The sequence below is a fragment of the Haematobia irritans genome, chromosome 1, assembly GCF_050003625.1.
Source record: "Haematobia irritans isolate KBUSLIRL chromosome 1, ASM5000362v1, whole genome shotgun sequence".
Classification (NCBI taxonomy): domain Eukaryota; kingdom Metazoa; phylum Arthropoda; class Insecta; order Diptera; family Muscidae; genus Haematobia; species Haematobia irritans.
This window is the reverse complement of record NC_134397.1, coordinates 267450752-267594930: the sequence shown is the minus strand read 5'-3', so window position 1 is coordinate 267594930 and position 144179 is coordinate 267450752. Positions and strand designations below refer to the sequence as shown.

At 33.4% G+C, this 144179-nt stretch overlaps 12 protein-coding genes across 12 annotated transcripts; 8 read left to right on the top strand and 4 right to left on the bottom strand.

The window, feature by feature from the left end:
• Positions 1-40817: 40817 nt before the first annotated feature.
• On the bottom strand, positions 40818-41231 carry LOC142236417 (uncharacterized). Its single transcript, XM_075307655.1, has one exon. The coding sequence runs from the start codon at positions 41229-41231 to the stop codon at positions 40818-40820; it is 414 nt and encodes a 137-aa protein (XP_075163770.1).
• Positions 41232-47163: 5932 nt separating this feature from the next.
• On the top strand, positions 47164-47853 carry LOC142219723 (uncharacterized). Its single transcript, XM_075288589.1, has 2 exons — positions 47164-47273; positions 47339-47853. Exons 1-2 carry the CDS (start codon positions 47226-47228, stop codon positions 47702-47704), a joined length of 414 nt encoding a protein of 137 aa, XP_075144704.1. The 5' UTR covers positions 47164-47225; the 3' UTR covers positions 47705-47853.
• Positions 47854-50879: 3026 nt separating this feature from the next.
• On the bottom strand, positions 50880-51445 carry LOC142219722 (uncharacterized). Its single transcript, XM_075288588.1, has 2 exons — positions 51358-51445; positions 50880-51291 (listed from the first exon to the last, which is right to left on the bottom strand). The coding sequence occupies exons 1-2, from the start codon at positions 51403-51405 to the stop codon at positions 50929-50931; spliced, it is 411 nt and encodes a 136-aa protein (XP_075144703.1). The 5' UTR covers positions 51406-51445; the 3' UTR covers positions 50880-50928.
• A 13242-nt stretch (positions 51446-64687) lies between these two features.
• On the bottom strand, positions 64688-67330 carry LOC142219721 (uncharacterized). The gene is made up of 2 exons (XM_075288587.1): positions 67268-67330; positions 64688-65209 (listed from the first exon to the last, which is right to left on the bottom strand). Exons 1-2 carry the CDS (start codon positions 67310-67312, stop codon positions 64835-64837), a joined length of 420 nt encoding a protein of 139 aa, XP_075144702.1. The 5' UTR covers positions 67313-67330; the 3' UTR covers positions 64688-64834.
• A 1770-nt stretch (positions 67331-69100) lies between these two features.
• Positions 69101-69913, top strand: LOC142219720 (uncharacterized). Its single transcript, XM_075288586.1, has 2 exons — positions 69101-69256; positions 69499-69913. The coding sequence occupies exons 1-2, from the start codon at positions 69212-69214 to the stop codon at positions 69868-69870; spliced, it is 417 nt and encodes a 138-aa protein (XP_075144701.1). The 5' UTR covers positions 69101-69211; the 3' UTR covers positions 69871-69913.
• A 9713-nt stretch (positions 69914-79626) lies between these two features.
• Positions 79627-80224, top strand: LOC142219719 (uncharacterized). The gene is made up of 2 exons (XM_075288585.1): positions 79627-79728; positions 79786-80224. Exons 1-2 carry the CDS (start codon positions 79684-79686, stop codon positions 80155-80157), a joined length of 417 nt encoding a protein of 138 aa, XP_075144700.1. The 5' UTR covers positions 79627-79683; the 3' UTR covers positions 80158-80224.
• A 4731-nt stretch (positions 80225-84955) lies between these two features.
• LOC142219718 (uncharacterized) lies at positions 84956-85687 on the top strand. Its single transcript, XM_075288584.1, has 2 exons — positions 84956-85066; positions 85224-85687. The coding sequence occupies exons 1-2, from the start codon at positions 85022-85024 to the stop codon at positions 85593-85595; spliced, it is 417 nt and encodes a 138-aa protein (XP_075144699.1). The 5' UTR covers positions 84956-85021; the 3' UTR covers positions 85596-85687.
• A 3833-nt stretch (positions 85688-89520) lies between these two features.
• On the top strand, positions 89521-90215 carry LOC142219717 (uncharacterized). Its single transcript, XM_075288582.1, has 2 exons — positions 89521-89590; positions 89650-90215. Exons 1-2 carry the CDS (start codon positions 89555-89557, stop codon positions 90019-90021), a joined length of 408 nt encoding a protein of 135 aa, XP_075144697.1. The 5' UTR covers positions 89521-89554; the 3' UTR covers positions 90022-90215.
• Positions 90216-100240: 10025 nt separating this feature from the next.
• Positions 100241-100911, top strand: LOC142219716 (uncharacterized). Its single transcript, XM_075288581.1, has 2 exons — positions 100241-100330; positions 100388-100911. The coding sequence occupies exons 1-2, from the start codon at positions 100265-100267 to the stop codon at positions 100769-100771; spliced, it is 450 nt and encodes a 149-aa protein (XP_075144696.1). The 5' UTR covers positions 100241-100264; the 3' UTR covers positions 100772-100911.
• A 7871-nt stretch (positions 100912-108782) lies between these two features.
• Positions 108783-111037, top strand: LOC142223004 (odorant-binding protein 22-like). Its single transcript, XM_075292942.1, has 2 exons — positions 108783-108941; positions 110575-111037. The coding sequence occupies exons 1-2, from the start codon at positions 108903-108905 to the stop codon at positions 110980-110982; spliced, it is 447 nt and encodes a 148-aa protein (XP_075149057.1). The 5' UTR covers positions 108783-108902; the 3' UTR covers positions 110983-111037.
• A 7197-nt stretch (positions 111038-118234) lies between these two features.
• Positions 118235-122322, top strand: LOC142222972 (uncharacterized). Its single transcript, XM_075292940.1, has 5 exons — positions 118235-118454; positions 118517-118699; positions 118752-118946; positions 121836-122012; positions 122074-122322. Exons 1-5 carry the CDS (start codon positions 118356-118358, stop codon positions 122284-122286), a joined length of 867 nt encoding a protein of 288 aa, XP_075149055.1. The 5' UTR covers positions 118235-118355; the 3' UTR covers positions 122287-122322.
• Positions 122280-129699, bottom strand: Gycalpha99B (guanylate cyclase 1 soluble subunit alpha 2). The gene is made up of 8 exons (XM_075292939.1): positions 129562-129699; positions 127523-127780; positions 127383-127456; positions 124373-124613; positions 123944-124313; positions 123700-123884; positions 122816-123600; positions 122280-122754 (listed from the first exon to the last, which is right to left on the bottom strand). The coding sequence occupies exons 2-8, from the start codon at positions 127682-127684 to the stop codon at positions 122550-122552; spliced, it is 2022 nt and encodes a 673-aa protein (XP_075149054.1). The 5' UTR covers positions 127685-127780; positions 129562-129699; the 3' UTR covers positions 122280-122549.
• Between the last annotated feature and the right edge of the window lie 14480 nt (positions 129700-144179).

The following is a 144179-nucleotide window of genomic DNA, read 5'->3' as shown; positions in this document are numbered from 1 at the left end:
GGGCAAAGCCCTATAGACTGCAAGATGGTTGGATGGACGCACGTTTCGGAATTACCACATTCCTCATCAGCATCCTCTACTTGCAGCAAAACTATCAACCAATTATCAGAATAAATTCAGGCAGTTAATTAAACCCAACAATGAACCACACTTGGACCTTCCGAAGAAAGGTTTTACATGATAGCTGGCTTATGCCGAAATAAATTCGTACAAACATTACTCTTTTCCTTTGCCACCGTCAAATCATCGATTTGAGTGCAGTTGGCTGGGTTTATTTTTAAGCTGAAATCAAAAAAACGAATTTGTTTCATTTGCTCAATTTTAATGACACATTTCGTTAATATAGGTTAAAGTGGCAGCCCGATTAAGATTCAGGCTCACTTAGACTATTCAGTCCATTGTGATAATATAACGTTAATATAACGAAATTTTTTCTACCAGTGTATATCCTATTTCTGACCGCTTTTATTGCTTTGTAGCCAAGATACAAAAAGACAACAAATTTCATTACTTTTGAATTGAATTTTTCAAAATTATTGGACCCAAGTGGGACTTACTCCAACAAAATTCTCACCCATTTTTAAGTTGAATCACTTAACTATAAGACTAATACGACTTCATTGATAATTTTATCGGATTTTGGACAACTAAGCAATATTTGCATTCATATTTTAAGGACATGAAATCTTTCGCTTCAAGACAATATTTTTTTGGTATGATAATCTTATAACACCTTCGATAATTTTATGTGGTATAAAATTTAGAGTTGGAAAGCTTCTCCAAAATACTTTCATATCAAATGATTTCGAGCCAACGACGTGGTATCGTCGTTGGCTCGAAATCAAAAGCACATTGCTTGTTTGAAAACTATTTCGAGATGATAGCATTTTCGACAATGAATATATTATCTCAATGTGGAAAAAACTCTTTTGCTATACCGTGACTGTATTTTCCTTAGTGGTTTTATACTTATTGAGCATTTTGTTCACTACCCCAATATTGAACCAGGACTGAAATTTGTATAACTACCAATTATAAAAAGAATTCACTCCTCCCTGAACATAGAAATTAAGACATATTGAAATTGCAGTGAGTTTATTAACAATGATCGCCCATTGTGACATCTCATTGGAATAACCAAATAGTATGTACATTTCTCAAAAGACGTAATTCTCAACAAAACGAAATTGTTTTCCGGAGTAATCGTAAGAAATAGGTATGGGGTGAGGTTTCACAGGGGGAGGCACTCAATTTTAGTTACTTGTTAAACATGCAAATTCTTGCTTTGTCTTTATATTTGCCTTCTCCTGCCCTGTTCTTCTTGCGTGCAGTTGTCATCAAGTTCTTCATCGACCATTGCTGGCATAACACCAGGCTAGTGTTTGAGTTCAATGGAGAACAAAAGAGCGAATGATACGAAGGAATCTTACGAAAGAATCTTTTTGTAAACTTCCAAGAGAATTTCAACAAAAGGCAAGATAACAAGACAACCAAACAAAATGGGCCAAGAAGACCCAGAGGGGGATAGTTCAAGATGAAGCAAAGTTCCCGAGGAGTCCTCATTGTATTGTTCTTGAAACGAAGAACTGGAGAAATATTTGACCTGCTTGTTTTGCATTCGAGCAGTAAGAAAAGCAATTCCTCATCTCGCTCTCTCTATCCACAATGGCATTGAGACAAGGATTTGCTGGTAACTGTTGGTATTTCATCCATTCTCTTTATTGCTAAGTACTCTAAGAAGGAGAAGGGGCCAGCTAACTTCAATGACATCAAAACCGGAAATAAAACAATATCCGTTCCAGTTGCCGTATTGTCTCCATATCAACGATTCATGGCTTTTGTACTACTAGGGGGCATTGGCGGTGGTGGTCTGCGGCTATTGTTGGAAAATGCTTGAAATTTTGGAGTTTGTAATTTTTCGGTGTTTCAGACATAATATTCTGTCGCAATAGAGATTAATGTGACAATAGTCCTTTGGGCTTTCATTGACATTTTGGAAATACGTTGCCTACGCATTTTGCGCGCATTTGGTTTTTCCATTTGGATGGGTGTTTGGCACTTCAAATTAAATTAAACACGTTTTGTTTTGTGAAAATGTTATGTGCTCGACATGTATGTATGTATTTGACACATTTTTTTTAAATGAAATACAAGAGTGTCCGATGGATGCTGGTGATAGAATTTATCGAAGGTGTTTGTTATTTTCATATACTTTTAACATTGGAAATCGATATATTGGAAAATTTTTGCATATGTGAGGGAGTACACCCAAAGAAAAGTACACTTCAAAAATAAAGTTTCAAATTCTTATTTTTAGCCTGAATCCGCACTTAAAATTTTAAGTACGTAAATACTAAATTACTTTGAGTATACTCAAAGTAAAGTATTAGAATGTAAATATAACCTTTTAATACCAAGTTTATTTTTGTTGATTTATTTATTCGAGGCCTATGGATTACAATCCTTACAGTATAAATATTGAAATAATCATTGAAGGATATTGCAAAGTACAAGTCATATAAAATTGCTTGAATTGTTAGTATGAATCAGTTGATTAGAATAACCTCCATACACTGAAAAAATATTTAGGAGATATTAAAGATTATGCAACCTAAATTTTAGGATGGTTAGGTTAGGTTAGGTGACAGCCCGATGTATCAGGCTCACTTAGACTATTCAGTCCATTGTGATACCACATTGGTGAACTTCTCTCTTATCACTGAGTGCTGCCCGATTCCATATTAAGCTCAATGACAAGGGACCTCCTTTTTATAGCCGAGTCCGAACGGCGTTCCACATTGCAGTGAAACCACTTAGAGAAGCTTTGAAACCCTCCGAAATGTCACCATCATTACTGAGGTGGGATAATCCACCGCACCATGGTGGCTCCCCTAAATTTTAGGATGCGCAATTTACAAAATATTAAGGACAAATTTCTTTAAAATAATGACATTGTAATTAAAACGACTTTTGTAATCTTGACTTCAAAATTGTTTGTCATTAAATTTAGGACTCAAATTTTGTAAATTTGCGTCCCTCCGTTAAAGTCACATGCCTTTGATCTAAGGAAAATTATCCTTAAAATAAAAAAACACAGTTTTGATCTAAAGAAATCGTCCTTAAATTAACTGAAATATTGAATCTATAGATTTAAAATAAAAAAGCGTCAAATATAAGACTTAGAATATAAATATAAAACTTACTTTGAGAATTCAGCATCTTTGGTTTAAAGTTTTTTTTTTTTTGGAATTAAGAAAACATTTTTACTTTGAGGTAGCCGCTATAATTTGTATTTTTAATCTGGTATTTGTTTGTACGTGAATAGCTTTATTAATCTACCGCGAAAAGAAAACGAAAAATCGATAAATGAGATCAGAATCCTAATTGTTATTTTATTGGTCCTAGATTTAAGGAAGTCACATTTTTGGCTCGGAAGCAATACCAAAATCCTTCAGAGAAGGTCAAAATCTTTGGATCAAGTAAAGTTTTTTTGAGTCTACATAGGAGTTCTTAAACTGAAATTTTTACTCGAAAGTAACTTGTAAATTTTTCTAAAAAACAGGCATTTACACTGAAAAACAAAATTGTGGTGAGGCCAAATATTTCATGTTCTGAAAATACGCATGCGAATTTTGTTCAGCATAGAAGACGCATTTCTCTTGTATAAAGTTTTATTCCTTGTCCAAAAGTCGATAAACTTTTCAATAATGCCATTTTATACTTATAGTTAGGAGATTCGACTAAAAAGTGGGTATCTCTACATGAAAGAAAATTATGTTTGACTGAGGTCAACTTGACTTTAATAATTCTGAAAAATTTTAATTTTTTGACTTTTTGTATGTTGATTACAAAACAACGAAACGTTTTAAAATAGAAGAAGTTGTTTCAATACTACACGGATGAAAAAGACTGTTTTTCATATGTTTGGCTATAAACATTATATGTTTGGAACACAAATTTTTAAACACAATATTTTTGAGTGCAAGCATATAATGTTCATAAACTAGCATAACATGTTTGGGACATATATGTTAATATGTTAGAACATATTATGTTTGGGACATAAAATGTTTGTAAATATAATATGCTTGGATGCAAACATATATTAATTTAGAAATAGCCTATAAACATATATGTGTTTAGTAGCTTGGAGCGCTATTTAACAGGGAGCGATATTGAATTAAGTTGGTGGTTGTTGCTTGTTATTACAAAATTAACATTTTATTTTCCCTTGGGCAATTGATCAGCTACTTCTTTGATCCTTACAAACTGTGTGGTCCGCTGTTCGAATCCCCGTCCGGCAAAAAGTAAAATTAAAAAAAATTATAAAATATAACAATTTCTTCTACAATGTTTGTATTACAGAAAAAGGTGCTAAGAACTAAAAAATCTCGTGGAAGTGAGAAAGATGTGGAGGAATATACAATTAGGCAGAAACAAAATTTTGAGCATTCAGATCGAAAACCTATGTTGTTAGCACCTATATTACCTGTTTATTTTCATAAATCATTATGATTGTAAATATATTTATATATAAATAAATAAAATTTTGAGCACAATATTGTTTGGGAGAAATTTTTTTAAGCATATAATATTTTTGGGTGCAAAATGCTACCAAACATATTATATGTTCACATAATAACATATTGTTTTTTGGAAGACAACATTATTGAATTTGGATGCAAAAATACAAAATGTTTGGAACTTAGACTACCCAAACATATATTGTTTAGACCAATATGCTTTCAAACATATTATATATTGGAAGAGATCAAACATATAAATGTTTGGGAAATACCCAAAAATGTATATGCTTGAAGCAAAATATGTTTGGGAGTATATGTTACAGAAGCGATTTTTTGTGAGCGTGTATATTTCAAAGACTTTTTTACTTGAAACATAGCATAATTTCTCTTAATAAATTTTGTAAAGGACTAGCACTGAAGAAAAAAGCTGAAAAAAACGAATAAATTAAAATTTGTTTCCTAGCATCAAGTAAGCAAAACGCAAATTTGAAAGATAATTGTATCTTGAATATATCCTTCAACTCTCCGCTTCTTTGGCTTGGATTCGAAGTTTGGTACAAAGTTTGCCTTAAAAACAGTGAATGAACTAATTTTTTTAATTAAGTTACTATGCCAGTTCATGGTAATTGAAGGCTGTTGAAGTGTTGAAAAAAAATCAAAAAACAAGTACACAGATAAAAATAAGTTTGAGAACCAATAACTTTTGTTGGAAAACCAATAACAAAATTTGTTAATTTTCCTGCAACAAACTAATTTGTACTTTTAATAACCATTATTACAAAAAAGTTGTTAGCAATCGTTACCATCAGAAGGCAACAAATAATTTGTGTTCTCAATAACATAATTTGTAAGTAATTTGTTGAGCATCCAACAGTACAAAATATTTGTTGTTGAACGTTACGTTTAATCCTCAACAAATATTTTTGAATTTGAACGAAAAAATTTGTTTGTGGTTTGTTGGAGTCTATCAATGACCTGTAACAAATTTATAACCTAACCTTACCTTGTGTCGAAAATCCTATACTCAGTTTTGTAAATGTTTGACAATTTTAAATTTGAGTAGTCCCGGGTCTAGCACGCATTTTGACAACTTTTTGTCCAGTGTTATATATTCTAGTTAATTAGAATTGTAATAACTCTAATCCCGATATTAATATGGTTTTATTATTTATCTCATACAAAAACATATTTAAGAAACTACCATATTGAAAAATATACATTTATCACAGACATTTATAAATGTCTTTCTGTATTCTCTGATGAGTGAGCTCTTTGCTTGCTATCATACACGTGCATGTGCTCATACTCGTTTTGTTCTAACGGTATTCTCCGCATACTTCTTTTAGCTTTCGTACATATTCTCAGCGATGTGCGCGTAAACAGTCTTGTATTTTTGTTTTTGTTTTCATATCGATAGCAGTCAACTATTTTCGCAACAAAGCAATTTGTTGAAAATTCAGAATATTTCTATGATTTCCTCTGTGAAGCATCTACAAACACATTTCAACAACAAATGCCTCATGTTCAATAGACAAATTTGTTGAGCATAATCAGATTCTACATACAAATAAAGTTGTTAATATTTATTTGCAGTTATTTTTTTGTGTGTATATACAGTAGTAAATTCGGCCGGGCCGAATTTTAAATACCCACCACCATGAATCACATATGATAGTTTACTTTGAAAACTCTTCGTCGTAGTGGGTTACTTGATAATATATAGAATTGTAGGGGGTTTGATGACAAATCTTCTCCCACGGCAGTCAGCTCCCGAAGACAAACTTTAAAGATTCTACCTATGAAGACCAGATAAGATTTTAGATTTATGAGAACCAATTTTGTTTGAGTTTTAGAGAAATTATAAACATATCGTGTATATGATTAAATTACGCCTTGATTTGAAATCTTAAATCTGTAGAGTAAAATCTGAAAATTTTACTATCGGTTGGAAGCAATTTTCATGAAAACTACGGTTTTTATAGGCCCAGACTCCAAATCGGGAGGTTGGTTTATATGGGGGCTATATCAAAACATGGACCGATACGGACCATTTTCGACTCACCTCTTTATGGTCCAAAAATACCTCTAGATTTTCAATTTCATACAAATCGGATAGAAAATACTGTTTCTAGACGCGCAAGAAGCAAAATCGGGAGATCGGTCTATATGGGGGCTATACCAAAACATGGACCGATACGTACCATTTTCAACACACCTCTTTATAGTCCCACAATACCTCTAGATTTCCAATTTCAGGCAAATAGGATGGTAAATATAGTTTCTAGACGCCCAAGAAGCAAAATCGGGAGATCAGTCTATATGGGGGCTATATCAAAACATGGACCGATACGGACCATTTTCAACACACCTCCTTATGGTCCTCAAATACCTCTAGATTTTCAATTTCAGACAAATCGGATAGAAAATACTGTTTCTAGACGCCTAAGAAGCAAAATCGGGAGATCGGTCTATATGGGGGCTATACCAAAACATGGACCGATACGGACCATTTTCGATACACCTCTTTATGGTCCCAAAATACCTCTGGATTTCCAATTTCAGACAAATCTGATAAAATACTACGGTTTTTATAGGCCCAAGACCCAAAATTGGGAGGTCGGTTTATATGGGGACTATATCAAAACTTGGACCGATATAGCCCATCTTCGAACTTGACCTGCCTGCAAACAAAAAACTAATCTGTGCCAAATTTTGGGACGATAGCGCCATTATTGAAGGCTGTAGCGTGACAGACAGACAGACAGACAGACAGACGGACAGACGGACATGCTTATATCGTCTTAGAATTTCTCCCTGATCAAGAATATATATACTTTATATAGTCGGAAATCGATATTTCGATGTGTTACAAACGGAATGACAAACTTATTATACCCCCGTCACCATTTTATGGTGGTGGGTATAAAAATCGGAAATAATATAGGCTATAGTTTTTATATGAATATCCATTTACTAGAGACGTACAGTAGAAAAATTGTCTCAAATTTGTGTATTTTTCGTTTATTGTCCAGAAATGTTATGAAAATACATTTTAGTGCCCAGCAATATGGAAAATATTTGTAGCTTATTTATAAAACAGCCTCTACTTTAAAATATCATCGAGAAATAAAACGAAACTAAGTGGGGGTTAGAGTTTGGAGACGTTTTCGAATGTCCTCTGTAGTGGACATCGGTAGTGAAAGGGTTAAGTGAACTAAAAGAGTTATACACAAATATAGCATAAAGATTTAATAAATTCATATATCCCACAAATAATAATAATAATAATAAAAATAAAAAAATAATAAATTTGCCTAACAAATTTCCTTGAATTTGTCAAACAAAACGAGTCCGAACGACAATCCTCATTACAGTGAAACCACCTAAAACATTCATTAATGGCACCAGCATTATTGAGAGGGGGTAATCCACTGCTGAAAAACTTTTTTGGGGGCTCCTTAATTTGATATTGAGAGCGCAAATTAATACACCGCGGATGGGGTTGTACTGTCTATTTGAGTGCCACCCAATAAATTTTTACGGGATTTTCAGCATGTGACCGTGCATTATGGGTTTTGCAAATATTGTGGCCTTTTATCACGTTTATCAGCTGTTCCGACCAAATACACAGCATAAGCTTCTCTACACTGAAAAAAATATTGTCGTGAGGTCAAAGATTTCATGTCTTTAAAATACGAATGCAAATTTTGCTTAGCATAGAAGACGCATTTCTCTAATATAAAGTTTTTTTCCTTCTCCAAAAGTCAATAAACTTTTCAATGAAGTCGTATTGTCCTTATAGTTAAGTGATTTCACTTAAAAATGGGTGTCATGACGTGAAAGAAAAAATGTTTGGGCAAAGGTCAACATGACTTTAATAATTCAGAAAAATTCTTAAAATTTAATGAAATTGTCTTCAAATTTGTTGTCTTTTTGCATCTTGACTACAAAGCAAAAAATCGTTCAAATATAGGACATATTTTTCAACACTTTATTTTAAAGACGTTTTTTACTTGAAACATAGAATAATTTCTACTAGAAGTCGAGTCTTAATTTGGAAAATAAAGTTGTCGTTAACTCGTTTTTAAAGGACTTTGATAGCATATGAAGAAAAAAAGCTGAAAAAGCGAAAAATTATAATTTTCTTCCTAGAAGCAAGTACACAAAACCCTAATTTAAAAGAGAATTGTGTCTTAAAAGTATCCTTACTTGTATTCTACGCGTCTTTGGCTCGGAATCAATACCAATTTTTTTAAAGTAAAGACAAAATCTTTGGATCCGGGCATCCTTTTTTTTCAGTGTACATGGTTTTTCTGCTTCGCCGTGTATGTTGAAGTATGACTGAAGTAATGATTTTTTCGCTTGTGATTGTTGTAGAGAATCCACTTTTCACCAGTAAAGACGCAAAGCAAAAAAACCTTTGCTATGTTGCCTTTGGAGAAGCTGTTCGCAAGTGAAAAATCGCCTTTCGATTTCTCTCGGCTTCAACTCGTCGGCCATTGCCATTTTTGATCCGATCGGACAAAATGGTTTAAAAGATTTATAATTTTTAAATTTGGTCCGATGGTCGGAATTTGATCCATTTTCATAAATTTGCTCAAATATATAATTTTTTCTAGTATTTAAAATTTTTATCACATATTAAATAGTATATATGCTCTGTAAAAAATTCTATCGTGAGACCAAAGATTTAATGTCCTTAAAATAGGAATGCGAATTTTGCTTTGCATAGAAGACACATTTCTCTGATATAAAGTTTTTTCCTTGTCCAAAAGTCTATTCTACTATTTCAATGTAATCGTTTTGTCTTCATAGTTAAGTGATTCGGTTTAAAATTGGGTTTCCCCGTGTAAAAATTGGAGGATCTATTTAGATACGATTATGATGAGACAGAAATAGATATAATTATATATAGTTCCATATATGACGAGATCTAACATCAGATCCAACTATATATAGGGATATTGCAGCACGGTGGCTCCCTAATGCCAATATAAACCATATGCGTGATATCAACTAAAATTTACTTTAAAATTCGACCTTTTCAAAAAGTCTATTTTCTCAAAGTTGAAAAGTCGACGTTTTGATTCCCATGTCAACCGCTAAATCATATCATTCCTTTCTGGTTTACTTCACAACAATAGAATAATTTTTAAGACATTTTTCTTCGAAATTGGAAATTTGGTCCGCTGGAGGAAATTTTGATCCGATTTTGTAAAAAATTTGGTCCAAATTAAAATTTCGTTGTGGAAACGCTGCTCGTACGGTACACAATTTCCTTGCTCATGAAACTTCTAACGATTAGGCCAACTCAGTATCTCCAAACATCTTCGGCTGTTCTGGACGATTTTGTTGTTGTTGAAATCAACGCTTGTGCCGAAGCTTTTCCGGAATATCCACTTTCGGTGGATACTCGGTGAGTAATGCGATTCAGCTGTACTTTTTCCAAATTAAAGAAGTAAATCAAAACTTCCCGCAAATGTTTTTTGTTTAAACATATTCTGAGAAAAGAATCACAAATAGCAAATGAAAGTTTTGGATTACGCCTATGACATATATACAGTTTCAGTATTTGGATAGGCCGTTAAAAGTTCGTATATATGTACTTATTTGATTTCCAACTGATATGCAAAACCCAATAAGAATAACTATACAATTAATTAAACAGATTTATGATTAATATTTTCAACAAATAAAATAATACCATTAAGCAGGTCTGGGTACGGTGATATTCTTGGAGAAATAAAACGATATACATACATAAAACCCGGTAGCTAAAATATCATGAATCGATTTAAGGAAAAACAAACAAAACCACAAGGCAAATATACTTAAGAATGGTTTTTAACTTCAATTTTGGCTACTTGTACCGATCGTAAACCAAAACTAGAAAAAACCTCTTCAATAAACATAGCGCATAAGGAAAGACCGAAAGACTCACACCCAAAACTTTAAGAAAAAAATTGAAAATCAAAATCATTAACAGTTGTTGTTGAAATTGCTTTGGACAATGAACACAATAACAGCAAATATTTGTTAACATTTTAACCAAAAAACTGGTTGACATATTGACTTGGCTCCCGTCTACAAATGTACAAGTTTTTCAATTTTCAATTAAAATAAATTTCAATTTTGTTTGAAATTACTTCGTTACTTGATGTCACAATGGCCTTAGGGCTTAAAAGATTTTAAGATACTCTTCGAAGACTACCACCACCATCATCATCATTATCATCATGGCGAGTACATCAAAAGTAATTTCACAAATAATCATTGATCATTTGAATGGTTCGACCTGTGTTGGTGGTATCATCAAATAAACATTCAACGAAATGGTCAATGGTAGCAAATAGAGGTGTGCACGTGAGTAATATTTTGCTCACGCACACTCACGACGGAGAAATCTTATTCACGCACACTCACGCACGATATTTTTTGGTAGGACTCACGCTCACGAAAAGAAAATTTGTACTCACGCAAATCTTTTAAATGTCGTGACTCACGAAAAATGTCGTGACTCACGAAAAACCTCGTGACTCACGAATAATTTTATGAGTAATTTACCTGTAGAACCTGACTGAAAACATGAGTATGGTTATAATCGAGTGCGTTATAAAACTTTTACCACCTAGGATGCACTATGGGCGGAAATTGAAAATTTGCGGCAAAAATTATTTACAATCAATCTAGTATCGCCAAACATGCTATATCGATATATCTTATCAAAATCAAATGTTACCAACAAAAAGGGAGTCAATCCCCCTTATTCCAGGTGCGTTACTATAGAGGGGTCGAACTTGTAATTCCACTTGGAATACTATAGAATATACTCTTAGATGGAGTTTAATTTATATTTGCTTATTTTCCTTATTAAGAAAGCGCCTTATCCCCAGAACTTGATGTAAATAGTATAAACCAATTGTCATTTTATTAAATTAATTTTATTAATTAAAATTAAACAAATATTAACCATCAAAATCACATTCTTCGGTATCTAACTCTAATTCCGTCCCTCTGTGTTTGCTGTTCGCAGGATTACGGTGGCAATTATTAACCGATTTAGATAAAATTTGGTACAACATGTTTTCTTGGTCAAAGGACAAACACGGTTGAATTTGGAAAAAAATGGATCAAAGTTACATATAGCCCCCATATTTATGTATCGCCCGATTTCGACAAATTAGACCATACTGCGCTTATTTACCAACCGATTGTCTTCAAATTTAACACAAAGTAATTTTTTATAGTACCCTTAAAGTGTACAAAATTTCATCAAATTCGGTTCAGATTTAGATATAGCTACCATATATATGTATCGCCCGTTTTTCCCAAATTTGACTATAAAACCCTTACATTTATTTTAGTATGGGCAAGTTTGGGCAGACAAACTTTACAGCACGTAAAAGTATACTTCCTCACGAACAATAATAAGCAAAAATTTTCATTACCAATCGTTAACATTTCTAGTTCTATTCCTCCCAAATATACGTATGTGTTACAATTTTCATATATAAATTGCACTTTTGAATCCATAAATTCAAGTTCAAAAACAAAAATATTTTGTAAAGTCTTTACAACATTTTGAACTACTAAACCTCCTCTTAGAATCTACATTTAAAAGTTTTCTTTATTCACTTTCATTGCGAAAAAAATTAAGCACGAAATTTGTCAATTTTTGTTCGCCTTGATTAAACGCAACTGGCATAAATTTTGGTAAACATTGGCAGCCTTTTTCTCCTGAACAGGGTTGCCAAGTTTTAAATTAACTTTCGATTTTTACTATCCAAGATGTTCTATAGTAATTTCAATTGGAATATCCAATAATTTTTCATTTTGAAAATTTGACTTTTTGCCGCTGTTTTGCGATTTCCGCCCATAGAGGGATGTCACTAAAATTATAAATGAATTCAGCTCGTAAGCATTTTATGTTCGTAACCGGAGTTATTTTTCCGTAATTCGTTACTCACGCACACTCACGAAGATATTATTTTCGTGACTCACGCTCACGCTCACACTCACGCCGTTGACGTTAGCGTGACTCACGACTCACGCGTGAGTCACGAAAATTTTCGTGAGTCACGACAATTTCGTGTTACGTGCGCACCTCTAGCAGCAAATACTAGAGTGGTATTTATCGGTAGCATGTGTTACTTCCATCACAGCCATTGTACAACAGAATGTAGCTTTTAAAGTACATAAATAGGTTCCATTTATTGTTTGTCAAGAATAATGATAAAGTTTAAAATACATAGATCCATTTGGAAAAATCAGAAGGCAATGTTGTTTCTCCCACATTAAAAGCATTTCCAAATTTAAAAGATATACCAGTGCAAACTTGGTATTTTTAAAGCTTTCACATTTGTTTTATAAAATGTTGAAATTCTCCATATTTCTACTCAAACCTGAGTTTTCATCCATTTTTGTCAATAGTCGTACGGGACTCTTTGTTGGTCTTCTATTAACAATGTTTAATTTTGAATATTATTTCTATGCATCCGCTGTCAAGCACTTGAAGCATAATGGGCAAATAAGAAAAAGTTATAATTGTCACTTTAACTACTAATTTACATAAACTGCAACCATGTTGCACCAATCTCAACACCAGCTACTGTGAGTGGTGCGGCTCTATGGTTTGTTCTTTGCCTACGAATCTTTCGGAATGACATTGTGTTTTTCTTTGTGTGATATCTTAAGTGGTTCTTTGGGATGTCATTGTCACTCATAGTTTGGTTTAGTAGGCGATGTGGTGTTGTTATTATTATTTGTAGAACGACCACCATCGTTGTGATCCATGGTGAATGCCAATTAATTGACGGAGAAAAAAAGAAGCCGATATTTTAAAATGTCTCTGCATACAGATTGACTCATGAAAGATAGACGAATTGAGTCAACATTTGTATAAACAACAAAGGACGAATGTTTGGATATGCAGATGGCACAAATGTTTTATGTTGTCCTTGATCCTGATAAAGAACGATCCACTATTTGAGCTCCAATAAGTACTTAGCCTCCTTAGCCTTAACGAACATTTTGGATTTAATTCAAATTGTTGTTAAAAAACTTTCCATAATTATTTTTAACTGACTTAGTTTTCGGAGTTTCATTAAAACGCTAATTGTATCAATTAATGTTTTTATACCCACCACCATAGAATGGTGACGGGGGTATAATAAGTTTGTCATTCCGTTTGTAACACATCGAAATATCGATTTCCGACTATATAAAGTATATATATTCTTGATCAGGGAGAAATTCTAAGACGATATAACGATGTCCGTCTGTCCGTCTGTCTGTCTGTCTGTCTGTTGTAATCACGCTACAGTCTTCAATAATGAAGCAATCGTGCTGAAATTTTGCACAAACTCGTCTTTTGTCTGCAGGCAGGCCAAGTTCGAAGATGGGCTATATCGGTCCAGGTTTTGATATAGTCCCCATATAAACCGACCTCTCGATTTGGGGTCTTGGGCTTATAGAAATCGTAGTTTTTATCAAATTTGCCTGAAATTTGCAATCTAGAGGTATTTTATGACCATAAAGAGGTGTGCCAAAAATGGTGAGTATCGGTCCATGTTTTGGTATAGCCCCCATATGGACCGATCTCCCGATTTTACTTCTTGGGCTTATAGAAACCGCAGTTTTTATTAAATTTACCTGAAATTTGAAATCTAGAGGTATTGTAGGACCGCAAATACGTGTGCCAAAAATTGTGAGTATCGGTCCATATTTTGGTATAGCCCCCATATAGAAAATCTCCCGATTTTACTTCTTTGGCTTATAGAAACCGTAGTTTTTATTCAATTTACCTGAAATTGGAAATCTAGAGGTAATGTAGAACCACAAATACGTGTGCCAAAAATTGTGAGTATCGGTCCATGTTGTGGAATGGTCCCCTTATAAAACGACCTCCCGATTTGGTATCTTGGTCTTATAGAAACCGTAGTTTTTATCAAATTTGTCTGAAATTTGAAATCTAGAGGTATTTTATGACCATAAAGAGGTGTGCCAAAAATGGTGAGTATCGGCCCCCATATAGACCGATCTCCCGATTTTACTTCTTGGGCTTATAGAAACCGCAGTTTTTATTAAATTTACCTGAAATTGGAAATCTAGAGGTATTGTAGGACCGCAAATACGTGTGACAAAAATTGTGAGTATCGGTCCATATTTTGGTATAGCCCCCATATAGACCGATCTCCCGATCTCCCGATTTTACTTCTTGTGCTTATAGAAACCGCAGTTTTTATTCAATTTACCTCAAATTGGAAATCTAGAGGTATTGTAGAACCACAAATACGTGTGCCAAAAATTGTGAGTATCGGTCCATGTTGTGGTATAGTCCCCATATAAAACGACCTCCCGATTTGGGGTCTTGGGCTTATAGAAACCGTAGTTTTTATCCAATTTGTCGGAAATTGAAAATCTAGAGGTTTTTTTGGACCATAAAGAGGTGTGCCGAAAATGGTGAGTATCGGTCCATATTTTGGTATAGCCCCCATATAGACCGATTTCGCGATTTTACTTCTTGGGCTTTTAGAAACCATAGTTTTTATCAAATTTGCATGAAATTTTAAATCTAGAAGTATTGTAGGAACATAAGGAGGTGTGCCGAACATGGTGAATATCGGTCCATGTGCACTGATAATGAAAATTGCTTGAAACTGAATTATAGTTTCCAGATTTTACTTCTGGTAATCATTTAAATAATGTTAGATTTTAAATCAAGGCGTTATTTCATTTTCATTTCATTTTCTTGCACTCTTGCACACGATGTTTATGATTTTTCTAAAAGTCAAACAAATATGGTTCTTATAAATCCAGAATCTGATCTAGTCTTCATAGGTAAAATCTTTGAATTTATCTTCGGGAAGCGTACTGGTTGAACTGATCTGCTTGTCACCAAATCCCCCTGAAATTTTCACAGGAAACTATAATATTTGATTCATGGTGGTGGGTATTTAAGATTCGGCCCGGCCGAACTTACCTCTTTATATACTTGTTATGTTATACCCTCCACCATAGGGGGGTATATTAACTTTGTCATTCCGTTTGTAACACATCGAAATATTGCTCTAAGACCCCATAAAGTATATATATTCTGGGTCGTGGTGAAATTCTGAGTCGATCTGAGCATGTCCGTCCGTCCGTCCGTCTGTTGAAATCACGCTAACTTCCGAACGAAACAAGCTATCGACTTGAAACTTGGCACAAGTAGTTGTTATTGATGTAGGTCGGATGGTATTGCAAATGGGCCATATCGGTCCACTTTTACGTATAGCCCCCCATATAAATAGACCCCCAAATTTGGCTTGCAGACCCTCTAAGAGAAGCAAATTTCATCCGATCCTGCTGAAATTTGGTACATGGTGTTAGTATATGGTCTCTAACAACCATGCAAAAATTTGTCCACATCGGTCCATAATTATATATAGACCCCATATAAACCGATCCCCCGATTTGGCTTTCGGAGCCTCAAAGAGAAGCAAATTTCATCCGATCCGGCTGAAATTTGGTACATGGTCTTTGTATATGGTCCTTAACAACCATGCAAAAATTGGTCCATATTGGTCCATAATTATATATAGCCCCCATATAAACCGATCCCCAGATTTGGCTTCGGGAGCCCCTTGGAAGAGCAAAATTCATCGGAATCGGTTGAAATTTGGTACGTGATGTTAGTATATGATATCCAACAACCATGCAGGAATTAGTTCATGTCAGTCCATAATTATATATAGCCCCCATATAAACCGATCCCCAGATTTGGATTGCGGAGCCTCAAAGAGAAGCAAATTTCATCCGATCTTGCTGAAATTTGGTACATGATGTTGGTATATAGTCTCTAAAAACCATGCAAAAATTGGTCCACATCGGTCCATAATTATAAAGGGTGATTTGTTAAGAGCTTGATAACTTTTTTTTAAAAAAAAACGCCTAAAATTTGCAAAATCTCATCGGTTCTTTATTTGAAACGTTAGATTGGTCCATGACATTTACTTTTTGAAGATAATTTCATTTAAATGTTGACCGCGGCTGCGTCTTAGGTGGTCCATTCGGAAAGTCCAATTTTGGGCAACTTTTTCGAGCATTTCGGCCGGAATAGCCCGAATTTCTTCGGAAATGTTGTCTTCCAAAGCTGGAATAGTTGCTGGCTTATTTCTGTAGACTTTAGACTTGACGTAGCCCCACAAAAAATAGTCTAAAGGCGTCAAATCGCATGATCTTGGTGGCCAACTTACCGGTCCATTTCTTGAGATGAATTGTTCTCCGAAGTTTTCCCTCAAAATGGCCATAGAATCGCGAGCTGTGTGGCATGTAGCGCCATCTTGTTGAAACCACATGTCAACCAAGTTCAGTTCTTCCATTTTTGGCAACAAAAAGTTTGTTAGCATCGAACGATAGCGATCGCCATTCACCGTAACGTTGCGTCCAACAGCATCTTTGAAAAAATACGGTCCAATGATTCCACCAGCGTACAAACCAGGGATCCGGAGCGGTCCATTTTTTTCGCTCCGCTCCGCTCCCGCTCCGGAGAAAAAAAAACCGCTCCGCTCCTCGCTCCGCTCCGAGAAAAAAAAAATCGCTCCGCTCCGCTCCACGCTCCGCTCCGCTCCTCTTCGAGAAAATTATAGTACAAACATTGTATTATTATTTGTTCAATTGAGTTTTATTTTATTTAGAAAAATCGGGCGGTATATATATGGGAGCTATAGCTAAATCTGAACCGATTTCGATGATTTTTTGCACATATAGTTAGTGCTATAGAAGATTAAATTTCGCCAACTTTGAGTAAGATCGGTTGATAAATAAGGGTTTTATGACCTAATTTGACAAAATCGGGCGATACATATATATGGGACCTATATCTAAATCTGAACCGATTTCGATGAAATTTTCAGACTTAAAGGGTGATACAGAAGATTATTTTGTGCTAAATTTGACGACGATCGGTTAGTAAAAAAAGTGCAACGTGACCCCATTTGTCGAAATCGGGCAATACATATATATGGGAGCTATATCTAAATTTGATCCGATTTCTTCCAAATTCAATAACGTTCGTCCTTGTGCCCAAAAAAACTCCCTGTACCAAATTTCATCAAAATCGGTTAATAATTGCGACCGAAATCCTGTGAACAACAAATACATGGACAGACGGACGGATGGACAGACGGACGCCAAGCGCTAGATCGACTCAGGAGGTGATTCTGAGTCGATCGGTATATATTTTATGGGGTCTAAAATCAATATTTCTTGTAGGCACATTTTTTGGCAGATCAAACTTATTATACCCTAACCACTATGTGGTTTAGGGTATAATGACTTTAAAACAATGTGTTGAAATATTTTATTAATTTTGAAGATTTTTTCAGAAATATTAAATCCATTTTGACTTCATTAAAACGAAATTTGCATTCATGTTGGGATACACATTTTTATGTCGAATCACTTAGCTATAAGGACAAACAGACTTCATTGAAAAGTTTAGAGACTTTTAGACAAGGAAAAACTTTTTTTCAGAGAAATACGTCTTCTATTCTAAGCAAAATTCGTATTCGTATTTTAAGCATGTGAAATATTTGGCCTCCCGACAATATTCTTTGCGGTGCACCATCTACTATTTAATATGTGATAGAAACCAAATTTATGAAAATGGACCAAAATGGACCAAATTCTGTTTGGTCTGACCATCGGACCAAATTTAAAAATTAGAAATCTTTTGGACCAATTTTGGTCCGATCGGACCAAAACGGCAACGCTGATTGGAATTGAAAGTCTATACACAGAGTAGAAGTAACTACTCTCCGAAAGTTTTTTTTGTTTTGCAACAGACGTAGAGAAGAGGTTTTGTTATATTTGTAATGTGTGTGTGTATGTTTATGTTTGCAACAACCTCCATCGACATCAGTCCGTGGTATACCTACGAATATTCTTACTCAGATCTAGTGTTACCTAATTTCGTTTTTTTCCCCTTTATTGTATAATAAATGTATATGCGTACATTTTTCAACCAAAATTGAAACTATCCATAATTTTAATTAAATTTTCGAGAACTAATATCAGAAATAAGAGAATGCTAGGATATAGTACAATAGTAAAGCAAATGTGGATGAAAAAAAGCATGCCCGATTCCAAAGATTTTGTCTACTTTAACAGTTTGGGTATTAATTCCGAGGCAAAGAAGCGGAGAATATAAGTAAGGATACTTTAAAGACGTAATTCTCTTTTAAATTTGGGGGTTATGTACTTGCTTCTAGGAAGCAAATGTTAATTTTTAATTTTTTTAGATTTTTTTCGTCAGTTGTTATCAAAATCCTTTAAAAACGAGTTAACGAGTTATTTTTTTTTCCATATTAAGACTCGACTTCCAGTAGAAATTATGCTATGTTTCAAGTAAAAAGCGTCTTTAAAATAAAGTGTTGAAAAACATGTCTTATTTTTTAACGATTTTTTGCTTTGTAGGCAAGATGCAAAAAGGAAACAAATTTAAAGACAATTTTATTAATTTGAAAGAATTTTTCTTAATTATTAAAGTCACGTTGACCTTACCTCAAAAATTGTATCTTTCATGTTATCTTTCATCATTTCATTTTTAAGTAAAATCACTTAATTATAAGGACATTACAACTTCATTCAAAAGTTTATTGCCTTTTGGACAAGAAAAAAAACTTTATTTTAGAGAAACGCGTCTTCCATGTTAAGCAAAATTTGCATTCTTATTCTAAAGACATGGAATCTTCGACTTCACGACAATATTTTTTTCAGTGTAGAAAACTAAAAATTAAATATAAATAAGATCGTTTAATTGCATTTATTTCACGTTCATTACAAACATCTTTGTAGTAATACGGGATGAAATTGATCGAAAGTACTGTTGTTACTTTTACAACACATACTAGATATATATTTTGACATTTGCCGTTTTTGAAAACAATTACTAAAAAATACGTTGTGTTTTCCCCAATGTACGTACGTACAAAAATACATATCGCACATTTTAAACGTTTACTCACACTACGCTAAGTACTAGCTAAATTTGAAATTACCTACACAGTGGAATTTCAAAGTTACACATTTCATTCAAGTAATATTTTATTCGGAGCGGAGCGGTTTTTCATTTGGAAACCGCTCCGCTCCCGCTCCGCTCCGGATTTTAAAAATACCGCTCCCGCTCCGCTCCCGCTCCGGCAAAAAAAGGGCTTGCTCCGCTCCGCTCCACGCTCCGCTCCGCTCCGCTCCGGATCCCTGGTACAAACCACACCAAACAGTGCATTTTTCGGGATGCATGGGCAGTTCTTGAACGGCTTCTGGTTGCTCTTCACTCCAAATGCGGCAATTTTGCTTATTTACGTAGCCATTCAACCAGAAATGAGCCTCATCGCTGAACAAAATTTGTCGATAAAAAAGCGGATTTTCTGCCAACTTTTCTAGGGCCCATTCACTGAAAATTCGACGTTGTGGCAGATCGTTCGGCTTCAGTTCTTGCACGAGCTGTATTTTATACGGTTTTACACCAAGATCTTTGCGTAAAATCTTCCATGTGGTCGAATAACACAAACCCAATTGCTGCGAACGGCGACGAATCGACATTTCACGGTCTTCAGCAACACTCTCAGAAACAGACGCAATATTCTCTTCTGTACGCACTGTACGCATTCGTGTGGTTGGTTTAATGTCCAATAAAGTAAACTGAGTGCGAAACTTGGTCACAATCGCATTAATTGTTTGCTCACTTGGTCGATTATGTAGACCATAAATCGGACGTAAAGCGCGAAACACATTTCGAACCGAACACTGATTTTGGTAATAAAATTCAATGATTTGCAAGCGTTGCTCGTTAGTAAGTCTATTCATGATGAAATGTCAAAGCATACTGAGCATCTTTCTCTTTGACACCATGTCTGAAATCCCACGTGATCTGTCAAATACTAATGCATGAAAATCCTAACCTCAAAAGAATCACCCTTTATATAGCCCCCATATAAACCGATCCCCTGATTTGGCTTGCGGAGTCTCTAAGAGAAGCAAATTTCATCCAATCCGGTTGAAATTTGGAACATGGTGTTTGTATATGATCTCTAACAACCGTGTCGTATTGGTCCATATCGGTCCATAATTATATATAGCCCCCATATAAACCCTTCTCCAGATTTGACCTCCGGAGCCTCTTAGAAGAGCAAAATTCATCTGAGCCGGTTCAAAGGTGGAACGTGGTGTTAGTATATAGTCTTTAATATCCATGCAAAAATTGGTCCACATCGGTTCATAATTATATATAGCCCCCATATAAAACGATCCCCAGTTTTGGATTGCGAAGCCTCGAAGAGAAGCATATTTCATCCGATCCTCTTGAAATTTGGAACATGGTGTTAGTATTTGGTCTCTAACAACCGTGCCAGAATTGGTCCATATCGGTCCATAGTTATATATAGCCCCCATATAAATCGTTCTCCAGATTTGAACTCCGGAGCCTCTTGGAGGAGCAAAATTCATCCGATCCGGTTCAAATTTGGAACGTTGTGTTAGTATATGGCCGCTAACAACCATACCAAAATTGGTCCATATCGGTCTATAGTTATATATAGTCGATCTCCAATGTGGCAACCATGATTATGAACCATATCTGTTCATAATCATGGTTGCCACTCGAGCCAACAATAATCTACCAAAATTTTATTTCTTTAGAAAATTTTGTCAAAATTTTATTTCTATAGAAAATTTTGTTAAAATTTAAATTTTGTTAAAATTCGATTGTGGAGTGCAGTGTTTAAAAGAAGTTTCTACGCAATCCAAGGTGGTGGGTACATAAGCTTCGGCCTGGCCGAACTTACGGCCGAATATATTTTACTTGTTTAATTTTATTTGGAAATATGTTGGTGATATTATTTTCTGTGCAGTCAAACCGGTCTTTGATTATTAGAAGAACTCAATGGAGTCTAATTTATTACAATCTTAATACGATTAAAAACAATTTCTGGATAATTGAATCTTCCCTCACATCTTTCTCACTTCCAAAAAGTTTTTGAGTTCTTAGCACCTTTTTTATAAAAGAATTATTCGATTTTAGAGTTTTTTTTTTAAGTTTACCTTTTGCCTGGATGGAGAATCGATCCATAACGTGCAAACATAGCCACCGTGGTGCAGTGATTATCATGTCCACCTTGCATACACAAGGTCGTGGGTTCAAACCTGCTTCGAAAACAGCAAAAAGTTTTCCAGTGGTGGATTATAATGTTGGTGACATTTCTGAGTGTTTCAAAGCTTCTCTAAGTGGTTTCATTGCTGTTGAACCCAGTTCAACAATAACTTTTTTTTAATGAATTAAATTATAACATTGAATTATATGAAATGAATTACGCTAATTTAAATAACGAATTAATATAACGTATATTGTATAAGAGTTTGAATTTGCATTTAACCTGAAATATGGTAACACTAAACAGTTAAGAAAAGCTTAGCCAAAAATAAATATTTTTGTCCTATTTTAACATTAAACTAGAAACTTCTTGATTGTATGTAAAACAATTGTACCTTTATTTTAAGAACTTCACTTGTGTAGCAATAATCGCAGCGGTAAGCAGCTCATCACTCAATAAACTCCACATCTAAAATTGAACTTTGGCCCTTTCTCTTTCTTTTTTTTCTTGCTTTGCCAATTTACATTTCTGGTAGTCGTTCCAACTCATACGATACAGTCCATTTCAGAAGCATATATCTCTCGGATTTATACAACTGCAACGTACAATGGACTGAATAGTCTAAGTGAGCCTGAAATATCGGGCCGCCACCTAACCTACTATGAAACTTCAAAATGTGTCTTATGAAAGACTTAAAGTGAAAAAAGAACAGTGCATGATATAAATGGATTGTGTTTTTGGATCAAACAATTTGTATAAATCTTTTTTGGTGATAACAATTTGAAATTTTCGAAACAATTAAAAAGATAACTCGTAACACTCTAAACGTTTTCGGTACACATTTTCCAAACGTTTTTTCTTTGCAAGTATTTAATTATCAATAATACTTAACAGCCATTAAGTTACAAACATTAAAATATTGAAAATGTTCCAAAATGTTCTTCATAAGTAAATATCTAAAGTCAAAACATTTCATTCCCACGGTTGTCGTTGAAGAAAAAACAAAATGCCCAATAGTTGTGAAAACAACGAAACTCAGAACTAATAAAACAAAATAATATTAATTTAAGGATATCTTTCCATATCAATAAATCCAATAAATACAGATAATGTTATACTTATGGGGATGGTTACAATATAGAAAAACAATCAGAAAATTCCCAAACAATATTCACCTCCCCCCACAAAACCAAGTCGTTTTTATAAACTGAAAAATTAGCAGGTGGATGTAAGAAAGAATGGATGAGTTGGATTGAATGGTTAGGGAAGAATAGAATTCACTGTCTATATTTTTGGATGGATGCCAAACCATTTACAAAGACGAATGTGAATGTTGATTCAAATTGCCAAAAGTATAGAATGAGTTCAGAGTTCATTTGATATTTATCTTTGAACCGCAGAAAAGCAAACATTTTCCATTGAGCCAACAAAATAAAATTTCGAAACACAAAAGAAACAAACAGAGCCGCCAAACCAGCAACAGACACAAACAAGATCAGCCAACGACTACCTTATAATTGGGACCGTGGCGTTTCAACCGCGCGCATTGGTCTATAGAACAAAACAGTGGCATATCCTTTCGACATTTTCCCTTAACGAGGATGCCAATTTTTTCCCCTGTAATAATGTGAGAGCATTCCACAAAAGTCTAAAGAAAACATTTAGAACAAGTGACTGTCTGTGTCAGAGTTCTACAATGGCCTTTGGTGGCTGTTGGCTGACTACTTTGTCTGCTTCGTTTACAAAGGATTCAATTTCTTGTTTTTTTATTTTTTTATTTTGTTAGCTCTACTCCCTAGTTTTGGCAAATTTAGAGACGAATGTTTGCCATGAAAACGCCAAGAGTGTGGAAAAGTATCAATTACCATCATGGAGTTGAATATTAGTGGAGTAGATTAATTTTCTCCTTTTGAATTCATCATGAGAAAATTTTCGACACAATAGCTGGAAATGTTGCAATCCAGGGAGTTATGACGCAATAACATCATATTAACCAAATAGTCAAGTGCTCTGTGCTCACCCAGTCATCTGCTATTCACATCACTTTGACTGGGAATTGATTTTGATGAGGGCCCAATTGTAATTGAGATATCAGGTGTAAAGGGTAATGGAAACCTTGGATATTGTTACAGCGAAAATATAAGATTGCACATAATCATCAGAGATGATAGTTTGTAATATCTTAATGTACACATAGTCCATTGTCTTGTTAATGTTTCCATAAGATCCCATCAGGTTCAAAAAAATATTTTTGCTGACAAAAAGAGTTGTAAAACATTGGATTGATTCATATTGAAATATTGGCATATGATTTCTTTTTTCAAAAAGGTTCTTTTAATTATGATCGCAATACTCATAAATGCTAAACCAGATTTGAGGAAACAACTTCTTTGAAAATCTTCGAAAACTTCTACTACCATTCGATGAAGATTTATACGGACGAAAAGACTATTTTTCATAAGATTGCGGTGTAAAAATTTATGTTTGGAACTAAAATTTTTAGAACATTAAATATTTTTAAGTGCAAGCATATAATGTTCATAAACTAGCATTACATGTTTGCGACATATATGTTAGAACATATTATATTTGGGGCATAACATTTTTTAAATATAAAATGTGTGAATGCAAATATATGTTAAATTAGAAATAAACATGTATGCGTTTAGAAAGTGAGACCAGAGAGTATGCTGCAAGTAAAAAATGGAAGTAACCAATTGGCGCCTTAAAAATATACACACAAAGAAAATTTCATTAAAAGTTATTTCTACCAGTGGTCGGTGCACTATGGGGTTAGCGGCCAAAAATACTTCCAATATAGGTATCATCGTGAAACGTCAGTCACGGCTTTATAATTATGTCAGAACTATTTAATGATAAACTGGAATTGATTGAAGACGTTTTGGTATCGTCACCTATATATACCGATGTCCCGATTTTACTTAGTGGGCTTCTAGAAACTATATTTTAGGACCACAAATAGGTGTGTCGAAAATTGGGAACACAACTAGAACTCTAGCTAAAATTGACATATATGAACGAACGCACACGTAACAATGAGACTGAAAAATATTAACTTTATAACAAATTTAAAACAATTTTTACACATTGTTATTATTTTAAAATATAGTTAACACCATTTAATTCATTTCATTTCATTTCACTTTATTTATAATCATAATCAGAAGCTCAAATAGAGACAAAATTGATTACAAAAGTTTTACATTGGTTTGACACTTAATTGTAAAATATAATTTAAGCTCATCAATATCAATACTATATTATTATTTTTGAATATGTTATTAATATACTATTCAAGATTCAAGAACCTAACACGAACATGGATGAATGGAAGGAAAAAGAGATGTTAGTAGCGTAAACACAGTTCGAAAAATTTAAGTTCAATTCAATTCAAGTTCAATTCAATTCAATTCAATATTCATTTCGATAGAAGTTTTCCTTCTTTTGTTTTATATATTTAAAGTTACACTTAATTTTATACTTTTTCACACTGCAAAATTCAACTGAGTACACTGTTAGAAAAATGTGTTTTTCATATGTTCCGTTATAAACAAAATGTGTTTCGGGCACAATTTTTAAACACAATATATTTAAGTGCAAACATGTTATGTTCCTAAACGAACACTAAATGTTTGAAACACATATGTTAATATATTAGAATATATTATGTTTGGGGCATGAATGTTTCATAAAAATAATATGTTTGAATGTAAACATATATAAATTTACAAATTTCGAGTAAACATATATATGTTGTGATATTTTATTCACAGAGCGACAGAGAGAGTATAGAGAAAGAAATAGATATGGAAACCGGGAGGGTTGATTAAAAAAAAAAAAAAAAAACTTGGTTGGGTCGGAGCAGGGATTGTACCCACGACCCTTTGCATGCACCGTAGACACGCTAACCACACGCTCACAAAAAATCGCTTCTGTAACATATACTCCCAAACATATTTTGCTTCAAGCATATACATTTTTGGGTATTGCCCAAACATTTATATGTTTGATCTCTTCCAATATATAATATGTTTGAAAGCATATTGGTCTAAACAATATATGTTTTGGTAGTCGAAGTTCCAAACATTTTGTATTTTTGCATCCAAATTCAATAATGTTGTCTTCCAAAAAACAATATGTTATTATGTGAACATATAATATGTTTGGAAGCATTTTGCACCCAAAAATATTATATGCTTAAAAAAAATTCTCCCAAACAATATTGTGCTCAAAATTTTATTTATTTATTTATATATTTACAATCATAATGAATTATGAAAATAAACAGGTAATAATATAGGTGCTAACAACATAGGTTTTCGACCTGAATGCTCAAAATTTTGTTTCTGCCCAATTGTATATTCCCCCACATCTTTCTCACTAACCTAACCTAACCTTCTCACTTCCACGAGATTTTTTAGTTCTTAGCACCTTTTTCTGTAATACAAACATTGTAGAAGAAATTATTCAATTGTATGATTTTTTTTATTTTAATTTTACCTTTTGCCGGACGGGGATTCGAACAGCGGACCACACAGTTTGTAAGGATCAAAGAAGTAGCTGATCAATTGCCCAAGGAAAAATAAAATGTTAATTTTGTAATAACAAGCAACAACCACCAACTTAATTCAATATCGCTCCGTTAAATAGCGCTCCAAGCTACTAAACACATATATGTTTATAGGCTATTTCTAAATTAATATATGTTTGCATCCAAGAATATTATATTTACAAACATTTTATGTCCCAAACATAATATGTTCTAACATATTAACATATATGTCCCAAACATGTTATGCTAGTTTATGAACATTATATGCTTGCACTTAAAAATATTGTGTTTAAAAATTTGTGTTCCAAACATATAATGTTTATAGCCAAACATATGAAAAACAGTCTTTTTCATCCGTGCACTGCTCCACGTGGCCAATAAATGTATGTTTCTGTTAAATAATGTTATGTTTGAATAGTCTCATGGGCTTATAACGATAATTGTCTACTGGTGACTATAACAGCTACGTAGCCCAGTGGCCCAGTACAAACTGTATGGTCCTCGGTTCGATTCTCCGTCCAGGCGAAAGGTAAAATTTAAAAGAAAAATTGTAAAATTGAATAATTTCTTCAACATTATTTGTATTACTCAAAAATATGCCAAGAACTAAAAAATTTCGTGGAAGTGAGCACAATCTTCTTTGGGGAAAGTTCTTCCAAGCATATAATATTTTTGGGCTCAAAATGCTTCCAAACATATAATATGTTCACATAAAACAAATATATTAATGTTCCGGCAGTATCCATTAATATATGTGCTTCCTGCAAAATATGTTTGGAACATATGATAGAGAAGCGATTTTTTTTGAGGGTGTAATTACTCTCTCTCTCTCTCGTTTGAAGCCGTTCTTAAAGATTATAGATGGAATAAAACAAAAACAAATATAAATTTAAAAACCTTGTTTGCATAAGAAACAGTGTTGCCATACTGTTTGACAAACTGCTAACTTTTTTTTTTGGCCAATGGGGTCGACCACTGTGCAGTGTAAGCCTAAGGTAATATGCTTGAACAATACAAACAATATTTTGTTTGGACCAATCCTGATAATATATATGCTTGCAGCAGAATGTGTTTGGGAGTATATATTCCAGAAGCGTTTTTTAGGCGGTGTACACTGAAAAAAATATTGTCGTGATGTCAAAGATTTCATGTCTTTTAAATACGAATGCAAATTTTGCTTAGCATAGAAGACGCATTTCTCTAATATAAAGTTTTTTTCCTTGTCCAAAAGTCGATAACATTTTGAATGAAGTCGCGTTGTCCTTATAATTAAGTGATTTCACTTAAAAATGGGTATCATAACATGAAAAAATGTTTGGGCAAAGGTCAAGTTGACTTTAATAATTCAGAAAAATTCTTTAAATTTAATGAAATTGTCTTTAAATTTGTTGTCTTTTTGCATCTTGACTATAAAGCAAAAAATCGTTCGGATATAGGACATGTTTTTCAAAACTTTATTTTAAAGAAGTTTTTTACTTGAAACATAGCATAATTTCTACTGGAAGTCGAGTCTTAATTTGGAAAATAAAGTTGTCATTAACTCGTTTTTAAAGGTCTTTGATAGCATATGAAGTAAAAATGATGAGAAAGCGAAAAATTAAAATTTGCTTCCTAGAAGCAAGTACACAAAACCCAAATTTAAAAGAGAATTGTGTCTAAAAAGTATCCTTACTTGTATTCTCCGCTTCTTTGGCTCGGAATCAATACCAATTTTTTTAAAGGAAAGACAAAATCTTTGGAACCGGGCATGCTTTTTTTTCAGTGTAGGCGAGATGTAATTTATAACTTAGCTAATACCCGTATATCTTTATTGAATTGTGTCAAAGATATTATGGCTTCATTTAATTAAAAAAAAAAAAACAAAAACAAAATATTAAATTTAAAATTGATAACATTCCTCCCTTTACATGGATTACTTACCTCACAACCCCCGTTGATAGAACAACCCCCAGAGTTATAAATCTAATAAAAATCAAATAAAATTCACAGTTGGAAAATGGTTTCTCAAAGAATGTAACTTTTCATTTTTTAATTCATGATAATTTGAACATTTGTTGATTGTTGCTTTATTTCTCGATTTTGTTTTATCCTCGCAGGAGACTAGAGGTCAGGTTTTTGTCATTACTCTGTACAGTACAGCCATAATGCTGATGCGTGTGGTAGTTATGGAAAAGGTTATTAATGAGGGGTGTTTTGCAAGGATATCATAACGCAATAATAACTAGGATAAGGATCTATAATGTCATAGAATTTAGATTATATGCTTCACATATGATACGATATTCGAGAGTAAGTGGTGTTTCAAAATTGTACTATTGAAAAGTTAAACATAGTACTAAAAAGTAAAGGCGGGTACTATGGTACCATAACTATAAACTAAAAGCATAAAGAAATAGATTAAGGCGACTATATTCCTAAAATGATTGCACACTGAAAAAAATATTGTCGTGAGGCCAAAGATTGCATGTCCTTAAAATACGAATGCGAATTTTGCTTAGCGTAGAAGATGCTTTTATCTGATATAAAGTTTTTTTCCTAGTCCACACTCAAAAAAAAGTGAACTCTCTATTTCGCTAAAGCCAATTTAACTTTATTATAGGTTATAATATTTTTTTGCGTACGCTTGTTAAATAAACTAAAAAACGGGAAAAATATACACAAAACAAGCATAAAGATTTACTAAAATCGAATTTCTCACAACATAGTTCATTATTTTTTTAAATTTGTAAATTTTACTAGAAATGCGTACATGATGAACTTCGTATGTCACTAAAGACATGCATTTTTGAGCTCCATTTTCTTTCCTTCAAACTACAAATTTTTTTTAACAAGTGAGAAAAATTTATTATGTCTAATAAATTTTCTTGTATTTGTCGAAAAATATTTACTTGTTTTTGTGATACCGGCATGATGCTAGCGTTTGTAATACTGTTTAGTTAAAAATTTGTAAAAATATTCAAAATTTTCTAAAATTAACCGAAAGTTTTCTTCCTGGTGGGTTCACTATTTTTTCGGTCAAAAGTCGATAAAATTTTCAATGAAGTCGTTGTGTCTTTATAGTTAAGTGATTCTATGTAAAATTGGGTATCCTCACACGAAAGATACTGTCGTTTTACTAAAGTCAACTTGGCTTTAATAATTCTGAAAAAAATATTCAAAATTAATGAAATCGTCTTTAATATTGTTGACTTTTTGTATCTTGATTACAAAGCAAAAAGGCGTTTAAAAATATATGTTTTTCAACACTTTATTTCGAAGACTTTTTACTTGAAACATAGGGTAAAAAAAGTTGACGTTAACATATTAAAGGACTTTCATAGCACATGAAGAAAAAAGCCGGAAAAATTAGTAAATTAAAATTTGTTTCCTAGAATCAAGTACGCAAAACTCAAATTTAAAAGAGAATTGTTTCTTAAATGTGTCCTTACTTCAATTCTCCGCTTCTTTTGCTCGGAATCAAGACCAAAATCATTAGTACATAGATAAAATCTTCGGAATCGGACATGCTTTTTTTTCAGTGTACCCACCTTAAGGAAGAAGTAAAATTTGGAACAAACAAACATTTGTATAGCTATTCTTCATTTCACATGATATTTTGTTGATTTTAAATTTAACCGTTGATTTTAAATTTATATTTAACCGTGTCGTCTTGTCCTTAAAATACGAATGCGAGGTTTGGTTAGCATAGAAGACGCATTTCTCTGAATCCAAGTTTTTCTGTTTGATCAAAATTCGAAAAAATGCAACTCGTTTTGTCCTTTGAGTTGGGAAATTCCACTTGAAATGTTGTCTTTTTAGATACTTTGGAACTGGAGTCAATTTTTCCTTAAAAATAAATAGCTAAAAGGTGATGTGAATGAAAATTTGTCAGTACCATCCTAAATGATAAAGTCAATCTTGACTCCATTTCAGTACAATGTTTAACGCAGTTGTCACTGAAAAATTTTTCTGATATAAAGTTTTTTCTTTGTCCAAAATTCGATAAACTTTTCAATGAAAAATAAATTTTGTCCTTATATTTAAGTGATTAATTTTAAAAATGCGTATCTTTATTCTAATGAAAATTTTGCTTGATTAAGGTCAACGTGGCTTTAATAATTCTGAAAAATTCGTCAAAATTAATGAAATTGTAAATTTGTTGTCTGTTTGCATCTTGACTACAAAGAAAAACGCGTTCACAAAAAGGAGATGTTTTTCCACACTTTATTTTAAAGACGATTTGTACTTGAAACATTGGATAATTTCCACTGAAGTTGAGTCGGAATTTGGAAATGTAAGTTGTCGTTGACATGTTTTAAAGGACTCTAATAGGGGTGGCGATTTTACAAGGAAAATGTTGGTATTTTGACCATTTTTGTCGAAATCAGAAAAAATGTATATGGGAGCTGTATCTAAATCTGAACCGATTTCAACCAAATTTGGCACGCATTAGTACAATGCTAATTCTACTCCCTGTGCAAAATTTCAAGTAAATCGGAGTTAAAAATTGGCCTCTGTGGTCACATGAGTGTAAATCGGGCGAAAGCTATGTATGGGAGATATATCTAAATCTGAACCGATTTCAACCAAATTTGGCACGCATAGCTACAATCCTAATTCTACTATCTGTGCAAAATTTCAACTAAATCGGAGCAAAAAATTGGCCTCTGTGGTCATATGAGTGTAAATCGGGCGAAAGCTATATATGGGAGCTATATCTAAATCTGAACCGATTTCAACCAAATTTAGCACACATAACTACAATGCTAATTCTACTCCCTGCTCAAAATTTCAATTAAATCGGAGTAAAAGATTGGCCACTGTGGTCATATGAGTGTAAATCGGGCGAACGATATATATGGGAGGTATATCTAAATCTGAACCGATTTCAATAAAATTTGGCACACTTGACTACACTACTAATTGTACTCCTAGTGCAAAATTTAAACCAAAAACTCTGGCTTCTGGGACCGTATTAGTCCATATCGGGCGAAAGATTTATGGGAGCTATATCTACACCTGAACCGATTTCAATAAAATTTGGCACACTTGACTAGTACTAATTGTTCTTCTTGTGTAAAATTTTAAGCAAATTAGGGTAAAACTCTGGCTGCTGGGGCCATATAAGTCCATATCGGGCGATATATATATATATATATATATATATATATATATATATATATATATATATATATATATATATATATATATATATATATATATATATATAGGAGCTATATCTATAGATATGATATTGGTGATATTGGTAGAAAATGAACAATTGTACGGAAAATATAACTGAAAATATAAAAATAAAACTGTTCATGTTATAGATGCAAACGGGTCAGAAATGTGTTAATTAACCCTGTGATAGAGACATTTGATCCGGTTAGGGGATGGGTTCATTGTGGTCTAGAGACAAATCACATGAAGTGGCTACCAATTGGCTAAATACAACCAGTCCATGACCGGTATAAAATTCCAATTGCTTGGAAAAAGGGGTCAATTGGTACCAAAAAACACTGAAGGGTAAATGTGAACCGATTTCTTCCAAAATCAATAGGGTTCTATTCTGAGCCAAAACAAATACATGTGCCAAATTTGAAGTCGATTGGACTAAAACTGCGAAAAACTAGACTTTGATTACAAAAATGTGTTCACGGACAGACGGACATGGCTATATCGACTCAGGAGCCCACCCTGAGCATTTTTGCCAAAGACACCATGTGTCGATCTCGTCTCCTTCTGGGTGTTGCAAACATATGCACTAACTTATAATACCCTGTTCCACAGTGTGGCGCAGGGTATAAAAATTGGTCCGCGGTTCAGTTCTACGTCTGGGCGATATGTAACATTTGCAAAATTTATTTATATATTTGGTTCTATCTTGTTAGTATTACAGAATGAGGGGGAGACGTAATTAACAAAAAATCCAAAAATTTGCTCTCTATTAATTGTTTTCATATCCCGTAAAAGAGTCAACGTTTACCACAAATTCTATACTTTTCTTCTACGTCTATGCTGATGGGTTCACGTCTATGCAGATGGGTACAATTATTTGTTTTATTTAAATCACTAATAAATTATTTTTTTATTTTATTTAAATAGTGTAAATTATACTCTTTGACTATCGGTTAAAATTTTTTTTGTTGTTGAACCTTTCTTGGTTTGCTAAAATTTACATTTGCATAAAAATCACGTTTGCCTCTGATTGACAACACTGTGCGGACTCTTACCTCATAACGTTATGAAGACAATACCCCTTGCAGGCATTGTAAGTGTTATTGTACCCTGTTATTATTAATTTAATTATATTTAATAACAATAACTTTAATAGAATAAACTCTTCAAATTATTGTGTACATCGAACTCTTCGGTAAATTGGTGTGAAATGACGAGAGTTCAACCCAGAATGCTGCTTACTGAGGTGTACAATTCCTCTCCCTCTTTGTAATTAATTCACACATTACTTCCGTCCCTTATGGTCCTGACGATGCTATCGGAAACAATGTTTATACTCGGGTCACTGATTAGCATCTCAATTGCAACATAAGTCCTCGACAACGGATGGCTGTATGGCATTTTGCTGTAATCGGAAACTGTTATTTGGCAATTTTGTTGGTGAACTACAGCTATGATTGTTGCAGGATATTATAAGGATTTTGCTACAAAGGATTTAACACCAACCCCTCAGCAATAATAAAAAAATGTGTTTTTTTCTGTTGCTACTACTCTTGGCCTGAAGTGGCACATTTGGTCACATTGTTGTTTCAATAGTGTTGCGATTATGATTACCAACCAGAATTTTGAGTGAGTCCTTTGGGTGTGTCCTCTTGTTAGGTATAATGTACATTGTATTGTTGTTTTTTTTTTTGAGACTTAGTGTTTGTTGTGAAGCATAAGGTTCTTATGCTTTTTCTGGTTCCTTGTTAAGTTTCATATTTCTACAACAATGCCAGAGAATTTAATTCATATTATTTGACTCTATTTTATAAAATCATGGGGTCACATAGTGTCTGAGTATCTTCATTGTTAATATGACACATTTTGTTCTTCTACAGGATAACAGGATTTTGTAATGTGAGTATCTCGAGTATGTTTTTAGCTCAAATATCTGTGAATGGTATTAGCGAAGCTATTGATTTTGAAATTTTCTTTTTATCTTCTTCATTGACACGGATATCCTAAATCGATACAGTTTATTAGAATTTATCTTAGTCTCGTTTTCAGGTGTTTCTAATCGATAATATTACATTTTATTGAAATAAGGTTACTGATGCCTTTAGGGCGTTTTCGATTTCTTTACAATTTGTTTAAGTTGTTACGGTATACGTCACCATCACGGCTGTCATATAACTACACTGGAGGATTCTTTTTGGTAAGGAGTTTTAGACCAATGAAATGTTCTTATTTTGTAAATGAAGCTTAGATTTAACTTATTTTTATTGCAAAAAATATTTGTCTGTAGTTAAATTTTATAACTATTTCCGAAATTTCCCACAGCCCAATGAAATCTTCCCATTTTTAAGCATGTCTCATTTATGAACTAATTTTATGAACTAAAATGGGTACAAAGTTAGTGGGACCAGAATATATTCAATATATTTTCCAGGCTCTCTTAGACTATTCACTGGTGCACTTCTCTTATATCACTGAATGCTGCCCGATTCTGTGTTTAGCTCAATGACAAGGGACTTCCTTTTTATAGCCGACTCTGAACGGCCTTCCACATTGTTGTGAAACCACATACACACAAAGAAAATTTCATTAAAAGTCACCCAACGAAAAATGTTCATTGATATAACGAAACATTTTCATTAATACAATCAAAATATACGTTGATAGTACGCAACGTTACGTTGATTTGCAGAAAATTCCTTATATTAACGAAAAAATTCGTTATAGTAACTAATTTGTATCATTGGCTGACTTTTTACGACACATTTCGTTAATATAACGAAACTTGTTCTATTAGTGTAGGGAAGCTTGGTTGATAAACCCTTTGTATGCAGGGCGGGCATGGTAGCCATTGCAACACGGCGATTAATCGTGAAATCATGCATATGAGCCTGAAAGTAAGCAGCAGTCAATTCTTAGTCTTACATCACCATTTCTTTTGTCAGTTTTCTTCCAAGAATTCAGGAAACCCAACCGCCGAAGACGGGTCACTCTTCAACTCACTAATGGAAAAAGTTTCGTTATATTAACGAAATGTGTTGTTAAAAGTGAGCCAATGAAATAAGTTCGTTAATACAACGAAATTTTTCGTTATTATAACGAATTTTCTGTTAATCAACGTAACTTTTCATACTATTAACGAATATTTTCATTGTATTAATGAAAATGTTTGGTTATATCAATGAACATTTTTTGATCTCTCGATCTCTCACACAACTGCATTTGTGAGCACTTAGAACATCGATTTGATGATTTGATCATCCGACGTATAGTCAGGACTTGGCACCGAATCAGTTTTTATACCCTCCACCATAGGATGGGGGGTATATTAACTTTGTCATTCCGTTTGTAACACATCGAAATATTGCTTTAAGACCCCATAAAGTATATATATTCTTGGTCGTGGTGAAATTCTGAGTCGATCTGAGCATGTCCGTCCGTCCGTCCGTCTGTTGAAATCACTCTAACTTCCGAAAGAAACAAGCTATCGACTTGAAACTTGGCACAAATAGTTGTTATTGATGTAAGTCGGATGGTATTGCAAATGGGCCATATCAGTCCACTTTTACGTATAGCCCCCATATAAACGGACCCCCAAAATTTGGCTTGCGAGGCCTCTAAGAGAAGCAAATTTCATCCGATCCGGCTGAAATTTGGTACATGGTGTTAGTATATCGTCTCTAACAACCATGCAAAAATTGGTCCACATCGGTCCATAATTATATATAGGCCCCATATAAACCGATCACCAGATTTGACCTCCGGAGCCTCTTGGAAGGCCAAAATTCAGCTGATTCAGTTGAAATTTGGTACGTGATGTTAATATATGGCCTCAAACACACACAAAAATTTCATTAAAATTGAGCCAACGAAAATTTTTCATTGCTATAACGAAACATTTTCATTAAGACAATGAAAATGTTCGTTAATAGTACGAAACGTTTCGTTGGCTAACAGAAAATTCGTTATAATAACGAAAAATTTCGTTATATCAATGAATTTGTTTCATTGGTTCAATTTTAATGACACATTTCATTAATATAACGAAACTTTTTCTACCAGTGTACCCATGCAAAAATTGGTCGATATCGGTCCATAATTATATATAGCTCCCATATAAACCGATCCCCAGATTTGAACTCCGGTGCCTTTTGGAAAAACAAAATGTATCCGATCTGGTTGAAATTTGCTACGTGGTGGTAGTACGAGTATATGATATTTAACAACTATGCCAAAAGTGGTCCATATCAATCCATAATCATTTATAGCCCCCATATAAACCGATCCCGAAATTTTTGTTTGGAGCCTCTTGTAGGAGCAAATTTCATCCGAGTGAGTTTAAATTTGTGGATGACAGTCTTTCGTATAAGTTTCTACGCAGTCCATGGTGGAGGGTACCTAAGATTCGGCCTGGCCGAACTTACGGCAGTATATACTTGTTTTTTGTTTCTTTTTTTATAAAATAAAAGAAGAGGTTAACGTTTTTTTGATAAATTCAGCATGTCAATAAACTTTCCTAAATTTATCCGAAAATATTTACCTATTTTTTATGATAGCGGCGTTTGTAATAGAGTTTAGTTAAAAATTTTCTAAAATTAACCTATATTTTCTTTCCGTGTGGGTTCATTTTTTGATTGAAAGAAGAGATAAGATATTTAGGTGTAATAAAAAAGTGGCATCTTTGAAATGGGTGATTACAATTGGTTTATGAAAGTACCCTCCAAAGGTCACATCAACCTTTAATTTTAAAATTGTTTACAAAGTTTGTCGACAAAATGGTTTTAGCAGTGCATAATGGTAATGGTTAAACAATATTTTACAAATTTTATTATAAATTTAATTTGTAATTTAACTAAATATTCGAAAGTATGAAGATTTCTTGTACAACCAGAAGTTAAAATTCTTGACGCTTAGAGTAAGAATTTTTTTATAAACTAAAATTCCCCATCCACTAAAAGAAACCGCCTAATCTGGTAACAATGATTTCTAAAAGAATTCAGACAACGACAGGAAATTAATAATTTAATGATTGGCATCGCCGGCAATTATTGTTCAGTTTATCATATACACACACCTTCGCAAAAGTGTACGAATCACTGTTATATTGTAGTAAAGACTCGACCCTTTTATAATTGAGAAACAGCCACTAGATGGCACTTGATTTTGCGTGGCCAAATCTCAAATAAAGAGGGCAGCTGTTAAAGCGTGAAACTGAAATACAGACGATGGAGGGCATTCACCGAACTCTTTAAATGGCAATAATTCAATCTAAATGAGAGTCTATAGCCACCCACATAGAATGTAATGGGGGCATAATAAGTTTTTCATTCCGTTTGTAATACATTGAAATACTATTTCCGATTGTATAAATTATATATACACTGTTAGAAAAATATGTTTTTCATATGTTCTGATATAAACAAAATGTGTGTTCGGGCACAATTTTTAAACACAATATATTTAAGTGCAAACATGTAATGTTCCTAAACTAACATAAAATGTTTGGGACACATATGTTAATATGTTCGAATATATTATGTTTGGGGCATGAATGTTTCATAAAAATAATATGCGTGAATGTAAACATATATAAATTTACAAATTTCGAGTAAACATATATATGTTGTGATACTTTATTCAGAGAGCGACAGAGAGAGAGAGAGAGAGAGAGTTAGTATAGAGAAAGAAATAGAGATGGAAACCGGGAGGGTTGAATAAAAAGATATCAACATAACACAGCGAGAGAATGAAATGAGAGCAATTTCTGTGAAACCGCTTGTATGTTGTTTCGGAAAACTGTTTTATAATATGGCCAAAAATTTGGTATGCTTAAGTCTAAATATTATTTAATTTGAATAGTAGATTGAGTATTCGGAATAAAGAGAATAGACATTCGGAACCAAGAATATAGACATTTGAAAAAAAAAACAGCGTATTTGTATTACAGAAAAAGATGCGAAGAACTCAAAAATTTCGTGGAAGTTAAAAATATGTGAGGGAATGAACACAATCTTCTTTGGGGAATTCTTCCAAGCATATACTATTTTTGGACTCAAAATGCTTCCAAACATATAATATGCTCACATAAAACAAACATATTAATGTTTCGGCGGTATCCAGTAATATATGTGCTTCCTGCAAAATATGTTTGGAACATATGTTAGAGAAGCGATTTTTTTTTGAGGGTGTATGTATGTTTGGTGGGGATATATTCTAAGACGATGCAATCACGCTACAGTTTTCAATAATGGCGCTATCGTCCTGAAATTCAGCACAGAACCTATTTTTGTCTGCACGCAAGTAAGGTTCGAAATTGGGCTATAGCGGTCTAAATAGGAATGTATCGGTGCATGTTTTGGTATAGTCCCAAAAAGACCGATCTCCTGATTTGATTTCATGAGCCTCTAGATACCGAAATTTTTATCCGATGTGCTGGGAATTGGAAATCTGGAGGTATTTTAGGTTCATAATTAGGGGTGCGAAATATGGTGTGCTCCGATCCATATTTTGATACAGGCCTCAAATAGAGTGATCTCCCGATTTGAGTACACGTACGAAAAAGACTGTTTTTCATATGCTTCGGTGTAAAAATTATATATATTAAGACCTCAAATTATTATAGCACATTCTTTTTAAGAGCAATCATATAATTTTCATAATCTAGCATAACATGTTTTCGATATATATGTTAATATGTTAGAACATATTATATTTGGGACATGCCGTTTTTTAAACATAATATGTGTGGATGCAAACAAATATTAATTTAGAAATTGTCTATAAACATGTATGTGTTTAGAAAGAGAGACAGAGAGAGCATGCTGCATGTAAAAATAATGGATGTAACCAATTGCCACGATTTTTTTTTTTTTTTGAGAGTCTAAAAGAATAAATTTTTAAGTATTTTTGTGGAAACAATTTTAAAAACAGCCTATTTTAACAAATTTTTTAACGATAACATTGTGGAAACCTTTGATTTGAAATTTGCTTTTAATTGAAATATATTTATATCAAAGAAATTAGATGACTTGGTCATTTATAAAACTGAAAATATCCATATTACATTTTATTTACGATAGCAGCAAGAATCCCAAAATAATCGTATATCTCTAACGGTTATTTTCATGTAGCTCCCTTACACAGAAAAAAAAAAAATTCAGAAAAATTTTCCATGAAATTGAGTTTTAAAAAATATTCAATTAAAAATTTAATTGATTCAACAAATTTTTTAATTGAAACAAAAATCAATCACACAAATTAATAGTATCAATTAGTTTTTTAATTGGATCAATTAAAAAATTAATTATTTACCTGTCAATTAATTTTTAATTGACACAATCATTTCTGTGATTGAAGACATTTTAATTAAAAAATTAATTGGATCAATTAATTTCGAGATTGAATCAGAAAAAATATTGTGTATAGACTTTAATTGGCTGTTAACAGAAATTAAGTTGCAGATATCTTCTCCCCGGTTAATTTTAACTGAATAATGTCCAACTGTTAAGTTACTACACCCTCAAAAAAAATCGCTTCTCTAACATATGTTCCAAACATAATTTGCAGGAAGCACATATATTATTGGATGCTGCCGAAACATTAATATGTTTGTTTTATGTGAACATATTATATGTTTGGAAGCATTTTGAGCCCAAAAATATTACATGCTTGGAAGAACTTTCCCCAAAGAAGATTGTGCTCATTCCCTAACATAATTTTCACTTCCACGAAATTTTTAGTTATTGGTACCTTTTTCTGTAATACAAATAATGTTGAAGAAATTATTCAATTTTATAAATTTTTTAAATTTTACCTTTCGCCTGAACGGAGAATCGAACCGAGAACCATACAGTTTGTAAGCCAACACACTATCCACTGGACTACGTAGCAGTTATAGTCACCAGTAGACAATTATCGTTATAAGTTACATTTATATAGCATAGTTTGCAGCGCCCACGAGCCCATGCAAACATAACATTATTTAAAAGAAACATACATTTGTTGGCCACGTGGAGCAGTGGTTAACATGTCTGCCTTGCATGCAAAGGGTCGTGGGTTCAATTCCTGCTCCGACCGAACCAATTTTTTTTTTGTAATTTAGACATTTATACTAAATTAAATTTTTATAATGAAACTTCGAAATGTGGGTTTACAGTCAGAAACAGTGCTTGATATAATCGAAATGACTTTTGAATAAAATATTATTTTTTTTTTTTTTTTGCAAAAATAACAATTTTATAACAAAAAACTGTTTTTGGTATAAAAGTTTGAAATTTTGGAATAAAATCAAAAACTCTAACAAAAGAAGAGTATAAACATAGATAAATAATTTTATAATGTACACATAAATTTATTTAGGCGTGGACCGTTTTTTACTAGCATTTAACAACATTTTAAATGCCTTTAAAACTTTTCGTGTTTTGTACTTATTTTCATTTTTACCTTTAAGGCCGTTAAAAAATGTGTGTCCATAATGTCAAAATGATAAACAAAACACTTGTCCACACATACACGCAGAGAAGGAATATGATCACCTCAAACATGCTTCAAGAGCAAAATGTTATTTTTGTATGGTGATCATGTAACATTTTTGTCACTAAAATGTTATTTTCTCGTCAAATATAACCTGCTTGCCGAAATCAAATACATGATTTCCGAGAAAATAACATGGCTGCGAAAACCATGTTACATGGTCACCACCCAAAAATAACATTTTGCTCTTAAAACATGTTTGAGGTAATCATATTCCTTCTCTGGGTGTACATAAAATTCTCCTCTCAAGGCGAAAACACATGCTGTTTTTTTTCCAAATCTCTATGCTCTTGGTTCCGAATGTCTATTCTCTTTACTTCGAATACTCGTTCTAATATTCAAATTAAATAATATTTAGACTTAAGCATATCAAATTTGTGGCCTTATCATAAAGCAGTTTTCCGAAACAACATCCAACCGTTTCACAGAAATTGTAAACATATATATGTTTACTCGAAATTTGTAAATTTATATATGTTTACATTCAACATATTATTTTTATGAAACATTCATGCCCCAAACAAAATATATTTTAACATATTAACATATGTGTGCCAAACATTTAGTGTTAGTTTAGGAACATTACATGTTGGCACTTAAATATATTGTGTTTAAAAATTGTGCCCGAAACACATTTTGTTTATATCGGAACATATGAAAAACATATTTTTCTAACAGTGTAACTGAGATAAGAATATATAGACAGGATAGCGGACAAGTCCATTGTGCGGTTTAAAAGTTCGTTAGCAAACGTAGCACTAAGGGTGCTTCATAAAAAGAAGAATTCCTTTTTATTATATGTTATATAATCACTAATAAATTATAAGATAGTTTTTATTTAATTTAAATTACACTTAATATTAATTACACTCATACTTATTTTTTTTAATATACAAACTAATTGTTTTTGACTTTGGCCAGACACCTATCTGGTGCCTTCTCATAGGCACATTTGATAATGTGGAAATATGCATAATCTTTGAGATCTTGAGCACCATGTTCTTCAATACAATCGCGTATCATATCCGCATCACATTTATTCAGTTTCAGGTATTCCTTTAGGGACCAAGCTATACGTCTGAGTTCAGGTCCCTTTTCGGGACGATATACGTTAGTTTCCTTAAGGTAACAAAGCAAATAAGCACGAACTGTTGGAGTATTGTCGATATGGAGCTTTTTTATGTCATCCAAAGTCTCCTTACTTATCGAATGATCCTCCACGCATTCAGCTTCAATTTCAGGTCCATCATCGGGATACCATGATGGTCGTTTTCCAAGATCTAAAATCTCAGCATAAACTTCTCTGATCATGACACATGACCAACAGAGAAGAATTATATATGCAAACTTTTTCATTTTGTTTTGTTTTTTTTTTTTTCGTATTTTTCCAAGCGAGTTTAAAACGTTATGGCATACAAATGCTTACTGATGGCTTAGCAAATTGGTCACCATATTTTATGAAATGTTTAAAGAAATCATTTGCAATTGAATGGCTGTGCTACTGTTTCAGAAAACTTGAAATTCAACTATTTTATTATGGGTATTGAAGATCAGTGGTGGCCAATATTCATGTCAAAAATAAAGTGGGGGTTTACCCAAGCGAGAAACTATCATTTGATGCAAATAATTCTTATTATTGTAATAATTATTTGGAGCAACTATACCTGCAAAATTATCTGGGAATATATATTGTTGCTGTGCATGTTCGAAATTTGTAAAAAAAATTTTCATAATCTAATATAATACCAGGACCAGGAAGTTGCTTGATTGTATATAATCTTTATTATTCAGAAATTTTATCTTCTCTCCAATTTTACTTAAAATAATTAGTTATATTAATTTGTAAAACACTCTTCTTCGACAAAAAAACTTCATATATAATATGACCAAATTACTGTATACATTTTTTTACCTATTTTTAATTACAATAATCATGCAAATTCGTTAAAAGTCTCTAAAAATGTTAGAATCACCTCTTTGTGTTATACCCGTCACCATAGAATGGTAATAGAGGTATAATATGATTATCATTTCGTTTGTAAGACATCGAAGAATCGATTTTCGACTATATAAAAGTATATTATATTCTTGATAAGGGAGAGATTCTAAGACGTTATAATAAATAATGGCACTATCGTCCTGAAATTTGGCACAGTTTCTTTTTTTGTTTGCACACAGGTCAAGATGGGGAGAAATGGGTTTTATTAGCCCCCATTTCTCCCCATCTCCGGATTTGACTTCTTGGGCATATACTCAACGCAATTTTTACACAATTTGTTTGAAATTGGAACTATAGAGGTATTTTGGGACCATGTATATGTGTGCCGAATATTGTGTGTACCGGTCTATGTTATACATAAACCGGTCTCCCGATTTGACTTCCATGGCTTCTACAAACCGTAGTTCTTATCCAAATTTCCTGAAATTCGATACGTTGAGATATTTTACGACCAAAAATGGGTGTACCGATTATGTTGTGAATCGGTCCATGTGTTAGTATAGTCGCCATATAGACCGATCATCTAATATGACTGTTCGGGGATGAACTTATGAAATGCTGGAAAGTGAAACTAATTTGCCTTTCGAAATTACAACACTTGAAGAAATTTTAGTTTTTAATATGAAAATTCAGGAATATTTATTTACAATTATTTTAAGGTGTAATTTTAATTCATTATTTATTACTAGATGTAAGTTTTAAATTAGGTTTTAAGTTTTATCTTTTAGTTTAGCAATATTTACAAAATAAAATTCAATTTAAATTCAAATCTTGGAAATGGTGTAAATAAGGGTTGTTTCAATTTACATTTAAGATTCAATAGGGAATAGTGCAATATAGTTGTAAGTAAAAAAACTAAGTGCAATTTACACTTCAACTTTAGTGCAATATAGTATTAAGTAAAATGGATTTTGTGTTGTGATTCTGTTCTTTTTGTTGATGGGGGTTTTGTTTGTGTCTCTCACTTGTACTTGATGGGTTATGGGGCGATGGGTTTTTTTGTCACTGTTCACTAATTGTCTTTTTGTTACCTGTAAAATAACTTTTGTTTTTAAATGTTCACTTAAAAGTTTTGTTATATGTTCACTTTATTTTATTTATTTAATGATTATTGTTTACAACACTATCACTTATCACGGGGGGGGGGGGGGGAGATCGGCAGCGCGAACGCGAGTTGATTGTCGGTTCAAGACTGGTTCGTTGCCCTCTTGAGTGATGCTTAGTAGCCGATGCAAAGCTTAGCGATAAAACTACAAGCATCGATCAAAGGGCAACTTTCCAGGTAAACAAATAGAAAAACAAAAGGACACGACGATTAAAAATAATTTGTGCCGCTACGCACAGTGTTTCAAAACGGGTTCAAAGAAACTTTGAACAATGACATCTTGGGTTTCTAGACACCTCAATGTAGAGGTATTTTAGATCCATAAATAGATGTTCCAAATATGATGTGTATCGGTCCATGTTTTGGTATAGCCCCTATATAGACCGATCTCCCATTTGAATTTCTTCGGCTTCTAGACATCATAGTTTTTTTTTCTTAAGATTTGCTTGAAATACGAAATCTAGAGGTATTTTAGGTCAATAAGTAGATGAGCTGAATATGGTGTGTACACGCAAAAAAATAATTCTTTCCTCCCAAACGAAATTTTAGACAAACAAAGTTCGTTTCTCATTTGCTTTTCGCTGTAAGGAAGTGTATTTGGAAGAAAAGTATATACTTTTTGTGATAAACGTTTATTCTTTTCCAGGATGTAAAAACAATTTCATAAAGACTAGCTCAAAAAAACATTATTTTCTTGCTAATTGCATTGTCCCTCACATCTTTCTCACATCCACGAGGATTTTTAGTTCTTAACACCTTTTCCTGTAATACCAACAATGTAGAAGAAATTATACGATTTTATAAAGTTTTAAAATTTTTTTACCTTTCGCCTGGACGGAGAATCGAACCGCGGACCATGCACATTGTAAGCCAACACACTAACCACTGAGCTATGTACCTGTTATGGTCATCAATAGATAAATATCCATATAAGTTATATTTATATAGCATAGCTTGCGGCGCCCACGAACCAAATAAACAAAGTTTATTTAACAGAAACAAACATTTAGTTTGGCACCGTGGAGCAGTGGTAGCTACGTCCGACTCTCATGCCAAGGGTCGTGGGTTCGATCCCTGCTTCGGCCAAAGTTTTTTTTTTGCTTTTGTTTTTTTTATATATATTCCAGATATATTCGGAAGATTCCGAAAAAAATGTCCAACATTACATTGTACTATATTAAATTTTGAACTGTAAAGACCTAAAGTCAGAAAAGAACAGTGTTTGATATAAACGAAATGGACTGTGTTGTTATTTCAAAAATAACTTTTTTTATTGAAAAAATAAAAATTTTGAAACAAACGAATTTTTGTGGTGATAAAAGTTTAAAATTTTCGAAGCAATTCAAAAAACTCTAACAAAAGAAAAACGTTTTCGGTACACGTTTTCCAAACGTTTTTTTTCTTTGCGTGTATCGGTTCATTTTTATACCCTTCACCATATGATGGGGGTATATTAACTTTGTCATTCCGTTTGTAACACATCGAAATAGTGCTCTAAGACCCCATAAAGTATATATATTCTGGGTCGTGGTGAAATTCTGAGTCGACCTGAGCATGTCCGTCCGTCTGTTGAAATCACGCTAACTTCCGAACGAAACAAGCTATAGGCTTGAAACTTGGAACAAGTAGTTTTTATTGATGTAGGTCAGATGGTATTGAAAATGGGTCATATCGGTCCACTTTTACATATAGCCCCCATATAAACGGACCCCCAAATTTGGCTTTCAGACCCTCTAAGAAAAGCAAATTTCATCCGATCCGGCTGAAATTTGGTACATGGTGTTAGTATATGGTCTCTAACAACCATGCAAAATTGGTCCTCATCGGTCCATAATTATATATAGCCCCCATATAAACCGATCCCCCAATTTGGCTTTCGTAGCCTCTAAGAGAAACAAATTTCATCCGATCCGGCTGAAATTTGGTACATGGTGTTAGTATATGGTCTCTAACATCCATGCAAAAATTGGTTCACATCGGTCCATAATTATATATAGCCCCCATATAAACCGATCTCCAGATTTGGCTTGCGGAGCCTCTAAGAGAAGCAAATTTCATCCGATCCGGCTGAAATTTGGTACATGGTGTTAGTATATGGTCTCTAACAACCATGCAAAAATTGGTCCACATCGGTCCATAATTATATATAGCCGCCATATAAACCGATCACCAGATTTGACCTCCGGAGCCTCTTGGAAGACCAAAATTCATCTGATTCAGTTCAAATTTGGTACGTGGTATTAATATATTTATGGCCTCAAACACCCATGCAAAAATTGGTCGAAATCGGTACATAATTATATATAGGCTCCATATAAACCGATCCCCAGATTTGACCTCCGGAGCCCCTTGGAAGACAAAATTCATCCGATTCGGTTGAAATTTGGTACGTGATGTTAGTATATTGTATCCAATAACCATGCAGGAATTGGTTCATATCGGTCATTAATTATATATAGCTCCCATATAAACCGATCCCCAGATTTGACCTCCGGTGCCTTATGGAGAAGCAAAACTCATCCGATCTGGTTGAAATTTGGTACGAGGTGGTATTTAACAACCATGCCAAAAGTGGTCCATATCAGTCCATAATTATATATAGCCCCCATATAAACTGATCCCGAGATTTGGTTGTGGAGCCACTTGGAGGAGCAAATTTCATCCGAGACAGTTAAAATTTGGTACATTGTGCTAGTATATGGCCGTTAACAACCATGCCTAACTAGGTCCATATCGGTCTATAGTTATACATAGCCCTCAGATAAATCGATCCCCAATCACACAAAAATTGGTCCATATTAAGTTCATAATTGTATATAGCCCCTACATAAGCGACCCCCATAATTCGTGCAAAAAGTCCATATCGATTCGTAATTATTTGTAGTCTTACCTATACATAACTTTTTTGTCTAATATATATCACGTATGGACTAACTCAAAATTTAGAAAACGATGTTCAGAAGTTTTAAGATACCAAAATCCAAGTAATTCGATTGTGGATGACATTCTTTCGTAGAAGTTTCTACGCAATCCATGGTGAAGGGTACATAAGATTAAGCCTGGCCGAACTTACGGCCATATATACTTATTAGTTATAACCTCCTTATATACTGATCTCCTGATTTGGCTTCCTGCGCCATTAGACCCGAAATTTTTATCCGATTTTCCATAAATCCAAAATTTTAAGGAATTTTATGTCCATAATTAGTTTGCTGTATATGTATTTTTCCATGTTTTGTTATGAGTTCTATTTTAAGAATATTATAGGTTAGCTTTTTAAAATTTTGTCTAAGCTCATTTTGTTTACACCGAAACATATGAAAAACATAATTTTTTTTATCCGTGTGAAGATAGCATGATTACAATAGACAGCCAGAGGGATAGAGCCACAAATAGAATAGAAAAATTGCACTAACCGGTGGTCCATCCTCCGGTTAAGTACTAAACGGAGAATGAGCAATTAAATTTCAAAATGTCAAGCAAATTGAATTAAAAGTGCAAATTATATATGCCTAGTGAGTCGACCGTGGCTATTATTGTTATCTCCATTGTTTATAAAAATGAGTGCAACAATAAGAAATATGCGTTCAATCTTTCCATATATCAAATACAGTGAACTCGCGGTAACGTGAACTAATTGAAACCAATAGAGTTCACGTTAGCGAAAATGTTCACGTTAGCGAACTTCAGCGAATTTCAGAACAAAACATAGCCATATTCGGGAGTTTTACAAGTTCTAGCGTGACAGCCTTTTATTTTTGTTATATTAAAAACTTAATTTAATTTTGTTAATATTAAAAACTTAATTTAATTTTATGAAAAAATTAAAAAACAAAGAGATCGAAAAAATATCAGTGGATCTGGAATTATAAAGCAATTTAAATTAATAAATAAAATTCAAGAAAAAGGCCAAATTAGATCCATAAAAAATTTCGTAAGTGTATTTGAAATTGTATTTGGCATTGTGAATCTGCCTTTAACGACAAATTTCATGTTTTTCAGCGTTACGGAGTAGTTAGTGTAACTAAAATTTTGTTCACGTTATGCGGTGTTCACGTTACCGCGAGCGCACTGTAATTGTTTTAGATTAAACGGAATCAAATAAAAACCATGAATAAGCTTCCTTTGCAATTAGTAGATGTCTCTAATTTATACGTTTCAATACGTTATACGAACAACACGTTTCAACGAACAACATAAAATGAAAATATTTTTCTATGTATTCGCAATGCTTATTGCAGTATCAATGGTAAGATTTTAACAAACATAATCATAAAAAATGCATATATTAATTAAAAATATTCTCCCTAATAGGCCTTCAAACGACCTGATTGGTATCCCAAAAATGGCATTGAAATAGAGAACGCGTGTAAAGCTAAAATTTGTCCTAATGAGGATATCTTAAACAAACTTCGAAAATTACAAATCGAAGATAATGATAAAACTCGCCAACTTATCATGTGTTGTTTAAAGAATACAAATGTCTACAGACCGGGAAATGGACCAGAAGCGGATCGAATTGGTGTTGCTTTTGAACAGAGTCTTAGACTACATTGTGAAGCTGATCTGATTGCAGGTTGCATACAGACATTTAAAGATACCACCAATGAATATGAGCAATTCTTTAATGTTATAAAATGTATATACGATGTTGCACCAGAGAAGTGTAAACCAGAATAACAATCTTTTTTTTTTTAAAGTATAAAGTGTTTAAGCTTATTAGTATCAGATCAACTATGTATATGGGTGAATAATCTGAAAAGGCTCCTTTTCTTTGAGAAAAACGGGACAGTCTTCATAATCAAATAAAAGCAAAAAAAAAAAAAAAATATATTGGGATTTATTATATTAATCACTTAGATGCTATTGGTGAATGTTCATTAAATTTTAGCTGTTTTTAAGAGTTTTATTTTCCACGGGACTGATCGGATTAGCACGGGAGGTAGCCTTTCCTTCTCTGCCTTAACTTTTCGTTTTTCAGCTGCAGATTTTGTTGGAGCCATTTGAAAGCTTTAATTAAAGTTATCATTATAAAATAAATAAGTATAAAAATATGTTTAAATATACATATACATATCTTTTGTATGAAAATATCAGTCCCGTGGCTAATAACTTAACCACGGGACTGAAGCCACGGGATTGATAAAAATTACGTATTTTTCGCTTAAAACTATCAAAAATACATATATAGTTGTAAATAAATAGCAAACGTAAATGCTGTAAGAAATACGGTAGCTTACTTGTATGTTAATAATAATTTAATTTATTCAAAAGAAAAATAACACTTTCCACGGGACTTTTAACTTTACCGAACAAGCACTGAAATAGAAGTACAATTTGTATATATATATATATATATATATATATATATTTGTATATATATATATATATATATATATATATAAATAAATAGCAAACGTAAATGCTGTAAGAAATACGGTAGCTTACTTGTATGTTAATAATAATTTAATTTATTCAAAAGAAAAATAACACTTTCCACGGGACTTATAACTTTACCGAACAAGCACTGAAATAGAAGTACAATTTGTATATATATATATATATATATATATATATATATATATATATATATATATATATATATATATATATATATATATATATATATATATATATATATATATATATATATATATATATATATATATATATATATATATATATATATATATATATATATATATATATATATATATATATATATATATATATATATATATATATATATATATATATATATATATATTTCACCAGACGGACGGACGGACATGCTCACATCGACTCCGAATTTCACCACGACCCAGAATATATACACTTCATGGAATATATTTACTTTAAAAATACGACTTTTTAGTGATAACTTCGCTAATAAAAAACTACTTTTAGCATTTTTTAGTTGGTTTCAATGCTCATTTAGCAGCAACATTTTTTGAGATCTAGTCACTCTAATGAAAAGTCACTCTAATTGAGAAGCTTGTGAACAAACAAAATAATCTGGTTTACTTAACAAAGAGGTCAGCTGAAAATGTACACCTTCGATTACCCGATGGTAATGGTGTGGGCCGCCATAATGGCAGATGGTTACTTCCCGCTCACATTCATCGTTCGTGGGGTCAAAATAACTGTTGAATAGTATCGGGAAAATATCCTGAAGACAATATTTAGGCCCTGGGCAGATATTTTGGTCGCAGACCATGGACTATTGCAATCGAGAAAATTTCCTGAATTGTCGTGTGGTCAAAATAAATGTCGAATATTATCGGGAAATGTCCTGAAGACAATATTTAAGCCCTGGGCAGACATTTTGGTCGCAGACCATGGACCATTGCACTTAGGACGTGTAATCCAAGAATGACCTAAAAAGGAGTTTACTCGCTTCATTTCTACTGCACAATAGCCAGCAACATCTCCGGATCTCAATCCGTAGGACTTTTGCGTCTGAATCATTTCGGAGAGTAAGGTTGGCACCAAAAAATACGAAGTGTCTACCATATCAAGAGGGCACTTGGCCGGGAAAGGGCTAATAAAACTCAGAGCCACATTCGTGCCCCGTGTGATGGATTTGTCGACCGTATAAAGACCATAATTCGTCCCAAACGCAGCAAATTCGAACAATTCTAAACTGATTCTGATTTTTGATTGTTATTTCCGGCAATAAAATTATTTTTATAATTTTATAAAGTTAAAGTTATGAATTTCAGATGGCTTTGATGAAATAAAATTGGCGGCTACATGAGATTATGGATATAATAAAACCATTTTCGTTTTGATTTTATAAGCAATCTTAAATTTGTCACCTAAGTCTCCAATGACATCGGGATTTATGGGGACTACATTCATATCTATTGGAAAAAGTTTATTCACGTACGATATTCAAGCACACTCAAAGAAAATACTCACTCACGATAAACTTTTAAAGAAACTCATTCACGATCAGAAATATAGTAAGTCAAGAAAAATCTAGTAACTTACGAAAAATCGTCATTAAGTTGATTAAAATCGAAAGCGCTAATAAACTAATAAAACTCAAGTTATAACTAAATTTGTAAGTGAAATAAACTCGTAAACGTTATTATGCTCGTGAGCGGGTATATTTCCGTTAGCGTCTTTTTACGAAATTCGCTTGAGCGTTGCCATCAGTCACGAACATTTCAGGAAAATTTTGCTTCACATGAACACCTTAAATTTCTAGTACCGTTTTGCCCATTACTATGAAGCTGCCATTATTGAAATTAGAGGTGTGCGCGTGACACGAAATTCTCGTGACACGCGTGATTCACGTGTGAATCATGTGAGTCGTGCACAAAATCCAAAGCAACTCTCGTGAATGTGCGTGAATGGGACTAAAATAAATATGTCGTGCGTGAGCGTGCGTGAGAAATAAAATCGGTTCGTGAATGTGCGTGAATAAAATTTCTGCAAAATCACGCCCACGAAAAAAAATAAGATTTAATTCATACTCGTATGTTAACTGAAATTAATTTAGCTCTCGAACTATATTCTATTTTTGAATTTTGTTACCTCTGTTGATTTCCGTTTGAAAAATGTCGTGGGTCTCGTGAATCACGTGAATTGTTGTGAATCGTGCGTGAGTCTTTATAAGTAGTTCGTGCGTGAGTACTGGTTTTCATTTCGTGAATGTGCGTGAGTGGGATTGGCTACCACACGTATCGTGCGTGAATAAAAATTTTGCTTCGTGAATGTGCGTGAGTGTGAGTGAAATTTCAGTCACGCGCACATCTCTAATTGAAATCTTATCAAAATATTTTCAAAATTAATTACCGTACACATCTTTAAATGTCCCGCAATACCATTCTATGAATTGAGGTTCGAATAGTTTTATAATCCATTTATTCTATTTCAAACATGTCGCAACTTATTCCTTATGGTAAACATCTTTGAGGAGCTTCATCATAAATACACTTAATGGTTCTGAAGAATTGGTATTTTTCGGGCATTTCATGTATAAATTTCGGAATGCATCCTTGAATTAAATCAATATCACAGTTTAATTTTAGACTCTGTTGAAATGCTACAGCAATACGATCTGCTTCGGGTCCATATCCAGGTCTATATACATTCGTATTTCTTAGACAACAAAGAATTAAATCGCGTGTCTCTTCATTATCATCAATTTTCAGTCGGCGAAGATTTTGCAAAATGCTATCGCTAACAGAAATTTTTGCCATACAATCAGCTTCAATTTCTGCACCATTTTGAGGATACCAATTCGGGCGTTTGAAAGCCTAGAATTGAAAGAAAATGTAAGGAATTGTAAATTCTTATTTGGATGACTTCAGTAGCCGACATACCGCTGATGCCGAAATAAAAAGCGCAAATACAATTACAATCTGTTTCATTTTTTTTCGTATTGTTTAAGGTGAGATTGTTATTGATACTTTGAATGTTTAAAGCCTACTAATCATAAATGGGTTATTTTAATATTATTTATAGCAATTATTATTCTCAAAAACAATGTTTAAAGGCATTATTGTTTCATACAAAGATAAAACTCTTTTTAATCCAGAATTAGGGATGTCGACTGACATTTTTTTATTCAATACGAACTAGATGTATTCAATTTCCAAACTGAATATCTATCGCAAATTAGAGATTGAATTAACCAATATGAATACGCAATATTTTGTCAAATACACAGAAATAGCAAGTATGTGAATAACAGGTTATATGATAAGTCCCCGGTCCAAAAAGGAAAAACCCATTTTTTTGTCAAAATTCGTTTTTATTATTCAACATAGTTCCCTTCAAGAGCGATACAACGATTATAACGACCTTCCAATTTTTTGATACCATTTTGGTAGTACTCCTTCGGTTTTGCCTCAAAATAGGCCTCAGTTTCGCCGATCAACTCTTCATTGCAGCCAAATTTTTTCCCTGCGAGCATACTTTTGAGGTCTGAGAACAAGAACAAGTCGCTGGGGGCCAGATCTGGAGAATACGGTGAGTGGGGAAGCAACTCGAAGCCCAATTCATGAATTTTTGCCATCGTTCTCAATGACTTGTGGCACGGTGCGTTGTCCTGGTGCAACAACACTTATTTCTTCTTCATATGGGGTCGTTTTGCCGCGATTTCGACCTTCAAACGCTCCAACAACGCCTTATAATAGTCACTGTTGATGGTTTTTCCCTTCTCAAGATAATCGATAAAAATTATTCCATGCGCATCCCAAAAAACAGAGGCCATTACATTGCCAGCGGACTTTTGAGTCTTTCCACGCTTCGGAGACGGTTCACCGGTCGCTGTCCACTCAGCCGACTGTCGATTAGACTCAGGAGTGTAGTGATGGAGCCATGTTTCATCCATTGTCACATATCGACGGAAAAACTCGTGTGTATTACGAGTTAACTGCTGCAAACACCGCTCAGAATTATCAACACGTTGTTGTTTTTGGTCAAATTTGAGCTCGCGCGGCACCCATTTTGCATAGAGCTTCCGCATATCCAAATATTGATGAATGATATGACCAACACGATCCTTTGATATCTTTAAGGCCTCTGCTATCTCGATCAACTTCATTTTACGGTCATTCCAAATCATTTTGTGGATTCTTTTGATGTTTTCGTCGGTAACCTCCTCTTTCGGGCATCCACTGCGTTCACCGTCCTCTGTGCTCATTTCACCACGCTTGAATTTTGCATACCAATCAATTATTGTTGATTTCCTGGGGCAGAGTCCGGAAACTCATTATCAAGCTAAGTTTTTGCTTCAACCGTATTTTTCCCTTCAGAAAACAGTATTTTATCAAAACACACAAACTAATTGATTTAAAGACGTCAAATTTTGATACGAATCATTTGAAGGTTGGTACTATATAAAAATAATATGCATTTAATACTATCGACGCCATCTATGTGTCAGACCGGGGACTTATCAGCCAACCTGTTACCTGCAACTGTTCCAAAACACCCAATGAACACTGGATTCTCCGTTTTACATCTCTGCCTATCAATTAACGTCAACATTATTTAAAACCAGACGTTAAACAGAGTTTATTTGAACTTAAACACACATTCAAAATTCTATTGTATACTAATATTTGGAGTGTCTCAATTAAAAATATAATAATAAATGTGAATTCATTGGAGGCTCTTTAGAAGAGGATTTATTATTTATCTTGGTTTATATTTAGGGATTAATGAAGAAACTTTCACGCACAAAAAAAAATAATAATAATAAAATGTTTGGATAATGTGTATATGGAATGTTGCCGCTTATGTTCAGTGCATTTCTTTGAAAAAAATCCAATCCAATTTTTATTGTTTTGTTATAACCATTTTGACTTAACTAAAAGTCTTTTAATTCTCTTCGAAAAAATTTGCACTCTTCTACCCATACGTTTTATTTCGTATGTCGATTTTAAGAAAGGAATGTGTCACTCAATTTTTTTGTTTTCTTTAAATGATGCTGTCTTGAATTTACATGCTTGACTATATGCAAATTAGAAATAATATTATTATTAGTTAAATTTAGCGTAAGTTTAACTACGTTTTTTTTTGGTGTAAGGATGCATTTAAGATACCAATCTCTTCATTTAGAATGTTTGTACTTCATTGTTGGAAATACATTTTAATTTACTCATTTTTCCAGCTTTTTTCATGTGTTACCAAGGTCCATTAAAAACTGGTTAACGATAACTTAAACTTCCCAATTCAGACTCGACTTTAGGTAGAAATTATGCTTTGTCTCAAGTAAAAATGTCTTAAAAATAAAGTATTGAAAAACATATCCCATTTTCGAATGAGTTTTTGCTTTGTACACCCTCAAAAAAAATCGCTTCTTTAACATATGTTCCAAACATATTTTGCAGGAAGCACATATATTATTGGATACTGCCGAAACATTAATATGTTTGTTTTATGTGAACATATTATATGTTTGGAAGCATTTTGAGCCCAAAAATATTATATGCTTGGAAGAATTTTTCCAAAAGATGATTGTGCTCATTTCCTAACATACTCGCAATTTTCACTTCCACGAAATTTTTTAGTTCTTGGCACCTTTTTCTGTAATACAAATAATGTTGAAGAAATTATTCACTTTTATAAATTTTTTAAATTTTACCTTTCGCTGCATGGAGAATCGAACCGAGGACCATACAGTTTGTAAGCCAACACACTATCCACTGGGCTACGTAGCTGTTATACACCGAAAGAATTCTCTTCGTTAATTTTACGAAGAATTCTTCATTAACTATTCTTCCTGAATTCTTCATTAAAATAACGAAATTTTCATTCATTTTCGTAAATTTTACGAAGAACATTTTACGAATATACGAAACTTCTACGAAACATTCTACATTAACTTTTCTTCGTAAAAAGTTCGTACTTTTAACGAAACTTTCTTCACATTTCATAAATTTTGTGAAGAAGTTTTTACGAATATTTTACGAAACATTCTGCGTTAAAATTTCTTCATAAAAAGTACGAAACATTTTCTTTGAAATAACGAAGAAGTTTCATTGAAGTTGTAAAATTTCCGTTCGCGGCATTAAATTGTCTTTTATAATGTGCTTGAGTGCATTCCTTTATTCTATTTTTTTATGAAAGTCTATGCTACTTCTCATTTGGGTGATAGCGCGCTATGAATAAAAGTGAAGCAATAAAACTAAAAATTATTCAAAAACTTAAGATGTAAAGTAGTGATGTCATTTTTCACACTTGCAACTACAACCAAATGCACTTTCGACTATAATTTTTTTTCTAAAAGTTCGAACATTTTTCAGAAAAAAGTACGAAAGTTTTTCATAAAAAGTACGAACATTTTTCATAAAAACTACGAAAAATTTTCATAAAAAGTACGAAACATTTTCATAAAAAGAATGAAATTGTTTCATAAAAAGTACGAAGATTTTTCATAAAAAGTACGAAGATTCTTCATAAAAAGTACGAATGTTTTTCTTACAAACTACGAAAATTTTGGAAGAACTTTTCTTCGTAAAAAGTACGAAATATTTCGTACTTTTAATGAAAAGTTTCTTTGGTTGTAAAACAATGACAAATTTCGTACTTTTAACGAAATTTTTCGTTCTTTTTACGAAGAAAATTCTTTCGGTGTAGTCACCAGTAGATAATTATCGTTATAAGATACATTTATATTGCATAGTTTGCAGCGCCCACGAGCCCATGCAAACATAACGTTATTTAACAGAAACATACATTTGTTTGCCACGTGGAGCAGTGTTTAGCATGGGGTCGTGGGTTCAATCCCTGCTCCGACCGAACACTTTTTTTTGTTCTTTTTTTTAATTTAACTTTAAAACTTTAAAATTTTGAAGGCATTCAAAAACTCTAACAAAAGAAGAACGTGGAGTCGAGTATAAACATACATAAATAATTTTATAATATAAACATAAATTTATTTAGGCGTGAACAGTTTTTTACAAGCATTTAACACCATCGCTCTAAAATGCCTTTTATTTTTCTTTAATAATTCATTTTAAAGAAAATAAACTTTTTAAATTGTTTTAGCTGCAAAACTCGAACTTAATGCCCGCTTTTATATTTGAAGGTGTCCGTCAACTCCTCGTGGACTACTTATTAATAAAAATGAACTAAACTTTGTTTTTATTCATTTTACTGTGTAATTTTTCACCATTTCCTCCTTATTTCATTTTACTGTCCCAACTCTAAAAAGAGTATAGTGACCTTTCGTTATTTTTATGAAGACCCCTGATTTCTTTTAATGATCCAAGAAACAAATTGTGCCCATAATGCCAAAATGATAAACAAAACACATGTCCACAACTACATAAAATGCTGCTCTCAATGCGAAATTCTCTTGGTTCTGAATGTCTATTCTCTTGGTTCCGATTGTCTATTCTCTTTATTCAAATTAAATAATATTTAGACTTAAGCATATCAAATTTTTGGCCTTATCATAAAACAGTTCTCCGAAACAAGATACAAGCGGTTTCACAGAAATTGTTCTCTTTGATTCTTTTGCTGTGTTATGTTGATATCTTTCGTCAACTCTCCCGGTTTCCATCTCTATTTCTTTCTCTATACTCTCTCTCTGTCGCTTTGAATAAAATATCACAACATATGTATGTTTAGTCGAAATTTGTAAATTTATATATGTTTGCATTCACACATATGATTTTTATGAAACATTCATGCCCCAAACATAATATATTCTAACATATTAATATAGATGTCCCAAACATTTAGTGTTAGTTTAAGAACATTACATGTTTGCACTTAAATATATTGTGTTTTAAAATTGCGCCCGAAACACATTTTGTTTATATCGGAACATATGAAAAACATATTTTTCTAACAGTGTAGTCAAAATACAAGAAGTCATCAAATTTCAAGGCGATTTCATTAATTTTGAAAAAAATTTCAGAATTATTAAAGCCAAGTTGACCTTAATCAAACAAAATTTTCTTTTATATTAGGATACCCAATTTTAAGTCCAATCGCTTAACTATAAGAACAAAAAGACTTCATTGAAAAGTGTATCGACCTTTGGACAAGAGAAAAACTTTATATCAGAGAAATGCGTCTTCTATGCTAAGCAAAATTCCCATTCGTATGTTATTTTGCTCGATTTTGGAGCAAGGTAATCCCTTATGATCTATGAGCATTGGATTGGTATATTTTATATATACACCCTCAAAAAAAAATCGCTTCTCCAACGTATGTTCCAAACATATTTTGCAGGAAGCACATATATTATTGCATATTGCCGAAATATGCAAAGTGAACATATTATATGTTTGGAAGCATTTTGAGCCCAAAAATATTATATGCTTGCAAGAATTTTCGCCCCAAGAAGATTAGCACATTTCAGGAATGAGAAATTTAGTTCTTGGCACCTTTTTCTGTAATACAAATAATGTTGAAGAAATTATTAAATTTTATACTTTTTTTAAATTTTACCTTTCGCCTGGACGGAGAATCGAACCGGGAACCATACAATTTGTAAGCCAACACACTACCACTGGGCTACGTAGCTGTTATAGTCTCCAATAGACAATTATCGTTATAAGTTACATTTATATAGCATAGTTTGCAGCGCCCACGAGCCCATGCAAACATAACATTATTTAACAGAAACATACACTTGTTGGCCACGTTGAGCAGTGGTTTGCATACGTTCCGATTTCTCGAACCAAGAAAAAAAATTGTGCCCATAATGCCAAAATGATAAACAAAACACATGTCCACACATACATAAAATGCTGCTCTCAAGGCGAAAACACATGCTGTTTTTTTCAAATGTCTATTCTCTTGGTTCCGAATGTCTATTCTATTAACTTCGAATACTCATTCTAATATTCAAATTAAATAATATTTAGACTTAAGCATATCAAATTGTTGGCCTTATCATAAAACAGTTTTCCGAAACAGCATACAAGCGGTTTCACAGAAATTGCTCTCTTTTCATTCTCTCGCTGTGTTATGTTGATATCTTTCGTCAACCCTCCCGGTTTCAATCACCATTTCTTTCTTTATCTGTCGCTCTCTGAATAAAATATCACAACATATATATGTTTTCTCGAAATTTGTAAATTTATATATGTTTACATTCACACATATTATTTTTATAAAACATTCATGCCGCAAACATAATATATTCTAACATATTAACATACGTGTCCAAACATTTAGTGTTAGTTTAGGAACATTACATGTTTGCACTTAAATATATTGTGTTTAAAAATTGTGCCCGAAACACATTTTGTTTATATCGGAACATATGAAAAACATATTTTTCTAACAGTGTAGATATTTGATTTGGTAACTGCACACACAAAAAAAATTTTTTGATTTCAATCACGAAAATCGCGGATTCAATCATTTTTTTAATTGAAATGTCTTCAATCACGAAAATGATAGTATCAATCACCCATTTTGATTGAAAACCAACACGATTTTCAATTAAAAATTTAATTGACTTTTGTCACGGAATCAATTAAATGTGTGATTGAATCAATTAAAAACGTGATTGATTTTTAACATAAAATTCAATCACAGTTTTAATTGAATCAATTAAAGTTTTAATTAATTTCGCGACAAAAATCAATCAACTATTTGATTCATTCAATTAAATAATTAATTGAAATTGGCTATAAATTTCAATAAAAAAATTTATATATTGCACCCCCAAAATCGTATTTAGTTTTATTTGAAACAAAAGAAAATATGTGTTTCTTATAAAACATATTTAATATTTTATTATTTTTTGGATTACGCAATAGACAAATAAATTTGGTTCTTGCCATTTGTGTGTTTTGTTCTAACATAACACATACAATTACTATCAATACAACTAAAGGGTGAAAAAATAAAATATATAAATCATTATCTTCCTTATCATAATAACCATGTCAGAATGTTCCTTCTAATAACATATTTAGATGCGCAATAAATCAGCAGCCTGTAAGCTAAATTAGTTTTTCTGAAAGTAAACAGAATAATTCGAATTTAATTTTGTTCAATTAAAAGTTAATTTTGTTTAACATTACCTGCATAGAATATCAAGTTCAATTCTTAGTTCCAGGTTGCAGATTTATAATCTTCCTTTGGAGTTGTAGTTTTTTAGCATAAAAAGGTGTATTAAGGAGCTCGGTAATTTAATTTTAGTAACAATTCCTTTGCAAAATGTCCACATGTTGAAATCTATTAAAATTTGAATCAATCAAAGACAAAAATAATAGGAAAGCAATGTAATATTTGGTATTATATTGATGATACTTTGAAATTCTGGAAATAGAAAAAAATATATAAATGGAAAATACATATTTTTATTATTTTCGGATATTTTTCATATTTTTAAATCCAAAAGAGAACTTTTTACCATTATATAATTGAGCTCATTAGTTTATATACCAGATAGGTATACTGCTCTCTACTTGGGTACAAACTGAAAAAGGCAGGTAAAACAAAACTGCAATTTAATCCAAACGCTACTTCGCAACATCAAGGTGAATCTTCCAACAAACCCATACCGCTCTTGGTTTTAAGAAAACTAGGAGTGAAAAAAATTTACAATTTTAAAAGTTCCTTAGATTGCAAACATATTCTTATATTCTTACATATTTGATAAAACGATGGAGTTGATTGGTCAAGTTCACGAAATAAAATTGCTTACTATGTTAAAAGAAATGAATAAAAATATATTATTTTAGTCCGTTTAATGTAAACAGACTTAAATGGAAAATGGTATTCACATTTCACAATTGCTTACCTTCAATAACCGTAGATTGTTTTCCATTTTTACAATACCACACAGGTATCAAATGCGTTCTGCCATATATTTTTTCAAACCTTTACCACATGGCCATTTGTTGTTGCACACTTTATTTATTTCAACCCTTTACTATGATTTGTTGTTGCGTTCAATGCATTTATGCACACATTTTGCACGCAGCAGACAGAATGTCGCCAATCATGTTTTTCAATTTACGCGAAAAAGAAAAACCCAACCGTTCGCTACGAGTTACTTCCACAGACTGATCTCTCCATCATTCAACAATGTGAATAAATACCCATTCTCTTGTTCTCTTTTCGCTCTTTCCATAGCTCAAAATTATTCAATTTCAATCACAAAGATGATTGGATCAATCACATGTGTAATTGGAAACGGAAAAATTTTCAATCACGTTTGTAATTGAAAATTATTTCCGAATTGATTAACAAATTGATTGAATCAATTAATATTTTAATTGGAAACGTAACAAATATCAATCATTTTTTTAATTGGTTTTTATTCGGATTTGATTAAATATTTAATTGAATCAATTAACATTTTAATTGAATCCGTTTCCAAATTCAATTAAGTGTTTAATTGAAAAAAATGTTGGTGATAATTTTTTGTGTGTGGTTATCCATAGGAGTTCGTAATTCTAAAAATACCTTAAGAAACGACAATTATTGCGGCACGTGCATCTTATTTATACATCCAATAATTGAGTTTATTAGATGCAAAAATATTTTTAATTGTATTCATATCGTCATCGGTATATTATAATATGCATATTATTTGCCAAACAGATAAAAAAAGGTAAAGTTCGATCACCTAATTAATGTCATATTAAATCTAAACCAGAGATAAAAATTTGGTTACCAATTTTGTTTATATTTTTTTTATAATTATTAACATTAACGTAAAATTTTTTGTTAATGTTAATTATTAAATATATAACAGGAAAAATAAATTTGACTTTTTTGAATTTTCGGTTGTATAAAATTATATATTTCTTTTTGAAAATGACATTCTCATTGATATGAAGTTTAGCCGTGTTTATGTTTTCAATTCACAAAAAAACATACGCAAAATAAAATGCGGGCCCTACCTACGCTGCACTCTTGTTTTTTTACCACTATAATAAGATCACTAGTTATTAATAAATTAATTTTAATTGACAAATTTAAAAAAAAAATAATAAGGTTGACAAAAGTCACATCGTAGATAAGAGCTTTGAAGCATTTATTCAATTAAAAATCCTCAAATTTAGTGATTATTTGGATTTCACGAAGATTTCAAGTGAAAAATATGTTGAAATTAGTATTATTTATTGTGGCAATTTCTTCCATGGTAATATAAATAAACTTTCTCTTTTCTACAGTAATATACCAATCCTTCTTACTAGTCAAGAGCCATTCACAGACCAGAATGGTATCCAGAAAACTCTCTGGACATTGAAGCTGAGTGTTTGACAAAAAACGGTTTGGATTATGAGACCATGAACGATATCCTTAGTTTACGTGTTGAAGACACCCCTGCCCTTAGATCCTTTATATACTGCAGTGCTGTTGGAAAAAAAGTTTATCGCCCAGATATAGGCTTTGAAATGGATCGTTTCGATTTAGGTTTGAAGTATAAAATAAAACTCGATTGTAACAAGGAATTTTTATATTCTTGCGGAGAGTTGTATAAAGAGGAAATATCGCCAGAGTCATTATACTTTCATATTGTTAAATGTGTATTTGATAATTCAGAAGATAATTGTATAAGAACTCACTAAAATGTTTTTATACAAAATAAACGTACCTTTGATACATTTTAAGTCATATGGTCATTATTATTAAAAAAACCAGTAAGGAAAGTCTAAAGTCGGGCGGGGCCGACTATATTATACCCTGCACCACTTTGTAGATCTAAATTTTCGATACCATATCACATCCGTCAAATGTGTTGGGTGCTATATATAAAGGTTTGTCCCAAATACATACATTTAAATATCACTCGATTTGGACAGAATTTGATAGACTTTTACAAAATCTATAGACTCAAAATTTATGTTGGCTAATGCACGTGGGTGGAACACAATTTTAGTAAAAAAACAAGTATATACAGAACTAAGTTCGGCCGGGCCGAATATAAAATACCCACCACCATGAACCAAATATTAGGGGTTCCTTTGAAATTTCAGGAGGACTTGGGGACACTTCCCGAAGATAAATTTAAAGATTTCACCTATGAGGACTATATCAGATTCTGGATTTATAAGAACCATTTTTGTTTGAGTTTTAGAGGAATCATTAACATCTCTTGTAAGTATGCAAGAAAATTATAAAAAAACATCTTGATTTGAAATCTTAAATCTGTAGAAGTAAAATCTGGAAATTTTGAGTTTCAAGCAATTTTCATGATCAGTGCGCCTTCTACACCCTTAAGAAGTGAAGTCGGTCTATATGGAGGCATTACCAAATGGATCGATAAAAACTTAATCCGATACTCGCTTTTGTGAGCCTAAAATACCAGAATATTTACAATTTCAGGCAAATCAGATAAAAACTACGGTTTCTAGAAACCCGAGGAGTCAAATCGGGAGATCGTTCTTATGGGGGCTATACTAAAATATGGACCGATACTCACCGTTTTCGGCACACCTATATATGACCCGAAAATACCTCTAGATTTCCAATTTCAGGCAAATATGATAAAAACTTCGGATTCTAGAAGCCCAAGAAATAAAATCGGGAAATGGGTTTATATGGGGCTATACCAAAATATGGACCGATACTCACCATTTTCGGCACACCTCTTTATGGTCATAAAATACCTCTAGATTTCAAATTTCAGACAAATTGGATAAAAACGTATTTGTGGTCCTACAATACCTCTAGATATCCAATTTCAGGTAAATTGAATAAAAACTGCGGTTTCTATAAGCCCAAGAAGTAAAATAGGGAGATCGGTCTATATGGGGCTATACCAAAATATGGACCGATACTCACCATTTTCGGCACACCTCTCTATGGTCCTAAAATACCTCTAGATTTCCAATTTCAGACAAATTGGATAAAAAGTACGGATTCTATAAGCCCAAGACCCCAAATCGGGAGGTCGTTTTATATGGGGACCATACCAAAACATGAACCGATACTCACAATTTTTGGCACACGTATTTGTGGTCATACAATACCTCTAGATTTCCAATTTCAGGTAAATTGAATAAAAACTGCGGTTTCTATAAGCCCAGGAAGTAAAATCGGGAGATCGGTCTATATGGGAGCTATACCAAAACATGGACCGATACTCATCATTTTTGGCACACGTATTTGTGGTCCTACAATACCTCTAGATTTCCAATTTCAGGTAAATTGAATAAAAACTGAGGTTTCTATAAGCCCAAGAAGTAAAATAGGGAGATCGGTCTATATGGGGCTATACCAAAATATGGACCGATACTCACCATTTTCGGCACACCTCTTTATGGTCCTAAAATCGGGAGGTCGGTTTATATGGGGACTATATCAAAACCTGGACCGATATAGCCCATCTTCGAACTTGACCTGCCTGCAGACAAAAGACGAGTTTGTGCAAAATTCCAGCACGATTGCTTCATTATTGAAGACTGTAGCGTGATTACAACAGACAGACAGACAGACGGACATCGTTATATCGTCTTAGAATTTCTCCCTGATCAATAATATATATTTATATAGTCGGAAATCGATATTTCGATGTGTTACAAACGGAATGACAAACTTATTATACCCCCGTCACCATTCTATGGTGGTGGGTATAATAAATCTGGGAAACATATAAATCTGAAGCAATTTTAAGGAAACTTCGCAAAAGTTTATTTATGATTTATCGCTCGATATATATGTATTAGAAGTTTAGGAAAATTAGAGTCATTTTTACAACTTTTCGACTAAGCAGTGGCGATTTAACAAGGAAAATTTTGGCATTTTGAACATTTTTGTCGAAACCAGAAAAAACATATATATGGGAGCTATATCTAAATTTGAACCGATGTCAACCAAATTTGGCACGCATATCTACAATGCTAATTCTACTGTCTTTGCAAAATTTCAACTAAATCGGAGTTAAAAATTGGCCTCTGTGGTCATATGAGTGTAATCCGGGCGAAAGCTATATATGGGAGATATATCCAAATCTGAATCGATTTCAACCAAATTTGGCACGCATAGTTACAATGCTAATTCTACTCCCTATGCAAAATTTCATCTAAATCGGAGCAAAAAATTGGCCTCTGTGGGCAAATGACTGTAAATCGGGCGAAAGCTATACACGCCAATTAATGCCAGATCGGTGAAAAATATATATGGCAGCTATAACTAAATCTGAACCGGTTTTTTCCAAAATCAATAGGGATCGTCTTTGAGCCGAAACAGGACCCTATACCATATTTTAGGACAATCGGACTAAAACTGCGAGCTGTACTTTGCACACAAAAATCCCCTCGACTCAGAATTTAATTCTAAGCCGATCCGTATACTAAAAGGTTGGTCTATGATTACTCCTTCTTGGCGTTACAATCAAATGCACAAACTTATTATACCCTGTACCACAGTAGTGGTGAAGGGTATAAATATATAGCTTGAAATCTTACATCCAAACCCCTATTGTCCATTTAATTTGGAGTCATCGGTATAAAAATCTGTATAATTTCCCCCCAAGGTTTGTGTGCATCATGTCACTGTTTGGATTAGTGCTTCAAATTTCTTGCCAATATAACCCCAAGATATTGTCCACACTTTGCAAAGGGAATTTCAATACCACATAAGGGGATGGGCTTAACTGTGGAATTTTTGAGTTCTTTGCAGTACACGATTAGTTCTGGGTTAACAGAATTTTCCCCAACACCATTCTATTTCCACTATTTCTTTGCCATCCGAGGGGTTATCTTTATAATACCTCTAATTGTAGATGGAAATTTTCCACTGGCCGCTTAATCCTTTCTTTTTCTAAGGAAACTCGAAGGTTGCGTATACCAACATTCCAAAGAAGAGGTGATATACTCCCCCTTGAGAGTGTCCCTGTTCAAATACCTTTGAATATTTTCTTGCTCTAGAGTGGCTAAAATACGTCTCCTCCTTAGAAGTTTGTCTATCAATCTCAGTATATCTTGATCAACATTCAGAGTTGACAATGCTATAATCAACAAGAAGGTTGTTTATTGCTACATTCCAAAGAAGAGGTGATAGAATTATCTCTTGGGAAGTACCTCTTTTCAAATGTTTTCTTGCCTTAGCGTGGCTAAAATACGTCTCTTTGTCCATCAGTCTCAGTATCCCTTGATCAATATTCGGAGTTGATAATGAATTTGTGTATTCTCTCTCATTCATAACTCAAACATTTGCTACATAAATCATTTCACTTTACAGAAAAATAAAGCGCTTGACATAAACGACATCAACTATGGTTTTAGAATAAAAAGATTTTTATTTAGATTTTTCCAATAAAAATAATTAATAAAATCTACTTCAAGGTCTGTAATTTTATTTATCCAATATTTCGTCTTTTCTTTAAAAGATTTGATTTGAAAAAATTATTGATAATTACATTTAATTGTTAATTTTAGTACATTTTTCATTTTGTGCATCTCCAATACATTTAATAATGTTGAAGATCTTCAAGTCTTCTGGTTGTAAATGTTCACTCATTTCACCACAATATTGAATAAACTGTATATTGCAATTCATTTTGGTTGCTTGCTGTAGACCCAAATGCAGCCTTTCAGCTTCAAAGCCAATTTTAGGTCTGTACACGAATTTATTTGTAACCAGACAGAGCATAAGTGAACGAACAAAGGGTAAATCGTCTAATTGCATAACACGGATTTTTGACCAAGCGTCTAGACTTACTGGATTATCCCGCAAACATGCAGCTTCAATATCAGTAGCATTTTTTGGATACCAATCAGGACGATGGGCAAATGTCTATAAAAATATATATTTATATAAACATAAATAAAATATTTTGTAATTTACCTAGAATAGATATCCCATAACATTCACAATGAATTAAGATCAGTTAAATTTAACATCCCAGCAAAAAAAAAATTGGAAGTTCCAAAGGCACAGCTTTAAAAGCACTTCCCAAAGATGTACTCCCAAAGATGTTCTTTATTTCAACTACACAAGAAGTTTTTATACCCCCCACCATAGGATGGGGGTATATTAACTTTGTCATTCCGTTTGTAACACATCGAAATATTGCTCTAAGACCCCATAAAGTATATATATTCTGGGTCGTGGTGAAATTCTGAGTCGATCTAAGCATGTCCGTCCGTCCGTCCGTCCGTCTGTCCGGCTGTCCGTCCGTCTGTGGAAATCACGCTAACTTCCGAACGAAACTAGCTATCGACTTGAAACTTGGCACAAGTAGTTGTTATTGATGTAGGTCGGATGGTATTGAAAATGGGCCATATCGGCCCACGTTTACGTATAGCCCCCATATAAACCGATCCCAAAATTTGGCTTGCGGAGCCTTCCGGAGCAGCAAAATTTATCCGATCCGGTTGAAATTTGGTACGTGGTCTAAGTATACGGTCTCTAACAACCATGCAAAAATTGGTCCATATCGGTCCATAATTATATATAGCCCCTATATAAACCGATCCCCAGATTTGACCTCCGGAGCCTCTTGGAGGGGCAAAATTCATCCGATCCGGTTGAAATTTGGTACCTGATGTTAGTATACGGTCTCTAACAACCATGCAAAAATTGGTCCATATCGGTCCATAAATATATATAGCTCCCATATAAACCGATCCCCAGATTTGACCTCCGGAGCCTCTTGGAAGACCAAAATCCATCTGATTCAGCTGATATTTGGTACATTTCGTTAGTATATGGCCTCTAACAGCCATGTAAAAATTGTCAAATTTTATTACTATAGAAAGTTTAGTCAAAATTTCATTTCTATAGAAAGTTTTGTAAAAAGTTTATTTCTATAGCAATGTTTGTCAACATTTTATTTCCATAGAAAATTTTGTCAAAATTTTATTTCTATAGAAAATTTTGTAAAAAATTTATTTCTGTAGAAAATTTTGTCAACATTTTATTTCTATAGACAATTTTGTCAACATTTTATTTCTATAGAACATTTTGTCAACATTTTATTTCTATAGAAAATTTTGTCAACATTTTATTTCTATAGAAAATTTTGTCAAAATTTTATTGCTATAGAAAATTTTGTCAACATTTTACTTCCATAGAAAATTTTGTCAACATTTTATTTCTATAGAAAATTTTGTCAAACTGAATTATATACGTATTTAATCGGCCTTTTTTTTTTGTTTAATATATACCCCTTATGGACTAACTTACAATTTAGAAGACAGTGTTAAAAAGTTTTACGATACCTTGCCATCAGCAAGCCTTTAGTAGAAGTTCCTACGCAATCCATGGTGGAGGGTACATAAGATTCGGCCTGGCCGAACTTACGGCCGTATATACTTGTTTTAATTCAATTACTTATAATTCGCTTTTTTCTTATTTTTAATGGGTAAATTTAATTTTTTGTTTCAAAATGCTTAAAAACAGAGTAAGCTTTAATAAAATGGTACAAATTATTGAAATTGTGTCGAAAAAAAATTCAAAATCCATTGAAGAAATATTGCGAATTTTTCAAAATATTTTAATTCAAACGTTTCGGACAAGCTTTAGAATGCAAAAAAATCATAAAAAATTATAACAATTATTTGTCAAAATATGACAACATTTTTTAATTCACATCCAAAACACTGAATTTCAATCACAGAATAAGAAGTGATGCAAATTCAATGCAACGGCTGTTGAAATGGTGAACATCCGTCCAATGACAATCCCGTGTTAAATTCATCGCTTCTGTGCCAAATTTGCACTACTTCCGGATCCAAAAAGAACATTTTCACTACTTTTTTGGCGACGCTTTTTTTTACTGGGATACTGATATAATATAAATATGAGACCTAATTTGTGGTATAAAATTAATACAGCTCCTTCATCACTAACCTTTGTAGAAATTATTATGAAAATAAATATATGGAATATATGCATTTTTGAACTTTCACTGTCGATACTTTAAGCTCGAATGTTTTTTTTATTGGATTGTTGAGCGAATTATTTTCTTTATCAAATAAGGGAGTAAAGTAGAACGGAGGGCGGGACCGACTATATGATACCCTAAACCACCCGTACTGTACTGGTAAACCTAAGCATTTAGGAGTATTTAAATATTATAAGTTAGTGCATGTGTTTACAACACCCAGAAGGAGACGATATAGACACAGGGTATACATGGTCAGTCGATTTCATTTCCAAATCATAGGAGGTACTTCAAAGTAAAATGTGTTTTCTTAATTCCAGAAAACTTTAAACGAAATATGCAAATTCTTAAACTAATAGCCTGTTTCTGTATGTCGGTCCATAATTATATATAGCCCCCATATAAACCGATCCCCCGATTTGGCTTGCGGAGCCTCTAAGAGAAGCAAATTTCATCCGATCCGGCTGTAATTTGGTATATCGTGTTAGTATATGGTCTCTAACAACCATGCAAAAATTGGTCCACATCGGTCAATAATTATATATAGCCACCATATAAACCGATCACCAGATTTGACCTCCGGAGCCTCTTGGAAGACCAAAATCCATCTGATTCAGCTGATATTTGGTACGTGGTGTTAATATATGGCCTCAAACATTCAGCAAAAATTGGTCGAAATTGGTCAATAATTATATATAGACCCCATATAAACAGATCCCCAGATTTGACCTCCGGAGCCCCTTGGAAGAGCAAAATGCATCCAATACGGTTGAAATTTGGTACGTGAAGTTAGTATAGTGGTCCATATCAGTCCATAATCATATATAGCCCTCATATAAACCGATCCCAAGATTTGGTTTTGGAGCCTCTTGGAGAGCAAATTTCATCCGAGATGAAATTTGGTACATTGTGCTAGTATATGACCGTTAAGAACCATGCCTAACTAGGCCCATATCGGTCTATAGTTATATATAGCCCTCAGATAAATCGATCCCCAATCACACAAAAATTGGTCCATATCAAGTTCATAATTCTATGTAGCCCCCATATAAGCGACTCCCATATTTCAATTTCCATGTCGATTCGTAATTATTTGTAGACTTACCCATATATAACTTTTTAATATATACCACGGACTAACTCACAATTTAGAAAACGATGTTAAGAAGTTTTAAGATACCACAACCCAAGTAATTCGATTGTGAATGACAGTCTTTCGTAGAAGTTTCTACGCAATCCATGGTGGAGGATACATAAGATTCGGCCTGACCGAACTTACGGCCGTATATACTTGTTTTTATTATTTTCTAATAATTCAATAAAAAACCATGTACACAAAAAAAAATCAATGAAATTTCTTCTCAATACAATTAAAATTATGTTTAAATTTGAGGTAATAACGTAATTTGTAAATACAATTACGATTTTAGTAATATTTTGTTACATTAGCAACCAATTTTGTTATATCAACAAAAATTTTGTTGAACTTAAAAATTTTCTTTAACCACAATTTATTGTAACTAAGTTTAAAAATTATAATATTATTTTGTGTGTACTAAATTTCATCTAAATTGGTCAATTATTGCAATCTATTTGTTGATGTACGGTGTTTCTGATTCAATCGGAAAATAGCTTATTTATGCAATGTAAAACGAATGTTTCTGAATGTCGAAGTTATTATACCCTGAGCCCTGTATGCCTTAGGGTATAAAAATAATAGATTGCTATATAATCTATTTGCTTTTGAAATTATGAGTGACCCATTAAGTCAATCTAATTAAAAATTCTTAAGCCACACTATATCAACAAATGATAACGCATTATTGTATAAAAATTTTCAGATTTTCTTAAAACACATCAGTGTTCGAATAAATTCAGCAGTAATTGAAAGCTTTTATTTCTCAATAAAAATGAATAAAATTGTTTTTGTTCTTATTGTATTGTCCTCGTCAATGGTAGGTTTTTATCAATTTCTAAAAATAATATTTTTTGTTGGCTCGTATAATTATACATATTTATTATACATGGAACACTTCATTTGATACAGAAAAACATCAGTTTAAACTAAATAATAATATTATATTGAATTTTCCTAAATTATTAACATATATTGCATATTAAAATTGAATTGAATAACGATGTAGTTCCATCCAATTGATCTCTGACTATTTCTACTTCATTGCAAATTTTCCAACAGATATTCGCTGAACGTCCATCATGGTATCCTGAAAATTCAGCTGAACTTGATGCCGAATGTATGAAAAAGCATCCCGTTAGCGCAGAAATTATAGAAAAAGTTCGTTCCTTTCATTTGGAAGATACGCCCAATATGCGTGCTTTGGTCTATTGTGGTGCCACATCTAAAAATGTCTACATACCCGGAGAGGGATTCAATTCTGAACGTTTCGTGGAAGGCATGAAAGAAAGCTCTAAAATGAATTGCAATATGGACTCTGTTCGCAATTGTGCAGATAAACATAAGAATGCAGAGTCAGATGAGGCAATATTTTTTAATGTTTTGAAATGTGTCTTTGATGATATTAATGGTATTTGTAATAAAGTTGTTTAAGCCTTTCACTACCGAAATATACCTAATGTAAATGTTAGAAAAATGTTCTTCTGTTTTACTTGTACTAACAGTATGTAGAAGAAAAATTATGATTTTGAGGACTTACCGCAATTATTTCATTTATTTGTTGTGAAAACTTGATTCTTGAATTGTGACCACATAGCCCTATGAAAATATGCGCTATTTGGCCTATAATATCTTTCGAAGTGTGAGAAAAAATGCAAAAAGAACCTGAGAAAATATCAGCTATAGTTTTTGTATGAATGCCCATATACTAGAAACATATAGTAGAATCATAGTCTCAAGAATTTCGTATTTTTCGTTTATTGCTATACTCGTATAAGTTCAAAAAAATGCATTTTAGTGGTCATCAATATGGACAATATTTATAGATTATTTACACGCAACCGTGGTGCAATGGTTAGCATGCCAAAAAGTTTTTCAGCGGTGGATTATCCCACCTCAGTAATGCTGCACGCAAAGAAAAAAAAACGTTTGGAAAACGTGTACCGAAAACGTTTTTCTTTTGTTAGAGTTTTTTGAATTGCTTCGAAAATTTTAAACTTATCACCAAAAAAATTCGTTTGTTACAAAATTTTTATTTTTTCAATAAAAAAAAGTTATTTTTGAAACAACAACACAGTCCATTTCGTTTATATCAAACACTGTTCTTTTCTGACTTTAGGTCTTTAATAAGACACATTTTACAGTTCAATATTTAATATACTACAATGTAATGTTGATCATTTTTTCGGAATCTTCCGAACATATCTGGAACATATTAAAAAAAAAAAAAAACAAAAAAAAACTTTGGTCGAAGCAGGGATCGAACCCACGACCCTTGGCATGCAAGTCGGACGTAGTAACCACTGCTCCACGGTGCCAAACTAAATGTTTGTTTCTGTTAAATAAACTTTGTTTATTCGGTTCGTGGGCGCCGCAAGCTATGCTATATAAATATAACTTATATGGATATTTATCTATACATAGCTCAGTGGTTAGTGTGTTGGCTTACAAAGTGCATGGTCCGTGGTTCGATTCTCCGTCCAGGCGAAAGGTAAAAAAATTTTAAAAATTTATAAAATCGTATAATTTCTTAAACATTGTTGGTATTACAGGAAAAGGTGTTAAGAACTAAATAACCTCGTGAATGTGAGGGAAAATGCAATTAGCAAGAAAACAATGTTTTTCTTTTTTTTTGAGTTTGACTTTATGAAATTGTTTTTACATCCTGGAAAAGAATAAACGTTTATCACAAAAAGTATATACTTTTCTTCCAAATACACTTCCTTATAGCGAAAAGCAAATGAGAAACGAACTATGTTTGTCTAAAATATCGTTTGGGAGGAAAGAATTATATTTTTGCGTGTGGTGACATTTCGGAGTGCTTCAAAGCTCCTCTAAGTGGTTTCACTGCAATGTGGAACGGCGTTCGGTCTCGGCTATAAAAAGGGGTCCCTTCACCCATAGAAAAAAATCATGAACGGCGTGGTCATTTGAAAATGATCTGTTCATGAAAGTGAATCAACGCACATGTTTTGTCAAACTGAGAACGGACGGGGTCAATCTGACAACGTAAACATGACACCATGCGTTGTCAAAACAACCACCAGCGTTCATGATCTGACAACGTAATGGTTACGAATTTATAAACAAATTTAAAAAAATACCTTGACTCGAACCTGTGTTGTCTGCACCATACCATTTAACAGTCACCTTAGCACATTGCACCACCGGAGGAGTTGTCATAGCAACGTCTAGCGATTATTTTAAAACTTTTCATGGCCAATGGAAAAAATGCCGTTCATGAAATTGTGAACGCCCGTGGACGAAATCGTGAACATTCCGTTTTGATTTTTTGTGAACTTTTCCGTTTCATTTTGTCACCGTCAGTTCACGATTGTGGAACCACTGTGGTAAAGGGTGATACCGTCAAAATTTGGTCAAGGGAAAACGCGTGTAAATCGGTGAAATCGTTTATTTAAAAATCAAATTAAATTTCTATTTCAAGTTCAATTAGTATAAAATTCAGGAAAATATTCAGTTAGGCTTTCGCTTTTCCAAATCCGAATTGCCGGTCCTCACGCTTGACACCTGCCATCAGATTTTGTACAGCCACCTTGTCCACCTTCTTCGCCGCAGAAAGCCAGTTTGCCTTGAACTGCTGCTCGTCCTTAGCAGTTTTTTGGTCTTCTTTAGGTTCCGCTTGACAATAGCCCAGTATTTCTCAATTGGGCGGAGCTCTGGCGTGTTGGGAGGGTTCTTGTCCTTGGGAACCACCTGCACGTTGTTGGCGGCGTACCACTCCATGGCCTTTTTACCGTAATGGCAAGATGCCAAATCCGGCCAAAACAGTACGGAACAACCGTGTTTCTTCAGGAAAGGCAGCAGACGTTTATTCAAACACTCTTTCACGTAAATTTCTTGGTTGACAGTCCCGGAAGCTATGAAAATGCTGCTTTTCAAGCCACAGGTACAGATGGCTTGCCAAACCAGATATTTCTTTGCGAACTTTGACAGTTTTATGTGCTTGAAAATATCTGCTACCTTTCCCCTTCATTTTGCCGTATAAAACTCCTGTCCCGGAAGCTGCTTGTGGTCGGCTTTGACGTAGGTTTCGTCGTCCATTACCACGCAGTCAAACTTCGTCAGCATCGTAGAGGATCGCGCTTTGGCCGTCGTATTTTGTTTATCATCGTGATTTGGAGTCACTACCTTCTTGTAAGTCGATAGTCCGGCTCGTTTTTTGGCTCGATGCACGGTTGTAGACGATACACCCAGCTTATTTGCGGCATCTCGGAGAGAGAGAGGTTAGGGTTTCGCTTGAAACTACCGGCAACTCTCTTTGTCGTCTCAGCGGCTTCCGGTTTGCGACAAACGTTCCCCAAACACTTTAATTACATTTGTAACGGTTGATTTGGCAACTTTTAGCGATTTTGCCAGCTTTGCGTGCGAGTAGCTCGGATTTTCGCGATGCGCGAGCAAAATTTTGATACGCTGCTCTTCTTGCTTGGACGGCATTTTGACAACTGAAACATTGTTGGTATTACAGGAAAAGGTGTTAAGAACTAAATAACCTCGTGAATGTGAGGGAAAATGCAATTAGCAAGAAAACAATGTTTTTCTTTTTTTTTGAGTTTGACTTTATGAAATTGTTTTTACATCCTGGAAAAGAATAAACGTTTATCACAAAAAGTATATACTTTTCTTCCAAATACACTTCCTTATAGCGAAAAGCAAATGAGAAACGAACTATGTTTGTCTAAAATATCGTTTGGGAGGAAAGAATTATATTTTTGCGTGTGGTGACATTTCGGAGTGCTTCAAAGCTCCTCTAAGTGGTTTCACTGCAATGTGGAACGGCGTTCGGTCTCGGCTATAAAAAGGGGTCCCTTCACCCATAGAAAAAAATCATGAACGGCGTGGTCATTTGAAAATGATCTGTTCATGAAAGTGAATCAACGCACATGTTTTGTCAAACTGAGAACGGACGGGGTCAATCTGACAACGTAAACATGACACCATGCGTTGTCAAAACAACCACCAGCGTTCATGATCTGACAACGTAATGGTTACGAATTTATAAACAAATTTAAAAAAATACCTTGACTCGAACCTGTGTTGTCTGCACCATACCATTTAACAGTCACCTTAGCACATTGCACCACCGGAGGAGTTGTCATAGCAACGTCTAGCGATTATTTTAAAACTTTTCATGGCCAATGGAAAAAATGCCGTTCATGAAATTGTGAACGCCCGTGGACGAAATCGTGAACATTCCGTTTTGATTTTTTGTGAACTTTTCCGTTTCATTTTGTCACCGTCAGTTCACGATTGTGGAACCACTGTGGTAAAGGGTGATACCGTCAAAATTTGGTCAAGGGAAAACGCGTGTAAATCGGTGAAATCGTTTATTTAAAAATCAAATTAAATTTCTATTTCAAGTTCAATTAGTATAAAATTCAGGAAAATATTCAGTTAGGCTTTCGCTTTTCCAAATCCGAATTGCCGGTCCTCACGCTTGACACCTGCCATCAGATTTTGTACAGCCACCTTGTCCACCTTCTTCGCCGCAGAAAGCCAGTTTGCCTTGAACTGCTGCTCGTCCTTAGCAGTTTTTTGGTCTTCTTTAGGTTCCGCTTGACAATAGCCCAGTATTTCTCAATTGGGCGGAGCTCTGGCGTGTTGGGAGGGTTCTTGTCCTTGGGAACCACCTGCACGTTGTTGGCGGCGTACCACTCCATGGCCTTTTTACCGTAATGGCAAGATGCCAAATCCGGCCAAAACAGTACGGAACAACCGTGTTTCTTCAGGAAAGGCAGCAGACGTTTATTCAAACACTCTTTCACGTAAATTTCTTGGTTGACAGTCCCGGAAGCTATGAAAATGCTGCTTTTCAAGCCACAGGTACAGATGGCTTGCCAAACCAGATATTTCTTTGCGAACTTTGACAGTTTTATGTGCTTGAAAATATCTGCTACCTTTCCCCTTCATTTTGCCGTATAAAACTCCTGTCCCGGAAGCTGCTTGTGGTCGGCTTTGACGTAGGTTTCGTCGTCCATTACCACGCAGTCAAACTTCGTCAGCATCGTAGAGGATCGCGCTTTGGCCGTCGTATTTTGTTTATCATCGTGATTTGGAGTCACTACCTTCTTGTAAGTCGATAGTCCGGCTCGTTTTTTGGCTCGATGCACGGTTGTAGACGATACACCCAGCTTATTTGCGGCATCTCGGAGAGAGAGAGGTTAGGGTTTCGCTTGAAACTACCGGCAACTCTCTTTGTCGTCTCAGCGGCTTCCGGTTTGCGACAAACGTTCCCCAAACACTTTAATTACATTTGTAACGGTTGATTTGGCAACTTTTAGCGATTTTGCCAGCTTTGCGTGCGAGTAGCTCGGATTTTCGCGATGCGCGAGCAAAATTTTGATACGCTGCTCTTCTTGCTTGGACGGCATTTTGACAACTGAAGAGTGAATTCCAAAATCAAAATAGGAGCAACATTCTACACACACACACACCTTCAAAATGAGGGGTGTTCAGGTTTTTAAATGCAAAATTGAAAGAAATACGTCAAGTTTATATTGAACAAATTTTGACCGTATCACCCTTTATCACAATGGACTGAATAGTCTAACTGAGCCTGATATATCGGACTGCCACTATACCTTACCTAACCTACACGCCAAAAATAATCCTTCTTTTCAAACGAAATTTTAGTTAAACAAATATCGTTTCCCATTTGTTTTTCACTGTGATATAAACGTTTCTTTTCTGACTAATTGCATATTTCCGTACATCTTTTTCACTTCGACGAGTTTTTATAGTTCTTATCATCTTTATAGGTAATACAAACGATATAAAAACATAGTTTATTTGACAGAAAGATACCTTTAGTTGGCCACCGTGGAGCAATGGTAAGCATGTCCGTTTTGCTTGCTTCGATCGAACACCAAAAAGTTTTTTTATACACATAGTTTTACGTATATTCCAAAAACGTTCGGAAGATTACCGAAAACGTTGTTTTGTTTGCGTGTAGATTTTTTATTTTTTTATTTACTTCAATTGGTTACAATTCATAAATTCTATGTTGCCCCAGCGCCCTAATGGCTTTATAGGAGCTAACCTTATCAGTACATATAGACGTGTTATGAATATTTACTTTTTATATAGCAAATTCATTAACAATTAAAAATGTTGTTACGTTGAAATTTCAAAATAATTTAGTATATATATATATATATATATATATATCAGCTATAGTTTTTTACTAGAAACATATATTAGAAAAATTGTCTCAAATTTTCGTATTTTTCGTTTATTGCTAAAGAAGTTTATAAAAATGTATTTTACACCTTACCAATATGGAAAATATGATGATGAGGAATGTGGTAATTCCGAAATAGCTGTACATCCAACCATCTTGCAGTCTATAGGGCTTTGTCCAACTAAATTTTACAAGCATACTTTTCCTACACTTGTAGTTTCGTCAATGCATGGCTTTAAGATGAGTTCAAAAATAACAATAATGAAAATATTTATAGCTTATTTATATTAAAGCCTCTACTTTAAAATAACATCGAGAATTAAATCGAAACTAAGTAGGAAAATATATTTTGGAGTCTTTTTCGAATGTCCTTCTAAGTGGACATCAGTAGTGAAAGGGTTAAATGCTACACATCCACTAACAGGTTGGCTGATAAGTCCCCGGTCTAACAAAGAAAAACACATTTTTTTGTCAAAATTCGTTTTTATTATTCAACATAGTTCCCTTCAAGAGCGATACAACGATTATAACGACCTTCCAATTTTAAGATACCATTTTGGTAGTACTCCTTCGGTTTTGCCTCAAAATAGGCCTCAGTTTCGACGATCAACTCTTCATTGCAGTCAAATTTTTTCCCTGCGAGCATCCTTTTGAGGTCTGAGAACAAGAAAAAGTCGCTGGGGGCCAGATCTGGAGAATACGGTGGGTGGGGAAGCAATTCGAAGCCCAATTCATGAATTTTTGCCATCGTTTTCAATGACTTGTGGCACGGTGTGTTGTCTTGGTGGAACAACACTTTTTTCTTCTTCATATGGGGCCATTGTGCCACGATTTTGACCTTCAAACGCTCCAATAACGCCATATAATAGTCACTGTTGATGGTTTTTCCCTTCTCAAGATAATCGATAAAAATTATTCCATGCGCATCCCAAAAAACAGAGGCCATTACTTTGCCAGCGGACTTTTGAGTCTTTCCACGCTTCGGAGACGGTTCACCGGTCGCTGTCCACTCAGCCGACTGTCGATTGGACTCAGGAGTGTAGTGATGAAGCCATGTTTCATCCATTGTCACATATCGACGGAAAAACTCGGGTGTATTACGAGTTAACAGCTGCAAACACCGCTCAGAATCATGAGCACGTTGTTGTTTTTGGTCAAATGTGAGCTCGCGCGGCGCCCATTTTGCACAGAGCTTCCGCAAATCCAAATATTGATGAATGATATGACCAACACGTTCCTTTGATATCTTTAAGGCCTCTGCTATCGCGATCAACTTCATTTTACGGTCATTCAAAATCATTTTCTGGATTTTTTTGATGTTTTCGCCGGTAACCACCTCTTTCGGGCGTCCACTGCGTTTACCGTCCTCCGTTCTCATTTCACCACGCTTGAATTTTGCATACCAATCAATTATTGTTGATTTCCCTGGGGCAGAGTCCGGAAACTCATAATCAAGTCAAGTTTTTGCTTCCACCGTATTTTTTCCCTTCAGAAAACAGTATTTTATCAAAACACGAAATTGCTTTTTTCACAATAACAAAAGTTGCTTCACAAAAGACGCTCTATCTCACAAACCAATTGACATAGAGACGTCAAATTTTGACACGAATCATTTGAAGGTATGTACTATATAAAAATAATATGCATGTAATAATAGCGACGCCATCTATGTGTCAGACCGGGGACTTATTAGCCAACCTGTTATGCTCGATTCCTTGTTTAGCAACTTCCAGACGACATCTTTTTACATTTAAATTTGCATTATTTCTTGTATTGAATGCAGTTTGATTTATGAGGAATTGTATTGATCCTAGTCCGATATTATTAATAGCTTTGAACATGTATGTCAATAATTGAAATTTGTATACGCCATACAAAATTGTTTTAGCAATATTGCTGTATAACTGCGAAGTAGGGTATAATACCGGTACTTTAAAGACAATTTTGAGTGCTTTATTCTGTGTCCTTTGCAATGATCTTAAATGAAAGTTTCTTTTTTTGTGGGCTTGTATTATTGCCAAATAATTTAAATGTCTTTGAATCAAAGAATTATAGAGTAAAAGTTTTGTCTTCACATTAAAAACATTAAGAAATTGATGCAGCATGCCAATAGCAGGTGATACTTTTTTCTTTCCTCTTCCATATGCGTATTCCACGCTAAGTTGTTTTGTAAATTAATACCAAGATATTTCATTGATTGACACTCAGAGATCCGTACACCTCCAATCGTTATATTAAATGTTTCTTCTACTTGCGGACATCGAGGTCGAAAACGCATTAATTTTGTCTTGTTCGGGTTAAGTACAAGTTTATTAATTCTGCAGAATTCTAAAATAATATTAGCATCATGTTCCATTTGTCCTTTCAATATAGCCTCATGGTTATACGGATATAATAGAGAAATATCGTCAGCATACATAATTAATTGGCCATTGAAATTTAAATTAGAAATAGCGTTAAGTTATACTGTAAACAACAGCGATCCCAAAACACTTCCCTGTGGTACCCCATGTTCAACAGTTCCTGTGTCCCCTCTTGTTGCATTAATTTCGACATATTGTTCTCTTTTCACAAGATAACTCTCTATGAGTTTCAATTCCCTTCCACAAATTCCATAATATGGCATTCCATAATATGGCGACAACAGTATATCATGATCAGCTAGGTCAAATGCTTTTGGCAAGTCATAAGAAACTGCACCAACTCCACCAAAGCTTGCATCGAAACCATCACAAATAGTATTTACAATATTAACTACCGCTTCTTGTGTACCACTGCCTTTTTTAAATCCAAATTGTTTAGGATGTAATTGTAATTAAATTATTTTAAAGTATAGTTAAATACTTTAAAATAACATCGAGAAATAAATTGAAACTATGTGGGGAAATAGAGTTCGGTTTCGTTTTCGAATGTCCTCCTAAGTGGACATCGGTAGTCAAAGCTTTTATAGTAGGATGTGAACAAGAGAAAACGGGCTTTTTTGAAAATTATACACGCAAAGAACTAAAATATCATACTTTCATTCTAAACGAAGTTTTACACACAAAGAATATTTTGACTAAAATTGAGCCAGCGAAATTTTTTCATTGATATAACGGAACATTTTCATTAATACAATGATACAATAATATGAAACCTTACGTTGATTAACTGAAAATTCGTCATAATAGCGAAAAATTTCGTTGTCTTAACGAATTTGTTTCATTGACTCACTTTTAATGACATGTTTCGTTAATATAATGAAACTTTTTCTATTAGTGTAGTCCATCAAACAATTTATTTGGAAGAAAAGAATATTATTTTTGTGATAAATGTTGAAAGAATACAAAAAACAATTATAGTAAAAGCTGGCTCAAAAATATGTATTTCAAATATTACACACGTAAAAAAATTTACGCCCCATAAATATTACACATCTTGATGTCTCGTGATAAAGATTTAATATAGACTATGCAACACATCACATCCTACATTTAGCCTTTCGAGCCACGATGGTGCAATGGTCAGCATGCCCGCCTTGCATACGAAGAGACATGGGTTTTGGAGATACTTCAATCAGTGCGGCAAAAGTGTTCCACAATTGGTTAAAACGCATACCGAACTTAATAGGAATTTTTTTTCAAAAACAGTAAAGCTATCTTCGATGATTAATCTTGCATTGTTCTCTAATCGAGAAATATAAAAGGCAACCCTGGTATGGTAAGAAATATCACACATCCTATATTTACCTTCTTTTCTTTACCTTCATGTGGTGGGTGTTTGTTGTGCACCCTTATCTTACGAAGAGATATTTTATTTTTAAAAGTTCAAAGTTTAATTACATTTTAGCATTATATTACAACCGCGAGATAACACTTGAAAATATGAATTTATTTAAAAATTGAAGAGGTTGAACGATCAAGATGACCTTAAATCTCTATGAAATTGAAATTGAAACAATGTACATATGTGGATAATGTGACAATCGATGGCAATATAAAGAGGCGTTAGATAGACGCTTGATAGGCAGTAAGCATCTTCAAATCAATTTGCAAACACTTAATTCCAAGATGACAAAATTTATTGTTGTCCTACTTGTATTGTCCATGACAATGGTGAGTCTTTTTTTATATTACAAAATTCAATTATTAATGAAAATTTCCAAAACACAGATCTTTGCCGAACGACCTGAATGGTATCCTGAGAATGCAGCTGAGCTTGAGGTAAACTGTATGAAAGATCATAATGTTACTCCTGAAATTGTGGCAAAAATTCGCTCCTTCCATTTGGATGATACGCCCGAAATACGTGATGTCGTTTACTGTAGTGCCAAAGCTAAAAACATTTATAGACCTGGAGTAGGCTTCGAACCAGAACGTTTTGTCTTGGGTGTAAGAGAGAGCGTTAAAATGGACTGTAACATTAATTACATTCGCAGTTGTGGAGAGAAACATAAATATGTTCAACCAGAGAAGTCGATGTATTTCAATGTTTTGAAATGCATCTTTGAAGATTTGGAAAGTAATTGCAAAAAAATTGCATAAAATGTTGTACAATATTTCAATTTCATGTGTCATGAATGGAAATTAAATTTGAATTAAATTTTAATAATGTATTTTTTATTTTTTGAAAGAAATATAATTTTGGGATATTTTGGGATATTTGGTTGAGGCAATGAATTGCTTTGTCATTGCTTTATTCTTGAAAATTCGTTCAGTGGAATATTTCGATACCACTTCGGCAGAGAAAGAAGACGCCGAGTCGCGCCGCCGATTTCAGTCGCTGACGACCATTTTTTGCCAGCCGACGCCGACGCAGCCGCCGAATACGTCAACTCATCTCGACTAATATTTAGCCGTCAATTAATCAAAAATATAGGTTTAAGTCAGAAAACTGTATTAATAATTGTCGTATTTTTTGCGAAAATGTTGAACCTTTCCTCCACAATCAATCAATTTCAAGCTGCTACAATTTTGTAAACATTTAGCTCAGAAAATTTGAATGAAATGTAAATTTTATTGTACGATTAGTTGTACAACTAATTACTACCATTCGAATAACTTCAAATTGATTTTATAATGGATAATATTTATATCGGCTTAGCCGTCAAGCAGTCGCCACCGGAGGCAAAAATTTAGTATCAACCACCGCCTACAAAAATGGATCAGCTTCATTCTTTGCCCTTCAGCCATTATCTTACACTGAAAGAAGTATTGTCGTGAAACCAAAAAGTTTTGCTTAGCACAGAAGACGCATTTCTCTGATATAAGGTTTTTTCCCTTGTCCAAAAGTCGATAAGTGATTCGACTTGAAACTAGGTATCTTTACATGAAAGAACATTTGATTTGACTTAGGTCAACGTCTTTAAATTTGTTGAGTTTTTGTATCTTAGCAAATGAAGAAAGCGCTGCAAAGCGAATAAATTAAAATTTGTTTCTTAGAATCAAGTACGCAAAACTCAAATTTAAAAGGGAATTGTGTCTTAAAGATATCCCTACTTCAATTCTCCGCTTCTTTGGATCGGAGCCAATATCAAAATCATTAGTGTAAAGATAAAATCCTTGGAAACGGACATGCTTTTTTCAGTGTAAACAATTAACAAAATTAAGAAAAAAGTATGTATAAGTACACACATGTAAAGGTATTAACTAATGTAAAATAATTGAGACATTTTCATAAATATAATATATGTGGATAAAAATAGTAAATATTCTTTAAACAAACGAGTTTGTTTTTGTGTTTAGAGCCTAGATTAAAAACTTCCGTAAAAATGCTTTAAATTTTTTGAAAGGTAAAATCATTGCATCCAATTAAATTTTTTCAGTGTTAGGTTAGATTAGGTACACTAATATGTAAGATTATGCAACCTTTAATTTAGGACACGTTATTTACACAATATTAAGAACAAAATTCCTTAAAATAAAGAAATTTTAATTAAATGAATGTTCATAGTGTTTGAATTAAAAATATTCTTCTTTAAATGTAGCACACAAATCTTTGATATTTGCGTTCTCTTGTTAAAATTGTATGCCTCTAAAGTGAGGAAATTTTTTTCTTAAGAAATAATCTTAAAATTACCCGAGGCATTGAATCTTTGGAATAAAGATAAGAAAGCTTCAAAAATAGGCTAATACTTATTTTTTCCCATTTAAAATCTTTTTGAAATGTATAAAATATTGCTTATTGCTTCCTTTATTTATACATCAATAATTCAGGCTCACTTGGACCATTCCTTCCATTGTTTTATCATAGTGGTGAACTATTCTCTTATCACTGGGTGCTGCCAGATTCCATGTTTAGGTCAATGGCTATGTACCTTTTTTATAGCCGACTCCAAACGTCGATTCATATTGCGGGAATGCTAACTATTGCACCAATCTCGTGGTGCTAGTTATCTCATATTCTGGTAGCGACTTCCAAGGGAACTCTTATGAGGTAGCTGCGTGTCCCCTGTACCTCACAATTTTGTTAAGAACTTGTCCATGCCGGTAGATTATGTTACATGGGTTTGAAAAATCCACGCTGCTTTATTTGGGGCAAATCATCTAACATCTGGGCTTTGCTTTATGTATGGTTTTGAAGTCTGGGATGAAATATTGAATGCGGAAATTAGTAATTCGGGATTGACAACGGATGGCGTAGTTCGGAATATACGCATCAGACAATACTGAAACTATATTCATGCCATAACCTCATTCCATTTCAGTATGGGTAATTTGTCCAGCGTGTAAGTAAGGTGGGGTATGTGGCAGCCCGATGTTTCAGGTTCACTTAGTCTATTCAGTCCATTGTGATAACACAGTGGTGTACTTGTCTCTTATCACTGAGTGCTGCCCGATTCTATATTAACCCATTGACGTTTAAGGTAAGTTTTTCTTGCAGATTCATATTAAAAATATACCTATTTATTAAGTAAAGTATCGCCAAAATGTGAAAAAAATATTTCCTTCTATGAGAAATTTCATGGGACATTAGTTCCTTTCATCCTCAAAGGTAAATACATATTTGGTGAGAATTTTTTTATCATACTATATACAACTCATTACAAACCACATCATGAGCTTTGTTTACATTGTAAAATACATACAGCAAATCAAGACGCATTTCGACAAGTGTGCAAAACCATGCATGCATAATTTTGATCGCTTAGCATAAGCTTGCTCTCATTTGTCTATATAAAAAAATTTGATTGATTAAACGTACAATTTCGTAACAAAGTCATTTTCTCAACAATTTATTTAAGCATAAAAGCAATGAATAAAATTAATCGAGACAATAATATTGAAAATGGCGAACTGTCTAGAATATGTTGCCAGAAGTGAAAACGTAGTCGCTAGCGATGGACGGTACATCGATTGATCGGCCTATTTTTTTTTTAAATAATTTTCCCCATTTTTCATTTGCGCTCCCAATAGAATATTTGAAACTCGCCACTATTTTTTAATCGCGAAGAGGATGAATAAGAATAGTAAATTCTAATAATTGAATTGGAGATTTAGAAATCCGAAATAGTGACTTCCCAACCATTTTGGGCAACATTTTTATTTTTCCATAACACAATAAAAAAGTATTGAATCCGCGTCGAACCTTCGATGTTTTTGAGACTAAAGTTGGACTGATAAACATTGAAGGAAGATTTTTGGCTAATATAAAAGTTGAGTTTGTCAATTTAAGCTCACATAAAAAAAACTGATTATAGGGCTGTTTTCTTTTAGCACTGGATGCAACATTTGTATGGGGTATCCAGAACATCATTGCACTGGTGTCGATGTTGCCACATTGTATTTTGATAATGTGACGCTTCTTCGATTCACAATAGCAATTTATTGTGACTAATTTATCGAAAAACAAGAAATTCAAAGTGGTTCAGTATCATAAATAATCGCAGCAGTAAATATTTATTACTATTAGAACATTTCATACATTAAAAATGCAAGATTTCACTTCTTTTCTGTGATTGTTTTTAAACAACTGATGACAGTGTTGCATGTTTTTGGAGATGTCCTAGATAAACGAGTACTCTGTTTTCTTTTAGTTCTTCACGGGTTAGAAAACAGCCCCTATGATAAATGATTAGTCCATCTACACCCTCACAAAAAATCGCTTCTGTAACATATACTCCCAAACATATTTTGCTTCAAGCATATACATTTTTGGGTATTGCCTAAACATTTATATGTTTGATCTCTTCCAATATATAATATGTTTGAAAGCATATTGGTCTAAACAATATATGTTTGGGTAGTCTAAGTTCCAAACATTTTGTATTTTTGCATCCAAATTCAATAATGTTGTCTTCTAAAAAACAATATGTTATTATGTGAACATATAATATGTTTGGAAGCATATTGCACCCAAAAATATTATATGCTTAAAAAAAATTCTCCCAAACAATATTGTGCTCAAAATTTTATTTATTTATTTATATATTTACAATCATAATGAATTATGAAAATAAACAGGTAATATAGGTGCTAACAACATAGGTTTTCGACCTGAATGCTCAAAATTTTGTTTCTGCCCAATTGTATATTCCCCGACATCTTTCTCACTTCCACGAGATTTTTTAGTTCTTAGCACCTTTTTCTGTAATACAAACATTGTAGAAGAAATTATTCAATTGTATGATTCTTTTTATTTTATTTTTACCTTTTGCCGGACGGGGATTCGAACAGCGGACCGCACAGTTTGTAAGGATCAAAGAAGTAGCTGATCAATTGCCCAAGGAAAAATAAAATGTTAATTTTGTAATAACAAGCAACAACCACCAACTTAATTCAATATCGCTCCCTGTTAAATAGCGCCCCAAACTACTAAACACATATATGTTTATAGGCTATTTCTAAATTAATATATGTTTGCATTCAAGCATATTATATTTACAAACATTTTATGTCCCAAACATAATATGTTCTAACATATTAACATATATGTCCCAAACATGTTATGCTAGTTTATGAACATTATATGCTTGCACTCAAAAATATTGTGTTTAAAAATTTGTGTTCCAAACATATAATGTTTATAGACAAACATATGAAAAACAGTCTTTTTCAACCGTGTTGATATTTCTAGGAGGATGTAAGCTGTTAATACTATATATACTTCTTTTGATCAATCTTGTATTTTCTTAAAAAGCGCTTTATTATTGATAACGAATATTCGAAGCAGTTCAATAATCACTTAATTCTATATGCTCCAATAAATTAAAAAATCATTAAACCTGCAAAACAAAACAAAAATATTATTGTGCCTAAAGACCTATTGTGTGTTAATTTAAACACAATATTTAAAGAAAAAACAAAAAATACAGATAACAAATTTCTATAAAAGGAATCTACCGAATTCATTTAGTGCCAATGTTAATTATTTTTCTTCTGTTAATTGAAAAACAACAATTTTGAGAAAATGAGTAAAATAATTGGAGTTTTTCTTTTGCTATCGATAACTGCGGTAAGTTCAATAAGTGACGACACAAAATTAATACTTTTTCCTGAAGTGAAAATTTTAACACCGAAGAAAAATTGAATAAAAAAAAATTATCAATTTCGATACATCGGTGGTTTCTTTTCTATTGATTTTTAATAATAGTATACATTTATCACAACAGATTTTGGCCGAACGTCCTTCATGGTATCCCGAAAATGCTGCTGAATTGGAAGTTAACTGTATGAAAGAGCACTCTGTTAGTCCTGAAACTGTTTCGAAAATGCGTGGTTTTCATTTGGAAGAAGCTCCTGCTATAGTGTCCGTTCTATTCTGCAGTGGTAAAGCCAAAAATATCTACACCGCAGATTTGGGTTTTGTTCCCGAACGCTTTGCCTATGGCATGAAGCAGAATGTGAAACTGGATTGTGATGTCGACTTTATTCGAAATTGTGCTGAGACACATAAAGAAGTACAACCTGCAGAAACCATGTATTTCAGAGTTGTGAAATGTGTTTTCGATAACAGAGAAGGACATTGCAAGAAAGTTGAATAAAGGAGCAAAAAAATTAACACTATTTTATTGCAAATAAATAATGTTTTTTTTTTACAAATTAAAGTAATGAAATGAATTTGATTTTAAAAATAGTTTTAATTCTAAAATATTTTTGGGGCAAATTCACAAAAGTCACCATAGACTCCGTTGTGGGGTACAGATTTTTTCACCATTTTCGATTAATCATCATTAATTTTTTTGATTGGAATAAATATTTGATGGTGACCAACATTTCCAATACAAAAACTGTTATCATAACCTCAAAAACTTAGTTTAATTATAATACGGATGCGATGTGAACTCTATCATTATATAGAATAAAATTTTGTAGATCCAAACTGAAGTTGTCTTAAGTAAATCAAAAAAAAAATCTTAAGGACAAAAGTTACTAATTCCATTTATTGAGATTTCCATAATGCTTTGTGTAAAAAATAATTTATTTAAATTGTTAACTATCATTTAAAAAATTCTTTATTCTCATAAACGAAAAAATAAATTAAATTTAAAGATAAATATCATTGGGACCACTGTTTTTGGGAATTGTACGAATTTTTGTTTTTATTTATTTATTTAATAATTTGTAAAACTGGTACAACAAGATGATACATCTTATATATGAACAATGTGTAAAAGTGTTGGTGTAGGAAAAACATATTAATGTAAATATAAAAACTTATTTAATATAAAAAAAAAATATAATAATTGAAAATTTCGATAAGTTAGCAATATTTTATATTGTGAACAAATTCTTAAAAAGTTTAGCAACTATTTTAAATAATTCATTTTTAAATCGAATAGCATTGTTTGTAGTTTGCAGTGTGGAAGGTAAGGCGTTCCAGAGACGAGTGGTGCCGTATCTTAGGATGTATTATTTTCAGTCCTCTGTTCGAGCGGGCAAACTGGACGGCCCATAGATTACGTAGCACTCCGTGAACATTTCCGACTGCGAAAAGAATATGATCTGACCAAGTAAGTTTTGAATTAAATATTATTCCCAAATTTTTGTTAGATTGAATAAAATCAATTGCAACATTTGCTTCTGCTTTAGCTTATATTGAACTTATTTGTATGGTCAATGAATTTTATAAATATCTGCGTGTAGTTCTTAAAAATTTTGAGACGAACTTGCACTGAAAAAAAATATTTAATTAAAATATTTTTACATTTATAAGTAAAATATTAATTATTGCATTTAATTAATTAGGAAATATTTCCAATTAAAATATAAATATAAAATTTTGTTCGGAGATAATTAGTTTCATACTATTCAATGGACCATTAAATTTTGACTCCAACTCCAAAAATTCATAAGCAAAAAAAAAACTCTTATAAAATTAAAAGATAATTATTTCCTCGAATGAGAAATTAACTGAGCTATTGATTGTTTGGATTATAGAATAGAAAAGGTTTCAAATTTAGGCTAAGACTTTGAAGATTTTACATCTTTGGTTTAAGTTTTTTGTTAAATTATGAAAATATGTGTGTACTTTAATGTATTTGTAACTGGAGTTCATTAAATTTGTAAATTTTACTACAAATACGCCCATTTTGAGCTTCGATCGCGCTAAAGACCTTCTTGCAATTTGAAAGTCCAATTTGTTTCCTCCAAACTAAAAAATTTTCTTTAACAAGTAAAAAAACTTAATTATATCTAATAATTTGTTTGGAATTTGTCGAAAAATATTTACTTATTTTTTTTGATATCAGCGTGAATGTCAGTGTATCCAATACTATTGTTAACATTTTCTAAATTAACCAACATTTTTCTTCCTGGTATGTTCGCGGCTTTTTTCAGTGTTGAGAACATTTTTACAATTCTACAGAATCTCTAGACTTAAACTGTAAACAGGCTAATGTCCTGGGACGGAGCAAAATGTTATAAAACAAGTATATACAGCACTAAGTTCGGCCGGGCCGAATCTTAAATACCCATCACCATGAACCAAATATTAGGGTTTCCTTTGAAATTTCAGGAGGGCTTGAGGACACTTCCCGAAGATAAATTTAAAGATTTCACCTATGAGGACTATATCAGATTCTGGATTTATAAGAACCATTTTTGTTTGAGTTTTAGAGGAATCATGAACATCTCTTGTAAGTGTGCAAGAAAATTATAAAATAACGTCTTGATTTGAAATCTTAAATCTGTAGATTTTCACCCGAGAAATAAAATCTGGAAATGTTACATTGAGTTTCAAGCAATTTTCATGATCAGTGCGTCTTCTACACCCTCAAGAAGTGAAGTCGGTCTATATGGAGGCATTACCAAATGGACCGATAAAAACTTAATCCGATACACGTTTTTATGAGCCTAATATACCAGAATATTTACAATTTCAGGCAAATCAGATAAAAACTACGGTTTCTAGAAATCCAAGGAGTTAAATCGGGACATCGTTCTTATGGGGGCTATACTAAAATATGGACCGACACTCATCGTTTTCGGCACACCTCTTTCTGACCCGAAAATACCTCTAGATTTCCAATTTCAGGCAAATAGGATAAAAACTTCGGATTCTAGAAGCCCAAGAAGTAAAATCGGGAAATCGGTCTATATGGGGGCTATACCAAAATATGGACCGATAATCACCGTTTTCGGCACACCTCTTTATGGTCATAAAATACCTCTAGATTTCCAATTTCAGAAAAATTTGATAAAAACTACGGTTTCTATAAGCCCAAGACTCCAAATCGGGAGGTCGTTTTATATGGGGACCATGCCAAAACATGGACCGATACTCACAATTTTTGGCACACGTATTTGTGGTCCTACAATACCTCTAGATTTCCAATTTCAGGTAAATTGAATAAAAACTGCGGTTTCTATAAGCCCAAGAAGTAAAATCGGGAGATTGGTCTATATGGGGGCTATACCCAAGGCCGTAGCCAGGATTTTATTTCGGGGGGGGGGGGGGGGGGGGGTTCAACTTAAAAAAAAAAATATTCATATAATCTCATGTGTAGAAAATTTTTAATCTCTTCATTGTTGAAAATGGATGTTCGGATGAGCACGTAGTAACTGCAGGGATGGAAAATGCAGTACTATAGTACTTTTTTCAAAACTTTCTCACCCCGGTCAGTACCGTTGTACCCCCGCGAATGATTTAGTACCTTTTGTGTATACATTTTTGAGTCGATATCAGATTTATGGTACAATAGCTTTGACAAAATATTTTAATATTTTGAGAAAGTCTTTATCAACCTTATTTGCTAATAGTCTTTTTCTTCTTCAAGAATGTTTTAGTCGAAAAAAGAATGCGGTTCTATATTATCGATTTTTTATTTCGGTAGAAAATGTCAAAATTTTATTTCTATATAGAATTTTTGCAAAATTTTATTTTTATAGAAAATTTTGTCAAAATTTTATTTTAATTGAAAATTTTGTAAAAATTTTATTTCTATATGAAATTTTTGCAAAATTTTATTTCTATAGAAAAAATTTTGCAAAATTTTTTTCTATAGATTTTTTTTGCAAAATTTTATTTCTATAGAAAATTTTTGCAAAATTTTATTTATATAGAAAATTTTGTCAAAATTATATATTTTGTCTTTAAATTAAGGATTTTAATATTGGTTTCCAGCCAAAGAAGCTAATAAATAAAATAAGTCATATTACTGAATATATTTTAGCTATCATTTTAAAAGCTTACCGACTTTTGGACAAAGAAAAAACCTTTGCGAAGAAAACTCACATTCGTATTTCAAGAACAAGAAATCTTTGTAGCCACTACAATATTTTTTCCAGTGTATTAAACACTTCTCTATACTACGATGAGTCTTGAATCGATTAAGTTAATTAATTTCATATACCGTCTTAATTTTCCATTGTTATCAGAGCGGAAAAAATACATTGGAGATAATTTTTCACACCACATTTTTCAAGATGATAAGCAACTCTTATAAAATGATCAACATTTTTGGGATTATCATAGTTACTTTACATCAAACAAACAGACAAAATGAAGAGCTTAATCATTATCACACTCATATCAACAGTAAGAGTTAATTATAAAATAAGATCCATTATAATATATCACTGAAAAATAATTTTAAGATTCTTGCTGAACGTCCCGACTGGTATCCTGAGAACCCTGCAGCAATTGAAGAAAAATGCATGCAAGATCACTCTATAACCCCAGAAATTTGGTCCACAATTCGATCTTTCAAAATGGAAGATAGCCCCAATATAAGAGCATTTCTACTCTGTTTGAATATCAACAAAGGTGTTTTCCGTCCTGACAAAGGATTTGAACCGGAAAGGCTTGCTACTGGTATTAGACTTACCGCTAATGTTGATTGTGATGTCAATATGATAAGATCTTGTGGTGAAAAGTATGCGGATCTGCAACCAAATGACTACATGATATATAGCATAATCAAGTGTACTGTTGACCATAAGGATGGAAATTGTCATAAAATACAGTAAAAATCGTCGTTATATCCTTTGTTAAATAGAGAACAAATCTTTAGATAATAAATAAAAAAGGTTCGCCGCGACGCACACTGCTTCGAAAGCGGTAAAAAATACATGTGCTCCGATTGTTATTCTAATTTCTGTTTTTAATAGCCTATAATATCGAGCTTCGAATACAAAAATAAAATATTGCTTAAACTCCTTAACATCGTCTTCTAAATTGGAAGTTAGCATAGTCCATACGTGGTATACATTAGGCAAAAAAGGGCAGATTAAAACCTATATAATTCAGTTCTTGACCGGTTTGAAGTTTTGGGCAGTAAAATAGAAACGGAATTGTCGGTCGGTTTATATGGGGGCTATATACAATTATGAACCTATATGGTCCAATTTTTGTGTGATTTTGTGAAATTTGCTCATCCAGGAAGAAGTAAAATCTGGGGATCGGTTTATCTGGGGGCTATATATAACTATGGACCGATATGGACCACTTTTGACATGGTTCTTAGCGACAATATATGAACACAACGTGCCAAATTTCAGCCGAATCGGATGAAATTTGCGCCGTAGAGAAATTTGCTCTTCCAAGAGGCTGTCGAGGTCAAATCTGGGGATCGGTTTATATGGGAGATATATATAATTATAGCCTGATATGGATCAATTTTAGCATGAATTAGAGAGACCCTATACTGACACCACGTACCAAATTTCAACTTCTGATGAAATTTGCTCCTCCTAGAGAGGGGTCGGTTTATATGGGGGCTATACGTAAACGTGGTCCGATATGGCCCATTTGCAATACCGCCCGATCTACATCAATAACAACTACTTGTGCCAAGTTTCAAGTCGATAGCTTGGTTCGTTCGGAAGTTAGTGTGATTTCCACAGACGGACGGACATAGCTAGATCTACTCAGAATTTCATCACGATCCAGAGTATATATACTTTGTGAAGTCTTAGACCAACCGTGGTGCAATGGTTAGCATACCCGCCTTGCATACATAGGGTCGTGGGTTCGAATCCAGTTTCGACCGAACTTCAAAAAGTTTTCCAGCGGTGGATTATCCAACCTCAGTAATGCTGGTGACATTTCTGAGTGTTTCAAAGCTTCTCTAAGTGGTTTCACTGCAATGTGGAAGACCGTTCGGACACGGCTGTAAAAAGAAGGTCCCTTGTCATTGAGATTAACATAGAATCGGACAGCACTCAGTGATAAGGGTGATGTAACAGTGGTGACACGGCTGCATCACAATGGACTGAATAGTCTAAGTGAGCCTGAAATATCGGGCTGCCACTACACAGAAAAACATATCACCAAAATATTTCCAATTAAAAAGTTAATTGAAGTTGAAAATGTTTTCAATTAATAAATTAATTGATACAATTAACTTTTTAATCATGATAGAAACATTAAGTTAAGTTAATTAAGTCAATGATTGAAAATTTTAAAATTTTTAATTAAAAAATTAATTGATACAATTAACTTTTTAATCAAATTCGGAAGACTAATTCAGTTAAAAACAGGGATCCGGAGCGGTCCATTTTTTTCGCTCCGCTCCGCTCCCGCTCCGGAGAAAAAAAACCGCTCCGCTCCTCGCTCCGCTCCGAGAAAAAAAAAATCGCTCCGCTCCGCTCCACGCTCCGCTCCGCTCCTCTTCGAGAAAATTATAGTACAAACATTGTATTATTTGTTCAATTGAGTTTTATTTTATTTAGAAAAATCGGGCGGTACATATATGGGAGCTATAGCTAAATCTGAACCGATTTCGATGATTTTTTGCACATATAGTTAGTGCTATAGAAGATTACATTTCGCCAACTTTGAGTAAGATCGGTTGATAAATAAGGGTTTTATGACCTAATTTGACAAAATCGGGCGATACATATATATGGGACCTATATCTAAATCTGAACCGATTTCGATGAAATTTTCAGACTTAAAGGGTGATACAGAAGATTATTTTGTGCTAAATTTGACGACGATCGGTTAGTAAAAAAAGTGCAACGTGACCCCATTTGTCGAAATCGGGCAATACATATATATGGGAGCTATATCTAAATTTGATCCGATTTCTTCCAAATTCAATAACGTTCGTCCTTGTGCCCAAAAAAACTCCCAGTACCAAATTTCATCAAAATCGGTTAATAATTGCGACCGAAATCCTGTGAACAACAAATACATGGACAGACGGACGGACGGACGCCAAGCGCTAGATCGACTCAGGAGGTGATTCTGAGTCGATCGGTATATATTTTATGGGGTCTAAAATCAATATTTCTTGTAGGCACATTTTTTGGCAGATCAAACTTGTTATACCCTAACCACTATGTGGTTTAGGGTATAATGACTTTAAAACAATGTGTTGAAATATTTTATTAATTTTGAAGATTTTTTCAGAAATATTAAATCCATTTTGACTTCATTAAAGGAAGCATTCTAGGAAGCATATGTTAATTTTTCATTTTTTTAGATTTTTTTCGTCAGTTGTTATCAAAATCCTTTAAAAACGAGTTAACGAGTTATTTTTTTTTTTCCATATTAAGACTCGACTTCCAGTAGAAATTATGCTATGTTTCAAGTAAAAAGCGTCTTTAAAATAAAGTGTTGAAAAACATGTCTTATTTTTTAACGATTTTTTGCTTTGTAGGCAAGATGCAAAAAGGAAACAAATTTAAAGACAATTTTATTAATTTTAAAGAATTTTTCTTATTTTCAAGTCACGTTGACCTTACCTCAAAAATTTTATCTTTCATGTTATGATACACATTTTTAAGTAAAATCACTTAATTATAAGGACATTACAACTTCATTCAAAAGTTTATTGCCTTTTGGACAAGAAAACAAGTATATACAGCACTAAGTTCGGCCGGGCCGAACCTTAAATACCCACCACCATGAACCAAATATTAGGGTTTCCTTTGTAATTTTAGGAAGGCTTGAGGACTTGAGGACACTTCCCGAAGATAAATTTAAAGATTTCACCTATGAGGACTATATCAGATTCTGGATTTATAAGAACCATTTTTGTTTGAGTTTTAGAGGAATAATTAACATCTCTTGTAAGTGTGCAAGAAAATTATAAAATAGCGTCTTGATTTGAAATCTTAAATATGTAGAAGTAAAATCTGGAAATTTTACATTGAGTTTCAAGCAATTCAAGTGAAGACGGTCTATATGGAGGCATTACCAAATGGACCGAGCCTAAAATACCAGAATATTTACAATTTCAGGCAAATCAGATAAAAATTACGGTTTCTAGAAACCCAAGGAGTTAAATCGGGAGATCGTTCTTATGGGGGATATACTAAAACATGGACCGCTACTCACCGTTTTCGGCACACCTCTTTATGACCCGAAAATACGTCTAGATTTCCAATTTCAGGCAAATAGGATAAAAACTTCGGATTCTAGAAGCCCAAGAAGTAAAATCGGGAAATCGGTCTATATGGGGGCTATACCAAAATATGGACCGATACTCACCATTTTTGGCACACCTCTTTATGGTCCGAAAATACCCCTAGATTTCCAATTTCAGACAAATTGGATAAAAAATACGCTTTCTATAAGCCCAAGATCCCAAATCGGGAGGTCGTTTTATATGGGGACCATACCAAAACATGGACCGATACTCACAATTTTTGGCACACGTATTTGTGGTCCTACAATACCTCTAGATTTCCAATTTCAGGTAAATTGAATAAAAACTGCGGTTTCTATAAGCCCAAGAAGTAAAATCGGGAGATCGGTCTATATGGGGGCTATACCAAAATATGGACCGTATTTGTGGTCCTACAATACCTCTAGATTTCCAATTTCAGGTAAATTGAATAAAAACTGCGGTTTCTATAAGCCCAAGAAGTAAAATCGGGAGATCGGTCTATATGGGGGCTATACCAAAACATGGACCGATACTCACCATTTTTGGCACACCTCTTTACGGTCATAAAATACCTCCAGATTTCAAATTTCAGGCAAATTGGATAAAAAATACGATTTCTATAAGCCCAAGACCCCAAATCGGGAGGTCGGTTTATATGGGGACTATATCAAAACCTGGACCGATATAACCCATCTTCGAACTTGACCTGCCTGCAGACAAAAGACGAGGTTGTGCAACATTTCAGCACGATTGCTTCATTATTGAAGACTGTAGCGTGATTACAACAGACAGACGGACAGACAGACAGACAGACAGACAGACAGACAGACGGACAGACGGACAGACAGACAGACAGACAGACAGACAGACGGACAGACGGACATCGTTATATCGTCTTAGAATTTCTCCCTGATCAAGAATATATATACTTTATATAGTCGGAAATCGATATTTCGATGTGTTACAAACGGAATGACAAACGTATTATACCCCCGTCACCATTCTATGGTGATGGGTATAAAAAACTTTATTTTAGAGAAATGCGTCTTCCATGTTAAGCAAAATTTGCATTCTTATTCTAAGGACATGGAATCTTTGACTTCACGACAATATTTTTTTCAGTGTAGAAAACTAAAAAATTAAATATAAATAAGATCGTTTAATTGCATTTATTTGACGTTCATTACAAACATCTTTGTAGTAATACGGGATGAAATTGATCGAAAGTACTGTTGTTACTTTTACAACACATACTAGATATATATTTTGACATTTGCCGTTTTTGAAAACATTTACTAAAAAACACGTTGTGTTTTCCCCAATGTACGTACGTACAAAAATACATATCGTACATTTTAAACGTTTACTCACACTACGCTAAGTCTAGCTAAATTTGAAATTACCTACACAGTGTAATTTCAAAGTTACACATTTCATTCAAGTAATATTTTATTCGGAGCGGAGCGGTTTTTCATTTGGAAACCGCTCCGCTCCCGCTCCGCTCCGGATTTTAGAAATGCCGCTCCCGCTCCGCTCCCGCTCCGGCAAAAAAAGGGCTTGCTCCGCTCCGCTCCACGCTCCGCTCCGCTCCGCTCCGGATCCCTGGTTAAAAACAAGTAAATAAAGTCTAAAGTCGGGCGGGGCCGACTATATTATACCCTTCACCACTATGTAGACCAACATTTGTGTTACCATCTCAAGTACTTCAAATCTGCTGGGAGCTATATAAAGGTTTGCATTTCCAGATAAAATACTTATAATGGAGACAATTTTTTGTACTTCTGCGAAATCTCTAGAATTAAAATTGAAATCGGCTAACGCCCTGGAATGAAACACAATGTTAGTAAAAAATATGGGAAATATGAAGCAAGAGAAATTTTAAAGCAATTGTACAAAAGAGCATTTATGATTTATCACGCGATACTTATGTATTCGAGATATAGGGCATTTTGAGTAACATTTACAATTTTTTGCTACTCAGCAGTGACGATTTTACAAGGATATTGATTAGATCTAGCCAAGATATGTGGTCAAGTGTGGATTGTGATATATTATTTGGTCAAGTCGGGCGAATAGGAGCCTTATTTAAAACTCGACCGTTCTGTGGAAAGTCTGGCATTACAGTGTGTACACGGATGAAAAAGACTGTTTTTCATATGTTTGGCTATAAACATTATATGTTTGGAAAACAAATTTTTAAACACAATATTTTTGAGTGCAAGCATATAATGTTCATAAACTAGCATAACATGTTTGGGACATATATGTTAATATGTTAGAACATATTATGTTTGGGACATAAAATGTTTTTAAATATAATATGCTTAGATGCAAACATATATTAATTTAGAAATAGCCTATAAACATATATGTGTTTAGTAGCTTGGAGCGCTATTTAACAGGGAGCGATATTGAATTAAGTTGGAGGTTGTTGCTTGTTATTACAAAATTAACATTTTATTTTTCCTTGGGCAATTGATCAGCTACTTCTTTGATCCTTACAAACTGTGTGGTCCGCTGTTCGAATCCCCGTCCGGCAAAAGGTAAAATTAAAATAAAAAAAATCATACAATTGAATAATTTCTTCTACAATGTTTGTAAAGGGTGATTTGTTAAGAGCTTGATAACTTTTTAAAAAAAAAACGCATAAAATTTGCAAAATCTCATCGGTTCTTTATTTGAAACGTTAGATTGGTCCATGACATTTACTTTTTGAAGATAATTTCATTTAAATGTTGACCGCGGCTGCGTCTTAGGTGGTCCATTCGGAAAGTCCAATTTTGGTCAACTTTTTCGAGCATTTCGGCCGGAATAGCCCGAATTTCTTCGGAAATGTTGTCTTCCAAAGCTGGAATAGTTGCTGGCTTATTTCTGTAGACTTTAGACTTGACGTAGCCACACAAAAAATAGTCTAAAGGCGTCAAATCGCATGATCTTGGTGGCCAACTTACCGGTCCATTTCTTGAGATGAATTGTTCTCCGAAGTTTTCCCTCAAAATGGCCATAGAATCGCGAGCTGTGTGGCATGTAGCGCCATCTTGTTGAAACCACATGTCAACCAAGTTCAGTTCTTCCATTTTTGGCAACAAAAAGTTTGGTAGCATCGAACGATAGCGATCGCCATTCACCGTAACGTTGCGTCCAACAGCATCTTTGAAAAAATACGGTCCAATGATTCCACCAGCGTACAAACCACACCAAACAGTGCATTTTTCGGGATGCATGGGCAGTTCTTGAACGGCTTCTGGTTGCTCTTCACTCCAAATGCGGCAATTTTGCTTATTTACGTAGCCATTCAACCAGAAATGAGCCTCATCGCTGAACAAAATTTGTCGATAAAAAAGCGGATTTTCTGCCAACTTTTCTAGGGCCCATTCACTGAAAATTCGACGTTGTGGCAGATCGTTCGGCTATTCATGATGAAATGTCAAAGCATACTGAGCATCTTTCTCTTTGACACCATGTCTGAAATCCCACGTGATCTGTCAAATACTAATGCATGAAAATCCTAACCTCAAAAGAATCACCCTTTATTACAGAAAAAGGTGCTAAGAACTAAAAAATCTCGTGGAAGTGAGAAAGATGTGGGGGAATATACAATTGGGCAGAAACAAAATTTTGAGCATTCAGGTCGAAAACCTATGTTGTTAGCACCTATATTACCTGTTTATTTTCATAATTCATTATGATTGTAAATATATAAATAAATAAATAAAATTTTGAGCACAATATTGATTGGGAGAATTTTTTTAAGCATATAATATTTTTGGGTGCAAAATGCTTCCAAACATATTATATGTTCACATAATAACATATTGTTTTTTGGAAGACAACATTATTGAATTTGGATGCAAAAATACAAAATGTTTGGAAATTGACTACCCAAACATATATTGTTTAGACCAATATGCTTTCAAACATATTATATATTGGAAGAGATCAAACATATAAATGTTTGGGCAATAGCCAAAAATGTATATGCTTGAAGCAAAATATGTTTGGGAGTATATGTTACAGAAGCGTTTTTTGTGAGCGTGTAGGATATGACAATGATATGGGGAAATCATCACAGAATTTTGTGTAAAGTGTGGGAATTTGGCTTTATTTGTATAAACCGGAAGAACGAATATATGGAGGTTTTATCTAAATCTGAACCAAATTATATCAAACTTGACACACTTAAATATCATATTAAATATATTCTCTGTGGAAACTATTCCGTCAATATTTCTCCACCTCTGGTGTACATATATATGGGAGCTATATCTAAATCTGAACCGATTTTAACCAGATTTGACACACATAACGATATCATCAAACGTACCTCTCGGTCAACATTTTAAGGAAATCACTGCAAAACTCTGACTTTTGAGGCCATATAAGTGCAAATTTGACGAAAGATGTATATGGGAGCTATATCTAAATCTGAACCGATTTTAACCAAAGTTGGCACATATAACTATACCATTAAACGTACCTCTCGTGCAAAATTGAAACTAAATCACGGCAAAACTCTGGCTTTTGAGGCCATATAAGTTAAAATCGGACGAAAGATATATATGGGAGCTATATCTAAATCTGAACCGATTTCAGCCAAATTTGGTACACTTACCGATACTATTAAACGTACTCCTTGTGCAAAATTTGAAGCATATCAGGGTTTTGAGGCCATATAAATTCAAATCGGACGAAAGATATATATGGGAGCTATATCTAAATCTGAACCGATTTAAATAAAATTTACCAAGCATTGGTAGAATACCAATACTGCTCTCTATGCAAAATTTCACGAAAATCGGTAGTAAACTTTGGCCTCTGTGGTCATATGAGTATAAATCGGACGAAAGATATATATGGGAGCTATATCTAAATCTGAACCGATTTGGCCGATATTTTGCAAGTTTTTCGAGACTCATAAAATATTCGGATGTACGGAATTTGAAGAACATCGGTTGATAAACACGCCAATTATAACCAGATCGGGTATAAATATATATGTCAGCTATATCTAAATCTGAACCGATTTTTTCCAAAATCAATAGCGATTGTCTTTGTCCCAATAAACGACCCTATGCCAAATTTGAGGACGATCGGACTTAAACTGAGACCTGTACTTTGCGCACAAAAATACATGAACAGACAGACAGACAGACAGCCAGACAGACGGACATCGCTAAATCGACTCAGAATTTAATTCTAAGACGATCGGTATACTAAACGATGGGTCTCAGACTTTTCCTTCTTGGCGTTACATGCAAATGCACAAACTTATTATACCCTGTACCACAGTAGTGGTTTTATTAATTTTTAATAAAAAATGTATTTCAAACAATCATTTGTTAATCCAAATAAAAACTCTAAGCCAATTCAGAAAGTAATTAAAAATAGTTACCTTTTTTAATTAATAAATTAATTGAGTTTTGCAATCAACATCAATTAAATTTTTAATTGAATCAATTAAAAAATTAATTGAAATTTGCTGAAAAATCAATTAATTTTTTAATCAAGAATTTTTTCTATGCTCAATTAAAACTGTGATTGATACTATCATTTTCGTGATTGAAGACATTTCAATTAAAAAATTAATTGGATCAATTAATTTGGTGATTGAATCAGAAAAAAATATTTTTGTGTGTATACCTAACATAACTAACCTTGACCAATATTTCGATTTGTTACAAACGGAATCCTATGGTGGAGAGTATAAAAATAAATTTGGGGAAATTAAAAATATGAAAATTTCTTAAAGTTTTGGGGTTTTTCTATCCAATAAAGATTGTTTACAAAGAAAAATAAATTATATCTCTGTTCCAACACTATTTTTTAGGTTTTTTATGTATTATATAATTGAATAACAAAATAAAATTCTGTTATTCTTGATTAAAAATTAGAAACCCCTCATTTTTGTCATGTATTTATGTTAATTTTATTAGGTTTGTATTTTCGATTTTAGTTTATATTTATTGTTAACTATTACCCCCAAAAAGAGTCTGAAGCTGCAATAAAAACAACAAAAATTATTGACTAACAACCCAACAATAAAAAACCAAATTTTGTAAACTTTAGAAATTAACGGTATTTGTTGATTTGTGTTTAATTTTAGCACGTTTGCCTTTTTGACCATCTTAGTGGCTTTTTGAGGTATTGTAATAAACAAGTATATCTCTAAATTTAATTTCTTTTTTTATTTTGTTTTATAATTGTTGTTAGTTTTTGATTCACAAAATAAAATTTCGCTAATTTTTAAAATCTAACGTTCAGAAGTTTGTAATAATTGAAATTAATTTGGTTTTCCTTTTTGTCCATCTTGGTGGTACTTTGAGGACTTGTAACTAAAAATTTATTTATTTATTTATTTTTTTTTTTTTGATTTATATTTGGTTTTCATTCTAAAAAGAACATTTTGCTAATTTTGAAAACGTAAGGTTATTTTTCAGAAGTTTGTAAAACTTTAAACTTTTCAAATTTATTTAACGAAACGAGTCAAAACTCTAAAAAAACTTTTCAGGATGTGGGCATCTAAAAGTACCTTCGAGCATCTAAAAGAGTTCATTGCCAATTGCCAACTTCACCCACTAGATATAGTGTACTGATACGGGCATCTGAAAGTACCTTCGAGCATCTAAAAGAGTTCACTGCCAATTGCTAACTTCGAAAATTCGTTCTACGAGTATTATTCGTATTCATAGTTAATACGATAATAGCGTTAAATTGTTGAAACGATAAAAGTAACAAAAAATAAAATTATGTATAACAATTATTTTTTTTAATAATAAAATAATTAATGTCATCCATTGTCAATGATTTTATAAAACAGCAGTGGGCGATATGAGTATCATGCAGTTCATAGTTGACCTACCACCAATTGATATCATATGTTATACACTCAGTATACCAACATGATTAAGCTTATTTACGTCAGCTTGTTATTAATAATAATGGTGAGTTGAATTGATTGCAATTACACCTGACGACATTATACTATTTAATCTATACAGATATTGGCCGACAAACCGGAATGGTATCCCGAAAATGCTACTGAAATTGAAAAAGAATGTCTTGAGAAATTTCCCATTAGTCGTGAAGCTAAGACCGATATTAAAAGCATTAAGCTGGTAGATGTTCCCAATATGAGTTCACTTTTACTTTGTGTTGCTCATGGTCAAAATGTCTATGATCCAGAAATTGAACTTAAAGCGGAACGTATTGTATACGGTCTGTATAGAAGTTTGCATTTAAAATGTGAATTGAATTTAGTGCAGGAATGTTTAGATGACAATCGTGACTATCACGAAGATGGCAATCATGACAATTTCATGTACACCCTTGTCAAATGTATTTTCGACAAATCATCAGAGCAATGTGTCTTAAGTGACGATTAAAAATTAAATGTGAACAAAAATATAGCGCACAAATTAATTTTTGTATTTGCAAAAATAAAAATCTTAATTAAGTTTTAACAAATATTAAATTAATTGATTAAAAAGTAATTAATAATAATTGATTAATAATTAATAAATAATCTATTACAACATTGGGAGGAAGTACAGGGATATGCAATGCAAAAATGTGTACGTTATACTTTTTAATTTTTATATCCCGCACCAAACTGTAGAAGAAGGTATTATAACCCTCCAGGATCCGAAAGTAGTGAAAAGTTGCCACAGAAGCGATGAATTTAACATGGGCTTCCCAGCAAAAAAAAAAAAGCGTCGCCAAAAAAAAAAAGTGAAAATGTCCTTTTTGGATCCGGATGTGCTGCAAATTTGGCGCAGAAGCGATGATTTTAACATGGGCTTGTCATAGGACGGATGTCCACCATTTCAACAGCCGTTGCACTGAATTTGCATCACTTCTTAAGGTGGATGCGAATACAGTGATTTGAATGTGAATAAAGAAATTTTGTGATATTTTGACGAGTAAATAATTTAAATTTTTTTATGAATATAACGCTTGCCTGGAACGTTTGACATCAAATATTTTAAAAAAGTCGCAATTTTTCTAGAAACGATTTAGCATTTTTTAGGCAAAATTTAAATAATTTGCACTATTATATTAATTTTTAATCTGTTTTTAAACCATTTGAAATAATAAAATTTAAAATTTCCCATTAAAAATATGAAAAAAGCGAATTATAAAAAATTGACTCAAATGAACTTCCTGTACAGTTAAAATAAAAAACATTTTTGGGAGTGCTTTTACAGTTGTGCCTTAAGAAGAACTTCCAAATTTTTTTGCTGGGTTACTATAGGGCATTTCAAAATTTTATATGATTTTTAATACATACTAACGCTTGTCTGCCAGTATGGGAGATACTGGGTGTGCGGTACACAATTCCTGGCGGAATTGTCGAATTGTCCGTGTCTGAACGGGTGGGATGGTACTCGTATCTGGCCACCCATGTCACTTTTCACCTCAAATCCTTTCAAAAATTCTCAATTTTCCTAGAAAGGATTTGGCATTTTTTTCGAAACAATTTTAATAATGTTTACCATTTTATTAATACTTACCCCGTTTTTATACCCACCACCATAGAATGGTGACGGGGGTATAATAAGTTTGTCATTCCGTTTGTAACACATCGAAATATCGATTTCCGACTATATAAAGTATATATATTCTTGATCAGGGAGAAATTTTAAAACGATATAACGATGTCCGTCTGTCCGTCTGTCTGTCTGTTGTAATCACGTTACAGTCTTCAATAATGAAGCAATCGTGCTGAAATTTTGCACAAACTCGACTTTTGTCTGCAGGCAGGTCAAGTTCGAAGATGGGCTATATCGGTCCAGGTTTTGATACAGTCCCCATATAAACCGACCTCCCGATTTGGGGTCTTGGGCTTATAGAAATCGTAGTTTTTATCCAATTTGTCTGAAATTTGAAATCTAGAGGTATTTTATGACCATAAAGAGGTGTGCCAAAAATGGTGAGTATCGGTCCATGTTTTGGTATAGCCCCCATATAGACCGATCTCCCGATTTTACTTCTTGTTCTTATAGAAACCGCAGTTTTTATTCAATTTACTTGAAATTGGAAATCTAGAGGTATTGTAGGACCACAAATACATGTCCCAAAAATTGTGAGTATCGGTCTATATTTTGGTATAGCCCCCACATAGACCGATCTCCCGATTTTACTTCTTGGGCTTATAGAAACAGCAGTTTTTATTCAATTTACCTGAAATAGTAAATCTAGAGGTATTGTCGGACCGCAAATTCGTGTGCCAAAAATTGTGAGTATCGGTCCATGTTTTGGTATAGCCCCCATAAGACCGATCTCCCGATTTTACTTCATGGGCTTATAGAAACCGCAGTTTTTATTCAATTTACCTGAAATTGGAAATCTAGAGGTATTGTAAGACCACAAATACGCGTGCCAAAAATTGTGAGTGTCGATTTTTATCCAATTTGTCTGAAATTGGAAATCTGGAGGTATTTGAGGACCATAAAGAGGTGTGCCGTAAATGGTGAGGATCGGTCCATATTTTGGTATAGCCCCCATATAGACCGATTTCCCGATTTTACTTCTTGGGCTTCTAGAATCCGAAGTTTTTATCCTATTTGCCTGAAATTGGAAATCTATAGGTATTTTCGGGTCATAAAGAGGTGTGCCGAAAACGGTGAGTATCGGTCCATATTTTAGTATAGCACCCATAAGAACGATCTACCGATTTAACTCCTTGGGTTTCTAGAAACCGTAGTTTTTATCTGATTTGCCTGAAATCGGGAAGTTTCCTAAAGTCCTCAAGCCCTGCTGAAATTTCAAAGGAAGCCCTAATATTTGGTTCATGGTGGTGGGTATTTAAGATTCGGCCCGGCCGAACTTAGTGCTGTACACGCAAAGAAAAAAAACGTTTGGAAAACGTGTACCGAAAACGTTTTTCTTTTGTTAGAGTTTTTTGAATTGCTTCGAAAATTTTAAACTTTTATCACCAAAAAAAATCGTTTGTTACAAAGTTTTTATTTTTTCAATAAAAAAAGTTGTTTTTGAAACAACAACACAGTCCATTTCGTTTATATCAAACACTGTTCTTTTCTCACTTTAGGTCATTAATAAGACACATTTTACAGTTCAAAATTTAATATACTACAATGTAATGTTGAACATTTTTTCGGAATCTTCCAAACATATCTGGAATATATGTAAAAAAAAAAACATTGGTCGAAGCAGGGATCGAACCCACGACCCTTGGCATGCAAGTCGGACGTAGCAACCACTGCTCCACGGTGTCAAACTAAATGTTTGTTTCTGTTAAATAAACTTTGTTTATTCGGTTCGTGGGCGCCGCAAGCTATGCTATATAAATATAACTTATATGGATATTTATCTATTGATGACCATAACAGGTACATAGCTCAGTGGTTAGTGTGTTGGCTTACAAAGTGCATAGTCCGCGGTTCGATTCTCCGTCCGGTAAAATAATTTTAAAAATTTATAAAATCGTATAATTTCTTCTACATTGTTGGTATTACAGGAAAAGGTGTTAAGAACTAAAAAACCTCGTGGATGTGAGAAAGATGTGAGGGAAAATGCAATTAGCAAGAAAACAATGTTTTTTTTTTTTTTTTTTTTGAGTTTGTCTTTATGAAATTGTTTTTACATCCTGGAAAAGAATAAACGTTTATCACAAAAAGTATATACTTTTCTTCCAAATACACTTCCTTACAGCGAAAAGCAAATGAGAAACGAACTTTGTTTGTCTAAAATTTCGTTTGGGAGGAAAGAATTATTTTTTTGCGTGTATATACTTGTTAATCTTTATATGTGCACTGTATCTTTAAAATACAACCAGAAAAAAATTCTTACGTCTTAAAATGTTAACCGAATTTTACGAAATCAAGTTTGTTGCATTTAAAACATCACAACGCACAGCGTTTTAAAAAAATATGTTTTTCTGGAAAATCTATAGTACTTCTGTGGAAACTGAAACCAAAATTGAAAGAAAATTGAAATGAAATTTAGTCCGAAAATTCATTAACTTGCAAATTGGAGAATAATTAATTTTTACCAGAAATAAAAGGAATGTTGGGTAAAAAATGTAAAAATATCTCTATTCTCTACTACAATTTATAAACAACAAGTATATACAGCAGTAAGTTCAGCCGGGCCGAATCTTAAATACCCACCACCATGAATCAAATATAATAGTATTCGTCGTAGCGGGTTACTTGATAATATATGGGGGTTTGATGACAAATCTTCTCCCAAGCAAATCAGTTCAACCAGTACGCTTCCCAAACAAATCAGTTCAACCAGTACGCTTCCCGGAGAAAAAAATTTAAAGATTCTACCTATGAAGTCCAGATCATATTCTGGATTTATGAGAACCATTTTTTTTGAGTTTTAAAGAAATCATAAACATATCGTGTATATGATGATATAACGCCTTGATTTTAAATCTTAAATCTGTAGATTTTTTCCGCCATTATTTAAATGATTACGATGAGTAAAATCTGGAAATTTTAATTTTAGTTTCAAATAATTTTCATGATCAGTGCGCCTGCTATACCCTGAAAGAAGTGTTTCTTTTTCTGAGGAACGGAATTCTAGACAAGCAAAGGTTTCTTTTGACACAAATTTTAGAGACAATCGTTGAATCGCTTATCAAAAATTCGTATTAGTTTGCTCCAAACGAAAATACTTTATACCAAAGGGGAATTTCGTTTGTCTAAAATTTCATTCCGGAGGAAAATAGTTTTTTTTGGGTGTACCCTCAAGAAGTTAAATCGGTCTTTATCGATGCTTTGCCAAATGGACCGATAAAAATAAATGGGATACAGATTTTTGAGGGTCTAAAATTCCAGTATATTTAAATTTTTGTGCAAATCGGATAAAAACTACGGTTTCTAGAAGCCCAAGGAGATAAGTCTGGAGATCGGTCTATGTGGAGGCTAGACTAAAACATGGGTCGACACACACCATATTCGGCTGACCTATTTGTGATCAGCCGGATTCCTAGCAATAAATTCTGGAGTTAGGTCTATATGGGGGCTATACCAAAACATGGTCAATACACACCACCTCTTAATGTTCCTCAAATACCTCTAGAAATCCACTTTCAGATGAATTGGGTGAAAACTACGAACTCTAGAAGCCCTAAAATAAAAATCGGGAGATCGGTCTATATGGGGGCTATACCAAAACATGGACCGATACAGACCATTTTCGACACACCTCTTTATGGTCATAAAATACCTCAAGATTTTTAATTTCAGGCAAATCGGATAGAAAATACAGTTTCTAGACGTCCAAGAAGCAAAATCGGGAGATCGGTCTATATGGGGGCTATACCAAAACATGGACCGATACGGACCATTTTCTACACACCTCTTTATAGTCCTAAAATACCTCTAGATTTTCAATTGCAGGCAAATCAGGTTTTTTGTGTTACAAATATGAAAACAAAGCGAGTTATGTCAGGTTGGCTGATAAGTCCCCGGTCTAACAAAGAAAATTTGTCAAAATTCGTTTTTATTATTCAACATAGTTCCCTTCAAGAGCGATACAACGATTATAACGACCTTCCAATTTTTTGATACCATTTTGGTAGTACTTCTTCGGTTTTGCCTCAAAATAGGCCTCAGTTTCGGCGATCACCTCTTCATTGCAGTCAAATTTTTTCTGCGAGCATCCTTTTGAGGTCTTAGAACATGAAAAAGTCGCTGGGGGCCAGATATGGAGAATACGGTGGGTGGGGAAGCAATTCGAAGCCCAATTCATGAATTTTTGCCACCGTTCTCAATGACTTGTGGCACGGTGCGTTGACTTGGTGGAACTACACTTTTTTCTTCTTCATATGGGGCCGTTTTGCCGCGATTTCGACCTTCAAACGCTCCAATAACGCCATATAATAGTCACTGTTGATGGTTTTTCCCTTCTCAAGATAATCGATAAAAATTATTCCATGCGCATCCCAACAAACAGAGGCCATTACTTTGTCAGCGGACTTTTGAGTCAAGTTTTTGCTCCAACCGTATTTTTTCCCTTCAGAAAACAGTATTTTATCAAAACACGAAATTCCTTTTTTCCATTTTTTTCACAATAACAAAAGTTGCTTCACAAAAGACGCTCTATCTCACAAACTAATTGACTTATAGACGTCAAATTTTGACACGAATCATTTGAAGGGAATACGTATTTAATACTAGCGACGCCATCTATGTGTCAAACTGGGGACTTATCAGCCAAGCTGTTAACTTGGGGCCTTATCAGCCAAGCTGTTAATAAGTTTGTCATTCCGTTTGTAACACATCGAAATATCGATTTCCGACTATATAAATAATATATAGTCTTGATCAGGGAGAAATTTGGCACAGAATCGTCTTTGTCTGCACGCAGGCCAAGTTCGAAAATGGGCTATATCGGTCCAGGTTTTGATATAGCTCCCATATAAACCGATCGCCCGATTTGTGGTCTTGGTCTTCTAGAATCCGTAGTTTTTATCCAATTTGCCTGAAATTGGATTTCTAGAGGTATTCTAGGACCATAAAGAGGTGTGCCGAAAATGGTGAGTATCGGACCATGTTTTGGTATAGTTCCATATAGACCGATCTCCCGATTTTACTTCATGGGCTTCTATAATCCGTAATTATTACCCAATTTGGCTGAAATTGGATATCTAGAGGAATTCTAGGACTATAAAGAGGTGTGCCGAAAATGGTGATTATCGGACCATGTTTTGGTATAGCCCCCATATAGACCGATCTCCCGATTTTACTTCTTGGGCTTCTAGAATCCGTAATTATTACCCAATTTGGCTGAAATTGGATATCTAGAGGAATTCTAGGACTATAAAGAGGTGTGCCGAAAATCGTGAGTATCGGACCATGTTTTGGTATAGCCACCATGTTTTGGTATAGACCCACAAAAATGTGTATATGATTTAGTTTTATCGGTCGATTTGGTAAGGCCTCCATATAGACAGATTTCAGATCTAGAGGGTACAGAATGTGCACTGATTCACTGAAAAAACAGTGAACCCACCAGGAAGAAAACTTTCGGTTAATTTTAGAAAATTTTTAATATTTGTAGAAAATTTTAACTAAACAGTATTACAAACGTTGGCATCACGCCGATGTAGTAAAAATAAGTAAATATTTTTCGACAAATTCAAGAAAATTTATTAGACATAACTAAGTTTTTTCACTTGTTAAAGAAAATTTTGTAGTTTGAAGGAAAAACTTGGAGTTCTAAATTGCAAGAATGTCTTTAGTGACATACGAAGTTCATGATGGACGCTTTTTTTGGTAAAATTTACAAATTTAAAGAAATTCTGAACTATTTTGTGGAAGACACGAATTTAGTTAATCTTTATGCTTCATTTGAGTATATTTTTTTCCTCGGTTTTAATTAATTTAACTAACGTACACAAAAAATTATTAGAGTAAAGGTAACTTTCTCCAATCATAATAATTCCATGAACTAAAATAAAATTAAATTGGCTTTAGTAAAATAGAGAGTTTACTTTTTTTTGAGTGTTATGAAAATTGCTTGAAACTCAATGTAAATTTCCATATTTTGCTTCTCGTAATCATTTAAATAATTGGGGTAAAAATCTACAGATTTTAGATTTCAAATCAAGGCGTTATTTCATTAATTTCTTGCACACTTACAAGAGATGGTAATTATTCCTCTAAAACTCATACAAATCCAGAATCAGATATAGTCTTCATAGGTAAAAACATTCAATTTATCTTCGGGAAGTGTACTGGTTGAACTGCTCTGCTTGAGAGAATATCTGTCATCAAACCCCCCTGAAATTTGAAACTATTATATTTGATTCATAGTGGTGGGTATTTAAGATTCGGACGGCCGAACTTAAATACCCACCTTAAATACTTGTTTACATTAACATAGCACCATCTATATGTCATAACATTTCAAACACACTCGTAACACAAATTTTCAAAAATGTAAGTTTGTTTTTCCCCTCCCAGACTAATTAAATAGTTGCTTCTTTTATCTGTTACCCAAGAAAAACTGCTTTGTCATAGTCCAGGTTATATGTATTTGCTTGCTTCAAGCTTATCTTTTAATAGTTTGTGGCTTGAAAAACAAAAGATCATAGATTATTGTCATACGACCTAGCGTTTAGGTTGATAAATCTCACATTAGAAAAACACACACACACACATATAGATGAATCCCAAGAAACCAAAGACCAATGCAAATAAGTACATACTTTGGGACCTATGTGCACTAAAATCGACTTATCACCGTCAGTGTCTTCACGAGCAGACAATGGTTGTCAGTTTGTGTATTGGCACTCATATATGAAAGGTTCAAATCTCAATCTCAGTGTTATCAGCATATTGGACGCTGCTGCTGCGTTCTCCAGAAACTGAAAGTGCTTATGGGATATGGCTTAGGAAAAATACTGTTCCTCTTTTTTGCAGCGCTCAAAATCAATCCACATATATAGACTAACTCAATTCCTATAAAGATCAGTTGATTGGGAACCTTGCATCTCAACATAGCTTAGAGTGAAAGTAACAAGAACCTGCAAACAAAATGAAATTCTTTTTGGCTTTATTGGCTATTGCCGCTTGTGTAAGTGAAAAATATATAATTAAAAAAAAAAAAAAACAGAATAGTTTGACAGTCAAAAAATGGGGACACAATTGGAATTATCTGCGTTGTGACTTGACTATGCTGAATACTTTCAATGGATCTGCCTCTATTTTTCCTAATTAATTTCCAAAAAAAAAAAATAATAATAATAATAATTACAAGTAATCAATAAAATTGCTACATTACTGCAATCTGTGTTTTACGACTCTTAAGACTGCAATCTGTGTTTTACGACTCTCATAGCAAATATTGCGATTAGTTATACTACTAATTTTAATAGCATCGTGAAATCTATTTCAATGTACTTTGAAACCAAAACCAAACTCTATCAGCTCAAATGTTAAGCTGCCTCCGCCGGAGATAAAAACTTAGAAAAACGACGAAAATGTGACGTCTTCATTCTGTGGGTACACTGCAAAAATATTATCGTGAGGTGAAAGATTACGCAACCTTCACTTTTGGTCATAATATTTACACCACATATAAATTAGCTTCATAGACACAGAAAAAAGTAAATGTTTTTTTAGGAAAAATTCCCCTGCTTTTTGAGATTTCTACAATACTTTGTTAAAACAAAGAACATGCAGCGTTCTTTTTAACGGTCATTGACGAAATTACACTTTCCCATAAAAGAACATTTAATAAAGGCCGGTATGCACCTCTAGCGAAAAATTTCATTCCCATAAGAAATGCATTGATATTTATGCTAACGAAATTTTCGGTAGCGTTCAATTTCGTAAGCTGGTACGCACCTCTAATGAAAATAACAGGGTTGTCAAAAGCATATTTTGGCAGCAAACATTTAATTTATTACAATCCTTGTGTGCGTAAAAGTTTTAAAAGGTCTGTAAATAATAAACAATTTATTTGAGGAATATTTGGAACATATATTAACAATTTTTAAAAGCGATTAGCTGGTTTAAAATTTGTGTACACAGCCCTGTTTTTTTTTTTTGTTGTAGACTTAAATACATTTTTGCTACCGAAAATTTCGCTAGAGGTGCATACCGGCCTTAAAGAGTAAAGATTAAAAACAAACATTGGAAATCATGACATCGTGCAGTAGTTCATTGTTAATATTTTGTGGGGATAATACGAAAATTTTGTTCTGCTTTAGTTTATACACCCATAGAAAAAATGATGAACGGCGTGGTCATTTCGAAACGATCCGTTCATAAAGGTGAATCAACACACATGTGTTGTTAAACTGAGAATAGACGGGGTCAATCTGACAACGTAAAAATGACACCATACCTTGTCAAAACAACAACCAATGTTCATGGTCTGAAAACGTAATGGTTACGAATTTATAAACAAAATAAAAAAAGTTTCCGCTTCCGTGACTCCTGTCCTGAGCCTGTGTTGCCTGCACCATACGCGTTAACAGTCACCTTAGCACATTGCACCAACGGCGGAGTTGCCATAAAAACGTCTAACGATTATTTTAAGACTTTTCATGGCCAAAGAAAAACGAATGCCGTTCATGAAATCGTTAACGCCCGTGGACAAAATCGTGAACATTCAGTTTTGATTTTTTGTGAAGGTTTCCGTTCACGCAATATTTTCTAATAATGTATTAATCACAGTCACCTTATTTTTCTCTCCACCTTAGGTCTATGCCGATGACTGGGCACCCAAAACTGCCGATGAAATCAAAACCATTCGTGCTGCCTGCTTAACAGAACATCCCCTCACCGAGGAACAAATGAATCACATGAAAAATTTCGATTTCCCCAACGAAGAAGCTGTTCGTAAATACCTTATGTGCACTTCTGAGAAAATGGATGTCTTCTGCCCCCATGAAGGCTATCATGCTGATCGCATTGCTAAACAATTCAAAATGGACATGAGCGAAGAAGATGTCAAGAAATTGGCCGAAGATTGTATTAGCAACAACCCCAAGGGTGATAAGGCTAATGATGTACATGTCTATGATGTTCACAAGTGCTTGATGGACAGTGAAGTTGGTAACAAGGTCAAGGCATACATTAAGAAACGTCAAGAACAAGCTGCCCATTAATTTTTTTATCTAAAAATAAAGAGATTAAGAAGAAAATTATGAGATATTAATGTAATTTTCTTATGTTTATACTACACAATCAAAGAAGAAATTGGTTAAGGGTAATGTCAGGCTAAAGCAATCATCAGCACCACACTATTTGTTCACAAACTCAGGGTCCTACTAATCGACTCACCATTATATTGTGATTTGATCTATCTCAGAATATCCGTCTGTTCATCTCTTTATTATAAGTAAGATGGGGGTTATTAAATTTGGTATAGGTAAGTTTTGAGATACAAGGAGGAATGATTAAAAAAACTAGAATCAAGTGTTTCATTATGTGGAGTTTTCTAAAAAATCGCCTATGGTACGAAATCATATGTTTCAGTTGAGTCAAATACTTTGTCCATAATGCAAGTAGAAAAGGTTAATTTTAGAAATATTTCATTAAATTGAAGAAACTTTATTAGACACAATTAGTTTTTTCACTTGTCAATGAAAGTTTCGTAATTCGAATTTGAAAAATTGAGTTTGAATTTGCAAAAAATGTCTGTAAAAATGTTGTTTCCTGTAGACCAACAATCAATTGATTCTCTCATTGTGTTAAATTAAAGTCGTTCGTAAACTCTGTCGCCATTTTTATATCTTTCTCCGTACTTTCTGCCTCTCTCTCTAACATTTCTAAACACATAATTTCTTATACGACATTTCTAAATTAACATATATAGTATGTCAATAATGACTTTTCACAACTTAAATAAATAAGTATTTTTAACTCCGTAGTCAGTAAAAAACACATTTGTATTTTTATTTTATTTGTATTTGTTTAACTTATTTTTTTTCGTTTTATTATATTTATATGTAGCTTCAGCAATGGTACACCCTCAAAAAAAATCGCTTCTCTAACATATGTTCCAAACATATTTTGCAGGAAGCATATATATTATTGGATACTGCCGAAACATTAATATGTTTGTTTTATGTAAACATATTGTATGTTTAGAAGCATTTTGAGCCCAAAAATATTATATGGTTGGAAGAATTCTCCCCAAAGAAGATTGTGCTCATTCCCTCACATAATTTTCATTTCCACGAAATTTTTTAGTTCTTGGCACCTTTTTCTGTAATACAAATAATGTTGAAGAAATTATTCAATTTTACAAATATTTCAAAATTTTACCATTCTCCTGGACGGAGAATCGAACCGAGGACCATACAGTTTGTAAGCCATCACACTATCCACTGGGCTACGTGCTGTTATGGCCATCAATAGACAATTATCGTTATAAGTTATATTTATGTAGCATAGTCTGCAGCGCCCACGAGCCGATGCAAACAAAACATTATTTAACAGAAACATACATTTGTTTGCCACGTGGAGCAATGGTTAGCATGTCCGCCTTTCATGCAAAGGGTCGTGGGTTCAACCCTGCTCCGACCGTACACCAATTTTTTTTTAATTTACACATTTATATTTATACTATATTAAATTTTTATAATGAATGCTCTCAAGGCGAAAACACAGGCTGTTTTATTTTTTTTTTTTCAAATGACTATTCTCTTTACTCCGAATACTCATTCTAATATTCTAATTAAATAATATTTAGACTTAAGCATATCAAATTTTTGGACTTGTCATAAAACACAAGTTGTTCTCTTTTGATTCTCTCGCTGTGTTATGTTGATATCTTTCGTCAACCCTCCCGGGTTCCATCACTATATCTTTCTCTATACTATCTCTCTGTCGCTCTCTGAATCAAAAATCACAACATATATATGTTTACATTCACACATATTATTTTTATGAAACATTCATGCCCCAAACATAATATATTCTAACATACTAACATATGTGTCCCAAACATTTAGAGTTAGTTTAGGAACATTACATGTTTGCACTTAAATATATTGTGTTTAAAAATTGTGCCCGAAACAAATTTTGTTTATATCGGAACATATGAAAAACATATTTTTCTAACAGTGTAGAAATTAAAAAATAAACATCTCATAAAGAATAGAGCCAATATAAAAATTTTACCTATTTTTACTGAGTACAGAATTACTTTTAACAAAAAGAAACAAAAAACAGAGGTAATATTTTCTAAAATCAATATATTAAAATCATTTTTTACCTTTTTTAGTATTTGGTATAGCCACACTTTGCATCTAGAATGCATTGCAATCGCTTTTTCATTCTTCATTCTTTTACGGTTGCTGTTTTAAGAGATGTAATATTTATGGGTTGCAGTTTAGCCACCTTCTTCTTCGTCTTGTTTGTGCTGATGTATCAATAACTTCGCCGCAGTTATAAAGAAGCCAAATACAAACAATATGCGATTTGTGTTTAGGATCGTTATCCTAAAATCATGGATGTGGTCCAATCCCAAAATGGCCAGATTTTTACTTGACAGAGTAAAAAATGGGTACAATTTTATTTTGGCTCTAATCGTTGTCTTTTTTTATGAAATATTAATTTTTAGTTGCTTTCACTGCTGAAGCTACATATAAATATAATAAAATACTACTTTCTTTTAATAAATCTCTTTAGAAATGTTCGACATTTTAATGGTTGTTTTTTCCTTTTCTATATTCTCTTCAAAAATTCTTTGTTTTCATGCCAAATGTATTAATGTATGTAAGTATATACGTTATTAAAAAGCTTAGACTTCCCCATATTTATTCTGTTATTAATAAACGTATATTCTGTGCGGTACTATACAATATTATCTCTGATTTCAGAAGGTAATTAAAAATAAATAAATAGAATAAATACAAATTGTCAATTAATGTATCTTCGTAGCTTGAAAAAAATAGTGAGTAACCAGCGGTTGCTTTTAGTCTGTATATCACTTTGTGTACTAAAATTGTTTCTTTAGTTAAAATCTGAGTACATATTTAATATAAGAACCATTCCTTGACAAATCAGCGGAAGAACATTTTGTTTATCTCCGGTCAGTTTTATAACAATATTTAACCCCACACTACCGAATTAAACGCATTGCCAAAAACATTACATTTTAATTTACTTGTAATCAGAGATGGTCTGAGTAGCAAGAGTTTGGGAATAAATGGATCAAAGGAACATATATTATTCAAAATCTTATTTTGTCAAAAAGTAAATATTTTACGAAGATTTACGACGTTTTTGATGTATGGCAAAATACGTCGTAAATGTAAGTATGTCAAATACTTTACAGTTTACGACAGACCATATTTGCTTATAATATCAACCTATAGAATTAAATTTTGAGAGCCTATCTCAATTAGTTAAAAAAGTATATTGATTCATCCCAAAAAATTATGGCAATGGCCAAATATATTATACACTGCACAACTTTATACATTTCCATTTTCGATACCACCTATATATATATATATATATATATATATATATATATATATATATATATATATATATATATATATATATATATATATATATATATATATATATATATATATATATATATATATATATATATATATATATATATATATATATATATATATATATATATATATATATATATATATATATATATATATATATATATAACTTAAAATGTATGTAATGCACTAAGGCGCAGCAAAATTTTATTAAAAAATGTAGGTAATATCAAATCTAAATTTCGTAAACTTGTATTTATGATTTATCGGTCGATAAATATGTATTAGAGGTATAGGAAAATTTGAGTCATTTTGACAAGACTGCGACTTAGCAGTAGCAACTGTGAGTATTTTGGCAATATTTGCACGAAAGAACGTCCATATGGGGGATTTGTCTAAATCTTTGTCAAATCCCCCATATGGTCGGTCTTTTCAGATCCGCTCCTAAAAAGGAACATCATTTAGTTCCACAGTTCCTTTGGGATCCGGAGGAAAGTGCTTAAAGAATCCCATATATTGACATTTTCTTTTAGCTCCGCAAGAAAATAAAATGCATGAACACTAAATTTAAGTAAAACATAAAAGTTCACAAGAATTTAATCAAATTTCTTGAACATTAATTTGTATAATAAATATTTTGGGAATAAAATTAGATAATGGTAGAACAATTTTCAGAGATCCATAGAAAATTTTTCAGAGATCAATACTAATACAAAGATCTACATTTATTTTTGAAATATTGTGTTTAAATTTTTTCATAGAGAAAATCAAAAGTTACTATGTACAAAATTATTTTGCCGACTTTAGACCAAAAGAGTTGTTTCTATTGCGTAAAATATTCTTCCGCATTGTACAGATTTTGCTGATTTACATAATTTTTGTAAAGCATGTTGGTATTGATATTTAGTTTGGAACAGTTTCGATATCTTCATTAAGGATCTGGCAACTTCAATTTAAGCGAGAGCTGTTGTCATAAAGAGCGAAAGAAATGGAATGAGTACACAACGAAATGAATATAAGGAACTGAGGAGCTGAAGTAAAGGTATCACATCCAGTTCATTTAGTTCCAGCCACGGAATAGTTCCAAAGAACTAGTTCGCTCCGGAACTACCCAACACTAAAAATGTTAATTGTGGCGAATTTCAAAATTTCCGAGGTGAAACTTATATTATTATAATAAAAATAAATATAAAAAAGAATAAATAAATTATAAAGTAAATATTATAAATATTTATTTAAAAAATATGTTCTTAATATTGTGTAAGTTATAGATGGAAAATTAAAAACATAAAATAAAAAGTAAATATTAGGTTACGCAAGAGTGCATCTTAACCAGCATATTTAGATAACAGTCCTAATACGCGTCTTTATAAAAAATTTCAACTGGACTTAATAAAAAAATTCATTATATCAATTAAAAGTTATACCAATTAAAAAATAATGCATTAATTTAAATTAAAAGAAATTATACAAAAATACAAAAATATTGAAATAAAATTAAATGAAATACATTTACTTGTATTTAAAGTAATTAACTAGAAGTGGGGTTTATTCTATTAAATGAAATTACAGTAAATTAAATAAATTAAACTCTTTTAAATAAATAATTGAGACGTCGTCGTCATCATGTAATTTTAGGAATTTTTAATCGTGTTTGTGCTTCCTTTAAGTACGAGAAGTACTTGATTCAAGCCTAGGTTAGGTTAGGTTAAAGTGGCAGCCCGATTAAGTTTCAGGCTCACTTAGACTATTCAGTCCATTGTGATACCACATTAACTAAACGTACCTATTACATATGTGCACTTCTAGTTTTAACCGCTGAACCTTCTCGATTATTTTCTTTTGTTGAACCAACCAGATTGTTCCAAAAACATTAGCAGACTGCTTAAGTTAACGTTTTCCAGGTCCGCCTGTAATCTGAAGCTATATGCCCCTAAAATTTGCTTACGCCTTACACAAAATGCAGGACACTCACACAAGAGTTGTTTTATTGATTCCTTTTCCTCCGCATCATGACAGCTCATACAATAGTCATTATACTTCGCGCCAATAGTTTTTGCAAAATCGTCTATCAGGCAGGGACCCGTTATAGCAGATATCAGGAGTGATATCTGGCGTCTCGAGAATACTAGCATATCTAGTGTGCGGTTTAAGTTTAAATGGGACCATATTTGCTTGGTGTCCTTACAACCTTAGCTTCTCCCATCAAACATTTGCCATCAGACAGCCTTCCACGCAGTAAGAGCTTGCAGGTAGCCAGAGGCATACCAACAAATTCTAGTTCCCCTGGAATATGTAAGGTAGTTCCTAGCCTTGCTAGCTTATCTGCTTCGCAGTTCCCCGGTATGTTTCTATGGGCAGGCACCCATATTAGGTGAATATTGTGCTGCTCAGCCATCTCATTGAGAGATTTGCTGCAGTCGATGGCCGTTTTCGAGTTGAGGAACACAGAGTCCAAGGATTTTATTGCAGGTTGACTATCTGAGTATATATTAATGCCAATATTGCTTGGAGCATTACTTCTCAGCCAATTCACCACTTCTCTTATTGCTAATATTTCAGCCTGAAAAACACTACAGTGATCAGGTAAGTTTTTCGCTATTCCAAGTTCCAGATCTTTAAAATATACTCCGAACCCATCTTGTCCATCCAATTTGGAGCCATCAGTGTAGAAATCTATATATCTTTTATTCCCCGGGGTCCGTGTACAGCACGCCTCACTGTTGGGAATTAGGGTCTCAAACTTTTTGTCAAAAAGTGGTCTCGCCAAAGTGTAATCCACCACGTTAAGCACATCTGGCATTATTTTGAGGACCGAACTGTGACCGTAACTTTTTTCCGACCAAAGCGATAGCTCGCGCAACTGCACAGCCGTTGTTGCAGCTGATTGTTTGGCCAAAATGTCTAAAGGCAATAGATGCAGTATGACAATAAGGGAATTTGTTCTTGACTTGCTGAATGCACCTGAGATACACAAGCACGCCATACGCTGAAATTCAGCCTAGTGAATCTCTATTTAATCCTTAATTTAAGCTCACATTAAACCCAATAGCGCTTAACTGGAGCCAAAATGAACTTGTTTTAAGCGGAATCAAGGCTTGGTTCAATCTTTTTCATTCTTGAATATAATCCTACTATGCTTGATTCAGGAACGATCTGTACTTGATTTAACTTTATTTTGTATTCCAATTTGCTCATAAATGAATATCAAGTGAAAGTGTTCTTATTTTAAGCCAGATTCGGCTTAAGATAGCAAATCAAATGCCACCAAACACACGCGATCTTATTTTAAGCCATAGTCGACTTAAGATAGCAAAAGAAATGCAAGCCACTACCATTACAAGCAAAACAGTTTTTATGGGTTGAAAATCGACGAGATTATCTAGGAGAACAACACTCTCTTTTGTGCTCTAATTAGGTAACTCTCATTGCACTTCATATGAGTATAACTTAGTACTTGCGTACTTAAAATTTTAAGTGCGAATTCAGGGTAAAAATAAGAATTTGAAACTTGATTTTAGAAGTCCACTTTTCTTTGGGTGTACCCACTTACTTGATAAGTGTGCTATTTTCCTAACGCCACTCTAGCCAGATAATGGTCTGAACAAAAGCGTAGGGCACTCTTCAGATAACAACCTTGATTCACCAACGGTATTGCTATAACCAAAATACTTTTGGTTAGAGTATGCATACCTCAAAAACAAATATCCTCTCTTTATTCTTGTTAAACTTTGCCTTATCAAAATTTCTACAAAATATTGACTTAGAGTAAGCCCCAATGCGGCAAAGGGAATGAACAAAGTCAGAGCGAGAGAGAGAGAGCATTTGAAAATAATGGTAGCAGTAGGTTACTGTAGCAATACGATTTTTTGAAATACCACACTGCATTTCAGTAGAAGAGTTGCCGTCAAAGCTATTGAAAGCACATTGGAAATTCTAAAATAGTAAGAACAAAAACTCCATAAAGAACAAATTTCGACTTTGCAAATACAAATGTTTTTGTTATGGGAGTAGTAGGTAAAATCCGCTTTGGAGAATTCCTATTGTCAATATTATTCTATTTCCCTATCGTGTATGGAACAGACGGTATTGAATATAATGTGGTAAGAATTTCTAAAAAAATCAAATTGAAATAAAAAATTAACTCTTATATATTTTTCTTTAGCAATTACAAAATCATGACTTTTTATTACCAGAATCGCAAATACGCTTTGCCCGTCTTCGTTGTATGGAATTATATTCACAAGCCGATTTCTTAAATTTTGATGATACACCCGAAACCCATTGCTATATGCAATGTCTCATCTATAAAATGGGTTTAATGGATTTAAAGACTCGTGGCTTAGATGTAGGCATGTTTCCACAAAAATTTTATATGTTGTCATTTCTCTAAATTTTAGAGTTTAAAATTTTCGGATATATGGGATGATATTGAAGAAGCTTTTGAAGAAAAATGTCTGGAGAAATTTCAATTTGGAGAGAGTTTAAATGGAAAATGTTCCGATACATATAGGAAACTGATTGAGTTTCGTACACATTGTTGGGAGTTATTTGAATATACCTTTGGTGGAAATAGTACATGGAAGTCGAAAGATGTAAGTATAATTAAATTAAACATTTTCAGGTAGAGTACAAAAATTATTGTGGTGATCGTATTCGAAAGACTAAAAGGCATGATTTGACATATTTTACCGAAGACATAATATTTTCACCACTATCCTTTTTTATATAAGATAAACATGATCTTTATCGAAATTTATACATAAAACAAGTATATACGGCCGAAAGTTCGGCCAGGCCGAAGCTTATGTACCCTCCACCATGGATTGCGTATAAACTTCTACTGAAGACTGTCATCCACAATCGAATTACTTGGGTTGCGGTAACACTTGCCGATGGCAAGGTATCTTAAAATTTCCTAACACCGTAATATATACCACATAGTCCATACGTGGTATATATTAAACTAAAAAGGCCGATTAAATACGTATATAATTACGTTTAAAGTTTCTATAGAAATAAAATTTTGAAAACATTTTCTATAGAAGTAAAATTTGGAAAAAAAATTTCTATAGAAATAAAATTTGGAAAAAAATTTTCTATAGAAATAAAATTTGGAAAAAATTTTCTATAGAAATAAAATTTTGACAAAATTTTCTAAAGAAATAAAATTTTGACAAAATTTTTTATAGAAAAAAATTTTGACAAAACTTTCTATAGAAATAAAATTTTGACAAAATTTTCTATGGAAATAAAATTTTGACAAAATTTTCTATAGAAATAACATTTCGACAATGTTTTCTATAAAAATAAAATGTTGGTAGATTATTTTTGGCTCGAGTGGCAACCATGATTATGAACCGATATGGACCAATTTTTGTGTGATTGGGGATCGGCTATATATAACTATAGACCTTATACTAACACCATGTTCCAAATTTCAACCTGATCGGATGAATTTTGCTCCTTTAAGAGGCTCCGGAGGTCAAATCTGAGGATTGGCTTATATGGGGGCTATATATAATTATGGACCGATATGGACCAATTTTGGCATGGTTGTTAGATACAATATACTAACACCACGTACCAAATTTCAATCGGATCGGACGACTTGTGCTCGTCTAAGAGGCTCCGGAGGTCAAATCTGGGGATCGGTTTATATGGGGGCTATATATAATTATGGGCCGATGTGGACCAATTTTTGCATGGTCATTAGAGAACATATACCAACACCACGAACCAAATTTCAGCCGGATCGGATGAAATTTGCTTCTCTTAGAGGCTTCGCAAGCCAAATCGGGGGATCGGTTTATATGGGGGCTACATATAATTATGGGCCGATGTGGACCAATTTTTGCATGGTCATTGGAGAACATATACTAATACCTCGTACCAAATTTCAGCCGGATCGGATGAAATTTGCTTCTCTTAGAGGCTCCGCAAGCCAAATCGGGGGATCGGTTTATATGGGGGCTATATATAATTATGGATCGATGTGGACCAATTTTTGCATGGTTGTTAGAGACCATATACTAACACCATGTACCAAATTTCAGCCGGATCGGATGAAATTTGCTTCTTTTTGAGGCTCGACAAGCCAAATCGGGGGATCGGTTTATATGGGGGCTATATATAATTATGGACCGATGTGGACCAATTTTTGCATGGTTATTAGAGACCATATTGTAACACCATGTACCAGATTTCAGCCGGATCGGATGAAATTTGCTTCTCTTGGAGGCTCTGAAAGCCAAATCGGGGGATCGGTTTATATGGGGGCTATATATAATTATGGACATGGCCCATTTGCAATACCATCTGACCTACATCAATAACAACTACTTGTGCCAAGTTTCAAGTCGATAGCTTGTTTCGTTCGGAAGTTAGCGTGATTTCAACAGACGGACGGACGGGCATGCTCAGATCGACCCAGAATTTCACCACGACCCAGAATATATATACTTTATGGGGTCTTAGAGCAATATTTCGATGTGTTACAAACGGAATGACAAAGTTAATATATCCCCATCCTATGGTGGAGGGTATAAAAATTCACAGGTTATGGACAGGACTTTCTCTTCGTATATCATAGTACTTTCGAGCTGAGCTCCGTCTGAAAAATGACAAGTATTTCAATGGAATATTTTGTGGTAGTTAAGTTGGAGTACTCACATACACTGTCTCAAACAATTGTCCGTACACCAAACTGTTAAGGCTATGTTTCATGGTATCTCGGAAACTAGATAATTTGATTTTATTCGATCTTTTTTGGTATCAAATAGAAAATAATTAATCAAGCTTCACCTTTACGATATAATTTACTTGAAACGAATTGGCCATATAGTTTCTGAGATACAATGAAATATAGCTTTGACAGTTTGGTGTACGGACAATTGTTTGAGATAGTGTACACCGTACATTTCAGGAAGTGATATTTGTTGAAAAATTAGGTAAAGTTTATATTAGCTTCATTTTCAAGAAAATAATTTAAATACTCTGTGTACAAAGTAATGAAAAATGCAATTTATTCGTATTTTTTATGAGAAAGTGTACCACTTTTCATGCGAATAGGTCATTTGTGTCACTTTCTTAATCTTTTCAACGGTAACGACGTCTAGGATACGTTAAGAAGGCAGCATATCACTCAATAAATAATATATTACAGGACATAAAACATCCACATAAGATTAAGGTAAACATATTTTAAAACTAAACTAATTAACGACTTTGACTTGAAATCTATACCAGTTTCCTGAAATGAAGACCAAGGTCTGTAGTTTCAAAGAAAAATTTCATGAGCGTCGTTAATAAACAATGATTGTAAAAATTGTATGAGTGCTCTTCGTAAACAATAACTGCTCTTAATATCACATTTATTATTTTGGGAGTGTAACTATCTTCTTCGAAATGACCGAATTTTACTCTTTTTTACTTGTTGAAAAATAATAATTAATAACACCAATCAATCTTTCTTCCTTTTTCAGCCTTCAAAATCTATTGGGCAGTCGGCTTCAGAATTTTGCGACTCCTTCGATGAGGATGGAAATGTAGCAACGGAGAGTAGTTTATCCATTGAATTAACATTTGAATCAATGTTTAAGAGTAAACTAATTTGTCTTTACAAAAATTATCATTACTTAGATGCTTATGGAAGAGTTGATGTAAGTGGTAATCAATAACATGGACATTTGAACAGCCTAGTTCCTACGACTATATTTACAGGAATCAGAACTCCAGCGAAGCTATGATGAAGCCTTAATAGATGTCGATGAGAGTAACAGTTTCATAAAAATCTGCTCACGTCGTGCCAATAGTAAATATCGTACAGATTATCTAGGTGATATGGTTTTTGAATTACAGAGTTGTATGAAACAACATAGTCCAGAATTTGCCACTGTAGTTCAATTGAGAAATGAACACTCAAAGGATTATTGAATGAAATTGAAAGTTTATTAAATACGATTTATATTATGTTTTTGCGTTTATGTATTCTCGTTAAACTAATTAACACTGATGAAGGACTTAGCTTCTTTTGTTTATCTTATTAAATTTCTAAGCTTTAAAATATTCGAAGTTATGCCAAGGACGCATATCAGGAGATGTCACATTTGGACTGCCATTGTATATCCCTCATCAATTGGGGTAACAATTTCATTTTTGGTCGTTATTTGTTCTAAAGACTTTGCAATTTGAATCTCTTAAGACTCTGTTATTTGGGTTTGTATCGATTTCATGGCTGCTGTAATATGCTCATCCAAAGGTAAATTCTCATCCATGGAGAAATGACGATAGTTATCCATGAAATAGCAGGTGCCATTATCGGCATTGTGAAATTCCTTGGGCAGTAAAGCGGGATCGCGAGCTTTCAATTCGAACTCATATCCAGGATATTTGATAAGCCATCTGAAAAAAGAAGAAAATAATTTCGTAAGAAAATGGTGGTATTACGGCTTATTATACTTACTCCCTTGTGGTAGGGCTAACATTAATGCGACATGCCTCACTGCTGGATTCAAATTTATTGGCAATGGTAACATTATGGCCAAAGAGACAATAACGTGGCATTTTTCTTCCCACCACACCAGCCAACACAGTGCCCGTATGCAAACCTATACGCATTTTGATCTGTTCCCCATCATGGGTTATATGTTTGGAACAAGCATCTATCATCTTCAAAGCCATCCATGCAACTTTATGGGCATCATAGATCGATGCCCGATGTAAACCACTCGCAACACAATAAGCATCACCAATAGTTTCCACTTTATAGACATCGAACATGTCGCAGAATTCATCGAAATCCTTATACAAACTCTCCAACATACTAATCACCATAAATGGTGTAGCCCTTGAGCAAATACTAGTGAATCCCACAATATCACTGAAGAGAATGGTAACATCAGGATAGGTTTTGGCATCGATACTGGCGCCCAACCAAAGGCGTTCAGCAATTTCAGCAGGGAAAATCAAATGCAATAGACTGACGTTCTTTTTACGTTCCTTGGTAACAGCAGCATTGGCCTCCTCAATGGAACTTTTCAATTTGTCCATACGCCTTCTCAAACCATCTTGAGCTCGAGCTTGTTCACCGACCAATATCACCTCGCGAGTGGCATCATGCAAAGGTATATCAGAAATGAAAAGACCATTGCATGTTAAACCATCCAGACCATCGAGGAAGGGGGAACCCATGAAGAGCAAGGAATTCGATTCAGGGCAGTGCACCATTTGACCTTTGATTTCGAGACCCTGAAATAGAGAAGAACAACTTGCAGTAAATACCAGGAGATCGCTGTATATAAAAGTTAGAGTGCTATCATTACATCACCTTCCTTCGACAACTCTTACCTTAGCCGTAAATTCCGCAACATCTGGAGGACTCTTCAAAGCAATCAAAAATGGTGTACAAGTACGTCGTACAATATCTCGGAATTTCAAAGTCAAACCTTTGGGGCGCTTAAAATCAAAATAGGTAGTAGCATGACAGCCAGCATCTGCCATATAGGGTTTGTAGAGTTTACTGAAGCCTCGACCTAGAATTAGGGAAAATATCAACATTTTGTAATCTATTGAGTAGTTTTCCTTAACTTACCTAATTGCACCAACTCTAGATCTTCATTCATAATAAAATGCCATGGGAAAGCTTTGCAAAATGTACTCGAATTCATTGCCAAATCAGCAGCATTGGTCGAATTACTACGCTGGGCTGGTAAATCATCAGTTTTAGTGGCAACTGTAGTTTCTTTCGCATGACCATCTTTAGCCAATGAAAATAGATATCGGTAGCGTCGATTGTCTCCTTCAACAGGTTCAATTTTTATATTAACTTGAACCTTAAAAAGGATACGGGTCAAAGCTTTAAGTGAACCCAACAGAAGCCAAGCTATAACCGGACGTTCTGAAGTGAAAATTAATTCACCATCACCGGCACAAACAAATCCGGTATCACTGGAATCTTCTTCCTAAAAATAGATATTGAAATATAAGGATTTTATAATTAGAATATCTATTGACCGCTTACCTCTTGAAACTTCAAGACATCATAGACTCCATCCAATGAACCCAGAAATTCCTGTAGTTCAGTTCCTAAGCATCGGAATGCTCTCTCAATGATTCCAGTACAGCAGGATGTTATGAGTTCTTCACCCAGCAATACTAATATTTCACTGGCACTAGACTCATCCATTTCCAAAAGGATTTCTTGTATATCTGCCAAATAATCGTAGTTGGGATAGGTCTTCAATGTCCCCAAATCAATTCGCCTGAAAAAAAGATAGATAATTGTTTTATTGGTTCTTCGTTTATGTAACGTTCCTGTTTCAAGAGTATATGTTTTGAACAAAATACATTTTAGTTATATTTGATTATTTTTTCGAAATGTTCCACATTCCAATAAACTTTTCCTTTTGTTAAGTATGTCTGAAACATTTTATGAACTAAACGTGGATATAACGCAAAAGAAAATTTTCATACGATTCCCACAAATAGTAAGAATGAAATGGAATATGATTAAAATGGTCATGATTTGGCGCCAATGATTTTCTTCTTTACTTATACTTTTTTATTAAAGGTACACCAGCGCGTTATTTTTTCCTGGTTTTAACAACGCTTTGTGAAAATCTCAAAATGCGGAGTATAATTTAGTGCACTTTTCGTACGTGGTAGTTCATTCTTGCTATAAAATTGTTTACTTTTTTCAGTGTACAATATCATATACTCAGAAAAAGAATGGAGAAGCTACAACATTTTTTAGTAGATGTTAATATTCAGGTTAGGAAACCTGAGCTTTTTGCTTTTCCCTCTAAAGACTTTTCCGCTCTATAAATAAGACTTTTATCTTCAATCTTCTAAGCTAACCAGAACATAGTTGGACTGAACAAATCTCACCAGTGTTTTCAGTTTGAATTTACGTGAAGTAACATTTCACAAAAGCTATTTACTGTGATTAATTTGAACGATAATATCAAATTCGAAGCTATAAAGTGTCACCAAAATTTCCACTAACAAATATTTTTTACTATTTATGCATTAAACATTCAGAACTGCCGTTATTTTCGGTCTTCGTATTTAAACAGCTGATGTCAGTGCTGATGTCCGTCTTTCTATGCAATGAGCCTTCAGATCAAACCATATACTCTACCGAAATCTAAAAGCTTCTAGGATATACAAGTCTCCTAGTAATACTGGATCTTTTTTGAGAGTTTCAGTACCTTGAAGTTGTTTCACTGTAGTGGGACCCGCCGTTCATAGTTCACTATTAGAACAAGGTCCTCTATCATTGATAGACTCGAACAACGGACATTGCTTAGAGAGATATTCACAAAGCATTATCACGAACGCATTTTTTTAATAGCCGTTCACGAAAATGTTCATGAGTCACGACAATTTCGTGTCATGTGCACACTTCTAGTGGGCACCTGAGTCGATATAGCCATGTCCGTCTGTCCGTGAACACATTTTTGTAATCAAAGTCTAGGTCGCAGTTTTAGTCCAATCAACTTTGGCACAAGTATGTGTTTTGGCTCAGAATAGAACCCTATTGATTTTGGAAGAAATCGGTTTAGATTTAGATATAGCTCCCATATATATATTTCGCCCGATATGGACTTATATGGCCCCAGAAGCCAGAGTTTTACATTAATTTGCGTAAAATTTTTCACAAGAAGAACAATTAGTACTATAGTCAAGTGTGCCAAATTTAATATCAAATCTAATACGGTCCCAGAAGCCAGAGTTTTACTCCAATTTGGTTGAAATTTTGCACTAGGAGTACAATTAGTAGTGTAATCAAGTGTGCCAAATTTTATTGAAATCGGTTCAGATTTAGATATAGCTCCCATATATATCGTTCGCCCAATTTACCCTCATATGACCACAGTGGCCAATCTTTTACTCCGATTTAATTGAAATTTTGCACAGGGAGTAGATTTAGCATTGTAGCTATGCGTGCCAAATTTGGTTGAAATCGGTTCAGATTTAGATATAGCTCCCATATATATGTTTTTCTGATTTCGATACACACAAAGAAAATTTCATTAAAATTGAGCCAACGAAAATTTTTCATTGATATAACGAAACATTTTCATTAAGACAATGAAAATGTTCGTTAATAGTACGAAACTATTCGTTGACTAACAGAAAATTCGTTATAATAACGAAAGATTTCGTTATATCAATGAATTTGTTTCATTGGCTCAATTTTAATGACACATTTCATAAATATATCGAAACTTTATCTACCAGTGTAAAAATGGTCAAAAATACCAACATTTTCCTTGTAAAATCGCCACTGCTTAGTCGAAAAGTTGTAAAAATGACTCTAATTTTCCTAAACTTCTAATACATATGTATCGAGCGATAAATCATAAATAAACTTTTGCGAAGTTTCCTTAAAATTGCTTCAGATTTAAATGTTTCTCATATCAAATTCTGTCCAGATCGAGTGATATTTAAATGTATGTATTTGGGACAAACCTTTATATATAGCCCCCAACACATTTGACGAATGTGATATGATATCGAAAATTTAGATGTACAAAGTGGTGCAGGGTATAATATAGTCGGCTCCGCCCGACTTTATTTAGACTTTCCTTACTTGTTTCATTTCTGTTATTGACTGATGTCGTGTAGCAACCGCTATCTTAGGGCTACCCTATATCCCTTTATAATATCTTCTTCGTTACCTTCTATCAAAAAGTATCGTGAGTTTAATTCCCATCGCCATACTCATTGTTTTCTCGTCCTCTAGGTGCTTTTCATTCGGTGATGCTATTTTTCATAATTTCTATGATCGGTGTAATCAACATAAAAATCGTTAAATTTCTTTTCGCCTTGGTTTGTATAGAACATCTATAATGGGTTACAATGTTTATATGTGTTGTCGGCATTCCGAATGCCCAATGTTCCGGCATTCTCTCCATAACATTTTTTCATCCTTTTCCTTTAAACCATTTTCTCTACTATTTAATCGTATTTTGCAACCATGATGAATACCATTATATTTTCTAATACAACTAAAATTCGATACTTACAGTTTTGTAATATTTGGCCAATTTTTGCGATATTTTAAAATCAATGCAGTTACGGCAGTATTCAAATCATCATTCTAAAAAAAAAAAAACAAACAATATATTAATAATATCTTACCGAAGTTGTATTTTAAAAATCTTACCGAAGGTGCTGTAAGCAATTGTATTGCCATTTGTAAATGAGTCAATGTTAGTGCATCACCAGATGGTTCCTCATCTTCCAAGGTCCAAGTACCAGAGGGTTCCGCAACCACAGAGGGTTGGCGAGAAAGTGAATCGGCACGACGAAAATAGGGACAAGCCATTGCTGCAGTCACAACCACTCAATCCAATATGAAGATGAGCCTTCAAGTGTTTCCTTAAAAGGCCGCAAAGCAGACAACCAGAGCTTGCAATGAAATCTAAATGAAAGAAACAAGAATCCTTTGAATTTGCTAGTGTCGGGGAAACGACAAATTGATCTACGAAGGTAGCTAATATTATTTTTGATACACTGAAAAAAATATTTGCGTGATATTAAAGATTACGCAACCTAAATTTTAAAAAGCGGAATTTACAAAATATTAAAGACAAATTTCTTTAAAATAATTAAATTTTAATTAAAATAAAGTTTACAATCTTTGCTTCAACATTTTTTTCATTAAATTTAGTACACAAAATTTGTAAATTTTTGTCCCTCCGTCAAAGCCGTCCGTCTTTGAACTAAGTCTAATTTTCCTTAAAGTAAAGAAACACATTTTTGATTTAAAGAAATTGTCCTTAAATTAACTGACATATTGAAACTTTAGATTTAAGATAAAAACGCTTCAAATATAGGCTAAGACTTATTTTGAAGATTTAGCGCCTTTGGTTTAAAGTTTTTTGAAATTAAGAAAACATTTTTTACTTTGAAGTATCCGTTATAATTTGGATTTTTAAACTGGCATTTGGCATTGTACGTGAGTAGCTTTATAAACAAACTTCGAAAAGAGAATGAAAATTTGTTAAATGAGATCTGTATCCTAATTTTAATTTTATTGGTCCTAAATTTAAAGCCAGATAGGTCACTAAAAAATTTCTTTATTTTTAAGAAGCCGCATCTTTGGCTCGGAATCAATACCAAAATCCTTAAGGGAAGGTCAAAATCTTTGGAGCTAAGTAAACTTTTTTTGAGTGTACAACAACAAAGCACAAAAGTGTAGCCAAAAATAAAAAAAACAATTAAAAACATTTTCATTCGTATTCGAAAGTGGTTCAAAATCGAGTCTAGTTTTTAAGCATTCGTTGCAATAATATCCCATTAATTTTTGTGATGATTTTTCAATATTTCATTTTTTGAAAATCTAAGAAAATACTTAAAATTTGACTTTTCCTTAATTTTTAGATTTCTTTTTGAGTGAAATCAACTCCATTTTTTTTTTCTTTCAAATTATGAACTTTTCTTTGGGAAGTCATGAGTATTTTAAATTAAGAAAATAATGATTACCGAGAGCAAAGTTTTATATAATATCGGTTAATAACAGCTTATGGACGATTTCAAGATATAAATAGCAACCGCCGTTGAATATTTAGCGCCTAAGTCGGAATAAAGAATACTGCAAATCTAAGGAGGTTAAGTGATTCAAAATGGCCATACAATTTTGTTGTTAATATGTGTATGTATATGTTTACTCGTATATATTTGTACATATGTACATTTAAATACATATGCATTTCCTATGTGCATATGCATAATTAGTTCCTTTTATCATCTTTCTGTCTTTGTATAAATTTCATTTCCTTTCCAAGTTCAATGTTAAGAGATTTTTGTGTGAACATCTTATGTGAAATACTCGCATCGTCCTTTTTGGAAACCTTCACCAGGGTTTTCTACAATAATGACAAGGGTTCCATTGAACAACTATTTTTAGATGGTCTTTTTCTCCAAGGGCCAAGAAATTTCACTTTTTTCCCATATATACTGGTCATATATTAACTTGATTTGGGTGCATTAGGGTCATGTGTATACTTCCTAGGGGTATGGGGAAAATTAAGGATACACACATATTTCCTTTTTTTCTACTCCATTTTAAAGTTCATTAAAATAAGTCTATTTTGAGGCTGTGCACATTGAATTTTTAGGGGTATGTAATCGAAATTGTTGATGTATTATTTATTTGCATTCATTTTGAAATGTTTTTGTTTAATAAATACACTTAATTACATTCAATTTTCACTCCAAACTTTCTGGCTTTATACTTTCACTTTCAATTTTTTTCTTTGATAAAGGATGTTGGCCTATCCTGTGCTTTGCAATTTGAACTTGTTTGTCTTATAGCTTTTAAGGAACTGTTCACTTGCCAAATGTGTCAATGGTTTTAGATGAGAACATTGTTTTAATGGGATATGCTTTCAGGCGCATACTCAGACTTTTATATTATAAACATGGACAAAAGCTTTAGTAGAAAGCTTTTCTCTGTAATTTACCCTATACCCAGTTACTGACTTATTAACTTTATTACAAATAAAAGCCACCAGTTTTGAATAAATCTTAAAAATTGTTTAATGTTCAAATGTATGTACAATGAAAAACCTTAATTCTATTTCAATCACCAAATTGAAATTTCTTCAATCAAAATGTATTTTATTAACAAAAAATATGAAATTAAAAAATGTAATAGATTTCGATGACAAATTTCATGTAATTGTTTAATTGCGGATATCAATTTATTTATTATATTATATTTATTGTATTAGTATTTATTTATAATTATTTCACCTTCGGATGAAATAATTTTCTTTTAATATTATAAAAGTTTATATGATTCATGCATGAAACATTATTTTATTTTTAATATTTTTATAAAAATTGAAAACGCTCCAATCATTGGCTTCAATTTTTAAATTGATTACAAAGTTAATTGTATGAGTTAATCTTTTAATCGTAATCTTATACATTTTAATTGGAATTATTTTGGTTATATTTCTTTCGTTAATTATACCTTAACCCACATAGTGGCCAGGGTATAATAAATTTTTTGTTCACAGGATTCCGGTCGCTACTATTAACCGGTCGGATTAAATTTAGATATAACTAGCTCGCATATATAACAGGTTGGCTGATAAGTCCCAGGTATGACACATAGATGGAGTCGCTAGTATTAAATGCATATTATTTTTATATAGTACCAACCTTCAAATGATTCGTGACAAAATTTGACTTCTGTAAGTCAATTAGTTTGTGAGATAGAACATCTTTTATGAAGCAACTTTTGTTATTGTGAAAAAAATGGAAAAAAAGGAATTTCGTGTTTTGATAAAATACTGTTTTCTGAAGGGAAAAAATACGGTGGAAGCAAAAACTTGGCTTGATAATGAGTTTCCGGACTCTGCCCCATGGAAATCAAGCGTGGTAAGCACGGAGGACGGTGAACGCAGTGGACGCCCGAAAGAGGTGGTTACCGACGAAAACATCAAAAAATCCACAAAATGATTTTGAATGACCGTAAAATGAAGTTGATCGAGATAGCAGATGCCTTGAAGATATCAAAGGAACGTGTTACATCATGTCATATCATTCATAAATATTTGGATATGCGGAAGCTCTGTGAAAAATGGGTGCTGCGCGAGTTCACATTTGACCAAAAACAACAACGTGTTGATGATTCTGAGCGGTGTTTGCAGCTGTTAACTCGTAATACACCCGAGTTTTTCCGTCGATATGTGACAATGGATGAAACATGGCTCCATCACTACACTCCTGAGTCCAATCTACAGTCGACTGAGTGGACAGCGACCGGTGAACCGTCTCCGAAGCGTGGAAAGACTCAAAAGTCCGCTGGCAAAGTAATGGCCTCTGTTTTTTTGGGATGCGCATGGCATAATTTTTATCGATTATCTTGAGAAGGGAAAAACCATTAACAAGATCGAAATCGCGGCAAAACGGCCCCATATGAAGAAGAAAAAAGTGTTGTTCCACCAAGACAAAGCGCCGTGCCACAAGTCATTGAGAACGATGGCAAAAATTCATGAATTGGGCTTCGAATTGCTTCCCCACCCACCGTATTCTCCAGATCTCGCCCCCAGCGACTTTTTCTTGTTCTCATACCTCAAAAGGATGCTCGCAGGGAAAAAATTTGGCTTCAATGAAGAGGTGATCGCCGAAATTGAGGCCTATTTTGAGGCAAAACCGAAGGAGTACTACCAATATGGTATAAAAAAATTGGAAGGTCGTTATAATCGTTGTATCGCTCTTGAAGGGATCTATGTTGAATAATAAAAACGAAATTTGGACAAAAATTTGGAACCAAGAGAATAGACATTTGAAAAACAAACAGCATATGTTTTCGCCTTGAGAGCAGCATTTTATGTATGTGTGGACATGTGTTTTGTTTATCATTTTGGCATTATGGGCACAATTTTATTCTTGGTTCGTTAAAAGAAGTCAGGGGTCTTCATAAAAATAACGAAATGGCACTATACTCTTTTTAGAGTTGGGACAGTAAAATGAAATAAGGAGGAAATAGTGAAAAATTACACAGTAAAATGTATAAAAACAAAGTTTAGATCCTCTTTATTAATAAGTAGTCCACGAGGAGTTGACGGACACATTCAAATATGAAAGCGGGCATTAAGTTCGAGTTTTGCAGCTAAAACAATTTAAAAAGTTTATTTTCTTTAAAATGAATTATTAAAGAAAAATAAAAGGCATTTTAGAGGGATGGTGTTAAATACTAGTAAAAAACTGTTCACGCCTAAATAAATGTATGTTTATATTATAAAATTATTTATGTATGTTTATATTCGACTCCACGTTCTTCTATTGTTAGAGTTTTTGAATACCTTCCAAATTTTAAAGTTTTGTACAAAAAACAGTTTTTTGTTACAAAATTGTTATTTTTGCATTAAAAAATAATATTTTATCCAAAAATCAGTCAATTTCGTTTAGACCAAGCACTGTTACTGACTATAAATCTTTAATAACCCACATTTCGAAGTTTCATTATAAAAATTTAATATAGCATAAATATAAATGTGTAAATTAAAAAAAAAAAGTTTCGGTCGGAGCAGGGATTGAACCCACGACCCTTTGCACGCAAGGCAGACATGCTAACCACTGCTCCACGTGGCAAACAAATGTATGTTTCTGTTAAATAATGTTATGTTTGCATGGGCTCGTGGGCGCTGCAAACTATGCTATATAAATGTAACTTATAACGATAATTATCTGCTGGTGACTATAACAGCTACGTAGCCCAGTGGACAGTGTGTTGGCTTACAAACTGTAGGATCCTCGGTTCGATTCTCCGTGCAGGCGAAGGGTAATATTTAAAAAATTTATAAAAGTGAATAATTTCTTCAACATTATTTGTATTACAGAAAAAGGTGCCAAGAACTAAAATATTTCGTGGAAGTGAAAATTACGAGTATGTTAGGGAATGAGCACAATCGTCTTTGGGAAAAATTCTTCCAAGCATATAATATTTTTGGGCTCAAAATGCTTCCAAACATATAATATGTTCATATAAAACAAAATATGTTTGGAATATATGTTAAAGAAGAGTTTTTTTTTTAGGGTGCGGCATACTAACTCTTTAGGTGCAAAATAAACTATAGCTCCTAATATTAGACATTTCTGCTCAGATTGTGACAAGACTCCCATAAGGATGTACCCCCCTTTATGTCCTTAAATATGGAAATCTCCAAAACCTATACCAATGATACCCCACAAATACGTATGTATTTGTGGGGTATCCGACTTTCTACTTTACTCCCTTGTTTCTAAACTTAACCTTAAAACTGAAAAAAATATTCAGAAATAGGAGAAGTTTTTAAAAGATTTATTTATGTTTACTCAAACAAAGTTAACTTAGATCCAAAGATTTTGAATTTCTTTTAAAGATTTGTGTATTGATTCCAAAGCAAAGATAGGGCTTCTTTAAATTAAGACACTTTTTAGGAAATTATTTATTTAAACAATCTAGGCTGTATAAAATTAATATGTATACCGATCTCATTTTTAGGATTGTTATTTTATTTTGCGATATACTAACACAAGCAAATAAATATAAGTTTAAACATGACTTTGAATTTAAAGTAAAAAAAATATATATTTGTTAATTAAAAAAGAAAAACCTTGAAACTCAGCCTCTATTTGAAGCCTTTTTATTGATTTTTTTATATTTTTTTATTTCTCTTTATTGTAAAAATAACCAAGCCTTTAGGGCAATAGAAAATTGTTACAAAAAATTACTACAAGAATAACTTTACATATAAAACAAGTAAGGACAGTCTTAAGTCGGGCGGGGCCGACTATATTATACCCTGCACCACTTTGTAGATCAAAATTTTCGATACCATATCACATCCGTCAAATGTGTTGGGGATATATATAAAGGTTTGTCCCAAATACATTCATTTAAATATCACTCGATCTGGACAGAATTTGATAGACTTCTACAAAATCTATAGACTCAAAATTTAAGTCGGCTAATGCACTAAATATGGGAAACATTTAAATCTGGAGCAATTTTAAGAAAACTTCGCAAAAGTTTATTTATGATTTATCGCTCGATATATATGCATTAGAAGTTTAGGAAAAATAGAGTCATTTTTACAACTTTTCGACTAAGCAGTGGCGATTTTACAAGGAAAATGTTGGTATTTTGACCATTTTTGTCGATATCAGAAAATCATATATATGGGAGCTATATCTAAATCTGAACCGATTTCAACCAAATTTGGCACGCATAGCTACAATGCTAATTCTACTCCCTGTGTAAAATTTCAACTAAATCGGAGTTAAAAATTGGCCTCTACGGTCATATGAGTGTAAATCGGGCGAAAGCTATATATGGGAGATATATCTAAATCTGAACCGATTTCAACCAAATTTGGCACGCATAGCTACAATGCTAATTCTACTCCCTGTGCAAAATTGGCCTCTGTGGGCAAATGAGTGTAAATCGGGCGAAAGCTATATATGGGAGCTATATCTAAATCTGAACCGATTTCAACCAAATTTGGCACGCATAGCCACAATGCTAATTATACTCCCTGTGCAAAATTTCAACTAAATCGGACCAAAAAATTGGCCTCTGTGGGCATATGAGTGTAAATCGGGCGAAAGCTATATATGGGAGCTATATCTAAATCTTAACCGATTTCAACTAAATCGGAGCAAAAAATTGGCCTCTGTGGGCAAATGAGTGTAAATCGGGCGAAAGCTATATATGGGAGCTATATCTAAATCTGAACCGATTTGGCTGATATTTTGCAAGTTTTTCGAGACTCATAAAATATTCGGATGTACGGAATTTGAGGAAGATCGGTTGATATACACGCCAATTATGACCAGATCGGTGAAAAATATATATGGCAGCTATATCTAAATCTGAATCGATTTTTTCCAAAATCAATAGGGATCGTCTTTGAGCCGAAACAGGACCCTATACCAAATTTTAGGACAATCGGACTAAAACTGCGAGCTGTACTTTACACACAAAAATACATCAACAGACAGACAGACGGACAGACAGACAGACAGACGGACATCGCTAAATCGACTCAGAATTTAATTCTAAGACGATCGGTATACTAAACGATGGGTCTCAGACTTTTCCTTCTTGGCGTTACATACAAATGCACAAACTTATTATACCCTGTACCACAGTAGTGGTGAAGGGTATAAATATGGGAAACATTTAATTCTGAAGCAATTTTAAGGAAACTTCGCAAAAGTTTATTTATGATTTATCGCTCGATATATATGTATTAGAAGTTTAGGAAAATTAGAGTCATTTTTTCAACTTTTCGAGAAAGCAGTGGCGATTTAACAGGGAAAATGTTGGTATTTTGACCATTTTTGTCGAAATCAGAAAAACATATATATGGGAGCTAAATCTAAATCTGAACCAATGTCAACCAAATTTGGCACGCATAGCTACAATGCTAATTCTACTCCCTGTGCAAAATTTCAACTAAATCGGAGTTAAAAATTGGCCTCTGTGGTCATATGAGTGTAAATCGGGCGAAAGCTATATATGGGAGCTATATCTAAATCTGAACCGATTTCAACCAAATTTGGCACGCATAGCTACAATGCTAATTATACTCCCTGTGCACAATTTCAACTAAATCGGAGCAAAAAATTGGCCTCTGTGGGCAAATGAGTGTAAATCGGGCGAAAGCTATATATGGGAGCTATATCTAAATCTGAACCGATTTCAACCAAATTTGGCACGCATAGCCACAATGCTAATTATACTCCCTGTGCAAAATTTCAACTAAATCGGAGCAAAAATTTGGCCTCTGTGGTCATATGAGTGTAAATCGGGCGAAAGCTATATATGGGAGATATATCTAAATCTGAACCGATTTCAACCAAATTTGGCACGCATAGCTACAATGCTAATTCTACTCCCTGTGCAAAATTTCAACTAAATCGGAGTTAAAAATTGGCCTCTGTGGTCATATGAGTGTAAGTCGGGCGAAAGCTATATATGGGAGCTACATCTAAATCTGAACCGATTTCAACCAAATTTAGCACGCATAGCTATAATGCTAATTATACTCCCTGTGCAAAGTTTCAACTAAATCGGAGTTAAAAATTGGCCTCTGTGGTCATATGAGTGTAAATCGGGCGAAAGCTATATATGGGAGATATATCTAAATCTGAACCGATTTTAACCAAATTTGGCACGCATAGCTACAATGCTAATTACACTCCCTGTGCAAAATTTCAACTAAATCGGAGCACAAAATTGGCCTCTGTGGTCATTTGAGTGTAAATCGGGCGAAAGCTATATATGGGAGCTATATCTAAATCTGAACCGATTTCAACCAAATTTGGCACGCATAGCTATAATGCTAATTCTACTCCCTGTACAAAATTTCATCTAAATCGGAGCAAAAACTTGGCCTCTGTGGGCAAATGAGTGTAAATCTGGCGAAAGCTATATATGGGAGCTATATCTAAATCTGAACCGATTTGGCTGATATTTTGCAAGTTTTACGAGACTCATACTTAATTTGAGGAAGATCGTTTGATATACACGCCAATTATGACCAAATCGGTGAAAAATATATATGGCAGCTATATCTAAATCTGAACCGATTTTTTCCAAAATCAATAGGGATCGTCTTTGAGCCGAAACAGGACCCTACACCAAATTTTAGGACAATCGGACTAAAACTGCGAGCTGTACTTTGCACACAAAAATACATCAACAGACAGACAGACAGACAGACAGACGGACATAGCCAAGGCCGTAGCCAGGATTTTAATTCGGGGGGGGTTCAACTTAAAAAAAATATTCATATAATCTCATGTGTAGAAAATTTTATTTATGCATAGGTATGTATACAATATTTATACCCTGCTCCACACTGTGGAACAGGGTATTATAAGTTAGTGTATATGTTTGCAACACCCAGAAGGAGACGAGATAGACACATGGTGTCTTTGGCAAAAATGCTCAGGGTGGGCTCTTGAGTCGATATAGCGATGTCCGTCTGTCCGTGAACACATTTTTGTAATCAAAGTCTAGGTCGCAGTTTTAGTCCAATCGACTTCAAATTTGGCACAAGTATGTGTTTTGACTCAGAATAGATCCCTATTGATTTTTAAAGAAATCGGCTCAGATTTAGATATAGCTCCCATATATATATATATATATATATTTCGCCCGATATGGACTTATATGGCCCCAGAAGCCAGAGTTTTAACCTAATTTGCTTAAAATTTTGCACAAGAAGAACAATTAATACTGTAGTCAAGTGTACCAAATTTTATTGAAATCGGTTCAGATTTAGATATAGCTCCCACATATATCTTTCGCCCGATATGGACTAATACGGTCCCAGAAGCCAGAGCTTTACCCCAATTTGGTTGAAATTTTGCACAGGGAGTAAAATTAGCATTGTAGCTATGCGTGCCAAATTTGGTTGAAATCGCTTCAGATTTAGATATAGCTCCCATATATAGCTTTCGGCCGATTTACACTCATTTGACCATAGAGGCCAATTTTTTGCTCCGATTTAGTTGAAATTTTGCACAGGGAGTAGAATTAGCATTGTAGCTATGCGTGCCAAATTTGGTTGAAATCGGTTCAGATTTAGATATATCTCCCATATATAGATTTCGCCCGATTTACATTCATATGACCACAGAGGCCAATTTTTAACTCCGATTTAGTTGAAATTTTGTACAGGGAGTAGAATAAGCATTGTTGCTATGCGTGCCAAATTTGGTTGAAGTCGGTTCAGATTTAGATATAGCTCCCATATATATGTTTTTCTGATTTCGACAAAAATGGTCAAAATACCAACATTTTCCTTGTAAAATCCCCACTGCTTAGTCAAAAAATTGTAAAAATGACTCTAATTTTCCTAAACTGCTAATACATGTATATCGAGCGATAAATCATAAATAAACTTTTTCAAAGTTTCCTTAAAATTGCTTCAGATTTAAACGTTTCCCAATTTTTTTTACTAAAATTGTGTTCCACCCTAGTGCATTAGCCGACTTAAATTTTGAGTCTATAGATTTTGTAGAAGTCTATCAAATTCTGTCCAGATCGAGTGATATTTAAATGTATGTATTTGGGACAAACCTTTATACATAGCCCCCAACATATTTGACGGATGTGATATGGTATCGAAAATTTAGATCTACAAAGTGGTGCAGGGTATAATATAGTCGGCCCCGCCCGACTTTAGACTTTCCTTACTTGTTTTATAATATTAAATTGAGCCGATGGGCTTTTTGGGCAGCAAATAAATCAATTACTTCTTCAGTCGGCACATTTATTCGGCGATGAACCGACATTAATGGCAATCCATTGAGTCTACTCTCGCTAGTCGAATTTCTAAGATACGTCTTTAATCTCTTCATTGTTGAAAATGAAAGTTCGGATGAGTACGTAGTAACTGCAGGGATGGAAAATGCAGTACTATAGTACTTTTTTCAATACTTTTTCACCCCGGTCAGTACCGTAGTACCCCCGCGAATGATTTAGTACCTTTTGTATAGACATTTTTGAGTCGATATCAGATTTATGGTACAATAGCTTTGACAAAATATTTTAATATTTTGAGAAAGTCTTTATCAACCTTATTTGATAATAGTCTTTTAAAATATGGCAAAACAAACATGTTCATGTGGGAAGAAAATCTCGATTTTGTAAAAGACATAGTCAAAAACCGGATTTTATTGAACTTCAAGAATGTTTTAGTCGAAAAAAGAATGTGATTCTATATTATCGATTTTTTATTTCGGTAGAAAATGTTGTCAAAATTTTATTTCTATATAGAATTTTTGCAAAATTTTATTTTTATAGAAAATTTTGTCAAAAATTTATTTCAATTGAAAATTTTGTACAAATTTTATTTTTATAGGAAATTTTTGCAAAATTTTATTTCTATAGAAAAAATTTTGCAACATTTTTTTTCTACAGATTTTTTTTGCAAAATTTTATTTCTATAGAAAATTTTTGCAAAATTTTATTTATATAGAAAATTTTGTCAAAATTTTATTTTCTTTAAAATTTAGTCTCTTGACAATAATTTTCCAGTGAAATTTTTGTTGAAATTTAGTAAAAAGTACCTTTCCGCTCAAAAAATACCTTTTTTGTACTTTCTTAAAAATTGTATTTTCCATCCCTGAGTAACTGGCAAAGTGACCAAAATTTTTAAAAGAATATGCACGTTTGGAAATATATCTTTATTGCACTCTCCAAGTGCTTCCATCGCTGAATTAGGCAGGTTCTTTTCGCAGGTTTTGCGCCATTTCATTTACACATGTGTGTTTGGCTGTTTCGTTGTTGTTGCTATGGCCAAACAAAGCGAGTCATGTTCACAAAAAGAACAACAAACACAAATAAAAAGCAGAAAGACATTTTCCAAAAATGAAATTTGTGGTGCGAGAACAAAAACAATTTGTTTTTTCGACCGTCGTTTGACGGGCTTTTCAACTAGTATTCTATGATTTGTGCAAGTTTTATAGGTAGGCGTTTTTCAAAATAAAACCTCCAGCTTTTCTTCAACATCTTCGATAAGATTTTTCTATGCAGCTAAAAATATATATTTATTTATATAAAAATATTCATTCATTTCGGGGGGGGGGGGGGGGGGGTTTGACCCCCCTCATCCCCCCCCCCTGAATACGGCCTTGGACATAGCTAAATCGACTCGGAATTTAATTCTAAGACGATCGGTATACTAAACGATGGGTCTCAGACTTTTCCTTCTTGGCGTTACATACAAATGCACAAACTTATTATACCCTGTACCACAGTAGTGGTGAAGGGTATAATAATCAAAAATTTGAAAATAAAAAAAGTACCAATAATAAATTCTAATCGAGAAAAACAAAGAATAAGTAAAGGTATATACTTTTAAAAATGATCTCATATGCAAACATCTTATAGAAATTATTCTTCCCAAATTGACATTAAGGAAATTTTGCTTTACTTCAAAGACACTGGGCCTTAACTGCACTGAAAAAACAGTGAACCCACCAGGAAGAAAACTTTGGATTAATTTTAGAAAATTTTGAATTATTTTTGGAAATTTTTAACTAAATAGTATTACAAGCGCTGGCATCGCGCCGTTATCGCAAAAATAAGTACAAATTTTTCGACAAATTCAAGAACATTTATTAGAAATTATTAAGTTTAAAATTATTTATAATTTTTTCACTTTTTAAAGAAAATTTTGTATTTTGAAGGAAAAAATTGGAGTTCAAAATTGCAACAATGTCTTTAGTGGCATATGAAGTTCATGATGGACGCTTTTGTAGTAAAATTTACAAATTTGAAGAAATAATGAACTATTTTATGACAAATACGAATTTAGTAAATCTCTATCCTTAACTTGTGTATAATTTTTTCCCATCTTTTAGTTCATTTAACTAACGTACGCAAAAAATTATTAGAGTAAATGAAACTTTCACCAAATATAATAAGTTCATGAACTAACATTTTGTTAAATTGGCTTTAGTGAAATAGTGAGTTCACTTTATTTGAGTGTGTGTTTTCTTTTGAAGCTAAACATTTTCTTGAATTTTAAGTTGTATCATTAATACTTGAAATACATTATTTTTCGATTTTGGAGATATCTTGGTATTGTGACGATTTTCCAAACAAATTTCCACCTTTTTTTAAACTCGAAATTTTATAAGATATATTATGATTAAATGAATGGTTAAGATCAAATATATTTTGTTCTTGGAAATAGAATAGAAGTTTTTGTATGAAATTAAAAATCATTGCTACTACTCCTTCTTTCTGAATGTAGTAGCACTCTTTAATGTCGGTGTTGTTTATACCATGGCATTAATTTCATTCAACTAAGCTTTCAAACCTGTTGATTGCTTATACTTTGTTCGACTATAATGCATTTCCAAAATTCTCAAAGCTCATATTTCAAGAAATCCCGCTGAAAAGCCTATATTCATATCTCTCGCTCTAGTTGAGTTGAGAGAAAACTAAGGGAACCGAGAGAAATTTAAAATGTTCTCAACGAAAGTTTTGTATTTGTTACTTAATTTCGTTGGGGGTGGATTTTGTCATTGTTTACTATGAATAACACACTGCAATTGAAATAAAAACAAACAAATAAACGCACTTGCACAACATAGAAGCCAGTAAGCTCTTCTCTGAGTTTAGGGTGGTACTGTTCATTTGGAATTTCGCCGGTAGTCGCAGAGCTATCAGTGCTGCTAATTCGTTTCTATTTTGCTTTGAAACAAATACGCTTGCCTCGTCTTCAATATCAGGGTTGGCAGCATATTACTGTTGTTTTATTTAGGTTGGCTGATAAGTCCCCGGTCTAACAAAGAAAAACACATTTTTTGTCAAAATTCGTTTTTATTATTCAACATAGTACCCTTATAACGACCTTCCAATATTTTGATACCATTTTGGTAGTACTCCTTCGGTTTTGCCTCAAAATAGGCCTCAGTTTCGGCGATCACCTATTCATTGCAGCCAAATTTTTTCCCTGCGAGCATCCTTTTGAGGTCTGAGAACAAGAAAAAGTCGCTGGGGGCCAGATCTGGAGAATACGGTGGTTGGGGAAGCAATTGGAAGCGCAATTCATGAATTTTTGCCATCGTTCTCAATGACTTGTGGCACGGTGCGTTGTCTCGGTGGAACAACACTTTTTTCTTCTTCATATGTGGCTGTTTTGACGCGATTTCGACCTTCAAACGCTCCAATAACGCCATATAATAGTCACTGTTAATGGTTTTTCCCTTCTCAAGATAATCGATAAAAATTATGCCATGCACATCCCAAAAAACAGAGGCCATTACTTTGCCAGCGGACTTTTGAGTCTTTCCACGCTTCGGAGACGGTTCACCGGTTGCTGTCCACTCAGCCGACTGTCGATTGGACTCAGGAGTGTAGTGATGGAGCCATGTTGCATCCATTGTCACATATCGACGGAAAAACTCGGGTGTATTACGAGTTAACAGCTGCAAACACCGCTCAGAATCATCAACACGTTGTTGTTTTTGGTCAAATGTATGCTCGCGCGGCACCCATTTTTCACAGATATTTCATTTCATTTGCTATCTCGATCAACTTCATTTTACGGTCATTCAAAATCATTTTGTGGATTTTTTTGATGTTTTCGTCGGTAACCACCTCTTACGGGCGTCCACTGCGTTCACCGTCCTCCGTGCTCATTTCACCTCGCTAGAATTTTGCATACCAATCAATTATTGTTGATTTCCCTGGGGCAGAGTCCGGAAACTCATTATCAAGCCAAGTTTTTGCTTCCACCGTATTTTTCCCTTCAGAAAACAGTATTTTATCAAAACAAGAAATTCCTTTTTTTCCATTTTTTTTCACAATAAAAAGTTGCTTTACAAAAGACGCTCTATCTCACAAACTAATTGACTTACAGACGTAAAATTTTGACACGAATCATTTGAAGGTTGGTACTATATAAAAATAATATGCATTTAATACTAGCGACGCCATCTATGTGTCCGACTGGGGACTTATCAGCCAACCTGTTAGCAATTCGAAATTCGAAGAGGATGGTCCATACTTCAAAAAAGGCATGGACTATACAATTGGCCGTAGAATTGATATCCCCTGTCATCTGTTCCCTAAAGAATTTAATCTGGAGACGATTGTATATGAGGGCTTTATCAAAGACGTACCGATATAACCCACGATTGGCCCATCTCTTATGGACCTGAAATACCTCTAGATTTCAATTTTAGGCAAATCGGATAAGAGTTGCGGTGTCCATATGGCCAAGGAATCAAATCGGATGATCGGTCTATATGCCAAAACGTAGACCTACATACATCATATTTGGCACATGTATTGATGGACCGAAAATCTAATTTCAAGCAAATCGTATTTAAATGTCTATAAGACCAAGAAATCGGTCTATATGAGGATTATGAGGATCAGACAAATCAGATAAAAGAAGTGAAAGCTAGATGCTCAAGAAACCAAATGGTATATTCGCTTTATACTGTACGGAAAGAAAAAAAAACGTTTGGAAAACGTGTACCGAAAACGTTTTTCTTTTGTTAGAGTTTTTTGAATTGCTTCGAAAATTTTAAACTTTTATCACCAAAAAAAATCGTTTGTTACAAAGTTTTTATTTTTTCAATAAAAAAAAGTTATTTTTGAAACAACAACAGAGTCTATTTCGTTTATATCAAACACTGTTCTTTTCTGACTTTTGGTCTTTAATAAAACACATTTTACAGTTCAAAATTTAATATACTACAATGTAATGTTGAACATTTTTTCGGAATCTTCCGAACATATGTAGAATGTATGTAAACAAAACAACAAAAACAAAAAAAAAAAAACTTTGGTCGAAGCAGGGATCGAACCCACGACCCTTGGCATGAGAGTCAGACGTAGCAACCACTGCTCCACGGTGCCAAACTAAATGTTTGTTTCTGTTAAATAAACTTTGTTTATTCGGTTCGTGGGCGCCGCAAGCTATGCTATATAAATATAACTTATATGGATAATTATCTATTGATGACCATAACAAGTACATAGCTCAGTGGTTAGTGTGTTGGCTTACAAAGTGCATGGTCCGCGGTTCGGTTCTCCGTCCAGGCGAAAGGTAAAAAAATTTTAAAAATTTATAAATTCGTATAATTTCTTCTACATTGTTGGTATTACAGGAAAAGGTGTTAAGAACTAAAAAAAATCGTGGATGTGAGAAAGATGTGAGGGAAAATGCAATTAGCAAGAAAAATTTTTTTTTTAGTTAGTCTTTATGAAATTGTTGTTACATCCTGGAAAAGAATAAATGTTTATCACAAAAAATATATACTTTTCTTCCAAATACACTTCCTTACGGCGAAAAGCAAATAAGAAACGAACTTTGTTTGTCTAAAATTTCGTTTGGGAGGAAAGAATTATTTTTTTGCGTGTGGGGTGATATCGAAACGCCGCACAGTGGGGTTTTTGATGTCAAAAGTGGGAATTAATTCGAAGTAGCTTTCCCTGTTTATAGTTTTAACTTTTTTCGGCCAAATTCACTAAAAGACATAAAACCAATCAAATTTTAAATATTTTTTAGTCCACATTTTATTTGTTTTCCATTAGTTAATTTGCAACAAAAAAAAAGAGAATGAATATCTGCTTTTTGATCTGATTCTTAACAATTATTATCATCATCGCCAGTAAAATTACTATATGTATCATTATCATCAACACTGACATTTTGATCACCATCAAGATTTGACTCAAATATCAACATTTGAATTGCTTCCATAGGCAAATTGTGGGGTTTCTTCTCTTTTAATTTCTCATTTCTGATATAACTGGATCCGAAGTATGTTAATTAACAGTC

Excerpts from the sequence above, each read along its gene's own strand:
- LOC142223004 (XM_075292942.1), top strand. The coding sequence starts at position 108,903 with ATGAAATTCTTTTTGGCTTTATTGGCTATTGCCGCTTGT. Across the intron at positions 108,942-110,574 it reads TATTGGCTATTGCCGCTTGT|GTCTATGCCGATGACTGGGC; the intron begins GTAAGTGAAAAA and ends TCTCCACCTTAG.
- LOC142222972 (XM_075292940.1), top strand. The coding sequence starts at position 118,356 with ATGGGAGTAGTAGGTAAAATCCGCTTTGGAGAATTCCTATTGTCAATA. Across the intron at positions 118,700-118,751 it reads TAAAGACTCGTGGCTTAGAT|AGTTTAAAATTTTCGGATAT; the intron begins GTAGGCATGTTT and ends TCTAAATTTTAG. Across the intron at positions 122,013-122,073 it reads ATGCTTATGGAAGAGTTGAT|GAATCAGAACTCCAGCGAAG; the intron begins GTAAGTGGTAAT and ends CTATATTTACAG.
- LOC142219721 (XM_075288587.1), bottom strand. The coding sequence starts at position 67,312 with ATGCATATATTCCATATATTTATTTTCATAATAATTTCTACAAAG. Across the intron at positions 65,210-67,267 it reads TCATAATAATTTCTACAAAG|ACATTTGCCCATCGTCCTGA; the intron begins GTTAGTGATGAA and ends ATATTTTTATAG.
- LOC142219719 (XM_075288585.1), top strand. The coding sequence starts at position 79,684 with ATGACAAAATTTATTGTTGTCCTACTTGTATTGTCCATGACAATG. Across the intron at positions 79,729-79,785 it reads TTGTATTGTCCATGACAATG|ATCTTTGCCGAACGACCTGA; the intron begins GTGAGTCTTTTT and ends TCCAAAACACAG.
- LOC142219720 (XM_075288586.1), top strand. The coding sequence starts at position 69,212 with ATGAATAAAATTGTTTTTGTTCTTATTGTATTGTCCTCGTCAATG. Across the intron at positions 69,257-69,498 it reads TTGTATTGTCCTCGTCAATG|ATATTCGCTGAACGTCCATC; the intron begins GTAGGTTTTTAT and ends ATTTTCCAACAG.
- LOC142219722 (XM_075288588.1), bottom strand. The coding sequence starts at position 51,405 with ATGAAACAGATTGTAATTGTATTTGCGCTTTTTATTTCGGCATCAGCG. Across the intron at positions 51,292-51,357 it reads TTTTTATTTCGGCATCAGCG|GCTTTCAAACGCCCGAATTG; the intron begins GTATGTCGGCTA and ends TTTCAATTCTAG.
- LOC142219716 (XM_075288581.1), top strand. The coding sequence starts at position 100,265 with ATGTTATACACTCAGTATACCAACATGATTAAGCTTATTTACGTCAGC. Across the intron at positions 100,331-100,387 it reads GCTTGTTATTAATAATAATG|ATATTGGCCGACAAACCGGA; the intron begins GTGAGTTGAATT and ends TAATCTATACAG.
- Gycalpha99B (XM_075292939.1), bottom strand. The coding sequence starts at position 127,684 with ATGGCTTGTCCCTATTTTCGTCGTGCCGATTCACTTTCTCGCCAACCC. Across the intron at positions 123,885-123,943 it reads TCTAGAGTTGGTGCAATTAG|GTCGAGGCTTCAGTAAACTC; the intron begins GTAAGTTAAGGA and ends CCCTAATTCTAG. Across the intron at positions 123,601-123,699 it reads TTGCGGAATTTACGGCTAAG|GGTCTCGAAATCAAAGGTCA; the intron begins GTAAGAGTTGTC and ends TCTCTATTTCAG.
- LOC142219718 (XM_075288584.1), top strand. The coding sequence starts at position 85,022 with ATGAGTAAAATAATTGGAGTTTTTCTTTTGCTATCGATAACTGCG. Across the intron at positions 85,067-85,223 it reads TTTTGCTATCGATAACTGCG|ATTTTGGCCGAACGTCCTTC; the intron begins GTAAGTTCAATA and ends TTATCACAACAG.
- LOC142219723 (XM_075288589.1), top strand. The coding sequence starts at position 47,226 with ATGAAAATATTTTTCTATGTATTCGCAATGCTTATTGCAGTATCAATG. Across the intron at positions 47,274-47,338 it reads TGCTTATTGCAGTATCAATG|GCCTTCAAACGACCTGATTG; the intron begins GTAAGATTTTAA and ends TCTCCCTAATAG.
- LOC142236417 (XM_075307655.1), bottom strand. The coding sequence starts at position 41,231 with ATGATCAGAGAAGTTTATGCTGAGATTTTAGATCTTGGAAAACGACCA.
- LOC142219717 (XM_075288582.1), top strand. The coding sequence starts at position 89,555 with ATGAAGAGCTTAATCATTATCACACTCATATCAACA. Across the intron at positions 89,591-89,649 it reads TTATCACACTCATATCAACA|ATTCTTGCTGAACGTCCCGA; the intron begins GTAAGAGTTAAT and ends AATAATTTTAAG.